Source organism: Rhipicephalus microplus, chromosome 3 (assembly GCF_043290135.1).
Source record: "Rhipicephalus microplus isolate Deutch F79 chromosome 3, USDA_Rmic, whole genome shotgun sequence".
In the NCBI taxonomy this organism is placed as follows: Eukaryota; Metazoa; Arthropoda; class Arachnida; order Ixodida; family Ixodidae; genus Rhipicephalus; species Rhipicephalus microplus.
This window is the reverse complement of record NC_134702.1, coordinates 186,402,498-186,540,618: the sequence shown is the minus strand read 5'-3', so window position 1 is coordinate 186,540,618 and position 138,121 is coordinate 186,402,498. Positions and strand designations below refer to the sequence as shown.

Genomic DNA, 138,121 nt, shown 5'->3' with positions numbered 1-138,121 from the left:
TTAGTATTCGCTAGTTAGGCCTGTGTTAGAGACACCACACTCGGCGATCCAATGTACTCCTCAATTACTTCTGGTTGCAGGACATGAGAAAACAAAAACCACGTTTTTCAACCACTTCCATAACCTAACAGAACCGCGAAAGTATTCTTGCGACGAGCCGACAGATCATCTCTCCTAATCTATTCTTTAGCTATAGGTCACGTTTCTTGTGGAGGCGGTGATGCTAAAATATTTAAGTGGTCACTGCAATAGGCTAAAAGTATGGACAGCTTATCCGTTGCAGAAAGTGGGACTGAGATTGGGGTATCTATCAGGTGCCATTGAAATTACGTTTCGGATATGACGATACCTGCAACGCTCGTGTCCGTGAGTTGCTTTTTAACTTCCGCTGCATAAAAGGAAGAACAAGGACTCAGTTTTGACGATCGCGCTGGTCACTACTTGGTTTTCCAAGGAAGAAGTTGATTGCCATGTCGTTAGCTGTTGGTTATCGTGACACAAGTTTGCCGAAGGATTAAAGTGGCAACTTCAAGTGCCTGACCTCCGCCGATCTATTAACGTTCAAATAGTGAAGGCAGCAAATGTATGCCGCTTCTGCAGTTGGAGCGGGTTTTCCTGTAGGATCGGATAGCCGAATCGGTTCATTAAACCTTATCACATGTTACACCACGTAAGTGGCATCTATATACTTGAAGCAGCAGCGCAGTGTCTTAAGGTATTCCACAACAATGGTGTACTGGAGATTATAGCTTAGCCAACAGAGGCTGACTTCCAGGAATACACGGAATCTCTATAACGGAGTCTCGACGCAATTATGGATATCATACGGCTGATATCAGGAAGACAGAGACAGAGACATGAAGATAAACTAAAGTGCGAGGCAGGTTAACAATACCTAAATGTTATCTTGCTTGCCATGCATGGCGGAAACAATTTAGGGGAATTCACACCAAGAACAACATACATATTTCGTAATGCTTCGTTCACTTTAGAGCCTATAACAATAATGCTCATAGAAGCACCTTATGCAGCTTTAACTTTGTCTTTACAGCTTATAAAATCATTATACAAATAATGCCCCGGCACGGTGATCTAGTGGCTAAAGGTACTCGGCTGCTCACCCGCAGGTCGCCGGATGAAATCCCAGCTGCGGCGGCTGCAATTTTGATGGAGGCTAAAATGGAGTAGGCCCGTGTGCTCAGATTTAAGTACACGTTAAAGAACCACAGGTGGTCGAAATTTCCGGAGCCCTCCATTATGGCGCCTCCATTAATCATATGACGGGTTTGGGACGTTAAAGCCCACATATCTGTCTATCTTATAGAAATAATGTGTGTATGTGGTCGAATGTTCATTTTGCACGGTCATTTTGATAGACGTTACAGCTTTATTTTAGGTCTGTTAGGCAGAGAGCCGTTCATGAAATAAGTTAAGGATAAGCTGGAGACTTACCGGGAGTTGCAACTCATACCCGTCAAGCGAAGTTGAGGTACAAACCACGAACACCTGCGAGCTGCAGCTCGCAGATGTCTGTCACTGTCAGGCGTGTACACTTGACACCACCTTTCGCATCGCTTGTATGGTCGTTTCTGCCTCCCCCCAGCACCACACACGCACGCCCACACACACATGAAAGCATGCACTTCCTGCAGTGATCTGACGAAGTTCAAGTATGCGTGCAACTATTACGAAGAACTATGCCTTGAAAAACCATTGATTGCTCTTGAATGCTGTAACTAAATCGAACACCTCAAGGTGGTAAGTCCGGCCTTAGTAATTTGTGCTAGTGGGTCCACTCTCAATTCAATGAGCGCCATAAGATTTATTAGATTCGTTCACTGAGGATTACGTATTTGAATAGCTTTCTGCAGCTTCATTACTTTTGTTACTCTTTTTTACCTACTCAATTACCAGCGGGCGTGTGGCATCCATGATGACATTGGCCGTGTGCATTGTTGTGCCTCATATTTGTAATACAAGCGTACCACCCACACCAGTTTTTCTTTTTGTCGTTTAAATTCGTTATAGCCAGCTGTCCCACCATCATTGTATTGATATTTCAACACGCAAAAAGAAAAAGGCAAGCAATTAAAAAAACATTAAGAAAAAAACAAAAGGCATGCGCGAAACGTGCAGCACAGTCACAGCGAAAGCTGGAGGAGCAGCCTTTTATAGTCTCTTTTTAAAGTGTTTGAGTAAGTGGTATAAGCACACTCGCAGGCCACCCACTACGCCTTTCTTCATCGCAATTGTTCGTCGTATAAAGGCATTCCATTTGCCAACCTTTGTTATTCTTTTAAAAAGCGTGGTGCCCACTACACACTTTCAAAGAATTTCGCGGAAATGCTTTATCCCGTGGCTTCTGATGACGAAGAATTATGCCGGAAGCTTTTGCAATGGATTGGAGCATTTGACAACCCTCTCGTTGCGAAATTCTCAGTCTGTAACGCTTGCTTGTTTCTTTGCCGTTCTAAAACGCTTTATAACTCATAATTACGCGATTCCTTTGCCACTACCAAGCCTGCCTAAAACTTGTCTGCTACGCAGTTTCAAGCAACGGTGCGGCTCGGTGCCAGAATACTAGGCAGGCACATAGGGTACCCGTGTTCGAATATCGTTGAGTCCTTGTTGCAGTTATTTGCTTACTTTCATCCTGTTTCGCGCGATAGTGGTTACTGATACCGGCGGCGGCGGACAAATATACAGCGCCACACGCGACCGTTGTTGTGATTCTCTAAAAGTTTGGCTTTAAAAATGTACTAGTCAGGAGCAATGTGTCCAAAACGTAGGCCCCACATTTCCTCTGATAAAGCCCAAACAGATAGCTTACAGGCACAGACATACACAATACCGACGGGATAGGCCAATTAACGAGAGAACACGATGAAAAAAGGAAGAATATTATTTAGAAATTCCCGATTTAATGATTGTATGCACACCGGGAACAAAGGGCGTCCTTTTGAGATCTTTTCCCAACAATATTGAAACAATTGAACACTTCTTTTTACTCTGTCGTCGTTATTCTTGTCAAAGGAAACCTATATTGATATTTGTTGTGTGGCGCCGCAGAGCAGCGGGCGCGAGCATGGAAGAGACAGACGCCGAAGTGCACATTTCAACCAGCACCATGGAAGTCTCATTTTTAATCTCACCCAAACTAGAATATATAAAGTATGGCTAACACGAAGCAGCATTCTAAATGTCGTCAAACCTCAACAAGAAACAGCTGCTTCTAGCTAGCACACCATAACATCAACCCCTCCAGAATAAAAAGAAACGCCAGGCCTGCGTGCAAAGCGCAGCACAGTCACAGCGAAAGCTACAAAAGCGGCCTTTCAGAACTTTTTTCTAATCACTCATTGGGTAACTACTGTAGGAACACTCTGTTAAGCCCCTGTGGCATTAATGAAAAAATTTTGGGTAGTAGATCGACATTCACTATGCTGTTTTTCGTCCTTCTTCGCAGAAGCATTGTTATCGCTAAACACTTGCAAGTAATTCTGTGGCTGACGACGATGAATTGTGCCTGAAGTGGGTATGCGCCACAGTTATTAGGTGATCGAAAAGAAACTGTCGTAGAGGGTTGTAGCATCGGACGACCCATCGTTATGCTGGTCACCATGTGTGACGAGTGCTTGTTCTTTTGCTGTTCCAAAACGCTTTATTACTCATATTAACGCGATTCTTTTCCCGAAATCCAGCTTGTCTAAAGCAAGTTTGCAAACGATTCCCAAGCACTGGCTTGGCTACTGGGCTGTCACGCAGTGTACCTGGTTTCGAGCCGCACTACCCTTTTGGTACTAAGTTGTATTTCTTACTTCGCGATAGTGGTTACGGGTGGCGGTGGACATCTACGGCGCCGCTAGTGACGTCACATGATACCAAATATTGTATATCTGGAGCTAGCGAAACGGCCGCGAGCACAATCAGCGTGGCATGTAACATCATGTTGTTAAATGACATGCATGTCGTGATTTTCTGGTCTGGATGTGTCAATTACCTATGTCATCCATTCGCGTCTCGTAATACCGAGTTTCGTACATGTGAAGCTACTGAAACGGCTGCTAGCGCATCATGAGCGTAGCATGTAGTAATGTTAAATGACGCGCATCTTATGTTTATCATGTTTGCACCAGTATCATACCTTCGTCATCTATTCACGTCCCGTAATACCAAATTTGGTATATTTCACGCTCGTGAAACGGCCGCGAGCGCATCAAGAGCGTGGCATGTAGTCATGTTGTTACATGACACGCGTGTCATCATTTTCCAATTTAGGGTCTGTCGATTGTGTTCGCCATGTAATCATGCCATACCATTCCAGTTTTGCAACATGCCATGTCAACGAATCCACCGCACGAACTGCAGGACTATGAATTGTAAAGCATGAAATTCATGACATACATGTTATATTTTCGTGTTATGACTAGTCGAATGTGTTCTTCATACAATCATGTTATGCCATACCAAGTTTCGTATTGATACCATTATCAAAACGGCCAGGAGACCTAAAGTCGTACACGGCTAAATAGATAGATAGATAGATAGATAGATAGATAGATAGATAGATAGATAGATAGATAGATAGATAGATAGATAGATAGATAGATAGATAGATAGATAGATAGATAGATAGATAGATAGATAGATAGATAGATAGATAGATAGATAGATAGATAGATAGATAGATAGATAGATAGATAGATAGATAGATAGATACGCTCAAAGTCGACGAAGATCGCTAAGAAATGCTTCGCATTTAAAATGCATTCCTGTTTTACTCTTCTGTCCTCTACGCAATAACTGTATTAATAGCATTGGTACCATGTGAACCAAGCAGCCTGCCGAAACTAACTTTGAAATATTTTCTGCACATGAGATGCGTGAGCGTATACTTTACCCTTAATAAAGCACGACATAATTTATCCTAATATGTTGCGTGTGTGCCTCCTTTTTTATTTAGTGAGTTGAGACTGATGTGATTGGCGTTGGTAATTCTCTGTTATTGATACTTACAATGACCCTTTCTACGCTTTTGAAACGCAGAGTGATGAAGTGCCGGTGAGTTTCGAGAGCATAAAGGCATTTTCATGGGTTTTCGGCACGACCAACGTTTAGTAGCGATGTGAAGGAAAGAACCGTGTCATTTTTCGATACTGCCTACTCTGCTTCAAAACGTTTTGAAAACCTCCACCACTCAGTGCCATTCAAAAAATGCTCCTATGTGATTTATTCAAAATTTGCGTGGACTGTGTGCTTCATGAGATATTCAATCGCAACTGCTTTTTTTTTGCTTTGAAGATTTCTCTCTATCCTTAAAGAGGCTCAGAGATACAAAAATTGACCTAGTTATTTTCAGCGCTTCATCTAAATGTGTGGAATGCACTGATATTGTTATGTGAAGAGCAACGCCAAGAACAAGGCTGTTATAAGTTACTTTTTACAAACTACACAGTTTTCGGGCTGGTGCAGAACACAGTTGCGCTTTTTGTGATCTGAAATGAGGCTTCACACATGAAACGACATAGACCATCTGTTCTGATTGGTTCAACGCGAGAGGTCGCGTGGCTTTCTGTTCTCGAATATGAAAATGCGAAAACAAAACAGTGAAATGACGGCAGGAGCGCTGCACGATGGCCACCGCTAGAGTGCCTCGATGCGCTCGTTCGCATCCGCTTCGTTTAGGGTGGCGACAAGTGCATCGTCTGCTGCAGCAGGCGCAATCGGCACACTTCTCAGTGCGCACAGTGCCAGCACGCTGCTTCACAACCTTTTGCTCTTGAGTAAAGGCACTTTGTGCTATACTTCTCATCACAAATGCGAAAATATTCATCAATGTTTCTATTTATGAGTATGTACGCACGCATCACATCAAGTAATCGACTGTTTCGCGGCTAAAAGTGTTGCCAAACGTACTCACCCACACTGGCGGTTCGGCCACTGAGCTTCTAGTTGCGGTCGAGTAATGCACAGCTGCTTTCGATCACTGAGAGATGTAGATATCACAATTCACTTTTGTACTTTGCGGGTGTATCTGGTCTTGTTTTTCATGCGAAGCAATTCTTTGCGTACTGCAAGCAGATTCGGTATCTATCTATCTATCTATCTATCTATCTATCTATCTATCTATCTATCTATCTCTCTATCTATCTATCTATCTGCGCACATGACCACTGCGACTGTGGCTGAAAGCACGGCTTATAGCTTTTGACTTAAGATGTACGGGGACTTGAACTGCTATAGCAGCAACATAATTTACTTACTTGATTGCTCAATCTGCCACATGCAATACATCGGTCAAACCGAGACATCCTTTCGTATTCGTTTCAACAACCACAAATCACACGTAAACAGTTTGCCACATCTCCCATTGTCCAAGCATCTTCATTTGACAACATTATGGTGACGCTATTGGAATCAGGCTTCAAATCACACCATGACCGCAAAACTCGACAATCTTTCTTGATCAATAATTTCAATAAAGTGTTATGCGACATTAACAAACGCGTAGGCCAAGTATCATGTCTTTCTACAATGCCCTGACGTCCGCATTTTTGCGAAATATATAAAGAAGCATTCCTTACCTATTTTCTAGTTTCTAAAAGTTTCGACATATTTTTTGTTTTTCATGCCTCATCATCGTCATCAATAGTCAATGTTATGAATGCCTTTTTTACATGCCCAATATTGTGTCTATTGTATTAAAATGCTTTCTTCTAATGCTTTTTTAGTGTTGTCGTGGCTCTTTGAAAATTTTTGTGACACTTATATGCTGACCACACGTGTTGCGTACTCACGTGTTCATGCCGGCCCATAAAAGCGGACACATAGTCGTATTTCTGCTCATCCTGACGAAGGCCGTGCCATGGCCGAAACGTAGAGTAAATAAGTATCTAATTTCGTAAGCGTGCGCCTTTATTTCTTGACTGTATGTGCACCGATTCTTTGTTGACATATATATATATATATATATATATATATATATATATATATATATATATATATATATATATATATATATTCATCATCATCAGTCTGACCTGTGTTGCGAGGCAGAGGCTCGGCAAGTAAGACAAGTGTCTTGCAGTCAAAACGTTGCCTTTCAAGCGGTGGATAGTGCTTTCCGGTCCCCTAGTCCTCTCCCTTATGCTCTTTTTCGTTACCTTCGACTACAAACCATCCCTGGAGCTCCGGTCGGGTCGCCGTCTGCGCAGTCAGCCCACGGTCATGTCGCAAGACGAGCACAATGATACGGCTTCATCCACCCAGCCTGCACCACCTGGCATGCCTTCTGGGACTGTCACCGCCCCTCAAAAAGATCCACCGATGTACGCCGGCCTTCGCGGTGAAGACCTTGAGGACTTGTTGGATGAGTAAGACCGTGTCAGTGCGCCTAACTACAGGCATGATTCTGTGAAGCTGTCCCGCGTACCATTCTATCTGACGGGGGTTGCTAAGACATGGTTTCTCGGCCACCAGCTGGATTTTCCAGACTGGCGTACCTTTAAGCAGCAGCTCAATCAGATATTTGCCAACCCTTCTGTTCGTGCAGACATCGCCAAACGGAAGCTTGCTGAACGTGTTCAGCGCTCTAGCGATTCATATACCTCGTACATTGAAGATGTTCTCGCCTATTCCGTCGCGTCGACAGCTCGATGGCGGAGCATGACCGCGTTCGCCACCTGCTCAAGGGCATAGGCATTGCCGCATTTAACGCTTTAGCGGCAAACAACCTCATCACGGTCGCGGATATTATCAGTACGTGGCAGCGACTCGATGACCTTCAACTTATACGTTTACAACCTGACACAGCAGATCTCAGGCCAACGCATGACAATGAGCACCGTGCTTTGATACGGTCCATGATCCGCGAGGAGCTGCAACTCCAGGCCACCTCGTCGTCTTATGAGCTCCATATGAAGCCTTCTGCAGACATTTTCCGCAACACCGTGAGGGAGGAACTAGCGTCCATGACGTGTAAGCAAGTCCCGAGCTCGCATACCTTTCCAAAGCTGACGTACGCTCAGGTGGTTGCAGCGTCATCTTCTCAGCAATCACCGCAGTATGGGTCAACTACGCAGCCTTCACTGAATGTCCTCGCCCCAAGGGCCACGCCTCCTTCTTTGCATACCTGGCGTCCATCTCGACAAATTTGCTATTATTGCCGGATACGCGGCCACATCCCACGGCTTTGTCATCGACGTTAACAAGACGAAATGCGCGGCTATTGTGACTTTGAGAGGGATGAGTTTACCCCTGCTCCACAACATCGACACCTATACCAACTGTACCAATGCCGCTTACCATCTCCGCAGCACTTCGATGTAGCCAGTACCTTCTGCTCCTCGCGTCGCCGTTCACCGTCGCCTATGCGCCATTCCTCGTCACCACTTCATCCAGCTACCACGGCGTGTGATCATCGCGTAAAACTTCACAGTGCAGCTTCAGGAGGGAAAGCTGCAGTTGGCGGACTGTATAGAACTCCTCCGGAACGCCCCTCAAGTGTACTTTCAGTGTGTGCCGAGGGTATATGGACTGAAACATTGGTGGACACAGGTGCATCGCTCTCAGTTATTAGAGTGGACTAGTGTTCCCGTTTGCGCAAAGTGAAGGCACCTAATGATGGCCCTCCTCTTCGCTGGGCTAATTCGGTTTTTGTTCAGCCTTCTGGTGTTTGCACAGCACGAGTTTTTATTGACGGCATTCTTGACCATATACAATTCCTCGTTCTGTCATCGTGTATTAATGTGCTAATTTTAGGATGGGACATTCTCTCCTCAGCTTCAGCCGTGATAACTTGCCGTCAGAGTGTCATTCGCATGTGAGATACTGCGCTTTAGTCTGATAACGATGCTCATAGCCAGCGCTTCGTCACTGCTGATGACTGCTTTATTCCTCCAGGTAATGAGCATATTGAGACCCTGACATCAGATAAGATCTGTACTGATGATGCGTTTCTTGCACCGTATGGACGCTACATCTCTGGTGGACTTACCATCGCTTTTAGCCTGGTGCGCTTGCGTGATGGCAGAGCCTTAGTTACGGCAGTTAACCCTACTCCTTTGCCTGTTGCACAGTTCCAGGGCACCAGTGTAATTTGCTTCACAGATACCGAACCACTTTCTCTGGTGCCCCTTCACGCAGACTCGCCATCTTTCTCTACGAGTACTGATGACATGCTACAACGGCTGCTTTAACAGCCACAATAAATCCCGATCTCACGTTAGCGCAAAAGCAAGAACTTTTGGGTATGCTTCAAAAACACAGCGCTTCATTTGATGCCGATTCGAAGCTTTTGGGTCGCACTTCCGTCGCCGTGCATCGAATTGAAACGGAAGGCAATACAATTGTACGCCGCCGCCCATATCGAGTGTCGTCCACAGAGCGGGAAATCATTGAGGACAACGTTGCTAATATGCTCAAACGAGATGTTATCTGGCCTTCGTCCAGCGCGTGATCATCGCCTGTAGTGCTAGTCCGAAAGAAGGATGGTTCGGTGCGATTCTGCGTCGTTTATCGAGCACTTCATGAGATCACGTGCAAAGACGTGTACCTGAAGCCACGATACGACGACGCAATTGACTCTCTCCAAGGCGCTGAATTTTAGATGCGCAGCATCTAATACTCGAGGCTTGTAGTGCGGCGCCGTCCGCAAGCTTCCTCCTCCTTCTTCCACCATCTGTGCATCCCTTCCTCCTCTACACACCGCGCGCGCTTCACTCCTCCACCATCTGTGCACCCTTCCTCCTCTACACACCGCGTGCGCTTCTCCTCTTCACGAACATTCGCTAGCTGTATAATGTAGCGCGCATGCGCCGTCACGCTTCGAGAACATCGGCAGCTGACGCGCGCGCATGCGCCGTCGCGCTTCGAGAACATCGGCAGCTGACGCGTGCGCATGCGCCGTTGCGCTTCTCCCCCTTCTCGAACATTCGACAGCTGGCAGTGCATGCGCCGTCGCGCTGTATATATACTCAAGGTCGGCGCTCGCTCGCTCAGTTGCCGCTCGTCGGTTGGTTTGTACGGCGCGTCGACGTCCAAGGTCGCGGTGAAATGAATTCCAACGAATCCACAAACACAATGATAGACGTCCCTTCGACCAGCGCCGCCCTTTCGCATACGTGTGTACGTGTTCACTCATTTAACACCCCCTCCTACAACCACGTTAACCAATTTAGTCATGGACCCAAGTAAGTCGCAATTTAACACCCCATTTCACAACCACGTTAACCAATTTAGCCATCGACCCAAGTAAGTCGCACTTTAACACCCCGTTAACCAATTATATGCTCCGCATCCTCCTCAGTGTTCCCCCGAGGGAAGCTGCGGGCAATTTTTTTCTCCAGCCTCGATTTATGGTCTGGTTATTGGAAAATGCCTGTGCACGAAGCGGACAAAGAAAAACAAAACTGCCTTTACAACACCAGATGGGCTGTATGAATTTAACGTCATGCCATTCGGTTTATGTAATGCTCCTGCCACGTTTGAACGCATGATTGCTACATTTCTACGTGGCTTAAAATGGTAAACATGTCTCTGTTATCTAGATGACATCATCAATTTCTCCTCTTTTTTTCGTCAGCATGTTGATCGTTTGGACGAAAATTTTACGTGTATTTCGAATGCTGGACTTCAGCTAAACACAAGGAGATGTCATTTCGCCAAAAAACATTAAGGTGTTGGGCCACCTTGTCAGCAAAGATGGCGTTCAGGCGGATAATGACAAGCTTGCTGCTGTTATACGCTTCCCTAGGCCAGAAAATCACAAACACCTACGAAGTTTCCTGGACCTGGAGCCATACTTCCACCGCTTAATCAGTCAGTTTGCTGCCATCACGTCGCCCCTGCACAAGCTGCTGACATCCGGATCAACTCTCGCTTGGAACGACGACTGCGAGCGTGCATTTCAAGCCCTCAAGAATGCTTTAACGTCTGACCCTGTTCCGTGCCATTTCGACGAGAACGCATCTACATGTCTGCACACCGACGCGAGCGGCCATGGGATTGGTGCAGTTCTTTTACAGCGGGATGCCACTTCACAGGAAAGAGTTATAGCGTATGCTAGTCGTGCCCTTACGGCTGCTGAACAGAACTACTCCATAACTGAGCAGGAGTGCCTCGCTGTCATTTGGGCCATACAAAAATTTCAACCGTATCTATTTCAACGCCACTTCAGAGTTATTACAGACCGCCACGCCTTGTGCTAGCTATCGACACTGAGAAACTTGTCTGGTCGCCTCAGTCGTTGGGTGCTCTGCCTGCAAGAGTACGATTTTGACGTCATCTATAAGTCTGGCAAAAGACGCCAAGATGCAGATGCTCTCTCTCGCTGCCCCCTTCCACTGTCATCATCAAGTACGTCAGCTGATTGCTCGTCTGATGGGCAAGGCACTGCATCACCCCTCACATTGTCACACCTTGCGGTTATCGAAACGCCGGCTTCAAATCGCTACACCGAGTTCGCCACATGCCAGCGTGATGCTCCATATTGCAATCGCACTATCCAACGCCTAAATGGCATATCACCTACTCCTAATGCTAGATTGCGCCGACAACTACGGCAATTTAAGCTCGATAACAATGTGCTTCATCGTTACATTTACACTACTGATGGACACCGCTGGGTTTCAGTACTTCCGCGTTCTCTACATCATCAAGTCCTCGAAGCCTTTCACTACGATTCCTGTGCAGGCCACTTGGGATTTCACAAAACACAAAGCCGCATCAGAAACCGTTTCTTCTGGCCGGGCAGCTCTACCTTTGTGACCAAGTACGTTGCATCTTGCCATCTGTGTCAATGGTGGAAGCGACCGACTTCGTCTCCTGCTGGCCTTCTGCAACCTATCCCGTGTCCCGAGACTCCATTTGCCATCGTTGGCATAGCCCTACTCGGACCTCTCCCCATCACGCCAGCAGGTAACCGTTGGATTGTGACTGCCGTCGACCACCTGACAAGGTAATCAGAGACTGCTGCACTACGCACAAGTTCTGCTTCAGACGTCGCTGACTTCTTTCTCAACGCCATTGTATTGCGTCATGGTGCACCTCGCGTTCTCCTGAGTGGTCGCGGCAAGACGTTCTTGTCCTCAATAATCGAAACCCTGCTCACAACCTGTGCCACAATACAAAAGACGACGTCAGCCTACCACCCCCAAACTAATGGGCTGACAGAGAAATTTCATTGGACTCTAACAGACATTCTATCGATGTACATTGCACCAAACCAAGACAAATAGGACACAATTTTGCCTTTTGTGACGTTTGCCCATACACCACTGTTCAAAGAACTACTGGCTACTCACCGTTCTACCTCGTGTACCGCCGTTCACCGACATGTACCATCGACGCCTCTTTCCTAAATGTTCCAACTGACACCTCGGCAACCGTATCAGAACGGTTCATCACAAGGCTCGAGAAATGGCGGCAACGGGCTCGCCTTAATACAGAAGCCAATCAGCAAGATCGCAAGCAACGATTCGACAGCTCTCATCGCATTGTCTCCTTCAGTCCAGTGGATGAAGTGTTGCTTTGGACGCCCATTTGTACTTCAGCATTGTGCGACAAGTTTCAGTCACGCTTTATTGAACCCTATATAATCAATGAACAAACGTCACCGGTGAACTATCGTGTCAATCCCACCGACCTTTCTTCGGATCGTCACTGTCGTAGTTCGGAGATCATCCACGTATCGCGTTTGAAGCCATTCGTTCAACGTTCCATTTCCGTCTAAGATGTGTCCGGGCTGGCTACTAACGCTTGACGGGGGGGGGGGGATAAGTGTGAGCATTATTCATACGCGTCATCTCATCATATGTACAAACTCATCATCATCAGTCTGACCTGTGTTGTGGGGCAGAGGCTCGGCGAGTAAAATAAGTGTCTTGCAGCCAAAACGCTACCTTTCAATATATATATATATATATATATATATATATATATATATATATATATTATTTATTTATTTATATTTATTTATTTATTTATATATCTCTTGCAAGGTACGACGATAGGTTATCTTTATTCAGGAGGCAACGTAGAGATGTGGAACAATCTGTGTTAGAAACACTGATGGAAAGGCATCATTCCCGGTACTGTCGACACGAGGAGTGGTGCAATAATACATCTAGCATTAAGGCTCACAATTTGTGGCCTAATGTACGTCAGAATTAATTCAAGCTTGAACTCTCAAAGTTCGACACAATGTATTGAGACGTGCAGTACATCTAGCATTAAGGCTCACAATTTGTGGCCTAATGTACGTCAGAATTAATTCAAGCTCGAACTCTCAAAGTTCGACACAATGTATTGAGACGTGCAGTGTTAATGTGCTCCCCCTCTTAAAATGAGTGTGCACAACACATCTAGTGAGTTCACAATGCATCTAGTGAAGCAGTCGCATTAGGGAAATATAAAAATGTGAAGACAGAACCCACAGATTAGGCGGTTACATTTTATATGGAGTGCAAATAAACATAAATGGAATATATTGGATTATGGCATTTCCGTTCCATTCCTAATTGCGGGCTCGCTCAGGCATGTTCTGGTTTTATACCCACTAACTCCGCTTTTAGCTAACAGGTGCACATGCACTAGTGACATTAAAACACGTGTGAAGTCCGCTTATATATTACTATACATATGCAAACTAGGTTTTGTACAGCTGGAGACAATATAGAGCGTGATGAGGTTTTGTACAGCAGTGGGCACTAAGGTAAAATCGTGGTAACTTCGTGCTAATTAGGTTCGCGTTTTTTATCAGCACAATAAGTAAGGGAATGCTAAGTAGATCTAACTATTATGATACTAATTAGAAGCATGATGATTTAAATTGCGTTAAATTGCTCCAGAGCAACCAATACTTTTCTAATTGTATTTTTATTGTTTCTTTTTAAATTTTATCTGTCAAGATAAAACTGTTCAATGTTATACTCGCTGGTTCTTAGCTAATTACCATAATCAAAATTAAAATTGAACTGGTGTGGTCGAAGCAGACTGCTTGGAAGCAGACTGAATAGACGATTGACTTAAAAAGCTGGAAGAAGCTAAGCGACCACAAGCTCCTCTTGGTCTCCAGCCTTGCGCAAGATTATTTTACACGCAAAGAAGCTGCGGCGTAGCGTTCACCACAATAAACAATGAACTGTCACACTGGCGCATGACAGTCCTGCGTTGAACTCGGGCCTTCTAAGAATCAATGAGTTTTTAATCGAGTTCACACGCCAATCAGTTCGAAGTTTGATTGACGGATGTCTGCAGCGAAGAACGCGTCCGGACATGGCATTCGCGCTTGCCGAGAAGCTATGCTCCCACTGCAATGCCATCGAGCGGCGCAACTCATTTATCAGCTTTACCGCGCAGCCTATGCACAAACGCATAAAACAGGAATAGTTATGACGTGGCTGCGTTGTCTGGCATTGAGGTTTACTGTGCCCCCGACGTACCACTCACATGCGTTGGCGTCATGATGCGAGCGCCTCTGGCGAAAACCGGTCCGTGTACCGCAATATTATATAGAAGCAAACCAAGCTGCATCAAAGTACTGCGTATGCACCTTTGTTGCCTCTATGAGTAGAAGCTTTCATGCTGCAAGGTGAACAAAAAAAACCTGCCCGAAAGAGGGCAAACGCCCATGAACATGCTTGTGGTAGATGTATTGTTTCCTTGGCAAAAAAAACTAAGAAAGAAGACAATCACTCTTACGTCGCTGCATTGTTAAAGTGTTGATTGACTGGTGGCGAGGATGTAACCGCATGCGGTATTTGATATCCGCCGCAGGTCCTCAACGTGCATTTTTGACGCCAGGCTCGTTATTGCAGTCATTTTTCTCGACGCTGCTATCGCGCGCTCAACTTTTTATTGGTTCTATGACTGCCGTAGAGCAAGCTTGGAGAAAATTTGCATGCTCGAAAAACTCGGGTCTCCCTGTGAATCACGCTAAGTCAGTTTTTTAAGCATGCATTCATCAGGGATTTTTTTTTTTCAATACGAAGCCTATTTGGTGTGGGTGCAGTGCCTCTTGAATACTTTGCCATTCTTGGTAGCTGCATCTTAGTAGGATCAAAAATAGAAGCATGGTACCCATTGAACTGTCAATCACGTCAATGAAGCATGTAAAGTCCTCGGGTGATATTTTTGAATAATATACTTTAGCGACGTCGTTTATAGCTTCTCGCCAGGTGTAGTGAGCGTGTCCAATGACTGAAGCACCTATTATGGTACTCTTTTCCTCAACCAACCAATCAGATTTCACTGAAAGTGACATGCAGGCGATATCTCTGAGGATCAACGGCTCAGAATACGGCCCCCAAATTGTACGCGTGCCTAGCCGGAACTTCACAACTCAATTGCGTAGGCCGATACGCCCGATATTTACGGAAGGACCAAGACCGTGGGCTGTAAGGGCCATCGAGGCCTGTGTGGAAGTGTATCGTAGTCTATATGCAGACTGGTGCCTGTCCTTCATCAGGGACGTATATAATTGTGACAGATTTCTGGCATGTCCTCTATCAACACCAAGCATCTGCTCTGTCACATACAATTTGGAACAACTCTGTTCTATTTGGACGCAGTGATTGCCAGCTTTCGCAACAGGCGAGATGCTACCATTGGAACTGAGCCAATTCTCATTTCTCGCTGCGCTGTCACAAACGGTGTTAAATATGTTTTTTTGTCTTCTGCACCCACGTAATTGCATTAACATCTGCTCAGTGTTTTCTTGCGGGGCATCGTTTCGCAGAAGTAGGCTCTAGGAATGTATAATTTTTATTTTGCGCATTCGTTCTCTCAATAACTATATTCCCTAGTGGTAGCTTGTTTGATTTGGCTGGCTCGATCTGTTTCGGCAATGTGGCACGCGTATCTCACTGCTGGTTACGTGCAGCGGCACGCACGTGAGCCTATATTCTTAGGGGCAGCAATTAGCAGCTGGCTCGAGGTCAAGAATGTCACGGAGTGCCTCCTTCTTACGGCGATAAAATTGCCAACGCGGCAACATCCATAACATATTGCTATTACGTGTTGAATGGTGGGTGGTGGGGAGGGTGGCACGTGTTTTGGTCAGAATCGTTATGTGTATATACACTGGAGCTTGCCTTCTCGTGTAATTTACGCTATATCAATCAAGGCATCTATTCCCGCAAGTGTTTCCGCAACCGGCAGTTTCTACCTCCACTTCTGCCAATTACCTCAATGACTTATTTGACGGAAAACCTCGAGAAAGAGAAGTTGGCAGACTAATTACTTCATAAAAGGCGATTGCATTTAGCATGAACCAATTGATCATTCGCTCTTTGAGCTTTCGATAATATGAGTATAAGTAGAATGCACATAACTGTGCAGTTGTGTCCATCCAGACAAATTGTGTCTTCCCGGGTATTAACACATAAGTAAGCTGTCAACGACAGGATCGGTGACTGTTCCCTTGCCAAACTGCACTTGCTATTTTGTTTCTTATAGTAGGGCTGCTGGTTTACCTCCAACGTGTAGTCTATGACTTTTCGGCGTCCGAAAATCCCTCTTATTGGGATACTGCCGCACAGAAATATTCAAGCAAGTTCCAGCTAGGGTAAACTTATAACCAGTCCAATGACATGGATGACCAAGAGAACGTTAAGCTAATCTGCTCAAGCCTGCAAATGTTTGGCAGGAGGATCTTTGCAGCAGCATCTATAAACTCGTGCAGTGTGCTTTTAGAGTTGGAATGAACTTTATCTAAACGTTCTACGATTCCCTTCCTAATTCTGGTAATTGCATATAACTTCACTGCTTTGAGTTTTTGGCATATGAAACTTTGAGATTAGAAAAAGATTCTACAAAAATGCCCCAATTTCTTAAAACGTAGCGTTCCTGCACTTGATCCAACGACATCAGCTTTAATTTTCTGTGAACTATAGATTCGCTATCCTTCTTTCAAACGTCACAGCTTTTTCCTTCATTGCACAAAAAATTGTACAGATTTTACTATATTGAACTAACCTGAGTCCTTTCCTTGTCAGCGAGCCCGCACTTCTAGTACTGAGCCATGCTGGTCTCTTTCTGTTCATTACAATCACTTGCACATCACACAATAGTAGTAGTACATTGCATGCATGCCGCGGGAATTGTTAACAAGAGAATAGATTACCTAGCCTCCATAATTTTTGTATGCGGCCTATGTTTCCCGGTAAAAAAATTTGTAAACTGGGGCTGTGTCGGGGCGACATTTAGACAAGCGGACCTGTCTTCTTCAAGGCTTGAACAGAACTTTAGTGCTGGCGTGTCTACGCTTTGTACCCTCTCCTTCATCCTAACAAAGGAGGGGGAGAGGGCAACATTGGTTGCACTGGTTTGTAAGAGCGAAGTGGAGGGGGGGGGGCACTGTTATGACTTGTGCAATGGAAGAGGGCACAGCTGTTCTGTGGATAAACAGAAAAGAAGGAAGTGGTGCAGAGCAAAGCACTTAACATTTCGCACAGTAGCGACAATCTTGTCCGCCGCTATCTTTTTTCTTTTCCTTCATACTGGCATTTCGCACGTGGTTACACCTGTCTTGCCATGAGTAGAAGACGCCCTTTCTCGAAGACAGTGTTTCGTCGGTAGGCAGCGCGCAGAGAGCGTTTGCGCCAGCCCTCTAGCTCATCAGCTATGTTTAGTACCACGTGCAACGCGTACGTATTATCAGGCCTTGATCGAGTGACTCGGCGTCATAGTGACCTGATGTTAACTTTGTGCGTGCCACCCCTTCGTACGTATGTTCTTAACCATAAAAATTTCTTTGTAAGCGAAAACCTCCCATTTTTTTCTTAGCCTATTCTCTAGCGCGTCTTCGTATACACTATAAATTACATCGCTCAAAAGTTCACGTGCGGCTGCTACGACTTGCCTTTTTATTAGTTGGCACAATAGAGCCCGAAGAAACAGTGCGACAGTCTTTCCTTACTTATGGCGAGTTGTGCAAGCTTCGCCGAGTATGGGTACACAATATGTGCAAAGAGCATTCACAGTGATTGTCATGCAGTAAAAAAAACAACTCGCGTTGACGCTGTCGGCGCAGAATGGCGATGTCGCCGACGGCCAACTTCAGCGTTTGGTGAGAACTAAGAGCTTTAATTGTGTGTCAGAAGGCATGCATCATTTAGACTTGATGCATTCTATTTGATGTGGTTGTTTAGTGAAGTGGTTAGACGCACCAATCGTATTTTAAAAGGGCGCCTTGTTGACGTATCACACACGGATTACATTGCTGAAATAGCAAGCTAGTCTATGAATGAACTAGCGTGCCACTATACGCGATTGCTTCGTGAGAAGTCCAATCACGGATATAAATACTCACACGAAATATTAAATAAACCATCACGCAAATTGGCACGCATGTGTGCGGTTAATTTCTAAAGGATGCACGCACCCAATAATTTGAAGGCATGCAAGCTTTACATAACTACCCTCGCATCGCTAGTCCCCCGGCTGATCAGTCTAACTAAAGGAGCCACACAAAGCAATTTACTCTGAAATGTACGAGCACGCAACAAAAACCAAAGGAGAAGTACAAATCTTAAGGTGAGTTGCTGCACTGAAGTTTTCCTAACTCAAAACAGCAGAGCGAAATCTCTGAAGTTTCGCAATCACAATTTCGAGCATCCATCGGAGCGCATGCTAAGCACACAAACTACTACAGCGAAGTTAAACCAGTCAGCGCATAACGACAAGCAGAACACGTAAGCATGTATAATGTCGACAAAAAGCGAGAACAGCTCAGAAGCGTTAATGAAACCGGAGTGCGACATGGCGACGTACCACGCAGTTTACTGCGACTTGTTTACGGCGTGAGAGCGTGCATTGCATTGAGCAAACATGAAATCGTACTCATAATAACATACACGCAACTTCGCAAAGTACATTCGAAAATGTCGGCCTGAAGTTTTCACTGTCGATTATGTGCAACCATGTCTTTTGTCGCAACTTGCTGCGCTTAACCCGTGTTAGCGTAAAGAGCTTTCGGCCGTCACTGGACTTGTTCTCGGATTAGAAGGCGCAACAACCACCCTTGGCAACAAACATCGACGTCATTCTTGAGTGAAAAGTGTTTCACAGCACAGTGCGCACAGAAGGACAAGTCCGTATACGTCAAAACAGATGCGCTGTGCCCCAAAGTGACCTCGCCTCTAGGGCGAAGATGGTAGTCACGAGCGACTGCAAACAAACGAACACTCGGAGTGGTTCCACGTGACAGCATCTTGCCAATACCAACGTGGCGCCGGCAGCTCCTATAGACACTAGCGCCAGAGCTCCCCCTAGTGTATTTATAGAAAACTCCATTGCTATAAGCTCTCTTTACTTCATCCGTGTTGGCGGTAACTTGCTCTTCCTCTCTAGGTCCGCTGGCACTCACAATAGACACAACACTGTCGCGTTCCATTCATAAGTGCGAAGATTCATCCTGTCTTCAACTACTTTTATAACGCATTTTGTAAACAGCTGTCCAGTGCCTTGACAGACTTAAGAAACATATTTCTGTTCCCACAGCTTATAGAAAATGTTACCAAGTGTGGAAGTTGGACGGTGATGTGGTGATAGCGGTACGATTCTACATGTAAAGCCACTGATTGCCATCACCAATTTTTTCACATTGGCAGAGCAGAGTCACAGCCACATGTAATGGAAAATTAGTATTTGCCTGCAATAGGGGTTAGCGACAAAAGCTTTCATCTTGGTTTGACGAGGATCTTGGAAAGTGTAATGATGTTCCCGGCACGACATAGATAGTGCTCGAGTGCACAGAAAAGTCTTTTATAAATGCGAAGCATTTCTTAGCAAACTTCGGTGACTTTGAGGTATCTATCTATCTAGCCGCTTACGTTTGGGTGCTGTCGTGGTCACCCCCTTACCTCGGCGTCAACCAATATTAGCATGGGAGGGTAAGATGGCTTGAAGATATGACGTGCTGGTCAAGATAACAATAATGTCAAAATGCCGTCACGTACGCCGTCAAACACTTCCCGCCAGAAATTGGCACATACCTACGGGCAGGTTTGTGCCGCTGGTAAGCGGGTATGTGCCACCGGTGATTAACACTTAGTATCTACTTTAGAACGACGAGAACACACATCGGAAATTTTAACGTGCGAGTATTGAAAAATACCCGACATCGATAGCATCTGCCTGACTAATGCAAACAATAAATGTCAGAGTCCAAGGTGGAATCAAACCCAAGCATTCTGCTTGGCAATGAAGCAGGTTACCACAGAGCTACGTCAGGTCTCAGAACTACTTGTAGAATTGATGCTAATCTTCGTCAAACGTCAATAATCGTTACAGTGCTGCCTACCCAATTTTGTAAACAGTACATGTGCACTCCTTTGATACAGCCGTCACGTAGGGTTAACGTCAATTGTGCTTGGTTGCCATGAGTTGAAGTTGATTTATGTAGCAGTGTCCAGGGCCAGCATATTCGCGAGCATCAGCGCTTTGTATCAGCTTCTAGAGTTGCTAATACGCATGTTCTAGTTGGCATCGTTGCGCAAGTACAAACAACTGGTTATATAAAGACCTGCAACTCATCAACATATGCTTGTGCGTGCAACATTTGTACATATGTTTAGCGTCATTTCATGACGTGTCCCTCAATAAAAAAATTGAAACATGGTCACCTTCCCTCAACGTGCTTCGCACAACGTCGATTCCCAGGTACGTGGGGTCTGCTTAATTTTTCCAAATGTTTGCACGTTTTGGATTACGATTTCGCAATGTGGAGGATATGTACCCTATACTGTACGCACTGCTTTAAAGTGTGGATTATTGAGTTTTCTATCTTGTTGAGAGCTTGCTATATAAGAGCCAATATTCACTATACGGCTAGGCTCAAGTACGATCGAATTCTCTGAATAATTTATTATGAGAGGTGACAGCCATGCCGATGACAGCTGGGGTTCGCTAAGAACGCATTTACCCCACGGCCACTGCCACGGCCTCCTTTCACCTCCCACACAAACACGCCATTATGCCAAGATCGCCGAGGCGATAAAGTAGGTGCGAACGCGCTGTGGTGTCTACACATATGCGTCCTTCGGGAGCTGAGAAGGAAAGCAGCGTGACTCTGGCACTGATTTATCGACACACAATCGTTCGCGATCCGCCAAAAGGATAGCAGGATAATTGTCACATTATCAGGCACGCCTTCTGGCTTCCGGAAACTCTGTGTACATTAACCCATTGCACCATGAATGTCTCCATTAGCACTCTCGGCGAGAATGTCTGCGTCACATGAAAAACAGCTAAACATTTACGGATGGAAAACTCTTTGGCCTACATGGGTGTCTTTTAAGTGCAGAGCTTTTTAAGAGCCTGGATTGTCACTGCATGCATCAAAAGTCGCGTGAAAAGACTCCCAGTCAAGCGCTAAATACACTCCATAACAAAGTAAATTAAGTTGGATCCGAGGTTAATAAAATGAGCGACTATAGTCTAAAATATTATTGCGATAGCAATTATATATGGACACTGTGGGGCTGACGTTTGCCGTCGGAGATATATATATATATATATATGGAGAGAGAGAGAGAGAGTTCATCTTTTTATATCGAACTTCTATATTCTCTTCACTCCCCTCGCCTTTGTGCTCGGCTTGCTTCATTCCCCCCAGCGTGTTTTACATCCCTCCTAGGGTGATACTTGATTACAGTTCCAATGGCGGCAGATTAGACGGTGCCGTTAGGACCAATGTGCTATGTAGTCTTCAAATGTCCCTGTTGACTTGTTGTCTTTATAGCGTGAATTGACCCCTTGTGGGCCGCGTTGAGAGTCGGTCCTCTTTTCATCAGTACTAAGTCACCGATGTCAAGTCCGGGTGAGGTTGTATTTTGTCGCTTATCAATTTTTTTTCTCTTCATCCTTCACCGTACCTGAATACACTATCTTCTGACCTTGCCACTTCTTGGACCGTTACGTTCTTGTCAATGCCAAGGCTTGTGTCCGCCCGCGGAAAGGTTCGTATCGCAGCGGCAGCAACGAGAGGAGTGCATCCCATTCCGGTTGTGAATGGTCAGTCGTGGTGAGCTTCCGCCACTTCCAGGGAATATTTTCAATCATATTTAAATGCTGGATACACCCTAATGTACTGTTTTACGTCTCTAATCGCCCGGCATGCGAACGTACTTGCAGCAGGATGATAGGGCGCAGTCAACCGCTACTTGATGCTACGAATTTCAGCCCATTCTTGGAGCCGCAAACTTCGGAAGGCGGTCGTCCGTCTGAGACAGTTACTTTTACGTTGTCGATCATATTTCGGCTAATCTATGAAAGCGTGCTGTTACTGTTTTCTTTGCCTGGCCTCGCTGGCATCATACTGGTGCACTTGTCATTGCGCAACAGAAAATCGTGTGTCCTCTAAACTCATTCTGACTTTTTCCGTAGTTCCACAAAGTCAAGGAGCACAACTACAAATGATGGTGAAAAAGCCATTTTTGCATCAGTTATTTAAATTTTGTGATAAGATTATACACATGTGCTTAAGTTTTCACGCCAGACTATGTGAGCCTCTTCGTCTAATTCTTGTAGCTTCTTCTAAAGCCATTTTGTCCGCTTGATTTGGGTTTGTAGTGACACCGTCAGAATGTTTTTTTTTTCAACTAGGGAAGTCGTCACAGCAACTCTCCTATGTCCATTCGGTTGTAGAAGCTCGGTTCCGTCCCCTGTCCAGACAACTTCATCATAAGTGCTTGGGAGCACAATCGCTAATCGCGACATTTCATCCGCGCCCTCCATGAAGGTTCCGGGGCGGTGAGGTACCTCAAAGCCGAATGGCTGATCTTCACCCACCGAAGGGGCAATCTTTTTTTTTATCTACTCAGCCATCTTTAATATACACGCTACGGCTTCGTGGTCTGTAGAAGCTTGAGCTTGGGACCTTCCAAATCTTACCGGAACTAGCGAACAGCTTTTAAAACGATGAGAGCTTGTTTTTATGTCGTAGAGTAGTACGGTTCGGTCTTGTTGAATGTGTAGCTGTAGCATCCAACTATACGAATCAGTTGGTTTTCTGGTCGTGATGAATCTCATTGCTACAAAACGGCCCCTGTTCCAAAATAAAATGCATCGTTGTTCAATTCGAAAGAGAGTGTAAGGTCTGGCAAGCAATTACTTGATCGGAAAAAAATATGCAGGCATCGATTTTATGCAGGCATCGACACGTTCTTGTGTCCAACAAAAAAGGGGCACTCGTTCGAGTCAATCTAGTGAGACAGCGACTTTTTAGAGCATAATCTTGAATAAATGTTCCGAAATTAGCAGTCAATCTCAATTAAATAGACACGAAAGGGGAGTATATTGTACAACCTTGGAAGTTTAGTATTCCGAGTCAATAACTCTTCCTTCATTTTCTTCGTTGTTTCACTTAAAACTCTGCTAAGAAGGTGACCTTGGTTTTGAAGAACTCGCTCTTTTCGAAATTAACTTTTAACTTAGCATGACCATGCCGCGGTAGTCTAGTGGCTAAGGTACTTGGCTGCTGACCCGCAAGTCGCGGGATCGAATGTCGGCTGCGGCGGCTGCACATTCCGTGGAGTTGGAAATGCTGTAGGCCCGTGTACTCAGTTTAGGGTGCACGTGAAAAAACCCCAGTTGGTCTAAATTTCTAGGGTCCTCCACTACAGCGTCTCCTATAATTATATGGTGGTTTTGCGACGTTAAACTTCACATATCGGTCATCATCACTTTTAACCTTTCATCAAGTATTGCTGTTAACGAATGAGCAAATGTTCTCCAAGGAGCTTTTCCCATTTAGATTGTATGATGATGTCTACATATACTTTGCAAAAGCTTCCACTGTAGGGAACTAATACAGTGTTCATTGTTTTCTGGAACCAACTCGTGAGTTTTTCTATTCAGAGTGAGTTGGGTTTAATCATATATGCCGAAGGATGTAACAAAGACAGTGTATTGGTTGGTGTGCTCATGTAGAGGCACTTCCCAGAAGCCTCAGCACACGTCGATGCGAGAAAAGCAGGAACAGCCCCTCATTTCATCGATGATGATGTCGATCTTCGGCCTTGAAAAGAAAAAACACTAGGACTGTGTGGAAGGCGTAGCACAGTCAGAGCGAAAGCTAGAAGAGCACCCTTTCAAAGCTTTTTAGCAGTCATTGGCTAACTACTGCGAGCACAGTTAACGGATACCCACTACAGCATTAACTATAATAATGTCTGGGTGATCTATCTATCTATCTATCTATCCAGCCGCCTGCGCCATTTAGCTCTCCTGGCCATTTTGATAACAGATCAATACCAAAAGTGGTGGGGCATAACATGACTGCATGACGAGTATAGGTGACTTGTCATAACATGAAGATTATGACGTGTATGTCATGAATGTATTAATAATTTATTTCATGGTCTTGCTGCTCTTGCAGTGGTTTCCTTCACAATACAGGTTGCAAAACTTGTGGTATGATATGACTGCATGGCGAACGCAAGCGACAGACTCTAACATGAAAACTATGACATGCGTGTAATGTAACAACATGACATGTATGCCACACTCATAATGCGCTCGCAGCTGTTTCGCTAGCTTCGCATGGACAAATTTTGGTATTAAGGAATGTGAATGGATGACGAAGGTATGCGACTGGTGCAAGGTTGTTAATCACGACATGCGTGTCGTGTAACAACATTACTGCATGCCACACTCGCGATGCGCTCGCGGCCGTTTCACCAGCTTCACATATGCCAAATTTGGTATTAAGTGACGTCAATGGATGACGAAGTTATGTGACTGGTGCAAACAGGATAATCATGTGATACGTGTCATGCAAGAACATCACTATATGCCACACTCAAGGCGCCGATACTTTTCGACAAGACCCGGCACGCGTGCGTGCCGGCATTTGTTTCATCGCGTCACGCCGGCGATGTCACGCCAGGCGCCAATCTGCCTGCCATACACTCACAGGCCTGCGCTGCGCTGCGTTGCTTTGACGCATACGTGTTTGAGTGCGTCCGGCGTCCCTCCTTCAGAAAGAGAGGCAGGCGGGGTGCGGTCTGGGTAAGGACGTTGGCGCTAAAGGCAGCATGTCTCACTTCATGCTGGTTGCCGCCGGGCCGCGCCTCGGACTCTGGTCGTGCCAGCCGCACCTGGCGTCAGACTATTCACAATGTTAATAGACTGTCGGGCCACCTAGCAGAACTCAGGAGCGTCCTTTCATGGATGATCAGTAGGCAGACGTTCCCGATGTTGCCTTGTTCGGCGGTGCTAGTCGCAGTGCTGGCGCGTTAGTAAGAAACGACAGTGAATATGTCAGACCGTCCGTGTCATCTGATCCGTTCTGGCGAAACGCGAAGTTTTTGTGAAATTACGTGGCAACTCGCGCTTCTGGTGACAGCCCACAGAGTTCCATATCAGCTTCGCCAAATTTTGTGCAAGCACTTTGGATAGTTAAATGTTAACGCCTGAGCATTTCAGTTAAAACTCGCCATGTTTTATGTGCGTATAGCATTATTCACAGCTTTTCTAGTGCATGAATCCCATAACATTCATTGTACGCGGAAAGTAGCGCAAGCCCACGATTGGCGCTTCCAAATCTTGGCCGACGCTTCACCACTTATTTTTTACGTCCGTTCATAGATGGCAGCATACTGCAAGCGATTCCTTTTTTGCCCGGTATCGGACCGAAATGATCTCCGCACCTCCAGATAAACGTGGTGAGTGACGCCGTGTGGGCGTTGTGCGGAAATGACGCGTTGTTAGTGCTATCGAAGTCGTTTGGCGAAGAGAATTCCTGAGACTCCTTTCAGCAGTGATGTTCAAAGAAATCGTCTTGACGTTGATGATTTTTCACTGGACGCAGATGGTTGTCAACGCGATAAGAGTGACTGCAGCGATGAACGATCTGCTGGTAACTCACGAGCAGAGAATTGGAATTGACGTCCCGTCATGCGTTAATGATTTTCACGGTCGTAAGCCACTTTGATTGTATTTATTCTATAATATCCTTCACCAAACTCAAAATAAAAGCATACTTTTTCTTGTGCATTGTAAGTATCCCCATTACAGTGGATATTACAAAGCACCACAAGCCGCCAACACGCTCGAGCTCGACCTGCAAAGTGAAATGGCAAGAGCAATGAAATATGCAGTTACGACTACAGTCCACGCTAACTTCTTCTGCATTTCACTGGTACTGTCTGAACGACGTTGTTTTGCGACAAATTTTCGTAATTTTGACGTTGCTAAAAGCGTACGCGTGTTTTGGTTTCGCTATCCCTGTGTCGATTGCGCTGTTGAAACCTGCAACATACAAGTGCAGGTAATTACGCACACTTAGAGTCTGGTCATGGCTGTGACACAAGTGCTTCCTAATAGGAAGTTGAATGCTTGTGTTCCATTGAACAAACAGCTACGTGATGCCTACAGTGCAAGTAACGATGGCGTAATAAGTTTGCAAACTATCGCTACGTTGAACGTTTGTTCCTGTGCAGCCGTGACGGCGCGCTGTTTGCTAATGGCCTACTACTTCTGCAAATCCGCCAGATGGATTCAGCATTATTGATTTCGTAGTGCCTATCAGTTCATACGTGAATTCTGGTTCGCACAGTTTTCTGTAGCACGAACAGGATTCCACAAAGCATCGTTGATACACGGTGATTCAGCTGACACCATCACCTTTTGGACTGCGGCTAGAAATGAGGTGGCGAGCATTAAGCAATTCCTATTAGTTGGCAAAGTACTTTGCTTCGATATACATTCATTTGACGATCAAGAGTTCATCCAGTGAAAGTGGAACGGGGAGTACATCTGTGCGTCCTATCTTTTCTTATGCGAGTTCACGGGTTGATCATCCTTCCGCAGCCATTTTGGATTGCACTGCGCACCACGTATAGTTCGTGGGCGTTGCCAACAGAGGGCTCTCGTTTCTCTAGCGTATAGCATCGGTGCGCCCAGCGTGTGTGCGCGTCAACGTTACGAGGGAGTATATTGAGCCCTTCGTGATGCGCTCGCCGCCGTTCCGCTAGCTTCACATATGCCAAATTTGGAATTACGGGGCGTGAATGGACAAATGAGCTTTGTGAGTGGTGCAAACATAATAATCATAATATGCATGTCATGCAAAACATGACTAGACATCGCGCCCAAGGTGTGCTCGCGGCTTTTTTGGTGGCTGTACATATACTATATTTGGTACCACGTGGCGTAAATTGACGACGAAGGTAAATGACACGTCCAAGCATGTGAAACATGCCTAGATGCTACGATCATACCGTGCTCGCGGCCGTTTCACTAGTTCCACGTATACCGAATTGGGTATTACGTGACGTCAATAGACGATTAAGGTAAACGACACATCCAAACATCATAATCATAACATGCGTGTCATGGAAAGCTGGACTACATGCTACGCTAATAGCATGCTCGCGGCTGTTTCGGTAGCTCCATTTATAACAAATTTGGTATCAGGTGACGTGAATAGATGACACGTCCAAACATATTAATCATCATATGGAAGTCGCGTACGGCATAGCTTACCTCCACCTCGTAACGTTCATCTTAAAGTGACATATCCAGCTGCGTAGGGAAAATATTGGAAAGAATGGTTCTGACACGCCTCGAGTGGTACATTGAATGCTATAATATATACCCAAAGGCCATGGCTGGTTTTCGAAGAGGCCGCTCTTCTATTGATAATGTCATCGACCTCGTAACTTCTGCGCAACAACAGAAATACCTCAAGCGCATCTTGGTTGCAATGTTCCTCGATGTGAAAGGTGCATACGACAACGTAACGCACGATGCCATCCTAGATGCCTTGGCGAACATTGGAATCGGTGGAGAAATGTTTCGATGGATTCGGAGCTACCTGCAGAAGAGATCCTTCTTTGTGCTCACTGCGGAAGGCCGCACCGTTGATCATTACACCACTCGTGGCGTTCCACAAGGCGGGGTTCTCAGCCCTACGCTGTTTAACCTCACGATCATTGGCCTTGTACAAAGCCTACCTCGATCAGTCAATATATCTACATACGCTGATGATATATGTATCTGGGCTTCAGCAGTGACACGACTCAGGGTACGTGCTCGGCTCCAAAAAGCAGCGAGAATAACGTCGATGTACCTCCATGCTCGAGGCCTCACAATTTCCACCGAGAAGTGCGCCTTAGTCCCTTTTACCCGCAAGCCCATGATCTTTTATCCTGTTTCTATCGACAACATGAACCTTTCGTATATGAGACGTCATCGATTCCTGGGTGTCATTATCGACAGAGATCTCTCGTGGAGTGCTCACATCTCGCACTTGAAGAAGAGGCTCAGCTCTATCACACACGTGATGAGATTTCTCACTGGTAAAACGTGGGGCACATCAGTGTCATCTATGCTTCAGCTGTACAGAGCGCTCTTCTTGGGATATTTGCGGTATAGCACGCCCGTGCTTTCCAACGCCGGAAAAACTAACATCAGTGTCCTGCAAAGCATTCAAGGCCAAGTCCTCCGCACATGCTTGGGGCTACCTCGGAGCGCTAATACGTTAGCAACAATTGGTATTGCTAAAGACCATCCGATCACGACATATATAACTGTTGACACACTCCGGACACATATCCGTCACATATCAAGAGTGCCTAACCACCACCTTGCTAGCCTGCCACTAGAAAGACCAAAGGCAGCGCTTTCCAAAGTTGTTGCGGCTAACCAGAATTCCATCTCGTGGAGATTTTCGCCCGCAATTATACCACTATCTCCAGAGTGGTGCATGAAAAGACCGACTGCGCACCTTGAAGTGCCGGGGATATCTAAAAAGGCCAGTCTGTCATCTGCAGCCCTCAAGCAGATCTCACTGGACCTTTTGCATTTGTCATATGCTAACCGAATTCATGTTTACACGGACGGTTCGTTCTCGGGAAGTTCGACAGGTGCCTTTGTCATACCATTTCGATCAATCACCGTCAAATTCAAGACATCACACGTCACGACATCTACGGGATCCGAGCTCGCCGCTCTTCGAGCTGTCTTGGAGTTTGTTACGCAAGAACCCCCCAGTAGATGGGCCATTTTCTGCGACTCCAAGGCAGCCCTTCAATGCGTGCGAAGTCTACGACGTGGAAACTACCACCAGATGGTGTATCGTATTAATGAAATTTGTCATCGCGCTGCTGATCAAGGACACGACATTGTTTTACAATGGTTGCCGGGCCACTGTGGCATCAGTGGTAACCACCTCGCCGACGACGCTGCCCGATGTGCCCACGATGGAGCGCCCACACTGGTAATACCCTTGTCAAGAGTAGACGCAGCTAGAGATCTTTGTCACATCGCGCATAATGCCACGCTTGCGCACTAAAATTCTCCACCTAACTCCAATCTACGCACTAAGAATCTGAAGTCATTACTTCAGAAACAACTGCCATCTAAGATTTCTCGACGTGACGCTACAATGCTCTGCCGGCTGTGGACTGGGGTAGCGTTTACCAAGTCATTCAGCCGTCGCATCGGCATAGCGGATTCATCCATGTGTGAAAGCTGCAACTGTATAGAGACTATTGAACATCTCTTGTGCCACTGTGCCCAATTTGATGAAGATCGCTGGACTCTCCAGTGTGCCTTGAATAGACTCGATGACCGGCCATTTAATGATGCAAAGATCTTAGGAGCCTGGTCGCGCAGCACATCAGCACAGAAAGCCACACGAGCCCTCCTGAGATACTTGACAGTAACTTCATTGAGGGACCGCCTGTGAAACTCGGCATTGTGTGTCTGATGTGAAATGTGTCTATCCTTCTCTTTCTCTTTTACTCCCCTCTCCCCCTCCCCATGTGTAGGGTAGCAAAATGGACGCATAGTCTAGTGAACCTCCCTACCTTTCCTACATTCCTTCTCTCTCTCTGTCTCTAAAGTGACATATCAACCTTCCTAATTCGTGCTTCACATATCATCGATTCCCACTTGACGTAGAATCTGCGATTTTTTTTCTTATTCCTTGTGATAGTGGTTACGGACACCCATGGCGGTGGCGGCAGATACACTTTGTCGCGCGTGACTCGAGTTGTGGTCGCATAACAGCTTTAACTGTACAAGTGATGCTGTAAAAGTGATGAGCAGTGTCTGATTGCTTACTGCTCTGCAGTCTGTGCACAAGCGCGAGCTTCCGTCTTTCTTTGGAGCAAAGGTGATGGGTGAGGCAAATAGAAACACTTACATGCAAATTATTTTGGCAGCTTACATATTTTTAAGTCGCTCCTGTAACAATGCTTTCTTGTCATGTGTCAAATTTTATTGTTTTCTCTTCACAACAGTTTTTTATAAAGATAAAGGGAACCTCAAGCTTTGTAGTCCCCGGTGGATATCCTTCCAAGCGAAGTATTTCTGGTTACAGTTGCGGAATTTAATTGATTTTGTTTGGTATTCGCAAGTGGGGCGCTTCGTGTTCCGGCTCCGCTTTATAATCTTCTCTTTGCACTAGTGCATCGTCCTAACAAATATTCAGCCTCAGCAACTTCATATCCGGGCGAAAAACGATAAAGTCGCATTCTACTGTGCCTAAAACTAGTGCAATAACTTCTGCAGTATTAGACTGGGACATCACTTTCAAGCAACCACTCACAACACTCTTTCTTGCCGTAGTTTTTCAAGAATCAACTTTACCCAAAATACATACTGAGCAGCATTTTATATTAAAGATAGATACAAAAGTCCCTCTGTCTATCAATGCCCTTGTGCGTAGTCCATTTACGTCTAGGTTTACATGCAACCAGTTTTAAAGGTCAAACAAAGAGCCTCGTTTGGTGCCTTATATAGAGTTCACAACACAAGAAAGGCCATTTTGTTCTGTTGAACTTCTTTATTCACTTCACCTCTTGTTCCTTGTCTTCTAGTCTTGTTTCTGCTTTTTCTTCTTCCGTTATGTGTAGGCCGCTCTGCTTTCTCTCTCTCTCTCTCTCTCTCTCTATGTATATATATATATATATATATATATATATATATATATATATTGTGAGCATTATTCATATGCGTCATCTTACCATAAGTACATACTCATCATCATCAGTCTGACCTGTGTTGTGGGGCAGAGGCGGCAAGTAAAAGAGGTGTCTTACAGCCAAAACGTTGCCTTACAAGTGGTGGAGAGTGCTTTCCGAACCCCTGGTCCTCTCCCTGGAGCGCTTTTTCGTTATCTTCGACTACAAACCATCCCTGGAGCTCCAGTCAGGTCGCCGTCTGCGCAGTCAGCCTACGGTCATGTCGCAAGACGAGCACAACAACACGGCTCCATCCACCCCGCCTACAGCCCTGGGCATGCCTTCTTGGACTGTCACCGCCCCTAAGAAAGATCCCCCGATGTTCTCCGGCCTTCGCGGTGAAGACGTTAAAAATTGGTTGGATGAGTACGACCGCGTGAGCGCGCTTAACTATTGGCATGATTCTGTGAAGCTGTCCCGTGTACCTTTCTACCTGACGGGTGTCGATAAGACATGGTTTCTCAACAATCAGCTGGATTTCCCAGACTGGCTACCTTTAAGCAGCAGCTCCGTCACATATTTATCCAACCCTTCTGTACATGCAGACATCGCCAAACGGAAGCTTTCTGAACGTGTCCAGCACTCAGGCGAGTCCTATACATCGTACATTGAAGATGTCCTCGCCCTATGTCGTCGCGTTGACAGCTCGATGGCGGAGCATCACCGCGTTCGCCATTTGCTCAAGGGCATAGGCACCATTGAATTTAACGCTCTGGCGGCAAAGAACCCGACCACGGTCGCCTATATCATCAGTACGTGTCAGCGACTCGATGACCTTCAACTTATACGTTTGCAACCTGAAACAGCAGATATCCAGTGTTGCCATCGCTGAGCGTCAGACATCCGCTAAAAAGCGATGAGAAATCAGCCAGATTCCGCTAGATTCTAAAAAAATATTCGCTAAATTTCCCACTAGGGCTTGCTTTATTGAAAAACCCTGCAATTATGTATAATAAATACCTTTATCATTTCTAAAAGCTCCCCAAAACTACGAGAGCTAAAATAACATATGAAATAGTCTTTCAAAGAGTCTAACTAGAACACTTGAGGCTTCAGTGCTGCGGTGGTCGTCAATGGTGAACCTAATCACAGATGAGGTGAAAGGTTAATAATGTTCGCACTGATGAAAAAAAACTCACGGGTCAACGAAAAACACATCGAGGTCTTTGTCGCCGCTGTTGTCGTCTGACACCCTCTCCACAAGACCGCTGGTGCTTGTCGAGGGACCAGACAGGTGACTTGATTGCGCATACGTTGCAGATGTCCCGATTGCACTAACAACTGCCGAAGGGAAGTTCGTAATCAAAACAACTTTTCTGGTGTCGCTTCAACCCCAACCCGCATTTGTTGTTTCCGGATTCAGCTTGTTCCACAGCTTGGATTTTACTATGTTAAGCTGACTAAATCCCCACTTCGGCATATGAATGCGGCAGCACGAGCATCGATATGGCAAATCCGGCCAGCTCAATGAACGGGTTTACGCCGCAGGCGTCCTTATAGGAGTGAACTTCACACCAGAGGGCGCGCAAAGTCCACAGATTGGTGCATCGCAGCTCGTCCGTTATTTATTTCTTAGAAAGCGATCGCCGCTTTGAAACCTCACGGATTTGTTTCTCTGAGATAGGCGGAGCAAGTGAACAGGAGCCTCTGAAGTTAAAAAATTTCCGCATTTTTAGAGAACACGGAAATGGTTTCTTGCAGGGCGATTTTGAATCGTTCCACTGCGTGAGGTATCCACCAGAAACCCGCTATGTACAAAAATGGCCCGTCAGAAAATCCACTAGCCGCTAGACTCATTTTTTTTGCCGTCAAAATGAAATAAGATCCACCAGACGTAGCGGGAAATCCGCTAAATTGGCATCACTGCAGATATCAGGCCAACGCATGATGGTGAGCTCCGTGCGTTGATACGGTCTAAGATCCGCGAGGAGCTGCAACTTCAAGCCACCTCGTCATCTTATGAGCTCCGCATGACGCCTTCTACAGGCAGCCTCCGGAACATTGTGAGAGAGGAACTAGCGTCCATGACGTGTGAGCAAGTCCCGAGCTCGCATACCACTCCAAAGCCGACGTACGCTCAGGTGGTTGCAGTGTTACCTCCTCAGAAATCACCGCAGTATGGGCCAACTATGCAGCCTTCACTGAATGTCCTTGCCGAAAGAGCAACGCCTCCTTCGTTTCAAGCCTGGCGTCCATCTCGACCTATTTACTATTATTGCGGAATACGCGGCCACATCTCACGGTTCTGTCGTCGACGTAAACAAGACGAAAGGCTTGGTTATGGTGACTACGAGAGGGATGAATTTGCCCTCTCTCCACAACATCGTCGCCCATACCAAATTTACCAACGCCGCTCACCCTCTCCGCAGCACTTCGATGCAGCCAGTACCTTCCGCTCCTCGCGCCGTCACTCCCCGTCACCTATGCGCCGTTCCTCGTCACCACTTCGTCCAGCTACCACGGCGTCTGATCATCGCCCAAAAAACTAAACAGTGCAGCTTCAGGAGGGAAAGCTTCATTTGGCGGACTGCATCGAACTCCTTCGGAACGCCCCTCAAATGTACTTCCAAAGTGTGTTGAGGGTATATTGACTGAAGCCTTGGTGGACACAGGTGCATCGCTCTCAGTTATTAGTGTGGACTTGTGTTCCCGTTTGGCAAAGTGAAGACACCGTATGGGCCCTCCCCTTCGCTGTGCTAATGCGGTTTTTGTTCAGCCTTCTGGTGTTTGCACGGTACGAGTTTTTATTGAGGGCATCCTTCACCATATATTCCTTGTTCTGTCATCGTGTACCAATGCGCTCATTTTAGGATGACACTTTCTCTCCTCAGCTTCAGCCGTGACATCTTGCCGTCAGAGGGTTATTCACATGTCAGATACTGCGCTGTCATCTGATAACTATACCCATAGCCAGCGTTTTGTCACCGCTGATGACTGTTTTATTCCTCCAGGTAATGAGCATATTGTGACCCTGACATCAGATAAGATCGATACTGGTGATGTGTTCCTAGCACCGTGTGGACGTTACATCTCTGGTGGACGTACCATCGCTCCTAGCCTGGTGCGCTTTCGTGATGGCAGAGCATTAGTTACGGCAGTTAAACCCACTTCATTGCCTGTTGCACTGCCCCAGGGCACCAGTGTGGTTTGCTTCACAGATACTGAACCACTTTCTCTGGTGCCCCTTCACGGAGACTCGCCATCTTTCTCTACGAGTACTGATGACCAGGCTACAACGGCTGCTTTAAAAGCCACAATAAATACTGATCTCACGTCAGCGCAAAAGCAAGAATTTTTGGGTGTGCTTCAGAAACAGAGCGCTTCATTTGATGTATATTCCAAGCTTCTGGGTCGCCCTTCTGTCGCCATGCATCGAATTGAAACTGAAGGTCATACAATCGTACGCCGCCGCCCATATCAAGTGTCGTCCGCAGAGCGGAAAGTCATCGAGGACAACGTTGCTGATATGCTCAAACGAGATTTTATCCGGTCTTCGTCCAGCTTGTGGTCATCACCTGTGGTGCTAGTCCGAAAGAAGGATGGTTCGGTGTGATTCTGCGTCGATTATCGAGCACTTAATAAGACCACGCGCAAAGACGTCTACCCGATGCCACGAGTCGACGACGCACTTGACTCTCTGCAAGGCGCTGAATTTTTCTCCACCCTCGATTTACGGTCTGGTTATTGGCAAATACCTATGCACGAAGCGGACAAAAAAAACTGCCTTTGCAACACCAGACAAGCTGTACGAATTCAACGTCATGCCATTCGGTTTATGTAACGCTCCTGCCACGTTTGAACGCATGACGGACACAGTTCTGCGCGGCCTAAAATGGAAAGCATGTCTCTGTTATCTAGATGACATTGTCATTTTCTCCTCTTCTTTTCGTCAGCGTCTTGATCATTTGGACGAAGTTATGACGTGTCTTTCCAGTGCTGGACTTCAGCTAAACACAAAAAAATGCCATTTCGCCAACAAGAACATCAAGGTGTTGAGCCACTTTGTCAGCAAAGAGGGCGTTCATCCGGATCCTGACAAGCTTGCTGCCGTGATACGCTTCCCTCGGCCAGAGAATCAGAAACACCTACGAAGTTTCCTGGGCCTGGCATCCTACTTCCGCCGCTTCAGTAGTCATTTTGCTGCCATCGCGTCCCCACTGCACAAGCTGCTGACATCCGGATCAACTTTCGCTTGGAACGACGACTGCAAGCGTGCCTTTCAAGCCCTCAAGAATGCTTTAACGTCTGACCCTGTTCTGTGGCATTTCGACGAGAACGCACCTACATGTCTGCACACCGACGCGAGCGGCCATGGCATTGGTGCAGTTCTTCTACAGCGGGATGCCACTTCACGGGAAAGAGTTATAGCGTATGCTAGTCGTGACCTTACGGCTGCTGAATAGAACTACTCCATAACTGAGCAGAAGTGCCTCGCTGTCGTTTGGGCCAAACAAAAATTTCCACCGTATCTTTACGGACGCCACTTCAAAGTGATTACAGACCACCATGCCTTGTGCTGACTAGTGACACTGAGAAACTTGTCTGGTTACCTCGGTCGTTGGGTGCTTTGCCTGCAAGAGTACGATTTTGACGTCATCTATAAGTTTGGCAAAAGACACCAAGATGCAGATGCTCTCTCTCGCTGCCCCCTTACACTGTCATCATCAAGTACGTCAGCTGATTGCTCGTCTGGTGGGCAAGGCACTGCGTCACTCCTCCCATTGTCACACCTTGCGGTTATCGAAACGCCGGCTTCAAATCACTACACCGAGTTTGCCACACGCCAGCGTGATGATGCATATTGCAATCGCATTATCCTACGCATAAATGGCATATCACCTACTCCTAATGCTAGATTGCGCCGACAACTGCGGCAATTTAAGCTCGATAACAATGTGCTCCACCGTTACGTTTACACTACTGATGGACACCACTGGCTTCCAGTACTTCCGCGTTCTCTACGTCACCAAGTCCTCGAAGCCTTTCACGACGACCCACGTGCAGGCCACTTGGGATTTCACAAAACACAAAGCCGCATCAGAAACCGTTTCCTCTGGCCGGGCATCTCTACCTTTGTGGCCAAGTACGTTGCAACTTGCCATCTGTGTCAACGGCGGAAGCGACCGACTTCGTCTCCTGCTGGCCTTCTGCAACCTATCTCGTGTCCCGAGACTCCTTTTGTCATCGTCGGCATAGACCTACTCGGACCTCTCCCCATTACGCCAGCAGGTAATCGTTGGATTGTGACTGCTGTCGACCACCTGACAAGGTACGCAGAGACTGCTGCACTACGCACTAGTTCTGCTTCAGACGTCGCAGACTTCTTTCTCAGCGCCATTGTATTGCATCACGGTGCACCTCGCGTTCTCCTGAGTGATGGGTCTACGGACCCAGAAGACCAGCGAAGGGCCGTCCGGCAGCTCGAGGTCGCACTGGCGCTGCAAAACCGAAAGGGGGACACCCTCAGTAACCCGAGCGGCGCCGGGGCACGAAGGCCTTGAGGTCTAGGCCCGCGTGACATTAGGACTTCTAGTGTAACGTGAGATAGGGTGAACCCCACGCCCTGCGCGGCCGGAGGGAATCCCGCATGCTGGAACCCAATAAAGTTTATTCTCTCTCTCTCTCTCCTGAGTGATCGCAGCAAGACGTTCCTGTTCACCATAATCGAAACCCTGCTCACAACCTGTGGTACAGTGCATAAGACGACGTCAGCCTACCACCCCCAAACTAATGGGCTGACAGAGAGATTTCATCGGACACTAACAGACATGCTGTCGATGTACATCGCACCAAACCACAACTGGGATACCATTTTGCCTTTTGTGACGTTTACCCATAACACCGCTGTTCAAAGAACTACTGGCTACTCACCTTTCTACCTCGTGTACGACCGTTCACCGGCATTCACCATCGACGTCTTCTTCCTGAATGTGCCAACCGACGCCTCGGCAACCGTATCAGAGCAGTTCATCACAAGGCTCGAAGAATGTCGGCAACGGGCTGGTCTTAATACAGAAGCCAATCAGCAAGACTGCAAGCAACGCTACGACAGCTCTCATCGCGACGTCTTCTTCAGTCCGGGGGATGAAGTGTTGCTTTGGGCGCCCATTCGTACTCCAAGATTGTGCGACAAGTTTCAGTCACGCTTCATTTGGCCCTATACAATCAATGAACAAACGTCCCCAGTGAACTATCGTGTCACTCCCACTGACCTTTCTTCAGATCGTCGCTGTCGTGGTCGGAGATTGTCCACGTATCACATCTGAAGCCATTCGTTCGACGTTTCGTTTCCGTCTAAGATGTGTCCGGGCTGGCCACTCACGCTTAGGGGTGGGGAATAAGTGTGAGCATTATTCATACGCGTCATCTTATCTTATGTACATACTCATCATTATCAGTCTGACCTGTGTTGTGGGGCAGAGGCTCCGCAAGTAAAAGAGGTGTCTTGCAGTGAAACGTGGCCTTACTATATATATATATATATATATATATATATATATATATATATATATATATATATATCATCAGCCTGACACTTTTAATCTCATCTGCTCACCTAACCTTCTGTCTCCCCCTAACCATATTGCCTTCTCTGGGAATCCAGTTAGTTACTCTTAATGACCAGCGGTTATCCTGTCTACGCACTACATGCCCGGCCCATGTCCGTCTCCTCTTCTTGATTTCAGCTATATTATCCTTAACTCCCGTTTGTTGCCTAATCCACACTTCTCTCTTCTTGTCTCTCATGGTTACACCTACCATTTTTCTTTCTATTGCTCGCTGCGTCATCTTCAATTTAAGCTAAACCTTCTTTGCAAGGCTCCGTGCTTCTACTCCATTGCTAAGTACCGGCAAGATGCAGTTGTTATACGCCTTCCTCTTCAAGGATAGTGGCAATCGACCCGTCATGATTTGAGAGAGATTGCCAAATGTGCTCCACCCCATTCTTATTCTTCTAGTTACTTCAATCTCGTGATTCGGCTCCGCGGTTATTACCTGCCCTAAGTAGACATATTATTTTACAACTTGCAGTGCACTATTACCTATCTCGAAGCGCTCTCTCTTCCAAGGTTGTTGTACAATGCTTTCGTTTTCTGCAGAATAACTTCACGACCTACCTTTCTGGTCTTCTTGTCTAACTCTGTAATCATGGGTTGCAATTTGTCCCCTTAGTTACTCAGCAGTACAATGTCATCGGTGAAGCGCAGGTTACTAAGGTACTCTCCATTAACTTTTATCCCTAAGTGTTCCCATTCTAGGCCTCTGAAAACCTCCTCTGAGCACGCGCTAAATAGCATTAGGGAGATTGTATCCTCCTGTCTTACACCATATATATATATATATATATATATATATATATATATATATATATATATATATATATATATATATATATATATATATAATTTGGCTATTGGTACAAGACTATATCATGCTAAAGAAGCACAAGAGAGACAGTGAGAATGACGAGATGTGATTCTAGGATGTGGGGCATGCTCCCTCTTGCCTCTTGCTATCTCGGCTTATGCTGGGCGTCGTGTACATATATCAGAACTGTCGGATAATTTTTCTGTGTGCCCTCCCGTACTATTTCGGTGGAAGGCGCTGCGTAGTAAAGCACGATGTAGCTTCGCAGTGAACGTTAAGTTACCGCTTCCAACATGTCTAACGACAGGGAATCTGCATTAAGAGCCACGCCCAACGCACCAACGGCGCCAACCTCACCTGTGGTCATTGTGACCTCTGTGCCCCGCGATCCTGGCAACTTTTCTGGCACTCATCGTCAGGGCGTAGATGGGTGGCTTCAACTCCACGATCTCGTGAGTGAAAAGGACACGTGGGACCCAACTATGATGATGGAAAACCTCACAGTTTTCTTGAAAGGAACGGCCAAAGCACGGTTCAACAACAACGTGTGAGAGCTGACCAGCTGAGAACTGTGTAAAACGATCTTGCGCGAGTTGTTGGGCCAATCTGCTGGATGCAAGCAGGCCGCTAAAAAAGCACTTCGTACCCGTGTCCGGACATTTATCTACAGAGGCTTACCTGGCCTATATTGAAGATGTCTTGACCCTCTGCCATATGATTGATACCACTATGACCGATGCCGACAAGGTAGCGCACGTACCCAAGGGAATCGATGATGATGCCTTTATACTCTTGTATTTGAAGACTGTTCGTCAGTTTAAGACCTCATTAAGGAGGGCCGATGCTTTCAAAAGGCTAAAGGTCGTCGCATTGCCAACTACTTCACCCGTCTTGCTAACACTGCTGCGATGTACGTAAGAACCTCTGTATTGAGACCCAGCCTAATTTACCCTATTCTGACATTACGAGAGTCGTTCGGCACCACATTGAAGCCATACCATCAGCATCCCTGTAGGCGCTGACGCCGAATGATCATAAGTCCGCCATATCTCTCATACAGAACGTCGTGCGCCAGGAATTAACAAACTCGGGCCTAACGGACGATCTATTCCGTGCACCACCCCGATTTTTGTATGCTTTGAGCACCCGTCACCACTAGCATCGTACTGCTCCACGTAACCGAGATCCGAATATATGGAGGACGCCTGACCGCAGGCCAATTCTCTTCTGGTGCCAATGAGTGGGACAGGCCTTTTGCGTCATTGCCGAAGGATATGGACCCCGCCCTCACGCACAAGCATAAACTTCACGAACTTCGGCGCATTAGCCGGTTCTTCTGGCCAGGAACCACCACGCCGTGACGAATCAGCTCATTACGGCATGACCACTACGACCAATTCCTTGTACAGACCCTCGCCTTCACCGCGACGTACATTTTTCCTGTTGCCTCCACGACCACGTTCCGCATCCCCGTCATTTAATTTCGTATTCTTCGGCTTGCTTCTATACTAGCTAAGGAAAGAAGGTGAAGGGAAAGAAGAAATGGGTGCCCCTCGATAGCTTGAGTGCTCAATGGCAGCGCGAAGGGAGAGCAGTATTCCGGTGAAGAGACGCTTTGTTTCATCACTCAGGCGTCTGCCCGGGTCAAAGCCCGAACCTCCGCTCTCCTGTTTTGCATTAAAACACCCTCTTTTAAAACCTTGGTTGAACAAAGCGTGTCCACACAGGCGATTCACACGTGTGGGCTTGCATTGTCACAATTAGTCGTAGAAATACTTTCACTGGCACTGCAGGGGCAAAAACCACGTTACCAAATACAAACCGAGAGGGGATAAGTTCTCAGCGTGTCACACTCTTCCATGTCAGGCCGTGTATCGGCTGACCTCCGTCATTCGCCGTTCTCACCCTCAAGCTCTGTCAGCTATCTCATTAAGCGCTGCTTAGTAGAAGCCTCCTTAAGAGCGGTGGGTACATCGTCAGGCCCTGTGCGCTGAGTCACTGACCAGGTGAACATGCGACAGCAAGGCACCCTGTCATCCTAACAACACGAATGACGTATAGCGGGAGAAGAGAAGCTCGTCTGCATGCCGTAACTATGGCTCGGTCAGCCCAGTGGCCACGTCCGAGTGGCAATCTCAACGACACACATGTATGCCAAACAAATACTTGAAACCGGACGACCGCGCTTGGCCTGGTTCTTGCGAAGCATGCATCTCAGTAGGCTTAACCTTTTTTTTCCTAACTGGGCGTGACTTTTACAGATCTGCCCATGAACTGTGTGAACGACGGAGCCTCCTTGTTCCCATGCGCGGGTATTTGGCATTTGTCTTCGCGAAACCGATCAGCGTCATTAGTTGACGGGTAGGAAACACGCTTCATGCTCTGCATCAGCAGCATTAGCTGCGCTAACACAACACGCTGCCGCTAGGTGTCTAAAGCTAATTCCTCCTCCCTCAAGAGTGTTACTGGTTGCTCGATGTCCAGTAGCGCGATACAACAACAACAAAAATCACTCGAAATAAGTAACCCATTTTGCGCGCACATGCGTGAACGGATTATCACTTCAATCTTAAAGGATGAACTTTCGCGTCATACACTCAAAATACATACACTCAACACTCTCGCAATGCAAAACAATGAAGAACGCACTCCGGATGAAATCCACAGCACCAGCAAGTTCGCATTGGCTCGAAACAGGGCAGGCGCACCGTGCGTAGTCCTGCAGCATATTGTCCGCTAAATTCACCACAACACACGGTCACTGTCCGAATACGTGAGATCCACTCCATGCGTCCTCCAGACTCCCCATAACACACTTAATGGGGGCGACGGACCTAACGCTATGCACATCTTAGTCTCAACGGATCGCATCAAGCACAAAGGGCAAAAATAGTGAACTCATTTCACAAACACTGCCGTCTTTAATCTACAGAACTATTTATACAGACACATATAATACACCTAAAACAGTTCTTTCTCTTAGGGGCAAGTTCTTATTTCGACAGATGCAATAATAAATCCAAAATGCGTGCCAAGACGAACTAACATTTTTTCCTCTCATCCTTTATCCCTTTTACCCCCTTCCCCAGTACAGGGTAGCCAGCCGGTCTGAGAACTGGCTAACCTCCCTGTCCTTCCTCATTTATTCCTCCTCCTCCTCCTTAACATCATGCAGAAACTATTAGTCTCTTCGAACCACTTAGCATCACGCATAATACTTATTCTAAACTTGCGATGCAAACTCTTTCACGGTCATTCAATTCACGGTAACTTCCTCACCGGCTACGTAACAACAACACAACAAAAAAACGCAACCACACGAGACAGACAAAACAATGCCACTAAACTGTTACAATTACTGAATCCCATGATCATCCAGGATGCGAAAGAGCACCAGCAGCCTTGTTCAGCGCGCATTCATAATGAACAGTTTCTATGTCATATATTTGGACCGCCAATGCCGACCGCGTTAGCGTAGCACTGGAGAGATCTGCTCGTGTCAGAAGAGTCAACGGATCATGATTAGTCAATATTTTGACCTTTGCGCCAAATAACCATTTTCTCAAGTACTCTAGCGCCCACACACTTGCATACGCCTCTCGTTCTATTGTGGACCATGTTTGTTGCGACGGGCTCAACTTCTTACTGAGGAAATGCGAGTGGTTGTTCATGTTCCCCTATTCTTTGGGAAAGGCTAGCTCCAATTGTCATCTCCGATGCATCCATGACCGAGCAAATTGATTTGCTGTGGTCCGGTGTTGCCAACTCAGGAATCGACGCAAAGGCATCTTTGGCTGAATAAAATGCAACCTGAGCCTCCGAGATCCAAGGCAGAGTGTTAGGAGCTTTTTCCTTTGTGATTGCTGTCAGTGGCAATATGAGTCTTGAATAGTGCAGCACGCAGTCTCAATAGTAGTTTAAAAGCCCCAGCACATTCCTCAGTTCACGCTTTGTGGTAGGCGGCTTCAGCCGTTCTATAGCGCGTACTCTGTCGTAGTCCGGAGCATGTACACCTGACCCCAACACATGTCCAAGGTACTTTGCCTGCGGCTAAGCAAACTTCCATTTCACTGGGTTTGCTGTGAGACCTGTACCCTGAATTGTTAGCAATACTGCATGCAGGTGGCGCATGTGGCCTAGCCAATTCTCCGAAAATATGGCTATATCGTAAATGTATGCACACGCATATGAACGATAATTGCTGTGTAACTCATTTATCACGCGCTGGGAAGTTGCCGCTGAATAGCATAACCCGTAAGGCCTTACCTCTCGTTCATATAAGCCACTGGGCGTTGCGAAAGCTGTCAATCTTTGCAATTATTCATCAAGGAGTATTTGACTATACCCGCGGGTCATGCCCAAAACTGATATGTATTTCGCCCTAGCTATGGGGTATAGGAGTTCGGTTACATTTCCCACAAGGAACTGGTCAGGTTCTGCGATCGCGTTCAAGCACCTGTAATCTACACATATTATGATGGATCTGTCTTGTTGAGCCGCACGTACCACTGGGTGGGCAAGTGCACTCTGCACTCTGTAGATAAAGTCCCACGCTAGCCAGTCGTGCATCTGCCGTTCAACTTCCGCCCTCAAAGCCATTGAACGTATGTACATCCGTGGTCGTGTCTGCTTAGTGCCAGGTGATAATATAAAGTTGTGCTCACCAAGCTTACTTCAGCCAGGCTGTTCTGACAACCTCTCTGTATTCATTCACTATCGCGTTGAGTTGTTCGCTTTGCCCAGAACTCCAGTCATTTGCCAGTGAGGTCACGCAAAATTTTTCACAAGAGCTGATAGCCTGTCATGACATCTCGATGTTTGCGAGCTCGATGTCGGCCTCGAATATCATGCACTGCAGAGTGATTAACGCGCGCGTGATATTGGCGGAGTCTATAGCATGGACTAACCTCTCAGCACCTGCTGCGTTGACTACCACGTCTGTCTCTCCGGCGTCTCTCTTTTACAACCACGGGTTTTTGCCACTTCGGTTGTAGCTTCCTGCCGCCCTCACTCTGCATGACGAGGGCCCTGATCTCCTACCCAAAAATCTTTCCGGGGCAGGAGCGAAGGTTATGCATCTGTGCATAACGTTCCTGAATTTCCCCACTGCAATCATTCACTAATTTAGTAGCCTCACTCCTCTGTTGTGTGAGCTTTTTTCAGAAATACAGCGGCCGGTTTACTTAGTCAGATAAGAGGAGTCCACTCGCCCGTCCACAATTTGCGGAGAATGCCCAGAGGTTCATGTGGTGCGCGCCCATACATATATGTTCGAACGGTGACTTCGCAGTAATCTTGTGGTTCACCTCGCGGTATGGCCACAGCAAGCAAGGCACAAATTTGTCCCAATCTTTACCGGGAGTGTTGATCACATTCCACAGCGTCCCCTTGAAAGTAGTGTTCCAACGCTCCACGATACCGTTACTTTGCGGGTGATCGGGCATCGCGAACCTTATTTTCACTCCCAACTTCACCGTTACCTCCGCAATTAGTTTGGCAGTGAAATTTGACCCCTGGTCACTGCTTATGAGCTCAGGCGTTCCGCAGCAGATAAATAAATTGATTAGCGCCTGACACGTTGCGTTAGCTGTGTCCAATGCTCGTATTGGAATCAGCTCTGCCGATCGTGTACACAGATAAACAACGCTTGATGTATACTTATTACATCGTGAAGAAGCCGGCTCCGGAGGACTTATGCAGTCATTATGAGATCACCTCAAAAGGTGTTAGTGGTCTGTTCAGTGGTGCCATTGGCACCAGGTTGGTTTTTAAGTCCCCGCGCATGAACTTGGCACCCATGACAGCTCTGACAATGGGGCTTTACCTCTGATCCCATTGATGGCCAGTTAAATTAGGCCTTAATGCTTCTTTGTTTTTTTTTCCGAAATGTTACCACCCAAAAAGCTGTCGTGCGCTAACTCAAATACATTCGTTCTGCGCGACTTTGGTACCCCTAATTGAAGACATTGTCACTCGCGTAACCGCCCTTTGTATGATACAGCAACTGGCCATCGATTACCATGCCAAGTGACCTGCCTCTCGCCTGTCGTCAAGCATCGGCCAGCGGCTCATTGCCTTTTTGCTCTTTTGCGAAAAAATTCTCAGTGACCGGACCAAGCCACTCGCTTTCCGCCGTGTTATCTTGCACCACAGAATTCTGACTTCCCCATGGTGGTGCTGCTGCGGTCGTTGGTGTCTGTGCAGCACGCGTTACTATTGCCAGCCGTCAAACCTCCGTTATCTTCACTGTTTTCACCCACTGCACCAATGATGTTATCTTCGGTCTGGATTTTTCGTCCGCCCATACGGCCCTTATTGTCTGTTCAGCTGGCAAGCTGCAACTTGAGCTGTCCTGTACGACTGATACGCCCAGCCCACCCCAAGGTTGTCTGTGCTCTGCTGAACATGTTCGTTTGTTACCGCAAGCAGTTACCTGCATTGCCTTAAAGCCCTCACCACCTTTCACTGATGCAGAGTACTTGCTTACGCCCATCACATTCATCCTTTTGACTCACAGTGTCGCTTCTCCGCACACTATTTCTCGGTCACGGGAGAACCGTGAAACGTTTGGTTTACACCAAGTTTTTCAACACTGGTAGAGCATGCCCTATGGTAAAAAACGCATTGAAAAAGTCAATAATTAGCATGCAAGATATAACGCTCATCCGAGCAAAAACAGAAAAGTAGGGGACGACTGGATGAGCCGCATTTGGACTGAGTGTTATCGAGCACAAGGGAAGTCATGAACTACTCAAATGCATTTAATTCAAGCGCAAGTTTTCATTTTCTTGTCGTTCTTTTAGAGAATACATTTTACTCGCAGTAGATACTTCATTACTGTCCTTTGGTGAACTCAAAGAAGACAGAAAAGCGAGTTATTACACTTTCTTGCCACAAAAGATTTCAATTACGCCGTAGCGAACACGCTCTGAAAAAAACGTTTAAAAATTTTTTAGTTCCTTTTGATCCAAATGATGCAACATTTTTTTTCCAGAGTATGATAATGCAAACCTTTGAGTACAATTTAAATATTTTGCGCACCATTGAGAGTAGGGTGTTTTATTGTACATTTTAAATTAACCAAATGTTTTTATATTTTGACGTTCGACCAATGATATTCATTATTTCAAAAAAATACTACACCAATGAAACTGCAAGAGATATTTATTCGCATAAGGAACTATATCAGTGCTATAAATATGAACATCCTGTGACGCTAACAAAAGCCGAAATGGCAGCCCGAAAACGCGCAAGTTTTAAATTCAAAGCGTCCTTCAACAACTTTTTAAAATACTGAAGCTCCCCAGTATTAGAAAAAATCAAGTGAGCTAGTTCTGTTGGCGCTAAGCGGAAACATATTTGAGATATACAGCTTGCACCACTGAAAGCATGATCACGAATTCACGAAAACGGGCCCTTCGTAAAATGACCATCGTTGCTCGGCCATGCTTCTCGATTTTTCCTTCGTTCAATTTTTTTTATTTTGAAACAAACTGCGATTTCGCGCTATTCGTTTATACAGGCATATTACACAAAATCACATGGGAAATCAGAGACATCAAGTATACCACGTTTTTTTGGTCTTTCGTGGAATCTACCAACATTGTAGCCCAGCAATTTGCAGAGATATGACTGTGTTTTTCGTGTGGCATATGATGTACAGTTAATTGAAGAACGCGAAAGTATCAATGTATTTTAGCAGCAGAGAAACATTCGTGGGCCGAGAAACTGTTTTTTTACCCAGGGCCATTAAAGCCTTTGACAACTGCGCCAGCGATGCGCCATCTGTTGTACAAATGGTGACCTAATGCACTTCCGCGAATATGTTTGAGTTGGCGAAGTTTTCTCTCGGGCTACCACGAGGCAGTATTGCGGCGTGATTGTCACAGCAGCGTGTAGTTTCATGCCATTTTTCATATGTTTCAGCATCGAAGTAGCTAGAGTTAGAGAATATTTGTACAGCACGAACCAATAAGAGTAGCAACTCCTTCTGTTACACTCTAAAAAAAGAGCGAGTAAAAAGGGTGTCTTTTTGTCCCACAACAATAATCGTCATCTATATTGTGTTCCATCCTTGCACCATCGCCCCGCGCCCGGTACATTCCGGTCACGATCGACCTGCCCATGATCGGGGTTACATAGCATTCTCGATAGGAAAGTGGCCAGCACCGAGTTTTCAAGAAGGGAAGCGCACGCAAGCCTGAAGCCTGATGATGATTATTGTTGTGGGACAAAAAGACACCCTTCTAACTCGATATTTTTTTAGAGTGTAGGCTTTAAAATCACTGCAGCAAATTACATGGTCTTCCCAATGGCAAGACATGAAGAGAGTTCATAGGATTGAGTAAAGTAAGGTATGAGCTTGTTGAAAGCCAAAACGGTGTCTATAGCAAAACTGCATGGTTAACTTCCACGATTTGAAACCGCCGTCGAAGCGTCAGAGCTGTAAAGTTATTGCAGATAGTTTACATTGTAACTCCAGGCATCCGCTGTGTTTATTTATCCCAAAGAAAAAGTGTTCACGCAGCTTGTTCATGATTGCTTTAATTGTTCAGTTGCGCATGAAAATTTAGGAGAAGAATGTCTGGAAGGCTGTTAATATATTTTTTTAATATTTCTATGCGAAGTGGCGCAGCAACAATGAGCAGTCTGCCACTTTGCCACTTTTTATGCAGTTCACGTGTCTTTTGTTGTCCGTTTGTTTGGCGCTTTAATATACACTAAGTTTCTGGAGATAAACTGCTGAGAAGTGGATGGGGCTCGAAGTGTGAAACTGGTGAGGAAGAAATGAAGCCGTTTCAAAATCACAATTGTTGGGAAGCACTCACAGCCCAAGCACAGAAGGGGGAGAACGTGTTTGTAATAGTTTATTTCAATTAGAATTAATGAAATGATCACCTACTTGAAATCATTTTTACAGCAGCCGCTGCATATCATTAGGCCAAGCAAGAAACTGTTCGCCACGAGAAACAATAAACGTCTCCGTGTGCTGCCCCCTTCGTTACGTCATTCTGTACGTCGCACCGAAGTGCGTGCACTAGTCAGACCGCCATTACTGACGTCATTTATTCTTTAGAAGTCATGCCACCGAGTCCGTTCCCAGCAGTTTCAACCTACAACATCCACATGGGGAAAGCATGGACAACTTTGACATCCGCTGGGCACAGATCAGAGGAACGCCCGAACAGCAGAGGAATTCGCCAGAATGGCGCTGACGACTAATCCGTGAGAAAATTCATGTTCGTCGGGCCGATGCGGCAGTATATATTTTTGATGCGGCAGTTCAGGTAAAAGACAAGTCCCTAGAGGTGAAGCGCAAGCAGCAACTGCGCACCGAGGGTCTCGTAGTTTTCTGAACCGAATGCAAATGACAATGGCGAGCCGAGAAAGCGGCGTTGCGGGAACAGCAGCGCCAACGAGGCAATAGCAAGAACATGTCCGCCGTGGCCAACGCCCGCTTTCAGGGGAGGTTTTGTCGAGCGGCACTCTGGCTTCGGCTGCGACGTCTGCAACAGCACGTTTCAACTTTGCTGGTTAAACATCTGTACAAAATGCGCGCACACAGATTCTCTTTGTTTTATTGTTCTGTCATAGCAGTTAACCCGTCGCCAAAAGGTTTTCTTCATCGAGCGAAGTTTCTAATAAAAGGAAAGAATAATGATATATGAAGCATGCAGATTCGGAGATACAACCACTCAATTAGAGTAGATATTCTGACAAAAATACGCGCCGTAAAATTAGTTAGATTTACAAAAGTGAGAAACGTACCTTATTCGTAGATATACCTCTAGTACTCACTAATGTTTTCTAGCGTGGGCTACGTAATATTACAAAAAGAGGTGTGGAAAAAACAGGAGTGAGTATTGTATTGACGACAAAGAATAAACTAGAGTTCCTCATCAAGAGAGTGAATTCCAAAGTAACCTCGAATGTTAGGCGCAATAAGAAAGCTGTGAATACGTTTGCCGATTTCGTTGTTGAAGCTGTGTACAGCCATTATCAATTATCTGATGCTACAACGGCCAAACAGTGTCTGAATGACCTCCTTCTTGCACAGATTCCTGAGCAGCCACTTGAGAAGTCACTGGGCCAAGTGTTGGTGCAGCGAAAGGTTTAACGACTGCCAAGTAATGGCGAAATATGGGGATATGATTGCACGCGAATAATATGAAACTTTTCTTCTATTCGCAAGACAGGAACAGTGTGTGTGAGTGCCCCGTCTGCCAACCTATTATATTATGAATAAATATAATTTTTGAGTGGAATTGTCATTGCAACATGCGAATAAAGTGTTCTTGTATAAGCGTCATCTGTCACTTTTCCTATCTTGAACTTGCCTCATCTCCCCGCCCACCCGATTGTGTATATTGAAAAGGGGCTAACAATGTCTGCTAGCACACAGGCAGGCGGTGCAGCCGAAAACAGTCGAACGGGTTCGGTGTCCACAGCTCGCGCAATAGCACTCGCACATAGCACCAAGAGTCTGTTTCTCTGGTGATTGCCTTGATGCTTCACCACTACAATGTATATTTCTGCCATCAAAGGAATGAATTGGTTTTAAGACAGCAATCTGTTTCATCTAATATTTTCCCTCAAACGTTATGCGGTCAAAAAACAAAGAGGTTGTTATTTAGGTAGGCAGGGTTTTACATAGCACCAAGTTCGTGACAGAGGGCAGCTCCAATGGTACTTATATTTTTTTCACCTGCTTATCTAGCCATACCCTGTAAGAGAACGTTTTAATAAAAATGCTTTGATTGCCTTCCGGCGTCTGAGAGCAGGTGAAACCATATAGTACTATGAGTTTTTATATAAGTATTCTTTACCCCACATTGGATGCCCGAAGCAGGAAAAACTCATGCTATACCATAAACATCCAACGCGATGAAAATAAAGAATGTACATCATCTTGATATTTTTTTAAGGTTTGGCCGTTGAGGGCAATTCATTTTTAAATGCGAAGCATTTCTTAGTGATTTCCACCCTATCTATCTATCTATCTATCTATCTATCTATCTATCTATCTATCTATCTATCTATCTATCTATCTATCTATCTAGTCGCTTACGTCTGAGTACTCTCGTGGGTGGCTCCTTTACTTCACACTCACCAAACATCCTATGGAAGAGCATTAGTGTATGACAAACAGCATAGCCACGGAGTGAATGATGATTGGTGGGGCGCAGCGTTCGTCAGTCTGTCTGTCCATTCGTTCTTGCGTCCGCCTATCTGTGTGATCCTTGGTGCATCCGTCTGTTTGTTCATTCGTCTGTCTGTCCGTCCATCTCTTTTTGCGGCCACCCCTCTGTCTGTCCATCCGTCCGTGCGCCCCTCTGTCTGTCCGTGCGTGCGTGTGTCAGTCCGTTCGTCCATCTATATGTCTAGCGAAAACTCCAAGCACAGCCATCTCACATCTTTTCATCATGTATTCATCATATACAAGTGCCCCCATCCAGCAGACATTGTAAGGACCGCTATTTCGGGTATGTGCCACTGGTGGTTACGTCCTACGAGGGACGCACAAGCCACGCCATAAGGAGCGTCGCCCCTAAAACGATGAACAGGTCACCACACGATAGCATGAGACACTGGTCGCGTATGTCATGAAACTCTTTGCGTCCGTCATCTGTGGCACATACCCACCTACCACGACCTAAAACATTTGGGGGTATGAGCCACGGATGATTTACAGCTTGTATCAAACCGGGAAATGCGTTAACATTTTGATAACGCTTTACGCAATCACGATATGCAGGTGGGGCAAGAGTCGGCAGTGTTTTTGGTGCGGGAAAAATTGCTTGCACAGAAAGATCGAAAATTGCATTGAGAGCCAGCCCGAAACCTTGGCATTCAACACGGTAGTGAAATATACTCATAGTAAGCTACGTCAGTGCTTCACAGTGCTCATGGAAAATAGCATGTAATGCTGTCATATCATGGCAACGATAACTGCAGTCGCAGTGCTCACTGTCGGCTTTTGCAACAATATAAATAATATTGCATAACTATTATGACCTAATCATTACCCAACCCGATAGAATACGATGGAAACCACTTGCTATTGTAAGAATACCATCGCGAGTAATATGAGCTTCATTTCCATAAAAGTGATAGCTTTCGCTTAACGTGACTGGCGACGTTACGTCATACTATCGAATAACTTGAAGACGCATAATTTTTTCATAACCACGGTGTGGTCTGCGCGGAAATCCACAAAAATATTCACGGCATCCGTTCATCCATCTGTCCGTCTTTTTGTCTGTGTTTCTGTCCGCCATCATATCAAACTCCTATTAAACTAAACCACACGCAACATGCGTCTACGCCATCTAGTGATCACTTCGCGTACTGCAACAGCGCAGCACTACGTAGTCAACATAGTGAGAAGTAATGTGTGGCTACTACGAAGGACGCGCCGAGGCACAGTGCAAACAGCTTTGCGCCTAACACTATATGGCTTCATCTCGTTGCTTTCTCTGGTGCCACGGCAATCATCAACACACTTATCAAACAAAGAGCGGATAAAAGGGGCATGTATGTACACAAACAAGGTTGTTTAACATAAAGTTCAAAGTGGGAAGGGACGAAGAAAACACTGTGCGCCCAGCGGAAAATCTTCAATTTTAGATGCGAAGCAGCTTATGGCGAAGTTCAATCGGGTGGAGTGCAGCGTGACATCCCTTTCTGGGCACGCGCAATGGCTGGCCCAAGCACTGCCAGAACGCGCTCACGTGCTAGCGCGTTAGGGCTTGCGTAAGTGGCTGGGCAAAACACTGTGGCCTCTCCTCCTTACATTCTCCCAGCAATCATGTGGGGACGTTGAAGAACGAGATTTCGCATTCGCCTGACGAACCCACGTGGCGTGCTCCATCAAGAGTTCAGACGAGTAACAGCAACAGAAACTACAGTGAATGCATGGTGTGCTCCGCTTGCAAGGACGCGTTGCCCACAATGAGCGGAACTGTAGGACGACCCATGCACTACTTTGCATACTACTCCAGGTACCTTTTAGTAGGAGATGATGTCATTTTTTCCGCCTTATTCGCCACCGGTACACTAACGCACCATTGCATTGCAGATCATTGTCCAAAAACTGTGCTTCAGATGCATTAATTTACTACCAATAGATGCACGTTTGTGTCTTCCGTTTTACACATAAAACTTGAGCACCTTGGAAAATTTTATAGAGGATTCAAGCACCACTGCTAAGCCATATATAATGCTTTAGCTTGTGAGGACGATTGATTTGTGGAGTTTAACGTCCCCAAACCACCATATGATTATGAGAGACGCCGTAGTGGGGGGCTCCGGAAATTTCGACCACCTGGGGTTCTTTAACGTGCAACGAAATCTGAGCCCACCGGCCTAAGACATTTCCGCTTCCATCGGAAATGCAGCCGCCGCAGCCGGGATTTGAACCCGTGACCTGCGGGTCAGCAGCCGAGTACCTTAGCCCCTAGACCACCGCGACGGGGCTTCTGAGGACGAACCTTCAACTCATAGTGTGTATAGCATGGGCCAGTGGTGAGTAGGAATCTACCTAATGTTTGCAGCTCCTATACCGGTTCATGACTAACAGTGGTGGTCACATGGTGTGCCGAGAAGCTGAAACCTCAAAATGCTTGGCCCGTAAACGTACATGCGTACGTTGGGGTGAATACCCATTCGTTAAAGAAGTGAGTATGCTCATATCTCGCGGTGTTTTTCCAATATGTTCTTCCCTGTATTGAATTGCTATGTGTATGTATTTATTTATACATGTCTTGATATGAAGGACTAGCTATGGAAATCGAGTAAAATTGTTGAACCATACGATCTTGCGATGACATGAGAAAAGGAATCGTCGAATTGATCGCTGTGGACTGTTAAATGTATATAAACAAATGGGGACAGCATTGATCTCGCGACGGTGTCTTACAAAAGCCACAGGAAAAAAGAAAGATGTACAGAGTCAACGGTAAGTCGATAGAATCCTTCTATACCTACCGTCTCAGCTGTCAGAACTGCGGTGCAGTTCACGCAGTCGTATGGTAGTGAAGACTTCTGCCATGTTAAACTGGAGTCATGAAGCTGGTTGTTGCAAGTCTTGGTGCAGTAACTTTATTCAACCGGCATTTCTGAACATAGCCCACAGGATACGCTTCTGCCATGCGTATGCAAACGTGCCAGTCGATGCTCTAAGTTCGAGGGTACACAGCTATGTAAAAGACTGGGCTCGCTAACATGGACACTAATGAAGTCAAGTCAGCGCAAACGCCGAGAACTAGTTCGTAAGTAGTCATTCCCAAAAACTGGGAAGTCTTTTTAAATAAAATAACAATCCCCCCCCCCTTTTTCACGCCAAGTCACTAAAAAGAAAACAGTCATCTATAAAAAATAATGATGTGTTCGTTAAAAAAACAAATTAGTCTATATACAGGAGATAAGCGTTAAGATAACGTATGAGCGCAGCCCCTCGATGAAATCTGCGATAAAATCTGGGAAAGCCTGCAAATAGATATAGAGAAAAAGCTTTTCAATGCAAAACAGAAATTCGGCCAGCGTACACAAAGGAGCTCACATGCTACTCTGTATAAGGGAAGAGGATAGAATACAGAAAGGTCTTTCATTTCAGAAGGACCCTTCGAGTAGGAGGGCAGAAAAAGAAGAGCTGAAAAACAAAAAAAATAATTACCATAGCGGTATATGCGTGTCACAGCGCAATGGTTGCGATAGTTTGTACTTCAAATAATCCTGACGGACTATATCTTTCGTTGTTGTGTTGTGTATGTGATGAAGATGACGATGACATACGATGTTAAAATGTAAGCGTAAGAGATGTCCTCTCGATGCTACCTTCGTCTCGTGTACGTTGAGGAAAGTTATAGTAACACTTTTTCTGCCACTAAAAATGCACAGAAACAGGGGGTAAGCTTTTCTATATTGAGCTAGCCGATTCTTGCATTGAGTAGCCTGCGTCTGTCATTGTCCAACCACGATGAAACGTGGCGCTGGAAGAGACGACCCTAAGTTAACTAGGGTCGTCTTCTAATTGCTACATTTTCGTAGCGGCCTCGGCATCTCCCGCAGAACTGCCTTTGCCAGCAATTTCTCTTTTCCTCTCTCTTGCCTCCCACGTGAACACAAGAACCCACATTATAGCTGCAAACGCGATGAGCGATCCGCAGATGACGAAGAGGGCATCGTAGGCTCCGACATGGTCTCGGAAGTGTCCTAGAAAAAACGTTTCAGAGACAGTGTCAACAAAAGGTTACGTACAAAAAGACGTCATGCACTTGGGTGTGTTTGTCGAACGTATTGAATGGCAACAACTCAGAAACCGAGAGCAACGTAGAAAAGCACGCACAGTAGACATATGTGCAAGTTTTGTATCTCCGTATTGCAGTCGTTTGCTTTATTGCTGCGCTCTACTATGAACGGACATCATGTTCCCTTTTCTTCATGTGCATCAATATGTTTCACTCAATAATTCCGTGACGTTAGCTGGTGATGGAAGAGGTCTTGTCTAGTGACTGAAGTGGCTTTGCTATTGGAGTGTTGGCTTGTGACTCTAAACGGAATGTTGATTTGTGGTGGAGGCCTAATGTTCTCACCCGCTTCACTTCGTTATTTTTATTCAAAAGTGAAATTGGTATCAATTTGAATATATTTTTAAAAATTTTCAATGAGACAAACAATGGTGACAGTGTCTTCTTATTCTGTGAATGTGTGCCTGTCATTAGCTACAATATGTTCTAGACACAAATATTTTTTCGTCGATGAATACCTACAAGTCCCAGAAGACTGAGCGATAACTTTGATATTTCGAAGGTTGTTCCCATATCAGTGCCATAATGATGCACGTAATTATTGAGAAAACCGCTAGGGTTAGGCCGTTTTATGCGGCGAATGGAAAGGTTGTCCATCACAAAACGAATAAAAAACAAATAACAAAGAAAGAGCGCACGAAACGAATCAGAAACTGCATAGAGAAAATTCACCTAAATGTCAATGAATTAGAGATATACAACATAGGCCAGGCCCCTACGACCAAAACAACAGAAACGCTGAGAAACAATGTAACGCGCTGCCCGTGGAACAAGATGGCGACAGATGGGACCGGTTCCACGGCACTAAATCTAAGCGATGAGACGTTAGGTTTTTACACTGTGCACCTTTCAACAAACTGATGGTGATTTGGGTATTTGTTTCCTTGGGTGACTTTAGCTTTGCGAGCGTTAACTGAACGGTTCGACGGTCAGTGTTTACATTAGTTCTTTCCTGGGCTTTCGTGTACACTCTGTTTTGCGGGCAGTGGCCTTCCAGAACAACATGCGCAGTTTACATGGCGTCATGACTCTTTATAATAATTTATTCATACCATTCAACTTTTTTTGCATTGTTGTGCGCCTAATTTTGGTGCCACCCTGTTATGCGTTACCTTTTGCTCTACGGATATACTAGAAACTTGTCTCTGTATGGCCTTTATTCATGCACTTCAGGGCTGATATCATCTATTCAACTTAGTATCGTAAAGAATAGCTACTTATATACAGCTTTGTTGAAGTTTCCAATTTACGTTTTTCACTATAGATTGCTGCTAACAAGCTTCACACAATAATACACCATTGCTACTGTTAGTTATTGATAAGTGATAAGTTTTTCAGCCGGCATATCGAGTTTACTAATTCCCTGTTTCTTGTTCTTACGCTCGAAGTTAAAGGTTGCAAAAGTATTTTGGTCAGATTTCAGTGATCTCGGACAGCCGTCGCTCAACAACTCATATTGGAAAGAGGGCGTTATCTTCAAAACTATAGTCACTCCACTGAGCCCCAAGCATTTACGCAAACGCCACGTGGACGTATCCTAGTAGGCGGTGGGTTCGAGGCCATGTGAACTTGCCCGCATCTGTAGGACGCGTGCCGAGCGCATTGTTCAGATTTTCACCAGAGTGAGAGCACACTCACCGGTGGAATGACGTCGCACTTCCTCGGCAACCTCGGCGGTCAGGACCCCAGTGTGCCGTCGTGAGCCATACAGGGCTCTTAGGTTAGGAGCAATGGATAGCCGTAGCCCAGCTCAGCTTATCAACCCCCTCCCTGCCCCCCCCGTGCAGACGTAATCTGTTCATAATATAAAGTCTTTATTATCTCACTTTCCGTCTGAGGTTATGGTGTAAACGTCTGACGTTCTGACTACTACATTTCTGAAGCTTCTCCTTTCCCGCAATATACTTGCTTTTGTCAACGCTACAGCTCTGTTTTTCGACTTTTTTGCCATGGTTTCCAACTGCCGGGCAAACCGTCGTCCTTTCTGACATATCACCGCATCTAAAGTGCAGACTCAGCACCAACGTATGCGTGCGCAAAGACATGCAGCAAAAGTATAGCAACGTTATCTGGAATAAATGATTCTTGTACTGGCACTTACTGAGTCCGTTACTGCTACAGCGCAATAGTGCTCTTTCCTACCTGTCGTCGAGATGTGGTCGCTGAGTGCTGCAAGCTATAGCTTTTGAAAGAAGCTAGGTGCACTTAAAGCCCTCATCTGCATGATCGGTACAGAATGGTCTCTACGCTTAAAAACATTCTTATTTTTGGGGATGTACTCATTGCACAGCGGAGTTCTAAAGTCCAGCCCAAATGAGTCTGTTATGCACAGCATATCAAGAAAGGGTAACGAACAGGATAGATTGATGATAAATTTATATTTGCGGTATAACGTCCCAAAACTTACATATGATTATGAGAGACGCTGTAGTGGAGGGCTCCAGAAATTTCGACCACCTGAGGTTTTTCAACGTACACCCAAATCTGAGCACACGGGCATACAACGTTTCCGCCTCCATCGGAAATGATGCTGCCGCAGCCGAAATTCGATCCCGTGACCTGCAGGTCAGCAGCCTAGTACCTTAGCCACTAGGCCACCGCGGCGGGACATGAACAGGATAGAGATCAAAGCATAAACCGTGTACAGCCTTGCAAGATGTGGTATTTCAGCAAAATTTTAAGATTGCATACATGAGTACGTTTTCCTGTTTAATGGGTATGTATTTCTTTTTTTGTCCTACTTGCTCAAGTCTGTATAAGCTAGTATATCAGACGGTAAGAAAAAGGAGTGATGTGAGCGCGATGAGGAGGGTAGTGGGAAAAGCACAGCCTAGCCATGTATAGTAACGCTAGGAGGTGGGATAGGACAGTGAGGGTGAGGATGAAGGAAGTGACTGTTGGTAAGAGGCAAGAATCTGTATATGGCTAGGAAAAATAAAAACTGTATGGGAGTGGTGTCGCGAGCAACCTCCTTTGGCTATCCTATCAGTTACGTCATTTACAGGGTCGTACCCAAGAATGCGCGTCATTGGCAGCATACGGGAGGCGACTGGGGGAGGGAGGCGAGTTGGAAGTTGGAGACATTCAGGTGCACAAGCGGATAGGAGGTTTCTTCAGCGCTAAACCCCACCAATCCTCGCATAGCTTTACATCGCTTTGCATTGCATCGCTGAGGCTTCCCACGAGCATGGCACTTTAAAGCCACACTTAAGGGCACATCCCATAGCAACCGAATTATTAGTTATTTTGCGCACCTTATTAATATTCCTTACCTATAACCGAGGGCTTTATGAAAGACAGCAGGCCAGCCGATGCGATGACCATCCCGTATGCCATGGACATTCTTTCCAGGCCGAGATAAATAGCGAGGATGACAGGAAACAGCACTAGGCCAGTGCCTATTGTGTAGGCGATGATGGCAGCCACGGCGAAGAGGAGCCCGTGGACGTAGAGGAATGGAAGCAGTATGAACATAGCACCCTGGACGGCGAATATGAGCACTATCAGCTGCTTGTTGGTCAGCCAGCCACGGTCGACAGCTGCCGGCAGTGTGAGCCTGCCGAGGGCTTCGGCTATGGCTCCCATTGACACCATGGTAACCGCGCTGGAAACGGCCACGCCTCGATCCACGGCGAAGTCCACGAACAACGATATGTAGCACTCGAACCCGAAGCTGTGAACAATGAAGCTGTACATGACGAGATAAAAGATGGGATGCTTGAACACGGTGAGCCCGTGCCGCAACGTCCCTTGCTTGCTGTCGCCTTTTGAAGCGGCCTGCGAAGCCGGCGCACCGGCAGGCGCGCTTCGCCACTTCGGTGTTCGCGGGAACAGGCTGAATGCGAGTCCGTTCATCACAATGGCACCGAAGATAAGCAATGCACCGCGCAAGCCGTACGTCTTGGTGAGGTACTCCAGAAGCTTGGGAAAGACAAACGTGCCCATCGTGACCCCGGTGAAGTTGATGCCCATTGCGAGGCCTTTGTGCTTGACGAAGTGCTCACTTATTATGGTCGGTGAGACGACGAACACCATACCGGCACCGATGGCTGCGAGACACAAATAGCAAACAAAAACGCATTTTAGCTGTAACAAATAGTAACCTAAACAACCAACCAATAAACGAACAAGTAAGCAAAACAATAGAAAAGCTGGGAAGGCTAAAGCATCGTCTGTAAGGGTTGAACGCGATAGAGATATCCTGTCCCTTGTGCGTACTTCAAACACTTAGTGCATGCAATTTTTTCTAACTTGCTATGCATCCACTAGGTGGCCTTAGGGGAATAAGCCCAGTAACGTGTGTGCATTTTGTAGTAAATGACCTGCTTTAAACCATGAAGTCATTATGATAATCACACATTCTAACACCCAATGGCAATTTACACTTGCACCAGGCATTAGTGCTGCAATATGTAATGATCTATTGCCCATCATGTATACATGACGTGCGTGTTAGTGAAGCATGAAAGTTACTTTCACTGCATTTCCACGCAGAGACAGTTATTCTCGCTGTATTCACGAGCATGTGCTTTGATCTGTGCTATAGAACACCCGCTTGGGCGCAATTGCACCGGTTTGCATCCCTACTCAGACTCTGAATATTCTACTAAATATGTTATTTGCATATTTCTCGATTTTTCGGTCACGCACAACAGGATCATTTTTGCCTCAGAATCCACGACGCTCAAATTTCTGCGAAACGAGCTTTTCAATGCTCTCGCATCAAATTTGAACGAACCTTGGGAGTGGAGGTGATTTTGTGGAGGTACGCGTTCTACGTTGCTACCTATCTAAAAAAATGAGAACTGTTCTATGCAATAAAACAACGTGATTTACGGAAATAAGTGACAAATTCAAAATATATTTTGGTCATTGATGAAAGAATCATTGCCTGTTTCTTTCACACGTCTGTGAGCGTTGTTCGTTAGTGGTAGCTGTACGCATGTACCAGTAAACATGACGATAGTTATAGCGCGAGACCAGAACGATGAGAAAGGGACAAAAAGGAGACGGCCCTTTTTTGTCGTTCTGTTTCCGCGCTTTAATTCTCGTCATGTCATACCATCTAGACCGAACCGCCACACTTCTAAGGTTCCTGTAAATTCCGGGAAAGCCCGTTCCACGAGGCCTTCTCCTGCGGCTAGTCCAAATCAGCAGCAAAGAAGTGTGGGATAGAGCACTTTCTCAATATAGAGCCAAATCACAGAATGGCGACAGCAAAGTTTCGCTGACCGACAAAGAACTTCTTCAGAAACTTCTACACAATTCTTGTGTTATCGATCGTGACGCGGCACATAGAACTATAGACTCGCAAACACAAGGTGCATAAACCGGATCCTATCATTTTGCAAGAAGCATGACGAGTAAGCACAACTGATAATAGGCACACGCCTGGGCAACATACCTGGGTATCAGACTTTCGATAAGTAGTTACGGCATATCATCATCGACCTCACCAAAGAGACCTCGGAGGTCATGGTTTCGCTCACGGAAAACGGAAAATTGCCATGTGTGCCGTGAACAGACTTCGAGGTGTGATCACTATATTCGGTAAAAGAAATAATCAAACGTTGCTGGCAAATATAACGCACTTAGAAATGAGAAATTACACTGCCGAGAAAAATTGGATTCCATGAGATTTAAGCAGGGCAATATTGTTTCGGCAAGTGAGTTGAAAGGACGATGGCGTCTTCCTGGAACGACGCCCGATTTCGCAATTAGCAGGAATTACAAATGAGGTCATTGCTCAAGAGAGGTCGTGTGCTAAAAATTTTAAAATATTACAGTACGGCCACAATTGGGAAAAATCGACGGGTGCTTGATTTTCGCTTTCCAGAACTGAGCTTAATAAGACCCTTACGCCTCGTTTTAATTGCTATCGTATTTAGCTTCGGTTTGCCGTGGTTGCCTCAACCGTGCCGAAAGAAAACTTTACGCCTATGTGCGCGAAATATTGGCCGTTTCAAACTACTCTAGAGTCCATTCTACAAGTACAATCGCGCAGTGCCCACTACGCCGTAATCATTTCGTTGCCGAATCAGCGAATGGCTCACTGTTCGTCTGTAAAGCAACACGCGGACCTACGCAGCAGCTCACTTTGCTGATGGTTTTGCTGATGATTATGTATAGAGATGTCTTAAGGTCTTGTAATGGGTAGCCTTTTAAAACACCCACACATCGTGCGATTAACATGTATTGTTGGGTGGCACGATTCTAGATATGCAACCACCTCGCAATATTACGGGCGTTAACTCTATGCCACCTGGTAAAATATTTTCCGGCCTGCTCACTGCCGCTGTGACGTCACTTATTTCGCCCGAGCGAGCGCGCGTACTGGGCACTGTGAACCCATTGCCACATTCCTATCCAGTTAAGACTGATTGATTGATTTGTGGGGTTCGACGTCTCAAAACCACCATATGATTACGAGAGGCGCCGTGGTGGAGGACTCTGGAAATTTCGAACACCTGGGGTTCTTTAACATGCACACGTCTTTAGTCATCATCTTGATATTGTGTTCGCGGCAAGTTTTGCGTGCTTATCATCTTTATTTTGCCTTTTGTGCCTAAAAAGTCGCTGGTTTAAGCGATGTATTTCGCTTGAAAGCGTTTCTAGATTTATCTGTGGGTCATTTCTTCCACAAAAAGTCAAAGACTGTAATCAAACCTGTGGTCGATCTACAAGAACAAAATTTGGTGGACTACTAAAGTGACCAGAAAAATAAGTTAAATTTTATGTATTTTTTACATACACCCACACGCATGCACACTATTTTGAACATGCAGAGCTACTCCTTTGCACAGTTACTGCAGTTTTATTTGTACTCTTTCGAAAATCCATCTTTATAGACACGTAGTTATTGAGGAGAGTGTGCGCTGCTGCCACAAGTATCTTACTCCGCACAATATCAAGATGATGACCTCTGCAAGAGAAAACAAAATTTCTCGTTTCACAAACATCTCTTGTGACCGATGCAAGGAGCGGTGTTCCTCTTTTGCTCTGGCCCCTTTCGCAGTGGTGCGCATTCCCGCTCCTACAAGTTAAGGCATGTAAAAAAAAATGGCAGCATATCCACAGAGCGAATGATGGAGAGTGGGGCGAAGCATTCATCTGTCCATTCGTTCTTGCTTCCATCCGTCCATGCGTCCGTCTGTGTGACCGTCCATGCAACCACCCGCCCGTTCGTGCGTGCATCTGTCCCTACGTTCATCCATGCATCCGCCCCTGCGTCCGTTCATGCGTCCATCCATGCATCTGTCTGTGTGTCCGTTTGTCCATCTATTCAACACTCCAAGTACCACCATCTTGCATCTTTTCATCATATATTCCCCATATAGAAGCACCACCATCCAGCGGACATTCCAAGGACTAAACGAGAGGTGGCACATGCACACTTTCTTGCGGCTTGTGCTTCGGGTACGCTTTCCACCTTTAACCACCTCGACTTCATGGTATATACTAGTTCACTGTATTCATGGCACTGCGGCTCAACGCTCGCCAAAGCTTTCTAAGGGGTACGCTTTCCACCTTTAACCACCTCGACTTCATGGTATATACTAGTTCACTGTATTCATGGCACTGCGGCTCAACGCTCGCCAAAGCTTTCTAAGGGCCAAACCTCATAAGTGCGAAAATGCACGCGACAGCGACGAGCGACGTGACGTAGATCGTCTTCGCGCGATCAGTCGCTAGCGCAGGCAAACCTCATTCACGCGAGGGCTTCGGCGAGCGAACTCCACTGTTGCTGGCATGAGGCCGTCTACTCGCACCAAGAAAACCGCGTAGTGAGCGGTATGCAATTTAAGAATACGATATATTGTTGTGTAATGGAACGGTAAGTGTTTATGAGTGCCTCGCAGCACTTTTTTATATGCACATGCGTAAACATTGCGTTATTTCTTGTTGCGCATACGTGACTCGGGCAGGGTCACGTGCACCTATGTAGTGTTTGTCTTTTCCGGTTTTTCGCTATTGGCTGCTTGAGCCCAGCACTTCGGGGTGATGAGCGACGGTTTCCAAATCTGGAGAACCGAGCGATCGCGCGAAAACGAGCACGCGACACGTCGCACGAACGCTCTGTTTCGTCGCTCATAGCATCGCTCGTCGCTGTCGCGTGCAGTTTCGCGCTTATGAGGTTTGCTCTTAAAACCGAGGAGGTTACGCCCAAGGAGTATAACGTAGCAACCTTTTCCTGTCAGATAGTGCTCAATGCAGATGCCAATGACTGATAATGGGAAATGAGAGACAGGAGAATTCGGCTTTTGATTTCCTACGGCTTGCGCTTCGTATCTACTTCCCACCTTTAACCACCTCGAGTTCATTCATGGTATATACTAGTTCATTGTATTCATGGCACTGCGGCTGAACGCTCGCTAAACATTTCTAAAACTAAGGATGTTACACTTATCGAGTATAACGTAGCAACCATTTCTTGTCAGATAGTGCTCAATATACATGCCAACGGCTGCTAATTGGGATCGCTGTGTGCGCGTTAACTAAAAGCTGAATGCTCCTGTCTCTCATTCCCCCTTAGCAGCCATTGGCATGCACATTGTGCACTATTTTTTGATTGTTCAACAACGCACAGAAGAAATCTCTCACCAGCACCACCTTGGAGCTCAAAATGTTGTTACACACAACAACAGCTACGAGGGACGAACGGGTGCCACTATAAGGAGCTTCGCCCCTAAAAGGTTGATACTAGGTCTGCATTTACCTATGTAACCCCAGTGCGCTCCTACGGCACAGACAGTTCTTGGACGGGTATATTTGATAATTGTTCTTAAACATTCTAACTTGAAGTAGAGCTCTCGCACCTAAAATCTATTTAGGAAAGTACTTTACCCTAAGTGTCTACACGCATATAAATTTCAAGAAAACTCATTATGCCAAGGTGCTGGCAAGAAAGGCGCAAAATTATAATACCGCAATGAAGTGATTGGCACACCGGCTAGGAAATATTATGCTGAAAACTTATCAACTAAGCAATGCAACAGCATTTGTTTCATTTTCCTAATCAAGTAGGCCGAGGTAAGACAAGAAATCCGTGGGGCTAATCGCAAATAGCAAAATATTTACCGACGCTGAAGGGAAAACGCCTGTGCCGAAAATGCGCTGCTATGCTCGTTTATTATTTCGATGCCAGTGCTTACAAATCAGAAACACACATGACACCTTTATTTTAGGGCAAGAACGCACAATGGTGTAGATGGTGCCGTTGGAACGACTTCAAAATATGTAGTATGGGCACACGAAACTTCAGGTAAAGAATACAACGGGTGTAGACGTCAGCTCGACGAACGACAAGCTCCCATTTCGTTCTCTGGTTGTCCTTAGGAAACGAAAACACTCGCAACTTTGGTCCACTTGCCGCAACGATTCGCCAAGCAGCATCGCCCAATCATTCGAATTTGTAGCCCCACATATTGCTAATATGCAGTGCACAAAGTGCATCACATATCCATGTTGCAGTTATTCACGGACACAAAAACATGGTCTTCTCGAGTGGCTGATAAGCACACCAGCACGCCACGAAAACGTTCGTCAGGCGTGGCAATCCAAATGTCTGTCGAGCGACGAGAGCAAGCGTAGGCACGTCTGTGCAGTGAATTATCTAGATGGCATTGGTTCACTCCCGCAGCTACGTAATATTTATGTTGTGTTTCTTTTGTTTTAGGGGCGAAGCTTTTTATAGCAACACCCGTTCGCCCCTCGTAGCCGTTGTAGTAGTGTGTAACAAGTATAGCATTTTGACCTCCGAGGTGGTGCCGGTGAGAGATTTCTTCTGTGAGTTGTTGAACAATAAAAGATAGTGCTCAATGTACATGCCAATGGCTTCTAAGGGGGAATGAGAGACAGGAGCATTCGGCTTTTAGTTAACGCGCACGCTGCAATCCCAATCAGCAGCCATTGGCATGTACACTAAGCACTATCTGACAAGAAAGGGTTGCTACGTTATACTCGCTGGGTGTAACCTCCTTGGTTTAGAAAGGTTTAGCGAGCGTTGGGCCACAGTGCCATGAATACAATGAACAAGTATATAACATGAACTCGAGGTGGTTAAAGGTGGCAAGTAGACCCGACGCGCAAGCCGTAAGAAAGTGTGCGTGTGCCACCTCTCGTTCAGTCCTTGGAATGTTCACTGGATGGCGGTTCTTCTATATGAAGAATATATGATAAAGAGATGCGAGGTGGTGGTACTTGGAGTGTTGAATAGATGGACGAACGGACACACAGATGCATGGATGGATGCATGAACGGACGCAGGGGCGGATGCATAGACGAACGCAGGGACGGACGCACGGACGGACGGATAGACGAATGGATGGTCACACAGACGGACGCATGGACGGACGGAAGCAAGAACGAATGGACGGACGAATGAGTCGCCCCACACTCCATCATTCACTTCGTGGATATGCTGCCATTTTTTTGTTTTCGGGAGGGGGGGGGCGGTTTTAAGCATTCGCGCTGCTATGCCATTGAAGTGCCACCCGTTCTTTTTCGATTGGTTTCGCTGAAGTCATGGGGGCACTCAGTTGTTAAGGAGTGAGCTAGAAAGAAAGAATAGAGGTGATACCGGATAACTAGTTACCTGAACAGCCTTAAAAAAATATAGTCCCTGCCTATGCGACGCAGCAGCGCCAGCCTTACGTCAGGTCCCTTTAAGTTCCCTGAGGAATTCGCTGTTGACATGGAGGAAGGAAAGCTAAGGAGTAGCCATCGCACTGCGGGCTGCTTAGCGAAAAGTGTGGAGGAAGTCACGTTCTTTTGCAGAGGGGCTGTGGGCATGGTGTGGTGGGCATGCTGGCATGCCGTGTAGTCTGCATCACCACTCGTATGAATGCGTTGTTGATAGCCGGCTGGAGTTCTGAATGTGCATTCTTATGCAGCTGTTGCATTTCAAAGATGATCCCATGTGTTAGAAGCCTACAGTGAGCGTTGGTTATCACGATTGCGAGTTTAGTTTATCGATTGTGGTTGAAAGCGGTTATTTTTGAAGCGGGTTGGCGCCACAGCTCCATTGTTTTCTTTCGGCACTGTGTGGCCTCAGCAAACGCAGTCTGAAATTTCTAGACGAGAATGGCAGTATCTAAGGTTCTTAATGCGAGAGGTGGCGGTGAGTCGTTCTCGTATACGATGGTCACAACTATCGGAAAGCAGTACATGGCCCACTGTTGTCGCCGGAGTTTACAGAGGGAAGTGTTAGGCGTGTATGACACAGTAAAGTAATTTATTGTTTGAAATACTGCTTCCGGTTTACATTTCGCGCACGCTAACCTCATCTTTGGCCAATTGTTTTTGTTGTTGTCATAATCGCAGTCGGCTCACCCGCGCTTCTGCTAAGGATACTCGTGCGCACGCATTGTGACACACATGGCGAAGAATGGGTTGGAAGTGCTTCACTTGGCTAAATAGCGAGACCAATTAAATAACATTTCACTGTTACATCATGTTCCGTATTCTGAACTTACCGTATATGTAGAAGAAAGCTGCCTGTCATGGCAATTTTTCGGCCGATTCACGCCGTTTCTCTCTTCCATTCAGCGTATTTCACATGAAGTGCAAAGCTAGAAGTTCAATATAGATTCACAGAATGAGCCCTAATGAGGTAGCAAATAGCATACAGGCTCTCCTCAAACGAGTATCGCAGCACGTTTGCTCATAATCAGCAAAATAAGTTTCGCTTTTCCAGCTCGTCTATCAGATGTCGGCGGCGGTGCCGCCCAACGCGTTCGAAATCGACTTGTGCCGGTCACCTCCCTCTTGCTGGCGCCCTTCGGCATGCGAAAGCTACCGTAGCGTGCCCACAATTGCGAGGAGGAGTCCTCTACTCTTCCCTCCTTCCGCCTTCACAAAATGTGATGTAACAGCCTCTCAGCTTATTGCTTTCTCTATGGCTCTTGAGATATACTCAGTTGAGCTCCAGAAAGGTCTTGCTGTTTTTGTTCTCCCATTAACGGGTCCGTGAAGGGTTAGTATTAATACCGCGCGCTGCATTGAGACATGTTAGCCAATGCAATCTTACCGTGTATCACCCCGAGTGTCACTGTCATCGTGGCGATGCTGTTGGGAAAGAAACTCAGCATTGCCCCAATGCCTGAGATCACAGCTCCTGCAATGATGACGGGCCGTGCATTGAACCTGTGTGCCAGTGGTCCTGTGATGAGTCCTGTAAATGAAGGATTGCAGTTTTTGAATCTCAGCCGCTACGTGTATTTTTTTATTTGTTTGTTAATTTAATAATTAAGTAATTTATTTATTTTCTTAGTCACCTACCTATCTATTTAGGTAATTAGTCAGTTAGTTCTCACACAGAATTATTCAGCGAGTTTGAACTTATATTCTGAGTTGCAAGCTGTCTGCAGTAAAAAAAAGAAGCAAAATCTGTATGTATGACGATGCCGGAGATGGGGCAGCCCCGCTTTGACCCCCAGTGGGGCTACAGCAGTGTTCAGTAGTCCATCGCAGGGTGCACCAGTGATGTGGCATCGACCTATTTCTCAATACAACAATGAATTAATCAGCGTAAGACCAGTGTGGGGGTGCGTGACAGCTGCCGGCAGATATGGCGCCAGAACAGCGCATCTTGTGCTGGAGCGCGCATAGGCGGGAAATCGGTGCACTTGTGGGAACACATCACAGAAGAAACAGACTGAGGCACACAACAGGGAGAGCGAACGCTGTACGTGTATGAACAGAATATGGAAACGCTAGAATACCTACGTCGTTAATAATGTCAAAACATTATGCAGACATACCTGTCTCCTCAGTACGCACACAATGCCACCGAAAAACTAGCAAGAGGAGGCCAATGAGCTTTACTCGGTGCATATATTCAATAGTTGATGTTATCAACGGCTCAGTCTCATTAGTGATATAATTTCGCCATTCGTCTTCATCTCGTTGAAACTTCCAGCAATCACTGAAAAAGGAGAGGCGTGTGAAATATGGGCGTTTCAGTGGAAATGTTGCGAAGTGCGAGACAAAAAATCTCTTCACAGCGTTAGAACCAATTTCGTGGTATGTGTTACTAATCGAGTAAAATGACGTTTTATAGTAAACGCGTGCTAAGACAGTAATCAAGGAGCCACACACGTGCGGAAATTACTTTTAGTTCGCAATTATTGATGATGATTGATATGTGGGGTTTCACGTCCCCAAACCACCATATGATTATGAGAGACGCCGTAGTGGAGGGCTCTGAAAATTTCTACCACCTGGGGTTCTTCAACGTGCACCCAAATTTGAGCGCACGGGCCTACAACGTTTCCGCCTCCATCGGAAATGCAGCCGCCACAGCCGGGATTTGATACCAGCATGCGACTGTTTTGTGGAGTACTCGGTTACAATGCTGTGCACTGATGTCTGTGTACGCGTGTTTTTGCCATAAGTGTTGATGTAGCACTGCATTCGAATAGAGAAAGAGGAGGGTACAAAGAAAACAAGACGTGCCTCAACAGTGATCCCGGGATTGCATTTTGCAGTTCCACAGTTTTTTTTGTTTTTTTATATGCAGTGTGATAAGAGTACCATCACATTCATTTCAACATACTGATATGTAGCGCGTCTGCATAAATCAACCACAGCACTGCTGCCATGACGAGCCCCATTCAGCACAGTGTAGATTGTAAGCAGCAGAACAATGTTTTGCAGGCCGAGCTTCTGAAAAAGAAGGCTTGGGGCATGAACACTTCAAGTGCCAGCGTTACGTTCACTTACAATATGCGCATTCAAAAATATTCACTGTTATCAATTCTGACACTCAGGCATTGAATGAAATTGAGAAATCCTTTATTTAGATTAAGCGCTGCTGCGCGACTCCTTGGACTCTACTGTTTCGCTTGATCTGGTGGCATTTGGCCGAGATTGAATTTCACGGTAGCGATTAAAGGTTGCCTGGATCATCGTATGAATGACTGTCGTACGGTATGCCATCGATGATTCTGGATTTTGATCGAAAGATACGAGCCAGAACACAATTGAAATAAAGCAGCTACACAGTCACCTTCGATGGTGATCAAGTCATGCTCTGATAAATATCTTTAAAGGCGCGATCACGAGACGTCACTGCCACAGGAAGATCATGGCCTACTGGGTCCATGATCGAGCGAAAATAAGATAAACCGTGTCTTCTTAACGGCTCGCGATTCACGCGTTCCAAAAAGATTCTAAGTCAGCGCCGCAGAAGCGAGGCCGCACAGTGAGCTGAGTAAGCTGCGAGTAAGCTTTCCCTCATTTTTTTTCTTTTTGCGAAGGCAAGATGTGGTGGCGGCGAGTACCCCCGAGGTGCAGAAACGCAGAAGAAACCGCGTCGCTGTTTAGTCGCACACACTTGCTCGTCATTCCTAGAGAAAGCCTGAGAGCCGGGCTTCGTATACGCAGTCGCTGTCAAGGAAGCGCTTAGAGCACAGCACAGGTTATTGAGAAAATTTGAAGTCCTTTAGCTGTTGCCACCCATTTTGCAGTCATCTTCTGATTCCGAGGAAACTTGTGAAAAGCGACGTCTTCGCGGCCGAAAGTGATGCGGCAGCCATACGCCACGCAGTAATTCGGCATCGCGAGTCCACTCACATCCCGCACGAACACAACTAGTGGATGTCGGATGGCTAAAATCTATAATGAGAACAGAACGTCGCAATGGTGAAAAATCTCTATGAACTAGCAGAAGCGATGACGAGTTAGTTAGGCAGCAGATCGCAGCAGAATGGAGACACAATTCTGAAGCAAACAGGTTGAGTGGCGCTGGCTCTCCCGAAACTGACGTCACCTCCCTACGTTCCCTCTTTCTCCCTTTCTGCGCTGCCCGCGTATCGGGAGAGGGGGAAAGTTTCCTAAGCCAAATTACCTTGCTTATAGCGCCACTGCTTATTCGAACATCACAAAAAATTTTGGAAGTCATGTTGTCAGAGGTCGCAGATACCAAATTGACAGTAATTTCGTGAGCACGAAACCACTTCAGTCACCCTTTCATATACCAAATAACGGAGACTAGCAATTATTCTTGTTAATCGCCAGTCATGTAAATAGACTTTTGAGAAAACTTCAGTGACAAACACTTTTTCAAAAAAATTCGGCAGATCTCACGTACCTTTGAATCGACGTTACGGGAAGCTTGTGGAGGGACGGTGACCGTGCTGCAATTTTTTTATTGAGGGATGCATCATGAAATGACGCTAAACATTTGTACGAATGTTGATATAACCAGCTGTTTGGAATTGCGCAACACGCCTAGTGGAACATGCGTATTACACACACCAGAAGCTGATATAAAGGACTAATGCTCCCGAAAGTGCTGGCCCTGGATAGTGTTACATAAATTGACTTCAGCGCATGCCACCTAACCACAACTGACGCCGACCCGACGTAACGGCTGTATGCAAGGAGTACATATGTAATGTTTATAAAATACGGTAGGCGGCTCTTCAACCCCTACTGATGTGTAGAATGCTTCATTGCGACGCAGAGTTCTTTGGTTTGATTCCCGCTGGAACACTGACACCAGAGAGTTTTCATTTGACGTTTTTACGCTCAGCTCAGCAGCCATGCGGAGAGGGAACGCGAGTGCGCATGCGCCCTTTGCTAGGACCGTAAGCAAGTTAGCTGAGCGAGGCCCACGCTCCGCTTACGGGCTGACTAAGCGGAGCGTGAAGCGTCACTGCCGTTTTCTAAAGGGAGACGCAGCGCAAGTCCTTTCTCGTTCTCTGGAATGCAACCTCGATGACTATCGCGTGGCAAGTTGACGTCTCATTTCTCTTCGATGAAATAAACAGGTAACGCATTGTAAGAACAAGTGTGAGTAAGTTGCAGACAATTCAGTTGTGTACATTTACTTTACTTCGTAAATATGGTCCGTAGATTTATTTAACGACGTTCAACCATAGAGAGAGACAAAAAGGTTTAACTTACGCACAGGGTGCTGTAACTGTGAAAGGTCATAAATTGCCAAGAAAAGGGTCTATGATAATAGTCGGAGTAGTTCTCTACTGTTTGCGGCCAGGACGGAAGTATTGCGAACCAAGACATATCGGGCCAAATACGAAGGGGTAGACACGGGATGAAGTGCGTGTGGAGAAGAAGAGAAAACTGCCGAACACTTGATAATGTTTTGTAAAGGGCATCCCCCTATAGTTCAGGATGATGGTGCAGAGTTGTTCAAAGCACTGGGGTTTAGGGAAAGAAAGGGCAAAATAGACATTAAGCGGGTAGAATTAACTAGAAGGAGGTTATCTGATTGGTGGCCAAAGTCAAGGCACGAGTGAAAATTAAACCCTTCACTGCAAAGTACGTGTCCTCAACCTTACTATTTAAAGAGAAAAAATTCTACTTTTTGGTTCACTAAGTACTGCGGCTGGATGGCGTTAGCCACCGCCCGATCTAAAGGGTAAAGCCATATCAATCCATCCAATCCATCCATCCGTTCCTAGATGAAACAAGTTTACAAGGTAGTGACACCTTTTCCTTTCTTCCTCGCTTATGTTCCTGAGGCGCCGCCTAGAAGGTTCAGAACATTCATAAAAAAGGGAATGTTTGGGTTTAGTTGCTAAGGTGGGTGGATGTAATTGAAACGAAATGGACGGAAGTGAGTCGTAGAATAAACAGTTACCTATATAAAAATAAAGGGCACAACAGAAGAGCAAGCGGCATATGCGTCACTCCACTGGCAAAGTTGTGTAGCTCTATATTTTACACCACTAGCCATGGCGTCTCCCATCGCACATCGTAGGTCAACCAGTTATAACTAGTCTAGTTCTCCGAATGAGTTTTGGTCATGCTGTGACACTGCATTGTGGACGCGCTTCTTGCTGGATCCTGTCAGTGACCACACGGCGTAACGTTGTGACGAGTGATTACAGCCGCCTTCTGCCCTCGCAAGAAAAAAATTGCCCGCAGCTTCCCTCGGGGGAACACTGAGGAGGATGTGGAGCATATAATTGGTTAACGGGGTGTTAAAGTGCGACTTACTTGGGTCGATGGCTAAATTGGTTAACGTGGTTGTGAAATGGGGTGTTAAATTGCGACTTACTTGGGTCGATGGCTAAATTGGTTAACGTGGTTGTAGGAGGGGGTGTTAAATGAGTGAACACGTACACACGTATGCGAAAGGGCGGCGCTGGTCGAAGGGACGTCGATCATTGTGTTTGTGGATTCGTTGGAATTCATTTCACCGCGACCTTGGACGTCGACGCGCCGTACAAACCAACCGACGAGCGGCAACTGAGCAAGCGAGCGCCGACCTTGAGTATATATACAGCGCGACGGCGCATGCACTGTCAGCTGTCGAATGTTCTCGAAGCGCGACGGCGCATGCGCGTCCCCTGGAGAATCAGGAGAATTGTAGAATGTTCTCGAAGGGGAGAAGCGCGCGCGGCACAGATGGTGGGTGACGGTGCATGCGCGCGTCAGCTGTCGAATGTTCGAGAAGGGGAAGAAGCGCAACGGCGCATGCGCGCGCGTCAGCTGCCGATGTTCTCGAAGCGCGACGGCGCATGCGCGCGCGTCAGCTGCCGATGTTCTCGAAGCGTGACGGCGCATGCGCGCTACATTATACAGCTAGCGAAGGTTCGTGAAGAGGAGAAGCGCACGCGGTGTGTAGAGGAGGAAGGGTCCACAGATGGTGGAGGAGTGAAGCGCGCGCGGTGTGTAGAGGAGGAAGGGATGCACAGATGGTGGAAGAAGGAGGAGGACGCTTGCGGACGGCGCCGCACTACAAGCCTCAAGTATTAGATGCTCCGCATCTAAAAAACCATGGCCAGGCCATTACGAACGCTTGACTAGCACCACTGCATGACGCGAAAGGGGGAAGCACCGCCCCTATTTTCGCCATTTTCGGCGGGCTGAGTGGCGGCAATGCGGCGAAGCCGAAGAGCCCAAGCTCACGCACGAAAGCGGCGTCTCGAAGCTTCTTATAGCGGCCCCCGTTCGTTCCTCGTAGTCGTTGTAGTAGTGTGTAACAAGTATAACATTTTGACCTCCAAGGTGGTGCCGGTGATAGATTTCTTCTGTGCGTACTTGAACAATAAAAGATAGTGCTCAATGTGCATGCCAATGGCTCCTAAGAGGGAATGAGAGACAGAAGAATTTGGCTCTTAGGTAACGCGCAGGCTGCGAATTTTTTTATTGTTCAACAACGCACAGAAGAAAGAAGAAAAATTGCCCGCAGCTTCCCTCGGGGGAACACTGAGGAGGATGCGGAGCATATAATTGGTTAACGGGGTGTTAAAGTGCGACTTACTTGGGTCGATGGCTAAATTGGTTAACGTAGTTGTGAAATGGGGTGTTAAATGGCGACTTACTTGGGTCGATGGCTAAATTGGTTAACGTGGTTGTAGGAGGGGGTGTTAAATGAGTGAACACGTACACACGTATGCGAAAGGGCGGCGCTGGTCGAACGGACGTCGATCATTGTGTTTGTGGATTCGTTGGAATTCATTTCACCGCGACCTTGGACGTCGACGCGCCGTACAAACTAACCGATGAGCGGCAACTGAGCGAGCGAGCGCCGACCTTGAGTATATATACAGCGCGACGGCGCATGCACTGTCAGCTGTCGAATGTTCGAGAAGGGGGAGAAGCGCAACGGCGCATGCGCGCGCGTCAGCTGCCGATGTTCTCGAAGCGCGACGGCGCATGCGCGCGCGTCAGCTGCCGATGTTCTCGAAGCGTGACGGCGCATGCGCGCTACATTATACAGCTAGCGAATGTTCGTGAAGAGGAGAAGCGCACGCGGTGTGTAGAGGAGGAAGGGTGCACAGATGGTGGAGGAGTGAAGCGCGCGCGGTGTGTAGAGGAGGAAGGGATGCACAGATGGTGGAAGAAGGAGGAGGAAGCTTGCGGACGGCGCCGCACTACAAGCCTCGAGTATTAGATGCTCCGCATCTAAAAGGTCAGTATGTTATACTCACTGGGCATAACCTCCTAGGTTTTAGAAAGGTTTAGCGAGCGTTGGGCCGCAGTGCCATGAATACAGTGAACTAGTATATACCATGAACTCGAGGTGCTTAAAGGTAGAAAGTAGACACGAAGCGCAAGCCATAAGTAAGTGTGCGTGTACCTCCTCTCGTTCAGTCCTTGGAATTTCCGCAAGATGGCGGTGCTTCTATATAAGAAATATATGATGAAAAGATGCGAGATGGTGGTACTTGGAGTGTTGAATAGGTGAATGAACGTACACACAGACAGATGCATGAACAGACGCACAGATGGCTGCACGGACGGATGGACGCAGGGACGTACGCAGGAGCGGGTGCATGGACGAAAGCAGGGACGGACGCACAGATTAACGGGTGGACGCACGAACAGACGCAGGCACGGACGGGCGGATGGACGCATGGGCGGCCGCATATACGCACGCATGGATGGACAGAAGCAAGAACGAATGGACGGACGGATGCTTCGCCGCACTCTCCATCATTCACTCCGTGGATATGCTGCCATTTTTTTATTTTTATGTGCCCATTTCAACAATCGTGATGCAAGGTGATTCTGGTGCGGTGCGCGGAACGTCCTAAAAAGTGAGGGTTCCATTGGTGAGGTGTCCCGAAGCAGCGCATTTCGGCTCGTTTGTGCGGCGTTCTAGAGGAAGACGTCCTAGGTCAAGCATGAAATGTTCCTAAGTTGCGTTGATTACATCCTTCAGCCGCTCTGTATACGTGCATACGCACAAGTATTTGTAACAACTGGCACGCACTAGACGCGCATTAGACGCGCGCCTGGCGTTTCAATAAATCGACAAATAAGCTCGCTTCGGAGATCCGCGTCGACGTATATGTCGACGGAGTTGCACGAAACCATTTGCGTGAAATGTGTCATTGCTACACTTCACGGTGTGCTTCATCTCGGATAGCACGAGGTAAGCTTTAGAGAGCGAAACCGTTTTATGTTGTTTTACGGTAACCCCGCGTTGTTGAAAAACACGGGTGTTGCATTGAACGAGCATTGCGAAACAATCTTGGCCGACTTGGCGCCCACTGAAACGCTCCTCTTTTTTCAGTTTCTCCTGGCTGCGATTTCGTCTTTGATCACGGCAAGAATTCGGCTGGAGCCATATATGCAATCGTACTCATCTAGAACCTTTTGCATAATAATAAATAACATTACCAGCCACCTGCAAGATCTTGTGTCAGGAATGTACCAATTACAGACGCGGATTTCAGAGAAACGGATGGATAAGCGAGAAAGCGAGAAAGCGAGGACGGCTCGAGAACAATGAGTGACGCTACCATGGAAACTTGTTTCATCTAGGGACCTTAGAAAGGTCCGCCCGGAATGGAAAACAAACAACTAAAACCAGCAAATTGTACGCCGCCCCGCTGCAGCTTAGCGCGCCACCTTTGACCGGAGCGAGCCGTAAAAACGCCAAACTAAAACTCTCTATGTATTCTACGCCTTCTTTGAGTTGACGCTACCGATGTTCTGTATTGCTTCACGCTCACGCGTTAAAATTGTCTATGTGTGTACACGTCCTTCCTGGGTTGATACTAAGTATGAATCACCTGTGGCACATACGCGCATACCAGCGGTACTTACCCGCCCGTGGGTATGTGCCACTGTCTGGTGGAAAGTGTTTGACGACGTACTTGACGGGATCGTGATATTATTCGTTATATTCCTCCCATGCTTATTTTTGTTCACGCCAAGTTAAGGGGGGATCACGAGAGCACCCAAACGTAAGAGGATAGATAGATAGATAGATAGATAGATAGATAGATAGATAGATAGATAGATAGATAGATAGATAGATAGATAGATAGATAGATAGATAGATAGATAGATAGATAGATAGATAGATAGATAGATAGATAGATAGATAGATAGATAGATAGATAGATAGATAGATAGATAGATAGATAGATAGATAGATAGATAGATAGATAGATAGATAGATAGATGCGTTCATTATATCTTACATGACTGGTATTATCGGCTCCATATGTCGTAATGCTAAACACAGCTCGGGAAACAGTCGGCTGGATAGTGTATCTTGTGCAAAAAGCCAATGACAAGAAAGGAACAACAGACAAGTAGGTACTTTCTCTTTCTTTTTTTTTTCCTGTTTTTCTTCTGCGCGAAATGCACTTGCCACTGGATTACCTACTCGTGCAACGCTCTGTCCTTCTAAGAAACAGTACAGCTTTGTCTCCTTTATTAGATAAAGCCGGTATTTTGAACTAAACTTTCAATATCAGATTACAGCAGTATGAAGATAACAATAATAGTTGGGAATTTTCGTTATAATATGATTATGAGGGTGCCATAGACAAGTGCTCCCCAAATTGAAACTGTCTGTTATTCTGTAAAGTGCACACAATGCTCAGTGCATGGGACTCCAGCACTTTGCCTACATTCACATTTCGCTTCCGCATTCACGATGCAGCCAAAGCAGACATTTCGGGTCAGCACCCGAGTGGCATGGCCACTAAACCACCAACGAAATTTCATAATTCAAGGCGGGATGGCTAGAGGGCACATTCACTCAAAGTCAGTACCCTCCACATTGCGTAGCACAGTGCTCCCCTTTCCCAGTACTGAAGCATGATCTCTGGCGAGGTAAAAAAACTGGCTCATTAAGAGAACAAACTTAGTTTTTTTTTTAAGTTAAGGGAATAATATGAGAAAGACACACGCTGTGGTCCTCATCTCAACATAAATTTAAGAACCTGTGATTCTGCGTTGTGCCCCTCAAGCACGCTGATGATTCCACATTTCGCCCCTTTAGAAATGTGATAGTGCCACTCCGAGCCTTGGCGTTGCTGGCATGAAAACAATTCTTGCATCGTCTAGTTTAGTAGGGTAATAATAGCTTAGTCAATAAGCTACGTCTGTGGCTAGTTAAAGCTTGTCTTCGACCAATCGGTAGTTCGATGCTTACATTACGTCAGTTTTTTGTGTTTATTTTCAATTTCATTTAGGATACCTCACATGCATCTATTGAAGCATTGTTAAAGGGGCCAGCATAGGATCTGAAATTCCGTAGTACATTGATAAGGCAATATGCATGTACCACCATTTGTGCTATGCACTTGCCTGCCAAGTAGACGAGGCCTCCCATAAGCATGATGGGCCATGATCCGTCGTTCCTGTTTACTTGAAAGGTGTCCAGGATGGCCACAAAGAGGAATCCTGCCGAACGCCTCCCAGCCATTGCGAAGAAGCATGCCAGGGCGCAGGCACCTTGGCGACGGCGGGAACAAACGAAAATCGTGAATTTCCCACTCAATCCTGCAAGGTTTCTTTCATGCTTCTAGGCATGTCTCGCATAAACTCATTTAAACAGCGACAACAATTCAAATGCAATTTATTGTACCAAGCGTACACCGTTGAAGCGTCAACGGGCGTTGATTACCTTTAGTCAGTGTGCGTGTATATAGAAAACAATGCTACATACGTTTCTCTTTGGTGTGCGCACTTCAAACACCAAGAATGAACAGTCCTGTCAAGTTTTAAGCATTACTGCGACGACCTCACGGCGCTTTACGGCACAGAGTTTATAAAAACAATAGTAAGTCGCAGTGCCATATGTCAATTACAAACTATCTGTAGCCGGCTTCAGTTCAGCCAACACACTGCTTTCATTTGCTTGAATTCCTTGAGTGCGGCGAAAGAGTGAACTTTCAGAGATCATTTCTCTGTCTGACGGTGCTCTTTTAATAACGAGAATGGTGTTTAATGTCCCATATCACCATGATATCATTATGAGAGACCTCACAGTACCTCACTGAAAAGCAACAGAAAATGAAGCGAAGCAAGAACATAGGGGACATTGTTTGTACTGTTTTAAATGCCTTGTAGCCATTACAATACGAATGGATTAAAAGGCAAATAGCCACCAGCAGCGTGTATAAGCGCCACTCACAGCCATGACGGGGAGTACGGAAGTTTCTATTTAGCTAGATAAAAAAAAACGCCAGGCCTGCACGGAACGCGCCGCACAGTCACAGCGAAGGCTAGAAGAGCCGCCTTTCAGAGCCTTTTCCAAACACTTGTTCTTGTTCACGAATTGTCTGTGGTGCATAACCATTATGGAGGATTGGCCAAGAATCGCGTGGTTTTGAAAATTGTTGTTCAGATTTGGAATAATGAAGATATAATAGAAAGATTACCGATAACATAGGAAATTGTGGTTCTTGATCTAATGCATACATATATTTAAATAAAGAAACGAATTTATGTTTAGAACAGAGCAATAATCTGATTTTTATACATATATAATTTTGTAGACACGTTAGGCTAAATAAACAGGTTAATTAGTCATTCTAATATTTTTATCTATATAGTCCCGGACGGCCGCGCATTATGTTGCATTAGACAATTCAGAAATAGAAGCTCCAAAAGACAAAATGACAGGCATAGATAAGTCCATACCAATACCACGTAAAGGTATTAATGCAAGAGTTTTTCGTAATGTGTTAAACCACCTGCAGGGCAAAAAGAAATGATCTATTGTTTCAAGTTCATCACAGTACGCACACAGTGGCGAAGGTGCCTGGGCAGACCTGTGTTTATAGAAATTTAAATTTGGTACCTGGCAACGCAGCCATGTGATAGCTACACTCATTGGATAACTACTGTAAGCACACTAGCTTGATACCCACTAGGCATTAATAATAGAGTGAGTGAGTGAGTAAAAACTTTATTGAACATGTCCGGCGTCATTGAGCGGGGTGGGGCTTCAAGCACCCCTGCCTAGGTGACGGCCTCGAGTCCTTGGACCCGGGTGGCATCCTGGGCTTGCCGGACGGCCCACAGTTGATCGGCAAGGTCGTGTCTGAGCAGAGCCGCCTCCATCGCGCCTCGCGGTTAGAGACGGCCATGTCTACCGGGTTCGTAGGGGACTGCTGCGCGTTACCGGTACACTTCCACAGCATGTGCTGCAGCGTCCCTCTGGCTCCGCACGCCTTACACGCGTCGGACGTATAAATGCCTGGATAGCAGAGGCGAAGGATCACCGGATTCGGGTACGTGTGTGTCTGTAGTTGTCTCCAGGCAACCTGCTGTTTCTTGTTTAGTTTGGCGTTGGGTGGTGGATATTTGCATCTGTTCAGTCTGTAGTGTTGCGTGATGTCTCTGAAAGTGGTCATGCGATCCCCCCACGTCCATTCCCGCATCGCTGTCGAAGTGTGCGAGACATCGGGACTGTCGGCAGGCGTCGCAGCTCGGCGTGTAAGTCCTCGAGCCGCGGCGTGGGCAGTCGCGTTGCCTGCAAGCGGAGGGTCCGTGTGGGCGGGGGTCCATACGAGGAAACTGTCGTTTTTGCGGCAGATGTTGCGTTCGTGAATTTTGAGAATGCGGGCCGCTTCGCGGGAGATCCGGCCGCTGGCATAGTTGCGTATTGCCGCCTTCGAGTCGCCTATTATCACCTCGGCGTCCATGGTGGCTATCGCGAGGGCTATGGCAGCTTCTTCGGCCGCCTCCGTCTCTTCCGTGCCTATCGTCGCACTCGTGACGCAAGTTCCTACATGATCCGTGATCGCGACCGCGAAGCCGCGGTGGCAGTCGTAACGGGCCGCGTCCATGTAAACTGTGTCTTTGCTATTGCTGAATTTCTTTTCAAGGTCTTGGGCGCGCCTGTTGCGCCGACCGATGTGATGTGTCGGGTGCATGCTCTTAGGCAACGGCAGAACGACGATGCGCTCGCGAATACGTCTGGGTATCCCGACCTTTTCGCCGCGCAGTGTATGGTAGTTGATACACAGTGTCTCGACGATGTGTCGACCAGTTCTGGCCTTCGCCAGACGTTCGTACTGGGCGATGTTTTGTGCTTCGATTATCTCATCTAGAATAATAGAAGTTTTTGGGTATTAGGCCGGCATTCACAATGCCATTTTTCGTTATTTCTCTGGGAAGCTTGGTGTCTACTAAACACTTCCAAGGAAGTTTGTGCCAATTTTCATGCAGTGGCTGACGACGATGAGCCAATATGATTGAAGTGGGTATGCGCTACACTTAATAGGGGAACAAAAACAAGCTTTTGTAATGGGTCGGAGCATTGGACGACCCGCTTGTTACGCTATTCGCATTGTGCGACTACTTGTTGTTTCGCTGTTTCAAAACGCTCTATAAGTCATATTATTGCGATTACTTTGCCGACATCGAATGACTCTACTTGCATATACACAGAGCAAATAACAGCCACATTTGAAGATAATTACAAAAGCCTGATAACCATGGCTGATGTTACGAATAATAATGAAGAAAAAGTTCAACGATTCATTGCTTTAATGCCATGTTTACAGGAAGATGATTGGTTCACCATTGATGGGCTCATAACGAAGGAGGAAATTAAGATTGTAGTCAGAACTTCGAAAAGAAACAAAACTCCAGGCCCAGATAGCCTTAGCCCGAAATTTCACGTAACATATCAAGAACATCTCATTGCTTTCCTCGAGGCACTTTTTAAAAAAGCCTATGAACTTTGGGGCTTCCACCTTCTTTTTATCAGAGCCACACTATTTTGATCGCGAGAAGTACCTACAGTGAAGTTTTAAAAAAGAGTAACAGGATATAGGCCTATCTCGTTATGTAATGTTGATTATAAAATATTTACAAAAATCCTCATGAACTGGTTGCAAACGGTGATTACTAAATGTGTAGGCGCCTATCTAACATAAGAAATAAGAGGCCGCTCTATACAGACAAATATCCATGTAGCGCGATCAGTCCTTGGATGCATTGACGATAGCATGAATCAGGTAGCTTTTTTTCAAACTGACCTTGCTAAGGCTTTTGATAAGGTGCGACATGACTTCTTGTTTCGACTGCTCAGACATCTCCAGTTAGTAGATGTATTGTACAATGGCATATATCTATGTTACAAAAAGTGCACAACAAGATTAATTGTGAATCGCACGCTTTCAGGTATATTAGAGGTAAATTCATTAATGCGTTAAAGTTGTCCGCTTTTGCCATCACTTTTTGCAGCATACTTTGAACCACTTTGTTTATTTGTATTGCCTAATTCAGGTATTAGGGGATATAGATATGAAGCCGAAGAAATGAAAGTCCTAGCCTACGCAGATGACATTGCCTTCTTCTGCGTGGACAAACCGAGTGTTCAGGAAGCAGTAAACACCACTATGCGTTTCTGTGAAATTTCCAGAGGTAATATAAATTTTGATAAAACCAGAGGATTTTGGCTGGGCAAGTGGGCATTAACTCTCTCGGTGTTTGCAAAAATTCGTTGAAATGGAGCACCGGTTCGTTATCTTGGTGTGTCTCTTAATAACCACCGTAATAGTGGCCCTCATTGGACGTCCACCATGACTACGATCCGTCGAAAGGTGTTTACGTTGCAAGGGTGGGATCTTTCCTGTTTTTTCGAGAGTTAAAGCATGCAACATTTTTCTTGCATCAAAACTTGTCTCTATTCTACAAGTATTGCATTGCTCTCGCGTGCATATTCAGGTGTTTCACCCAATATTTGCCTGCTTCATTTGGAATTCTTCATGGGTAGCCATGCGAAGAGATAACCTTTTCTTACGCTTGTGAAGGGGGGGGGTGTGCTTGGTAATGTACATTTCTTTGTACGACAACTGGTGGTGCGACTTTTTTACCTTAACGATGTGTGTCACCCGTTCCTTTTGGCTGTTATCCAGAATCGACTTGCTTGCCACCTCCCTTTTCTTTTTGTCAAGAAAGAAATGGCTGAAAACTCACAATTGTGAGTTTCTTGAAGAGATTGTCGAGGCCATGCAGTTTTTAAAAGCCAGATTCACTTTAGAATATCTATACACTCTAGACAGAACGGCACTGACTACTGCACTTGTCACCACCCTTTTCCCTGAACCTGTTCACCGACAGCCATATTTATCTCGAACTTGTCATGATGTGTTCTACTGTGTGCATAAAATGTGTATATCACCAGCAGCGAAAACGTTTTTCTTCAAGCTACGCACCTCATCATAACCAGTGAAGACGTGGCTTCACAAAAAAAGGTACACAAGTGCCCTGGTTTCTAAATTGCAGACTGTGCAACGAGCCTCAAACAATCGAGGATTGTTTTATTCATTGCTGTGATGCGTGTTATTTCTGGGACATTCTTAAGAGAACCATCAAGAAGAATTTCTTATTAGAGCTCATGGTGTTAGGTTCTTACCGTTCAAAAAGACCCTTAACAATATTGCTCCATACGATTTACTTATGTTATTGGGCCTTTATTCATTATAGAGAAGCCGCATGATTGACACACATGCTGAGCCACCTCGCTCGACCAAGTCTGTTTTACGAGAAAAGACAGCCAATGTGCGTAGTGTTGTAGAGACTTTCAACCATGTTTCGGAGTGGCTTGGAGTTCTTGACATGTGTGTTTGTTTACCAGACTTTTCAAGGTTCATTGTACTGCATGAAATCGTGTTTTGTAACTGTGTGCACGTGAGCATAAATTTGAAACGATTGATTGTGTAGCTATATATCACATCATTTGAATGCATTATTTTCGCGCATTAAAGAAAAAAATAGCCCCAGTGTGGCTCTCTGGTAAGTAGCTGGGCTGGCACCGAGCAGATCCGGGCTCGAGCCCCAGTGTGTAATTGGTGCTAGACTTCTTTTTTCTAATTTCACACAATGTGGTTACGGACACCAGCGGCGGCAGCGGCGGACAACTGCGCGTGCCCCGAGTTGTGATTTCATAACAGCTTTCGCTTGTAAAGAGGTCGCATGTGTCGTTACTGTAGTTGCAAAAAGAACACGCACAGTTTAATGTTTTTGTGACTACTGAAGTCACTTAAGTTTGCTGGCACTGCAAACTTGTATAGCTTGTTACTGGTGTTTTAGTGGTTTCATTGTTTTCTCTTTCATAGTATTAATATTGAACAGATATGCACCATCACAAAGCACCTTCGAATAATTAGGTGAATGGAACGTCGAAGGTCTTCACCTTTCAGGAACGCTTTTTTTACCTTTAAGTGGCGCATTTTCTGTAGGAATCCATGTTGGTAATGAACTGACTAACCTCCCTGACCTTCCTCCTCCTCCTCCTCCTTGGTAATCGCGGGTCGACCGTTGAATAACTTACGGGCGTAAATTGGGGCGCTTGGTTAGTTGGAATGAATTGCTCGACCAATCATGTAGTAACGCTTGCCTTTATTGTATGGCATTTCTTTCTTTATTTTTGTTCCACTCTTTCACTTGAGAATGTATGCGAAGGTATTCGTTGAAAGCCCTAGGCCAGTCCAACCTTGTTTTTCGACCTCACAGAGCAATTTCAAGCCTCTCAATAGCATGCTGACAATCAGAATGTTTTCCTGCATTCTCCCACGCTCATACCACGCGACTAATTGGCGCCTACAACCAGCGCATCACCCGTGCCTAACATTAGTGCGCTGTTACCCTCCACGCTGTTTGTACTTCCCGTACCCGCAGGACATACTTCATTTCCTTGTGTATCGCCGCAGCCCTATTACCCCCGACACACCGTTGGCCTAAGGCCAAAAATGTCCTTTACGCATGGCCATTGCCCAACTGCGGTGCTGCAGCATTGCACACGACCATCTTGCTTAAAGGTGAAGGACAGGTCCAACACTCTCGCAAACACGTAAATCTACGGAAGGCTCACTAGATGCAGCCCCTCGTTTCACTCACCGGCGACGAGCCAGCTGTGCACACTGTCCGGACCATGTTGAGGCACGTGCGCACAGCCGTTCCAGCGTCGAACCCGTGAGCCCCCGGCCATGGCGATATCTCGACTGGCAACTGCATGGGATGGAACATGCAAGCTGGTTATTCAGTTGAGCTGCAGAATTACATGACAGAAATGACGAATAAAAGCTTCTAGCATTCTTTTCTTCATCATAATGGTGATTATAACAGCGCTTTCTGTGCAAAAATGAAAAAGAATGACGCGATGCCTCACACTTCATGTCTGTAAATTAGTTCAGAGGGAAACAATAAGTTAGTTGCAACTCCTTGAGCTGGAACCCTTATTAACATGAAAAACCAAGTTGGTTTTCGTGTAAGTTTGAATTTAGATAAACGAGCCGAAAGAGTGTGTCCACTTGACGCGCGATCGAGCGTTGCGGGTGGTGGAGAGGATGAAGCGAAAAAAAAATGTTTGTTGTGAGTGGGTGCTGCGGGTGAGGGAGGGAGAGATGCCAGTGCGCACCTATGAGGGAAGCGTGTGAGGGGAGAGTGACATCAATGCACAGCTGCGCTGTGACCTAATTGGCACACTCAAACGTCTGCGGCGAGGGCAACGGGTTACGGCGGAGGCACGTAGGTACGGTGTTACACACGTGAGTCAAAGAGGTGCTTCCCATATAGAAGACAGAAATAATTATTTTTTGGGATTTAATATGCCAAAACCACGATAAGATTATTGGAGATAACATAGTGGAGCGCTCTGAAAATTTCAACTACCGGAGATCCTTTACCGTGCACTTAAATCTAAGTGCCTCCCACATTTTCGCTTCCATCGGAATTGCGGCCGCCGCGGTTGGCATTTGATCCTGCTTCCGGGGATGCGCAGTCGAGCATCACAACCACTGAACTACTGTGGCGGGTCGTGACTTTTATTAAAGCGTCAATGCGCTCACATTACCGGGCAATAATAAAATTTTTCGAAGCAACATGAACGTTAACTGCATCCACAGTTGGGCCGAAGACACGTCTGCACATCATATAGAATAAAATAGGCACCGTCGTCTCGATATTGCTTAGTCATGTGCAGACGCCACAAGATGACTCTACCATTAATATTATACCAGAGACAAGGAAAGCTTGTGTACTCTAGTATGTTTTACAACGAAGTAATTTACGTGCTTCAGTAGCACTTACATTGCAGAATAACTTATTTATCACGACTTCTCGGTTGTGTTGTTCATCCACTGATCACTCAGGATTGTGATGCCATGGTGTTGCAAATTTTTCGCCAACGGTCTGCATGGTGCGATAGCTGCAAAAAAAAAGCAGATGCATGTAAGACAACCTTGAACGTCACTCTCTTTTTTTTTATGCATCACATGCTCATGGCGGCAGGTCACCAGCGCATATAACAGTAGACACATACCATTCATGTATATTACGCAATTTTAATAATAAATGAAGTCAAGGTACACATAACTTAACACTACTTGTGTAGCGGTCTTCCCGAAAGCGTGGTGGTGCCGGAATCATTCCCTGGACCAGGTTAAACTTTTCATCTACCAGGAAGCTTTTATTTCCCGAAACATCCTTGCTGATTTTCTTGCAGCTTCGCGCTACAAAACATTGGACGTCCACTTCTCTGTTGCGTAACTACTCATCCACAAAACAGATCTGATGTGAAAGCCAGAAATATTTATTATAAACTGCTACCTTTTTCTAATAACGTGAAATTGTGGCAAGAAAGTGTACAAATAATTTGTGCAGCAAACACCGAGATGGAATGAGTGTTGGTACATCACATTTACGAGGCATGCCTATACTATGCGAAATATTCGCGCAACACAACGCATTAAAGAAGCATTTAAAGTTGCTGAAAGAATGACAGCTGTGGTAAATTTCGTCTTATTTTAAGCAATACTCTAAATTACTTACAATTGGTACTTGACCTCCACTTCATCTCCTTCCCACAAACACTCACCAGTGCGCTTTTGAAAACAATTAGTCAGTATTGAAGGTGTAGTGGCCAGAGCAGGGCACTGCCTTTGAGGCCGGGAACATTGTTCCGATGGAACGCCACAACTATGCCGAACAGTACAATCAAAACAAAATGGGGAGCCGTTGCAGAACTTGAAACAAATGTATCACCATAAGAGAACCAGAGCAGGAATTATTCTGCGTGCGCAACAGTTGTGACTGCTCTTCGCAGTAAAGGAAGCATATTTAGAGGATTATTCTATGACGACTAGATTTACACAATCAGCATAGTGTATCTACTGGTTGCAGTTTTATTCGTCTAAAAAAAATAGTGACATGCGTAGTGGTTTCACTGTTTCTCGGGCACAATGAAGCACATTTCCGCCCTTCTTGAGAGCATTATCTGACTGTACACGTGTTGTAAATGCACAGCATTTTACAGGGCATACTTTAGCTGTAAATTGTTTCCTGCGGCACATAGTTTTTTTTTCGAGCTTGAATGGCGCTAAAAAATCGCTACAGTCAGTGGTTTTACTATTTGTATCCGAAACTTTTCCAGAGCTATTGCATTCGATTCACACTTCTTTCTTATTCAAGAAAATTTGATGTTGAAAATTTTGATGTTCGCACACCCTAAAATTATCAAACTGAGGTTGATATATCTATTGACGTAAGATATCTTTGCGTTAATTTTACTCTTACACTCATTGTAAAATATTGGTGTGAGAGGAAGTTGCATTTTAGACATATCATGAGTCCCTAGATACTTGGCGGTAGTTTCGGTTGCAAAGAACATGCACTAACTAGCATGTACCGGTTACCGGGCATCCTGAGATCCGGTTGTAGGGAGTGAGTTCGATGGGAATGTTCGCATTCATTGGCTTTCACAAGTTTTCACAAACAACAAATTGATACCCCTGTAAAGAGCTTCACTTTCGTTTACGTCTATTCTTCTCAGGCACAGCGTGGAAACTGACTGACTTGCGTTCGTAGCGCTTGCCTCCACTCCTTCTCGCCCCCCGCTCAGCGATTTTAAGTTGAATCAAGCTCAGTTATGTCGCTCGGTTGGCGTGTGTACTACGGGAAAGATAGAGACAGCAAGTTGTATGGCGGGAAGGGAAAAAAAACCCGCAGTAAGCTACACCGAACAAGTCCACCATGCATTCGTGGAAGATGGGTTAATCAGGCAACACATGTTTTCCGCGGCTCTGTGGTGTGCTATAACCCGGAGATTTCTTGTTACGCCAAAGCTTTTCAGCGCATTCTAAAAGCAATGGGTGAGCACAAAAATATGGACCACTATTTGAGCAGGTATTTATTTTGGATGAGTACATATGAGCAAACCCAGTTCTCTGCAAGCCTGACTCGACTGCCCGCCGCGGTGGTCTAGTGGCTAAGGTACTCGGCTGCTGACCCGCAGGTCGCGGGTTCGATTCCCGGCTGCGGCGGCTGCATTTCCGATGGAGGCGGAAATGTTGTAGGCCCGTGTACTCAGATTTGGGTGCACGTTAAAGAACCCCAGGTGGTCAAAATTTCCGGAGCCCTCCACTACGGCGTCTCTCATAATCAAATGGTGGTTTTGGGACGTTAAACCCCACAAATCAATCAATCAATGACTCGACTGACAGAAGTGCAGTGTCACTTCACTAATTGGTGAAAACGGCAGCCAAGCACCTGTCGGAAAAATGCATTAAGTCAAAGGCTCGAATTTGAGTTGCCTCGACTGCGTAGTTTTAGTTTTTTCAGTTACGGACCATACTTCAATTAATATAAATTATAGCCTGCTTCCTGCTCATGAAGTTTTAGTGGCCGCGGTTTCGAGATTAGTGTGTCTTTATTTTTAATAGTGTCGCTCGAACATACGTGATGGACTAAATGCTTGTAAAAATTATTCCAGAGAGTCTTGATGGAGCCAAAGTTTCGACAAATGAACTTTTATTTGTCAAGGCAATGCTGTTGCCCTGACGAAGACAAGTGAACTTGTCGAAACAATGCTTAGAGCGACGTTCTTCTTTGAAAAACTTCTGATCGCTTCAAGCCTCTTCATGTCTCTGATCATCAGTAACGTTTGGTACTCAAGTTCTGTAAGAAACCTATGCACGCCATAATAAGAAACGTGGTTCAGTCGAATAGGACGTGTCCTACTCGCGATTGTTATTTTCACTTTGGTTCTGATAATCTGTGTTCAATGTCCGGTCATTATGTCCGTATGTAAGTTGTGAATAAAAGCTTCTTCAATAGATTGACACATTCAGAGACACTACGTGTATTCGTTTTTTTATTTGAAACGTGCAATAAAACGGTCATTGTATTTGTGCCAATCGAGTTCCGGCGTACTGAAAAATGAGTCAGCTTAACTTTTGCCTCTTCAAAAAGCCCCCAAAAGTTTTGAAGAACAGGTAACAAAATTATATCTCTGCATTGCCCAAGCAGCCAGCGGACCCGAAAGAAGGTACGAGTGCATTCTGTTACCATGCGAAGTGGGAAAGGAGGGCTTCTGCTGCAACAGTCTTCCTCTCGATGTTCAATCTTTTTTGTTTACGCGGGGACGTCACCAGTGTTATCACGGAAAAAAATTTCTGTTCGTGCTTTAATTCTAGTAGGATTTCCGGCAATTGCTAGTGGTAAAAGCGGTGCTGCCACTGCCGAGATTGAATACCTGGGAGGTATAGAGAGTTTTCGCCCCTGATATCACTGGTAAGGTAAAAAAAAAAATCAGGGTAAACACTTTGAGAAACGTGCTACTTGTTTGCTGTGACGGTGCTTGAATTTCAACGATGCTAGACAATCAACACTCTTTTATGGGCATTGCATGACGAATACATATTCCAATCATTTACAGTAGGCCTATATACGATTCGTGCCTGAAGATTTTCTGATTTCATCGACCTCGAAAGCATATGATGCCCTCGACTGTATATGCCCCTTCTAAGAAAGCATGCAGGGCGTAAAGTTATTCATGAGGAGGGATAGCTGAGTGAGTTTGTAAGAAATCATGTTTAAAGCAGGTTTAAAGCAGGTTTAAACCACACAAGCCAGAAGGAAGTACAAAAGACGAACGATAACATCGAACAAAATTTTACTCTCGGAATTCACGCCCACTTATTAAATATGTCAAGATCGAGAAACATCCTCAGTTTTAATAAAAGTTCTCTCCTTTTCCAGCACATTGTCCCCCCAAAAAGAACTGATACAACTCTGAATGTCTTAACGCCACAACACCTTGATCAGCTCTTATAACAGAAATGATACACGCGAAATGGCACTGATCTTCAACACGCTCTAAACTGAAGGCAGTCAATATACAGCCTGCACGCTTGACTCACGTACCCTGAAGTTGTCATTGCTGCTGCTGCCTTCAAGGGTTTAAAGGCAGTAAGCGCATGAGCACAGTGTGCCTCAAAGGTGCGAAAGGTATGGAAGAAGAATTTCACGGTTATACCATTCATCCATAGCCTGTCTTATCGCAGCAAATAGATGGCATCGCGCCATGATGCTGAAATTGTTTTTACCGCTCGAAAACCTCATTAATTGATTGATATATGGGGTTTAACATACCAAAACCACGATATGATTATTATAGACGCTGTAGTGGAGGGCTCCGGAAATTTAGATCTCAAGAGGTTTCTTAACGCGCACCCAATTCTGAGCACACGGACCTACAGCATTTTCACCTCCATCTCAAATGCAGCCGCCGCAGCCGGGACTTGATCGCGCGACCTGCGGGTCAGCAGCCGCGTACCTTAGCCACTAGACCATCGTGGCGAGGCCGCTCGCAAAGCTGGTGGGCACCATATGTCCAACACTGCAGAAGCACACATGCAGTAAGTAGTATCACGGAAAGGCTAGGTGTATCATTAGACACGGTATGCAATTCATTTCTTGCACCTGCATTGTTGACTATTGCATTATTTTTTTCATGCAGACGTGAGTACATGAGACGTGCAGATGTACAAACATAAGGCTCAGATAGCATTTCAGCTCTCTCAAACGTTTACCATACTCGCCGCTTGCCATGCACTGTTTCCAATGCGGTTGTCAAGCGCTTTTGACTGACACAGCGGTGTTGTACAGGAAACCTAAGAAAGTGTCGAGGTAAATCGTGGAAGATTTCTAATGATGCGAAACAGCTTATGGTGGAGTTCAATCCGGTGTGCGGCGTGACCATCCCTACTGCGCATGTGCAACAGCTGACCCAAGCACTGTCAGAAGGTGCTCAAGGACTGGCGAGGAGTTCAGGTCAGCGTAAGTGATTGGGTGAGAGTTTGTATCTCCCCCCTCCCCATAATCTGTCAGCATTCACGGGACGGCGTCCGGAAACTACTTTGCAGGCGCGCGATGAACCGACGTGCTCAGGCAAGGCGTGGCGATGAACCCACGTGGCGTGCTCCAACAATAGTTCGGGACGAATAACAACAACTGAAACTATACAGCGAATTCATTGTGTGTTCCACTTGCAAGGACACTTTAACATCTGGCAAGGTGCCCATGATGGACGGAACTTTAAGTCGACCGACGTGCTGCTTCGCATGTTGCTCATGGTTCTCTTTAGTCAGGATGGCGTAATTTGTTTTTCATGTGTAAGAATGATTTTTTTAGGTGGTAGCAGGCCATCTCTGAGCCTAAGCCCTCTCGAGTTAGCCTTCTTTTTGGCTAACCTGCCACGTACGTTTGCCACGTGAGAAAAAAGTCTCGACTCTGAGCACGCGTGCCTTATTGTGACTGCCTTAACTTTAGCTTGTCTGACTGCATTGTCTCTTTGCGTCTATCCTTTTTTTGTATAAGAGCTGATGAAGATGTTTTGGAGTCATGACATTCATTGTTGCATTAGTTGTTTTTTGTGTTTCAAGATACTGTGGCGTTTCTGGTATTGACAAATTGGTATGGACTCTGAAAACTAAATTTTGTTTGAAGTTAACGCTCATCTCACGTACTTTTTCTCGCCTGTGTTGTTCTTTTGTGCAAGCTGTTTTAACGTGAGCTTTTTATGCACATCTGTTTTTTGGCCAGCTCAAAGCTATACATTTCTTAAAGCAGCTGAAGTATTAGCTAAACTATTTTTTTTCTTTATACCATGCCGCGGCCTCACGAATTCTTAAAGGTAGTTCAAGTATTCAGTACCGTGACTCGTTCTTTTGTGCCTCATAAATTTACAACCCGTGTAATCTCAATTTGCATATCTCTATATCGCCAATAAAGTAATTTCGAGTTTCTCGTAAGAAATATCACCGGCGACAAAGAACACAGTTTTCCTTCGTCACTACAGCGGTTAGACAAAGTTGGTTTTATAGAGACGTGTAGATCATGCGAAATTTCTTACTTATTTTCTTTTACGAAACTACATTCACATATGTTCACGTGACATGATTCCGAACCAACTCGCCCACCTTCCTGTGGTTCACATATGTAGTTTTCGCTGCTTAGTGTGCATGCACACAATAAATGTCGATTTCCTGGCACTTTCAAAGGAGCCACATTTTTGCCTCTTTGTAAATAATGAAAATCGCAGCTTCACCTCGTGGGCGAAGTAATTATTTCGATAAGAAGTACATGAAGTGCAACGCGTCGTAATGCTAGCATGATAACTCTTCTGGATCTGATCTCGCGTCAGCCTAATGAAACGCTGGTGTAATGGCATCTGACCACTCTAGCGAGAGAAACCTTTTTCGTGCAGTCTGTCGTCTCAACATGAATCTTCGAGAGCATGGGGCGTAGAAGGGTATACAAGCCGTTTGCTGATGCCTGCTGAGGTATCGCCAGCGCTCGCGGCTGCGCTGTTAGAGCCAAATTTGCTGTTGCTGCTGGAGTTACGCCGCCCCTCCCTAACCCAGCGTCACTCCATACTCCTTCACCTGATGAAGAAAAGGGGTGGAGGGGCGATTCGCCTTTATTTAAGGTACATTCAACGGTGGACCTCACTCGCGGGTGGTGCTATCACATGCGCCGTCTGTGCGACAAAGTTTGTCGGCTAGTTTATCCCTGCTTCCCCTCTGTGCGTCTCAAGTGCTCAGGAGCTGGCAACACTCCCGTGTGAAAGTTACGATAAGCGGGGCGAAGGTATCAATTTTGACTTTATACTGAACAAAACGGCTACACTGACGGAGTGTCCAAGTGTAAAGTATTGCAATAAAACAATAATCAGAGAGAAAGGGGGATAAAGAGAGAGATAATCAGGCTGAATGACAGGCAGGAAGTTTTACCGGAACGAATTTATTGGTTTGCTATCCTGCACTGTAGAAAGAGAAAGTGGCACGAAAAGGGAACGTGGGAAAAAGGAGGGAAAAGGTAGTTCAAGGAAAGAAAATGGAAAGCGCATGCACCTCAAACACGGAAATGTCACAGTCGTTTAGCGAGTCTGGTTAACCGCAGAAACTTCAGCAGCGCTTTCGTCGATTTCTGGCTTGAAGGTCGAACGTTCCACCACTTCAAAATTGACTGTTCCGAAAGCGCACGGTCGTCGAAACACGCTAACGTTGCCGAAAGCTGATGCCTTTGGCCGCTATATTAAGGACAGTCACAAAGGACGTAGGCAATGAATTCATCACTGCCACAGTGATCGCACGTAGCTCTGTCAGTCATCCCGATCCGTTAAGCAAACTTGTTCATAAATGACTCTGCAAGCCGCAAGCGGCAGAAGACGGTTGTTTCGGATCGAGATAGTTCGGTTAAAATTCGGAGCTGAAGTGACGGATTTGAACGGCGTAAGCGGGTATGCCGAAAACCGGTCGTGCTCCACATTGAGAGTGTTATCTCACGTGAGCATGGTTGTGGGATACAGTAACATTGAAAGTAGCGGTCGCTGAGATTGATGTCCAAGGAAGGAAACCATCATCAGGAGATATAACTGCAAATAAACATTCAAACTAAGCAGCAAGACTCACAATTTTTTTTTTCTCTCCGCACACCAATACCAAGAAAGCGCCTGATATCAACAGCACCATTGAGTTCTCGCCAACTGGGACACGCCCGTATCGCGCCTGTGTTTCAGTCGTGGACTTATTTGGGGAAGCATTCCTTTGCATTTAACGTAGTGGAGCAGAGCGCTGATTACAGACATGGACAGTTTTTTTTTATGTGGTCACTTTTATAGGCGAAGGGTGAATGTTTTCTTTTTCAGCACACTTCTATTCAGCTGCTTCATTAGAACTACCTCGACGGTGCAATCACTGCAAGCTTATACAAGCCGAACATGTGCGGAATCGGACTAATGCGACTAATCTGAATATGGCAATCACGGGATTTACAAGACGGTCTGTACCATCATTGGCATGTCCGATATTTATCAATAGTAAACTAGAGTTCACCTCGGCAATATGAAAATCTGAATCAAGCATAAGTTCTTGAGCTACGTGAAGTCCTGCCAAACCACACAACCTAATCTTTACAAATAAATGCTCAAACAGGTTAAGAGATAAAAATATGAAATCATCTCTGTTATTTCAGTAATAAGCACAATGCCAAAATTTCTCTTTCGTATACATCTTTCGAGAGCTCATTCTAATTTCTAATACTTACGCGACGCACTTCTGCCACGAAATTCTACGTCACGTCGTCTCTCAAGCACCCACCTTCTATAAGCACGTGCAGGACGTTCCCCTACAGGGGGCAGGGGAAGCGAAGGGTCGTTGAAAGAATATATGATAATGCTCGGGGTAGTTCTCTACTGTTTGAGGCCAGAACAGGAGTATTGCGAACCAAGACATATCGGGCCAAATACCAAGGGGTAGACACAGTGTGCAGTGCACGTGGGGAGGAAGAAGAAACTACAGAACACTTGAAAATGTTCTGTAAAGGGCTTCACCCTATAGTTCAGAATGAAGGCGCAGAGTTTTTCAAAGCACGGGGGTTTAGGGACAGGGAGGGCAAAATAGACTTTAAGCGGGTAGAATTAACTACATGGAGGTCATCTTATTGGTGGCTAAAGTCAAGGCACGAGTGAAAATAAACCCTTCACTGCAAAGTAAGAATCCTCAACCTCACTGTTTAAAGAAAAAAAAAGATTAATCTAATCGTTAGTTCACTAAGTAGTACGGCTAGGTGGCGTTAGCCGCCGCCCGATCAGAAGGGTACAGCCACATCCATCCATCCATCCATCGCTGAACCGCACCACCTTCCTAATAGTTGTGTCAATATATGGGGCAGACTTTGCACCCCCACCCTTCTAAATGTCTTAAAGGTGTGTCCCCTGCCCCGTCCCGCCACATGTGCCCACCTATGCCCCTGCTATAATGGATTCACTGCTATGGGTGTTCACGGTATAACTTTGTCTTGCCAGTAATTATTGTCGAAGGAAATAAATTACCTCACCCCATTTAATCGAATGTAACCTTATCAGGTTTAGGAATGCTGACAAACTGTCTGAGTATCGATGCTTAACGCATAGTAACCCACTTTTACAGTTGATTTTTCTTTTATATTGAGTGCATTGTTTAGAACTGCATTACTTAGGTGTTTGAATGTTATTGTTTTGTTGCGACAATTTTATTGCCGATATATTGATTGATTGCGTTTTCTGTTCAAGATTTTTTTCATGTATATGCCCGTTTCTTATCTAATACGAAAATAAAGTTTTAGGAGTCAATTATATTGATGACTATGAAAAAGCTGATAGCCTTGAAGACTTACGTTTCATATGTGCATTTGCGTCGTTTCTTCATTATCTGGTGGCAATATAAGCCCGAACCTCCAATAATACAGTGCCGCTGATGGTAAAATCAATACGCTGTAATCCTCACAGGCATTAATGCTTCTTTTGCCCTCGCAATCGCCAAAGATCTGGTGACACGTGCTCGAACTCGCCGACTGAGCAAAGCGTAGCCATCACGGTCACCTACTTTCCGCGGTGTCAATTTATTCTCGGCGTTCTCACGTGGTCGCCTGTGCATCGATAGAGCTCGCTCGATCCTGCGCAGACGCAAGCACTGGCTCTTCAAGAGTAATAACGCAATATTCCGCAACCACAGCGTGGCTTCTCATTCTCGCATCCGAATTGCCGCCACCCCGGCGAACCTTCGACGGTGCGTCTGGCGCTGGGCCCCAAGGGCGCTTGCTGGATATCTTTAACCGGTTTGGCGGAAGCGGGCGCCGCCGTTGATTCTTCGGAATAGCGTGTTGCCGAAAGCTGAAAGCACAAACACGAAGACTCTTGCCAAGTGGGATACGGAGGGCTGAAAAGCTGTGAATGAATGAACGAAACGCGCCTGGCCTGTTGAGACAGGCAACTCGCAAGGATGATGGAAGGCAGTGATCGTACTACGCGCTGCGGTCGCAGGGTTGCATGAAAATTAAGGGCCGCCTTACAGCTCTTTTAGCTTCAATGACCTTTCACTTTGAAACGACCATTGCGAAGGCAAGAGTATCGAATGCGTGATAGTGCGTTGCAACAAAGTTGCTGGTCCAGAGGCCGAATATGTAAAATAGCAAGAGTACTAGAAACATTTCTTCGAAAATAATGACAACTGAGGCTTACATATATAGTTCTATCAATACGACAAGTAGGCTCAAGCACTCTTAATACTTGGTCTAAAGAGAATAGATCTAAATTAATGATGAAGATTTGACGATTTCTTAGACATGCTTGCTAATAGAAAGCGAAGTAAGTTACGCAACTCCAAAGCAATGCCGTAATGCCCACACAACTTAGTGGATCTTTCATTTCAAGATTACAATGAAGTCTGAGAAACTATTTTACGTTTGCAACCAGTACACTGTCAGATCATTTCAAATGGTGCTGCGCAACGACTAGAACGGTAATAACAAGAATGAACACGGCTTAAGCGCGAACTATCATCTCTGAATTTTCTTTAAACAGCCAACGTATTTATGCGAAATTAGGCAAAAATGTACCAAGATATTGTGAGAAGAGAAAGTCTATAGCAATCAGGCGCTTCCAGGAAGGTTACTTCTGCGGTAACTCGAGTAATCTATAGGGTTACATGGCATGAACCACAAGTTTTGCCCAGTGACATAAGCTTATTTCATTTCACGCGCCACGCCATCTTTGCAAGGTGGTGAGTTCGTCGGGTAGGTTGATGTTTATCTCTGGCGAAACAGATACGGGGCGAAACGAAAAGAAAGACAAGCGCATGTCTCGCGTATTCTTTTTTTTATCTTTCATTTACTTACGCACCATGTCATGATAAAAGTTCGATATCTTGGAAAATTCGATTGCTTTTTGGTGTCAGCAAGCGAGCAAGCGCAGCCGCTTTCTCCTGTGGCACAAAAACAGGATGGAAAATCATTGCCCCCTTTGTTCCATATAACGCTTCCAGCACGAAAGCACAACGTTGTGCCTCACACAACTAGCCCACTCAGCCTCCTTGGTCCCGTGCTTTCACTCACAATGAGGCTTTCGTTGCTCCTCGCTTTCGACCTTCTTGTCAAATGAGTCGAAAATGCTGCCTGATTGGTTGCTAGCCGCGAATAAAAGATTTCATCAGTACCATGCTCCCCAAATTAAAATGGTGGGTTGGAAATCAAATACAGGGGGGCGAGTACTACTGCTCATTTCTCTGTTATTTTTGAAGCAAACTCCACAAAAGTTTGCAGGTTGCTTGAATGGAGATTATATAGAAGTTCTGTGAGTTAGAGAAGAAAGTATCATGCCATTTGAAGAATATTCAACATAATTCATTTTACTATTTCTATTATTTGGAAGAACATTTGTTAAAAAGCATTTGCATGTACACTGGTGAAACTTTTTCTGTTTATTACATGTGTCCATGATACCCTTCTGCAACGAAATGATAATTGTAGGCGTCACCATTCCTTAGATAAAAATTTAGATGTTTCATGACTGCAATTTTAAGGCTTTTTTCTTCAGGAAAAACTTGCCTGGAAAATACAATTCTGGTGAAAGTACTGTGCTTGCTAAAGAAAGGGCAAATATTATTCAGCAACACGTCATAAAGCTTGCACTATATAGCTGCAGTGGTTACAGAGCACATGTTTCTTTTCTTGCGAAAAGAATGCTAGGAGAATACGCCATTTCAAGTTCGAATTCACGCGGTTATCGAGTGCGTTTGGTACCATTTTTATATGGTTTTCACTGCGCGCAAAAACGTGCCACTTAGTGGAAGCACTTCTCAGTTGTGCTAGAATGTCGTGCTGTGAAAATAAAAATCAAATTTTCAGTTGATTATGCCCCCCCCCCCTTTGACCAATGGGATGTGCATTCTGCAGGCACGAAATGCTGGTAACCTGCACTTCGTTCGAGTCTCTACAAAGCCATGAGCCTGTCGGGTGTTCTGTCATGTCCTACAGAACCATTTCCGAAAGGGTGGTTAAAGTGTTCTCAGAAAATGTGGAAAACTTCAGCCTGTCTTGTTGCCTTACTAGGCTTTCCTCCACCTTGAGCGGGCGAGACATTTTTTGTTGTATGTGGTTCTTGAAGTGCTTCTTTTTTTCTATGATCATCTATATACTTATAGGCAGAGAGCCAAGAATGGTTTGTTTTTTGTAAAAAGGGAGAATTCAAAGAAAACATACATGATGGATGCTTAATTTAGCAGCAAGCTATACTCTTGCATTACATAAAATATCGTCAACAAATATATTGAGAAATACACCTGTCAAGAAGATGTGCCTGCAGCAAGCAGGCACATCTTTTAATCTTCACACACCACTTCACACACCTTTTAATTAAGGCTAATAACTCAGAAAGATCGTACCTCACCCCCCGAAAATATTTGCTACATTGCTTGAAGCTACATCAGATTTTAACCTCACGAGGTAAAAGATTACGTATTTTAGTGCCACTGAATTCCATTAGGAGCTCTCGGAATACATAGAGACATTTTCGTAATATGAGGTAGACGTTTGGAGCAGGCCAATTACCGCGTGTTGAAAATAAAGGACATGGCGAGGAATGAGAATGTTAGTGCGCGTAATGTATCAAGTGAAATCGATATCCTAAATATACGCAGTGTCTCAATGCAGGTATGTTGTGTTTGATAAATGCCATCATATATATATGCCTGGTGCGGTTTCAATTACTCGATCAATATTTTTATGGTCTTGTTCTGTAGGTTCTGAAATGGTTGTAAGTATATATGTTGTATAAGTAACGCCCCACGATTATAAACAATAACCAATGTCAACGTGGCAAGACGCATAAAAAAGCATTTGAGTACTTCTAGAAAGAACGATTGCTTTGCTAGCGCAGCCTTCAAACAAGATGCTACAACAGCATGTTTTACAACTTTTCAATGTCCAGATCATAATTAGAAGATAGAATGAACACTTTTCGGTCCCTAAACTCAGTGGACATGACACCTATTAGAATGATATACATAGCCTAAAAAAGTGAATGTAATTTGGGTTAGGAAGCTGACAGGCGAACTGCAGACAATGTACTCGTAGTTGGAAAGCTAAGATGTGAACAGCCGACCCACTCGAACATCCCTAAATTTAATCAGCACACTCACGCGCGAATACAAATATTCGTTAGAACGGAGTAATCATCAGCGTAGTGTTTTTTTAGTACAGTACCATTCAGTGCGATTAACAAGTCTAAGAGGTCAATTGCACTTTAGGATGCTTCCCTGAGTGCGAATTCCATCCTCTAACTCGTGACTTTTGGGCATACAAACATCTCCATTGAAGGATCTTTGGTAAATATGCGAATAGTAGCTCTTAAAAAATCCCATAAGTACACCACAATTATGCTGGAACTTCAGTGTATTGTTGTGTAAGTGGATACACTTATTCGCGGGTTTCAAGAAAGCATTTCATAGGAATCAGGATCAAAAGTTCTCTATACGTCCAGACCAGAGCCAGGAGATGGCGCACCAGGCCCATGTCCACCCCCACCTCCGAAATTTTTTTCGCCATTCCGTAGAAAGCAGAAAATGACACTCGAACTCATTTGCCTGCCTACCCCAACTTCAGGTCAATGAAGTCTGCCCCCCCCCCCTCCAAAAAAAAGAGATTCCGCCTATGGCTGGAGCCCACACTAAACCTCAGCAAGGACCGCGGTGCAGCACTCATTAACACATAATTCACTTCCTCGGAGATCCTGACTCCACACACAAACAGGACAGATATTTCCGCAGGTATCCTTAAACTATGACCCATACGTCAGAAGAAGTATTGCAAGCAAAGTAAGTGTGTTATGAATTGTTACGGTAATTTCTTCGGCTGTTTTTATGACTATGTACTTTACCATTGTGACAAAAGACTGAAAAGTATTATAATTTTACACTATTTTGTTCAATTATTGAGCACAAATGCAAGAAATGAGCCGACAGTGAAAGCACGAGCTCAATTACATCGCCATAAAGGGGTAAACCTCACAACATTTCTCACTGTTGTCACGCATAACTGATATCTTGAGCTTCTCTCGTTTCCTGCATGAACGAGTCGCGTAAAAATTTTCGCTGGCGCAATTTACGTATGTCCATTTAGAACCTTGAAAAAAGAAAGCATACATTGTTTATAATCTTTCGGATAATCGACAGTTTTTATTTTGTTGAGCAGTATAAGGCTTTCCTAATCTACTGAAAATATCTCCAGCTGCTTTCTTCCACGTGGGTAACTATCTGGCTTCCGTTTCACTGTCGAATGGGCTTAATTTCAGGTCAAATAAATAAAAAACTGACAAACGCAGAGGCAAACACATAGACCAGTAGATCAAAGATTAAAAGGTATTTTCAATTTCATGTGCGGTAATAGACGCATTATAAATACTACAGCATAGAACGCGAAGAGGAGCCTCCGATAGCATGTCCACATTTGTCTTCCATACCCGACTCACTTGTTGAATTCCGTGCTGAACGGTTGTCTTGTCCGCGATCTTCAACGCCAGCGTAGCCCTCTCCAATTGGCCCACCGTCCGTGATCTCCTGACGCCGTGTAGCTCTCGCCGAGCTTTGCCCCGTCTTTCCCATCTCTTCTCCCCTCTTTCTTCGCTCTTGTGTGGTGAGTGTTCCGTCTACTCCATCTTTTTCCTTCTACTATTCGCTACTATTCTCTTTATCCCCTCACCCCATTCCCTACGACGAGCTTGGCCTTGTCACCTACAAGGTAGTAAGAAATCAGCTCCTTTGCTCTTTCCTTCAAGAACCCCTTGCTACAAACCTTCGATACCTGCATTAAATGCCCAACGCTGAAGTCAATTTAAAATAAAAGTGAATTTACTTCCCTCTGGCGTGGCCTATGCGGTGCGTTTGCGTTATTGCCAACTCAGTTTTGAGTGTTCTTTCTTCGAAGCATACTTTAAATGATAAGTTAACGGTATGGTTTTATAGACGAAAGCAAACACGTAAGGAGGCACGCTGTGCTGCGAAGCCTTGGAGTAATTTTGAATACAATTAGTTACACGCATAGAGTATTTAGTGCCTACTTGCTTTCGTTTAATTTAAGAATAAACATATTTCCTCAACCTTACCATATATTAAGAAACTGTGTGTGTTACATGCGCATGAGGTGGCTTACAAATAACAGAATATGATACATGCAGTACCATCAAAAGTACAAACTAAATGTGCGCATCGGTGATCAGAATAGTAATTTCAGTCCTATTTAGGACGCAATGATAATGTAGGTGACGTCATCACTGCAGTATGCGAGTCTGATACATGCAAGTTCATCAGTTATGTAGAGTCGTATAACTCTCTAAGTATGGTGCCCAGTGGCCATTTTTCTGTCTGTCAGCGCCATAACATGGAACGGAGTTGCTGGATATTGTTTTGCGGGCATGTGCTTTGTGGACATTCAGTTTTCCTCATCTTTGTTTGGAAGTTTATTTATCCATATTGAAAAGATACAGAGACAAAAAAAATGGCACTTGCGCGCGATAGTTGAAGATTTGGGCGACTGTACAGCCAATACCTACGATGTTTTATAGAGATACAAAAAGAGCTAATAAGTACGATGTATTCGTGCTTATAGGTTGAACTGCATTGATAGCGCCTACTTGTGATACAGCGTACACGCTGAGATTTCGCGGGAAAGTTTCTTCCCCAAGTAAGTTTCTCGAAATCCCTATTTGACTATCTGAACTGTTACAAATGACGCCATACGTGCACCCGGCGTTTCGAAAGAACCATGCTGTATGCATGGTGGAAGCCACTTGATTTCCAGTTTCATCATATTGTTACAGTGGAACGACGTTAGCGACAACAACAGAAGGGTGAAGAGATGAATGACGCGCAGTACCGCTAGGCATTTGTCGTCTGATCCCTTTCAATAAACCTCTGTTCAACCTCGTTCAGCTGTACCGTAGCAATATAGCTAGAGCGTCTATTTCTTAAGTGTAGGTGTGTGTAACGTTTAATAGCTGCCCAGCATCATAGTTTTTATTCCCTGATGCGTTTGCGTCAGGTATATTCGAGATTGGACTCACCCTTTTCTTCAACACGCCAATGTCTGCCTCCTTTGAGCCGGTGGCGATGTTCGCCCGAGTGCGTCACGGTATACTTTCACGCAAAAGACAGTTCGGTATGGTGCAGAAGAAAGCTTAGCTAATGAACACGACACAGTGTGTGTCTTGTAGATTGTTGTGTCGCAAACCTCCAAAACGCATGCGGAAGTGTAGAGAAAGAGAGAAAGAATGAACGAAGGGAATGAAAACGAAAGAGAGAAAAGGCAGAGATGTTATCCAGTTTGACTTAATCGGTATGCACCCCTGCACAGGTGGAAGGAATCGAGAAGATTGAAAGAAGAGTAACGAAAGAGAGAAAGGAACAGTAAGCACTGACACACGCACCAAAACTCACCACACACAGCGGCAGTCTTGTGTGGTATACAGCATCAGTAAGAATCTGGAGCCGCTCGTGCAAGTCTGTTGACCTCAGGAATTTTAACAATGCCTTGTTTTTTGTTGAACTTTTGATGACCTTTTAAGATGGCAGTGCAGAATAGTTCTCGGTGTCATCATTATTTTGTTAAGACGAACAAGAGACTATGAGAGGGATCGTCTCTGCACAGCGTGGCGAGGGCAATAGCAGAAGTTAGCTACCCAATACGTGGCGAGAGAGGAACATGGAGTAAAAGAGAAATAGAGGAACCCTGAGCCCTGTGAAAGCCTGCACTGCCTGTGCAGTGTGCAATGTGCATACAATAGGTGTAACACTCTAAAGAGATATGGAGTTCAGACATGGACACTACAAGGAAGTCTGGACAGCACAAAAGGCGCTTGCGGTGTCTGGACTTCTTTCTTGAGCCCGTGTTTGCACGCCTTTCCTCTTTTAGAATAAATATGCAGCAAGTAACAAAGATATTTGTTATTATAAGCAGGCGTAACGGTTGTCATAGCTGATGTGTGACCCAATTTTATCGGTTGAATGTTGGTTTTAGAACACTACTATTTCTTTAGGTATATCATTCATGGCTGTTGCACCAAGCAAGTCCAAATGAGCTGCAACGCGGATAATTTTGCAATATTCAATAATTGACCCTAAATACAGGTGGGTTAAAGCAATTAAACTACCAGACGCTGTTCCCGTTGAGCACTTATCATGCGATACGGGTGCGCCGCACCTGAAATGTCGCCTTTGTTCATTTTCCCCGGTGTTGTACTTCATACAGAAAACCACCGCTGTTGAGAAAAACATCTTTTACTTAATAGATCTCCCAACATTCAACGGTGTAAAAAGTTAGCAAAAAACATATATAGCACCTAAACCCACATTTGGAGGCTTGTCCGAACATCAATGGGCCTAAGTTTTTGCAGTGGCTGGAAAAACTATGTCATTGCAGTTTTTAGAAAATGGCTGAAGTTGTCCACTTGTTCAAATGCCGCGTCAAATTCAGTACTTGTGTATGATGCCACAGAAAAACTGAAGCCGTCGCGCAGGTGCTGGTGGCGTTGGTGACAATGATGAATGGAGATGTACGGTAGGCTGCACAAGTATCTGGCAATTGTTCCCCCTGAGCATCTGGTGCCTGCATAGCAAAGGCGCCCTATCACACTTTAAATGAGCTCCATGTCTTGCGGGAACGTCATCATCAGTCGTTGCACTCTTTTTAGGCGCGTAGATCATTGTCCGGAGTCATAGTAGTTGTAGTAGCCACTATGGCCTTGGCGATGGTGATATCACTGTGGCGCTCGCACCACTAGTACTCGGCTGGCTCACTATATGGTGCTGCGGCGCTCGTTCCGATGCGTGCTCTAGTGTAATAGCAGACTGCTTTAGGCTTTCCTTTTTCGCTGGCAGTTCGTGCGCTTCGCGTATGAGCGACGAAGACGGCAAAGCGGTGGGCTTGGAAAGCGGCTGCAACGCGAGCTCGCCATCAAAATCGGGAGGTGAGAGCCCGTGAAGCCGAAGCTGCACGGAAGCACCGACAAGAGAATTCTGAGCTGAAAGCCGACGAAACAGTAATGAAACACGCGCGAAGTGTTTGTCACCGGTTTACATAACGATCGATTGGGCATGGTTTACGTACGCTTCACGGTTTACCAGTGTACTTCCGGAGCTGCGCCCACTCATCATCATTCACTCCGTTGATATGCTGTGATTTTTTTCATTTTATGTATATGTTTGACGCCTAGGTACGTCTCAGGCTACTCATCTTCTCTTTGATAGAAATTTGCGTCCCGGAGGTACTTTACCAATAAAATGATCCAAAAAAATTATGCATCAAAGTGTCCATTCCCGATAGTCGCTAGTATTCTGAGCAAAACGGTGTTTTCAAGCACGCAGCGCATAAAACCACTCTCTGGAATACTGTGGGAAACGGCTTTCCATTGCGTGTCTACCAATACCATAGGAATGTCGTTCACGCTATCATAGAATGCACAAACGCGGGAAGCTCGTTTTTCAGTAATTGGCAACTGAGGCGGAGTAGATACGCATACTTCGGTCCATTTTGAAACAAAAGCGCTGCTCTTTCACGACTAAGCTCACTGACTGATGCAGTATGAATTGCATAAGTCCAACTTGTTGGTCATCGCACTTCGTACATTGTAGGATCACGTTTGAAAAACAGGTACATGTCCGCACATAAGTCGAACGATGTACCGATCACAAACCGAATTTTCTATGAGATTCCACTGGTATGAGTATCGCGCTATGAAATTTATTTATTGCGTATGTACACAGACAGCGTCTTCGATATGGGATTGGTGTTTCTTGCACGGACGTTCTGATAATGAAAGCTGTTTCTTGAGCTTCATTCCTACGAAGTTTAACGCAATGTGTAATTGGGGAAGTATGTGTTATTCTTTATTTGTTTTAGGTTGCCCTTGATTCACTTGCCAGCTCTTAGTAAAACTAACTTTTGTCAACCATGCAGTTAAATATTTGGGCTAGAAGAATGCAGTACCTGCCTTTTTCAATTCAAAACGCACAAATCCACCACGGGCTATTTAACTGTACTTGTTTTAGCTCTTTAAAATGAAACGTGTATGAGTAAGCACAATCAAATTATCACAATATACCAGACGGTTGATTAATAAAATGTCCACATATTTATAGTTAAATAAGTTTGGTCTTAGTGACTGTTCATGAGCACCTTCTGTCAGAAAGCATTTGAGTCACAACCATGCTGCTAAATCTCTTCATCATGTTTGGACATCATGTCATCTCAATTCGAATTGTATTCGATATGATTTGGAGCATGAGTACCGAAGAAATCTGAAACATATGATAACGGTATTTTCTTAGTGGCACGTATGTCACCTTTTAAAGAGGCTCACACCCATGCAGTTACTGTGAACACTTGCAAAATAAGTTTAGTCAACTCATGTACTGCGTAGTTATCGCCTCATCAGCCATTGTTACACGTCATAGTTAACAACCGGAGTCAGCCACATAAGAGTCTGACTTCCTAACAACATTCAATGCTGAAGACTGTTTTCACAGCCTTGGTCTCACCAGAGAAGGATTGGCCACCCTGGTGCAGTATCTGGCCACCCCCTCCCATAGGCATTCGTCAATTAACTCACGGCCCTCAGTCCCCACCAGCTGCGGAGCAACTGACCACGGCGGCGGTCAGATCTGCAAAGCAGCAGAGGGTGCTAGGAATCTCTGGATACGGACAGGCCACCATTAGAACTTGAACTCAGCAACGTTTAACGTTAGAACTTTATCTAGTGAGGGAAGTCTAGCTGTATTATTCGAGGAGCTAGAAGGCATTAAATGGGATATAATAGGGCTGAGTGAGGTTAGGAGGATAGATGAGGCCTATACTGTGCTACAGAATGGGCACGTCATTTGCTATCGGGGCTTGGCAGACAGAAGAGAACTGGGAGTAGGCTTCCTAATTCACAGAAACATAGCTGGCAACATAGAGGATTACTATAGCATTAATGAAAGGGTGGTAGGCATTGTAATTAAACTGAATAAAAGATACAAAATGAAGGTAGTACAGGCTTACGCGCCTACATCCAGCCATGGTGACGCTTCAGTTGAAAGCTTCTATGAAGACGTGGAATCGGCAATGAGTAAGGTGAAAACGCAGTATACTATAGTAAAGGGCGACTTTAATGCAAAGGTAGGGAAGAAGCAGGCTGGAGACCAGGCAGTAGGAGATTATGGCATCGGCACTAGAAACGCCAGAGGAGAGCTACTAGTAGAATTAGCAGAACGCAATAATCTGCGTATTTTGAATACCTTCTACCGAAAACGAGAAAACCGCAAGTGGACATGGAGGAGCCCTAATGGCGTAAATATGAACGAAATAGACTTTATAATGACTGCACACCCAGGAGTCGTGCAGGATGTGGAAGTGGTTGGCAAGTTAAAATGCAGTGACCATAGAATGGTACGGGCTCGAATCCACCTAGACTTGAAGAAGGAACGACAGAAACTGATACGCAAGAAGCAAATCAATGAGCTAGCACTGAGAGGGAAAGTACAGGAATTCAGAGTGTCACTGCAGAACAGGTACTCTGCTCTTAGCGAGGAAACCAACCTTAGCGTAGATACAATGAATGATAATCTGACGAGTATCATCACGGAGTGTGCAGTGGAAGTTGGAGGCAGGGTAGCTAGACAGGACACCGGCAAGCTTTCCCAGGAAACGAAGAACCTAATTAAGAAGCGTCAAATCATGAAAGTGTCAAGTACAACAGGCAAAATTGAACTGGCAGAGCTTTCGAAGCTGATTAATAGACGTAAAGTATGCGATGTAAGAAGGTATAACATGGAGAGAATTGAGCACGCTCTGAAAAACGGAGGAAGCGTCAAAGCAGTGAAGAGGAAACTTGGGATAGGCAAAAGGCGGATGTATGCACTAAGGGACAAAGAAGGCAAATTAACTACCAATATGGATAGGATAGTTAAAATAGCGGAGGAGTTTTACAGAGATCTGTACAGTAGCCGAGACAACCACGACCTTAATACTCTAAGAACAAGCAGTAACCCAGACGACACCCCACCGGTAATGATAGAAGAAGTCAGAAAAGCTTTGGAGAGCATGCACAGAGGCAAAGCTGCTGGTGAGGATCAAGTAACATCAGATCTGCTGAAAGATGGAGGACAGATTGTGTTAGAAAAACTAGCCACTCTATTTACGAGGTGTCTCCTGACGGGAAAAGTACCAGAGTCTTGGAAGCATGCTAACATCTTAATACATAAGAAAGGAGATGACAAGGACTTGAAGAATTACAGGCCGATCAGCTTGCTCTCTGTAGTATACAAGCTATTTACAAAGGTAATTGCTAGCAGAGTAAAGAAAACATTAGAATTCAATCAACCAAAGGAACAAGCAGGATTTAGAACAGGCTACTCAACAATTGACCACATTCATACTATCAATCAGGTAATAGAGAAATGCTCAGAGTATAACCCACCACTATACATAGCCTTCATAGATTACGAGAAGGCGTTTGATTCAGTAGAAATATCAGCCGTCATGCAGACACTGCGGAATCAGGGCGTAGATGAAATATATATAAACATTCTGGAAGAAATCTACAGGGGATCAACTGCTACCATAGTGCTTCATAAAAAAAGCAACAGAATACCAATAAAGAAGGGTGTAAGGCAGGGGGACACAATCTCCCCAATGCTATTCACTGCGTGCTTACAGGACGTTTTCAGAAGCCTAGAATCGGAACAGTTAGGCATAAGAGTTAATGGAGAGTACCTCAGTAACCTGCGCTTCGCCGATGACATTGCATTGCTGAGTAACTCAGGGGACGAATCGCAACTCATGATTACGGAATTAGACAAGGAGAGCAGAAAGGTGGGTCTTAAAATTAATCTGCAGAAAACGAAAGTAATGTACAACAACCTCGGAAAGGAGCAGCGCTTTGCGATAGGTAATAGTGCACTTGAAGCTGTAAAAGACTATGTCTATTTAGGGCAGGTAATAACCGCAGAGCCTAACCACGAGATTGAAGTAACTAGAAGAATAAGAATGGGGTGGAGCACATTCGGCAGGCACTCTCAAATTATGACAAGTAGATTGCCACTGTCCCTCAAGAGGAAGGTATATAACAGCTGTATCTTGCCGGTACTTAGCTACGGAGCAGAAACCTGGAGACTCACAAAGAGGGTTCAACTTAAATTGAGGACGACGCAGCGAGCAATGGAAAGAAAAATGGTAGGTGTAAGCTTAAGAGACAAGAAGAGAGCAGTGTGGATTAGGGGACAAACGGGAGTTAAGGATATCATAGCTGCAATAAAGAAGAGGAAATGGACATGGGCCGGGCATGTAGCACGTAGACAGGATAACCGCTGGTCATTAAGGGTCACCAACTGGATTCCTAGAAAAGGGAAGCGGGGTAGGGGGAGACAGAAGGTTAGGTGGGCAGATGAGATTAAGAAGTTTGCGGGTATAAATTGGCAACAGCAAGCACAGGACCGGGTTAACTGGCGGAACATGGGAGAGGCCTTTGTCCTGCAGTGGACGTAGACAGGCTGATGATGATGATGATGATGATGATGATGATGATGATGATGGTCTCAACGAGACATCTGTCGACGTTAAAGTGGCCTAGCTGTAGCCATTTGTGCGTTACAAAACATCTAAAAAGTGCTCTGAAGAGGTATCCTATATTACGTACTAGGCAAGTAATGGTATTACGACGATTACACCACTATTTCTCTTCCAAATGGATTCTGCGTTGCCTTTATATATGCAGAACTTATCAACAAAACATGGTAATCATCCTTCTAAAAAGACCACTTTCATTACAATCCATTCAACTGACGAATGCGACTGCAGCTGTTGCTGTGAAACGATAGTGCACTAAGGACGCGAAATAGTACACGTCAATCTGAGTCGATTTGCTTGCCTATTCTACTATACCTTGTTCTCTAATGAAAATAACATATCGGCCCTAGTTATGTACTCCCTCTTGGCCCTCGAATATTATTGAGGCTGTGACATTTTTTTTTTCTTTCTATCTGGAGTGTTTGACTGTTACTCAATTACTAGACGCGCGCCTCGAATTCTGTGCATGTTCTGTGCATGCACAACTGTGCATGTTCTGCGTCTGCAAATAAGAAGCTTAAAAATTGAAATATTTAAAACCAATGTCTAAATTCTTTCGTTTCAGAGTGAATATGCGGCAGTTTTTGCCACTATATATATGCATATTGCCAGGTGAACACGTTACACATTCCCATTTGAAACTAAGTATTTTCTTGCGCAGATGAGACTGGTACTAAAAGAGAAGAATAGGTGCGACTTCACCTCTCCATTTAGTGCCAGACATGTTTTCGTAGTTCAACACTTAAGATCACGAACCAACAAGCCCAACTGTGAGCCATTACATTCGAAAATCCCCGTACAGCATTCCCAGAATGCAAATCTGTATCGTTACATTTTCATCGTCTAATTGAGATCCGAACGAATACCCGCCTGGCTGGATATAAGATAAACACAGCCGGATCACTTCCAACATCGTCTTCATCGCCAACAAGTCGGCCGTTCCTGGAGCTTCAGTGAATCGGCTTTCATTTTATTTACTTTTGTGGTCGGTGTCCGGTTTTCATCACCCTCTCAAACTCATGCAATGTTCCAGAAGGCTTGTGCACCGAAAACAGGTTCATTACGTGCATGCTAATCAGTTTCTTGGCATGCGGTCGCATGTGGTATACCGATTTGAAGCGGTTGAGATTTAGTGACCGGACGAAAAGAACAGACTGCGGTACTAAAATCAAAAACACAGAGCGTGTGTTCTGTCTACCTATCTTACCTTGCCATTTACGCTCTTCACTGTAGCGCTTTCATTCATGCGATTTACAGTATTGGCCCAGGAAGGGGGATAAAGATAAAAGATTGACAGGGACGGGAGCGGATGCTCAGTCTGATTGGCTGAAAGGCACTAAAGAAGAGAAAAAAGAAGCAGTTTGAGAGGAAAAAAAGGGAGATATATGCGGTGCTGCCTATACTGTAACTGTTTGGAGCAGTATATCACAGACAATGCCTTGGGTAATGATAACAGTGGCATCGTTGTTTCTGAGATCGCCCAAGCCGGCCTGGAGCTCAGTTCTCACATGTTGTCAGAGTGACCGGAGAACATGACCAACGCATTCTCTACCCAGCACCTCCACGAAACGTGTTGCCTATTGAGGTTATGAGGTTGTGAGGAGGAAGGACCCAACGCTAGAGCAATGCAAGGCTGGCAGAGACGGCACAGGTTTCAGCACAATCGCAATGCGAGTCTTTTCTCGTGTTCTTTTGTAGGCGCTTGCTGTTTGTGCATCTGCTCCACTATGCTATGTTTTTAGCTGTGAAGAGTGGGTACATGATACTAGGATTGTGGAAATGCTGTTGCCTCTTACGTTTAGCCGATTTCCAATTATGCGATCGTTTTTATTAATCTGGCATGCGCGCAGAGCTATAAAATTCTAATGAAACGGTTCATAAGCTCAAGAAGGAATTGTGAAGGTACAAGCGGAGGAGTACTTCCGCATGTAATCAGTGGGCTCGTATTATGAAACATCTCACCTTTCGCACGTCCGCTGTCTCAATGACGGTGCAGAAGCCGTTGTGTCGTCGTGCTGCCACGGTCGCACAATTCGATTACATGAACGCTCAAATATGCACGTCCAAGCGAAAGAGCCGCCGCGCCGTTTAGCGCACCTGTATAACAATCGTGCAGTTCTCGCAAGGAGGCCACTCAATGCCGGCGTTTACCACTAACTAGAACCTTACAGTTTGCGAAGGTCACCTGCTTTGTCCTCTTCTCTCAGCGCTCGCTCGCCGGCTACGCAGCGTCACAAAGATGGCCTAATGCGTCGCCTTCCTAAACAACATTGAAGTCGCGCGCCGTCACCTCGTACGAAACCGAACCACACTCGCGCCGAAACCTTCTTCAGTTCCGTAGGGGGAACGCTAACGGCAAGGCGATCCAGCGGAGCTATGCCTTTCACTCTCCGCGACGCTTCTCTCTCTCGACTCTACGATAATCGGCGGCCTTGGCGCTTGCGGAAGAAGCAGGTTCCCATCGTTGCGTTTTGCATCTGTGAAGCGTCTTCGAGTCTCCTTTGACTCTCAAATAGGCAAATTGAGCGATGATAACATTTCAACGCTGGAAAGCTTCAGCACTGCAGTGAGACTTGCTATGTGCATCATTTCCCGTGGATTGCAAAACATTATTGATGATCCGCTTGTGTCCTGAACTGCAGCCTGTTTTATTAATAAATGATTTGAACTGGTGAGATCATCAACTTGCCCTCTGGATCAGCGTAACGGCGTCCGCACAATCAGCACTGTAACATGCGGTGATACCAAAAACGTTGTCGTGAGTGTACTTTGCAGGTGCACCAAAACATTGGCGCACACACACAAATAAGGTTTATTTATTTCTTATATAAAGCACTTCTTAGCGAATTTCGGGGAGTGTGAGCGTATCTATCTATCTATCTATCTATCTATCTATCTATCTATCTATCTATCTATCTATCTATCTATCTATCTATCTATCTATCTATCTATCTATCTATCTGTCTGTCTGTCTGTCTGTCTGTCTGTCTGTCTGTCTGTCTGTCTGTCTGTCTGTCTGTCTGTCTGTCTGTCTGTCTGTCTGTCTGTCTGTCTGTCTGTCTGTCTGTCTGTCTGTCTGTCTGTCTGTCTGTCTGTCTGTCTGTCTGTCTGTCTGTCTGTCTGTCTGTCTGTCTGTCTGTCTAGCCGCCTATGACTTGTAGCTCTCCTGGCCGTTTGGATGATGGCATCTTAACCAAAACTAGTATAGCGTAACATGACTGTATCACGAGCATAAGTGACTAGTAATAAAATGAAAATCTTGATATGTTTGTCAAGAATGTGATGACCTACTTGTTATAGTCTTGCTGCTCCTGCGGTGTATTTGTTCACATTAAACATCACAAAACTGGTGTGGTATGACATGGCTGCGTAGCGAACACAGGTGGCAGGCCCTCGCGCGGAAATCATGACATGCTTGTCATGCAACAACATACTACATGCCATGCCCATGTTGCGCTCGCGGTCCTTTCGCTGGCTTCACTTCCATCAAAGTTGGTATGAAGGGACGTGAAAGAACGACGAAAGTATGCGACTGGTGCTAAGATGATAATCATGACATGCGTGTCTTGTAAGAACATGACTACATGCCATACTCATAGTGCGCTCACGGCCATTTCGCTAGCTTCGCATATACCGTATTTGGTATTATGGCAGGCGAACGGACGACGAAGATAAATGACACGTCCAAACATGATAATCATGACATCTGTGTCTCTTATACCATGAGTACGTTCCATGCTCTTTATGTGCTCGCGGTCATTTTGCTAAATTCACGTATACCGAATTTGGCAGTGCGTGACGTGGATGTACGACGAAGGTTGTTGACACGTCCGAACATGATAATCATGACATGCGTGTTATGTAAAACATGGTTACATACTACGCTCATGGTGCGCTTATGGCCGTTTCGCTAGCTTCACATATACCAAATTTGGTATTACGTGACGTGAACGGGCGACAAACCTAGTTCACACGTTTTAACTGATAATCATGACATCTGTGTCCCGTATACCATGACTACATTTCATGCTCGTCTTGCCCTTACGGCCGTTTGCTGTCTTACGCAAACCACGCCGAATAACCCAAAGCAAACGAGATACTCGTGGAACCTTCTGGTGCGGTTACGCGTCCAACGCTGACATTACAGTTTTTTATAAAACTTCCGTGGGCACTAGCGATAACACTGGAATATCCGATGGCACATGTATAAATGCCAGCGCACTTCTCCGCTGGTCAGTTGAACGACGGCTGGCGCTCTGTTCACTGATATCAGTGCCAATGAGTATCGCTGTAATCTTACTTTCTGTTCACCGGTCACAAGTTCGGACAAATAGATAGTTTCAACGTAAACCCTTCGGTCATGTCATGACCACGTGACATTTTCATGGCTTCCAAATTTCCACTTGTCAATTACTTTCGTCGTACAGTCTCGTCACGCAATACCGAATTTGGAGTATATCAAGCTCGTAAGACGGCCGCGAGCGTGCCATGAGTGTAGCAAGCGAGTGATGTTGTACATCGCAATAACTTCACGATTTTCATATTACCGCCTGCCATTTTTGGTCATGCAGAAATGTCTCATCAAGCTAAGGAAATGGCCGCAGAAATATATCAAGCTAAGGTATTGACCACAGGTACACCACGGCCACCGCATGTTAAAGATAACACTCATAAAAAGTTAATCATGATTATTCTAATATGACCAGTCATTCAAGTTCGTCATACATTGATTCATGTTATGCTATAACGATTTTGGTATGAATACCATTAACGATATGGTGTGAACAGCACAAAGCCATGCGCCGCTAAAATAGATAGATAGATAGATAGATAGATAGATAGATAGATAGATAGATAGATAGATAGATAGATAGATAGATAGATAGATAGATAGATAGATAGATAGATAGATAGATAGATAGATAGATAGATAGATAGATAGATAGATAGATAGATAGATAGATAGATACGCTCAAAGTCACACAATTTCGCTAAGAAATGCTCCGCATTTTAAACGCATTTTAAACCACAATCCTTAGTTGAGGTTATTGAGGCTTACGGCGCGAGTGCTTTCCTGTTACGTCATTGAATTACTCGAGCAAAAGTACCTTCAATGCCATGCTCCACCGTTTGTGCGCCATCCTGTTTGTTTGCACCATTTGCGAACCATTCGCTACCTGCTTCGGTTTGCTTCAGGATGCTTCGCTTTTCCGCTACTTGGTTGTCGGCGCCTCGCCCGCCTAGAAACCAAATAGGACGCGTGCCGCCGACTCCAGGAACCGGTCCGAGGTGCGTTTATCGTGCGCCTTGCCGGCCGACGCTGTTTGCGGCTGCCTGATTCCCTTTGTTGTGTTTTGAAGCCGCGTTCACCGGGTCTCTGGACCTCCCGAAGTGCGACGGCTATTACTGGATGAGGAGGAAAAAGAGAGCGAGGAGGCCGTTGTTTTTAAACAGGTGCCTCATGAATGAAACTACGCTCAACGTGAGCGGGGAGGGAGAGGTTCAAGAGGACGTAAACATGTGCAAGCAAACAAACGAGTGCTGCTAAAAGAAAGGCGTGCTATCACCACCTTTCTCCTTCCTTCAAGGACAAATAGTCTTCAAGTTAGGCGTATTAGAGAACACACACTCATTTTTCTCTTGCAAACTTCCTAGAAGAGTCGATATTTGTTGATTCGAACGTATGAGCCTATCCTTAAACGCAATAGCGTTAAAGAGCTCGTTCCGCAGTAATTCCGGCGTCGTTGGTTGTGTGCGAAAAATCATAATCTTACTCGTGACAGAAAAAAATTGAGAATGATGATAAAATAAGTGATAAACTATCCTGAATCACAATGAGGACCGAACCAGGGTCGTTTTGGTCCGCATAGAGATCGAACCTAGGTTATTTGCGTGAACAATGGATGTTGTACTACATGGCCACTGTGAAAAGAGCTTCCTCTGCTTGGAAATGCAGTGAAAGTAGCTTTCATGCTTTAGAAACGCGTTCTGTATACATGCTTCACAATGCAACATGAAATATACCAGTATTAATGCGGGGTATACAAGCGCCGACTGCCAGCGGCAGTCAGAGCATGTGATTATCATAATGGCATTGTAGTTCAAAGCCGGTCAACCACGACAAAAGCCACACACGCTACTGCGCTCATTCACTTAAGGCCACGTGCATAGCAAGTTCGAAAAGGTTTCATGCACAAAGTGTTGGACGTATGCCCTATAGGAACGAGATATCACAATGGTGGTTAACTCTTAAAGGCGGAGCTTTAAGGTACCCTACATTTAGTAAATGCTGGTGTAATGTCGATTAGAGTAATTGAAAAACGCTGAGTGCAGCTTGACGTGCTGGCTTTTAAATGGAAAGATTTACGCGCTAAGATATGGTTGCGCCGGGTAAAGTATGCGCTGAGCTTGAGGCATTTTGCTGCTCTTTATTACCTTATTCGCTACGAACAATAAACATCTGTGTTACGTGTTGTGTAATATTTTGGACTGCTGACCACATTCACACTCGCCGGTGTACTTTCAGTGTCGAAACACGAACACAACCGCGGACTTGTGAATCAAACATACAGAGAACGTTTACGTCTGATTGATTCAAAGGCAAAAACAATTGAGCACCTGCAAAAAAAATGTTCACAGTCGGGTGCACAACCAATAATTTTCATACCATGCATTGTGTAAACGTCTCCATGAGTCTTCATTATACGCACACAGAGGGACTTTATGCTCTGCATATCTCGGCACTAATGCAAGCTGCATCGAACTGCTTCAATTTACCGGTTTCAAGAAAGGCCTACGGTAAAAGGCCCTTATAATTTCACGCCGCCCTCATTTAAAATGAAATACTAACTAATGTGAAATACACGGATCATTTTTCTGAGAGCATGAAGTGGTTCACTTACAGTTTTTTAGCGTTAGAACAATTACATAGGTCGCTAGTTTGTACACTGTTTTTCCCTGGAAATTTAATGTGTGTTTCTTTTAATTTTATCCAATTAGTTGTCTGTTTTCACTGTAGTAAACCCCTGCGCATGTATGTAGGCATGTCAAACAGTTGGTCCGCTATTGGCGAGCTCTGATAAGGCACGAAATCAAGTGTTGGCCAAGTTTTATGCCAATTCAATTTCAAAGAACAAAAAATATAGCGCGAGCACCCCTCTGTTTTTTAAACTTGCAATCAATAACGGTATAGTGTTTTACCAATACGTTTAAAACTCTCAGCGAATTCATTCGCTTCCCGGAGTAACCCATCCCATGCATTCCATAGGGCGCTTTTTGATTTCGCACCACGTACTACACATCTGAGAATGGCGGTAGCTAACTGCTTGTGTTTCTTTCTCTTTTCATATTTCGCCATCAAGTGCAATATAAAAAATAGGATGTGAGAAATGCTATAAAAATATTTTATTAGTGAACAACTAACTCTAATATGTTGCTTGAGCCGGCACCCCCCCCCCCGCTCCTCAAAAAAAAAATTATAGCACCACGCTTGTTTGTAAGAGAAAATGTCAGCCAAATTTGGTACTGGAGATATTATTTCTTCGGCAGCTGTCTTTGTTCTTAATAATGCTTCGGCCAGCCAGCGATAGAGTGTGTTTATGACAGTGAGGCTTCTATTTGCACTTCACTCCTCCTCAACAAATAATCTCGATAATTGTATCATTAAAGACGCACGATTGTAATGTAGTGGTGACAGCAAAAAAAAATCTGGTTATCATTGTTTCACAGCTGTCTTCATCGAAGATTTCATAACATCTGCCTTAAAATTGTTAAAGCTTTTTGAGAGACTTCTGTCACGTCTAATGCACAGCCTATACAAGGTCTGAATGTGCGAGAGTAAGTTACTGTTTGTGATAATTTTGTACAAGCTTGTGCGTAGTAAACAAACACAGTTGCAGATGAACCGAAGGAAAACAATGGGAGCAAGTAGCAAGTGCTCGCTCCGCTCTCTTTGTTCTACGGCTGGCTGAAGACAGCGCTCGACTGCTGCCCACGTAGTGCCCCACGGGGGTTCATTCACTTCTAAATCGCTTGTGCTTCGCTGCGCCACAGCGACTACGCTTGAGATAGAGAATGGCCATGACACGGCACAGAAAAACACGCTCTCATTTGCGCGTTCGCACTTCCCGTGTGGATATTTTTTCACGCCACTGCGCACCTTCCGTGTATGGTCTCGCCAGAAACTAGAATCGCATCTGCTGGCTTGTTGACGAATCTCACCAGTGTAGGAACACCTGTTGCAGAGAGTCATGTTCTCTTGTAGCAGCGCTGGTTTGATTTTATGTTCGTGTGGTAAACGTTCACACTCAAACACATGACTTACCAGTGCATACAGCGTCCAGCACACGTTGTGTCGCCGCGAACTAAAGACAGACTCGCAAACCTAAGTGGACTTGCTAAGCATATTGCTGACTTTTGAGCGGGCCCAGCAAGCCGCATTCGCTATAGTGAGACCTTCGACGAGGGGCGCCACCCTCGGTAATTAGGAAGCCTCATATTTCTTAGTTATTTTGCTCCCTCTCTGTACAGATAAGTGGCCCCTCACGCATTTTCGTATATTTGACTGCTATGACCCTAATGAAAAGGCTGGTCTCTCACAAGATCTGTGTCAAGACAATTGAGGAGCCTACCGGACGTCATTGAGATTCTCGACCTATATGTGCACGCACAACGTTAACAGACACTACAAAAATTAAGGCAAGCATGCATGGGCGCTTGTTAAGAAAAAAAAAGTCCAATCTATAGAGTTGCACTGAAGCACGTCGGCACTAGTGCAAATATTGCTTTGACAGTTTCGTTCGAATTTGGGCGGCCTGTTGCACGGTGCTACGTGTCACCACACCCACTTCGAATAAAAGAAAAGTGGCACACCACGAAACGCGTACCGACTTATTAAAGCCATGAAGTTGACCATGTATCGTTGAACTTCTGAATTTGAAGTCAAACAGGTGGAGCAAGTAGACTTAATTGTGACGCGATCAGAATAAAACAACTTTGAGCGCAGATGCGATCGGGATACACGAAGGTATGCATAAAGTTTCACAAGAAGCGGTAGAGAGGGTGGCGTTTACACAAGCGATCGCGACTGCAGCAAATCAAATAATCAACATGAGATATGTACGTTCAACGTTTAGAATATCCAACTGCCACTGAAATACCATCGTTACAACTAATAATTTTAATAAACGGCTAGACAAGTGAAAAACAAAAGATAGGCCAGAACCTTTTTATTTTCATTCAATTAAAGTAATGCAACCATGCATGTACTTTTTGTAGAAACGCCATTGTTTGTCAGCTTTGATTGCTTCAGTTGAAGCTTGCGCACATGTTTCTCAACATCATCAAGGTGCTCCACGTAACTGAGCGGGAGACCTTTCGCAAAAAGAATGACCCGGTAGTACGGTGTCGTCTGTTGGGTCTGATGCGATAGGCTGCTCAACCACGTCGTAGAGGTCGCCTCTCTGTTGTACGCAACACGTGTACGCGCAACGATCGCGTCATTCCTGAGGCATTCGGACGTTTCCGCAACGCCATCTGCGTGAATTTGTCCACGCACGACCCATATTCGTTAGACACCGACCGCAACTACGGCAGCTCTTCGTCGACGGGTTCTTCGCAGGCATCTGCTGGCATCACTCTGGAAGTTCGGAAGGAAAGCTCTGCCTGACACAAACCTGACGGGACTGCACATACTCACCTCCTTACTTCCCAATCGTCATCTATTACTCTTTTGCTTCCCTGTTACCCTCCACCAGTGTAGAGCAGCTGGCTAGAGCATACTATCGCTGAGGCCGACTTCTCTGGCCTTTTTGAATAAACCTCTCTCTTTCTCCTTCCTCCTCCTCCTCTCGCTTTCTCGTATAAGGCATAGTCGACTCATATTTTGAGGGTGCGGATGCGGTCCTGGACGCACTGTAGCTGGGTGCAATCACTATATTTGATATCGCGGCACTGGGGCATCGTAATAAGCGGTTTATTTTTTACCATAGAAGGCATACAAAAGTTGATGGTGCCGTCATTGTTCAACGTTGTATGCGTTATATTGTTGTTAACGGTATTGTTACAAATGTATTCGATTGTATAACAGACGCCCAATGGCCTTAGCGGCATACGCAACTGGTGAAGCTCGGGAATGTTCACGACAGTGCATACAACACAGAAACGTACTCGGAAGGGATGCTTTGCAGAGTGGTTTGGTTTTCGGGGCCAGTTGGTACGTGATGGCGAAGAGAAGCGTTCCACCATGTTATCATGTGAGCACGAAGAGAAGATACTAGCTTTTGTTCGACGCATCTCTCCTTTTGTGCTCTAATCGTAACATGCGGGGATTCTTCATTGCATTGAGATATGATCCGGAGAAGAAACGGTAGATAAGGAAAGGTAGAGAGGTTAACCAGTCTGGGGTAACCGGTTTTGCTACCCTACACGTGAAAACTGGCTGGGCAAATTCAATGACGGAGACTAAACAGTGCAAAGGAAATAGTTATAGCTCAGCAGACACAAAAACGCGTAATCAGTTGCAGTCCAATACTGTCGCGGCTTGTCCAAGTTCTCCCCCCCCCTTTTTTTTTTCCTCAAAAACTAGGCAACTGCTGATTTATAATTCAGATACCATGAACTAGAGGGCACTGAAAAAGCGCATGGCGTTTAGTTTTTAGTCATTCAAGTTCATCTGTTTCAATCGGAATCATTTGCAGTGTGAATTGGATCAGCATAGCGTAAACAAGAATGGCGGCAGAAATAACGTGATTGCGGGCTCATATCGCAGTACATTTCCGGGGCTTTAAAAGGACGCTACAGGCAGGGGGGAAGGCATAGAATCTCTACCGGCGAAAACATAATTCCTAGCACCACATCGCGCTCCTCGTGGCTGTTGCGCAGATGGTATTGGGCGCTCGCTTGCGTCGCATTCGGCTTAGAAGTTCACCCCTCAAATATAAAAGAGAAAAAGTGACCAGGTATATATTGCATGCAGCAGCAGCCACACAATTGGCGTGGTGAGTTTGAATTCAATGCTGTAATATATGGCAAATTTTCTTCATGTGTGAGCAACTAATTAATTACGTGCTTAATTTCAAATGATTCACTAACGCTTGCCGTCAACACTACGCCAAAATTACAAACTACGCAAGTCGCTGCATTTTTTCGAGTAGTCTTTTCCGATTTGCATGAGCGTGCGATAAATTGTGGGAGGGGGCGGGGGTGATTTTTACAATGTTGTCGAGATTATGCAATGACAATAAAGCAACATTCCTTTTGTCGGCCTATATATTCAAAGTTTTCTAGAAGGAATTGTCAAGATGCGCAGAAGACAAGCCCCTATTCTTCGTGGAGTTACTGGCCAATTAGCAGCCAACTTCTTTCAGTTGATGCACAATTAACTGACTACAATACTCTGCTCTATCACGTCGCCCAGTTATTTACCTATTTCTTCATGTGTATTTACGTAATTATTAAACACGGCTGTCCGTCTCCGCTTTCTGAAAGGGGAAGGCAATTAGGTTGAGAAAGCATCATGAATAACGTATATTTTACGGCCTGCTTACATACGTGTACTCTAACCCTTGTCCATGGAAAACGCGCATGTAGCCTAATGAAAGTTTCGTTACCAAAACCAATGAAAAGTTAATGAGAACAAATCACCTTGGTATGACCACGTGGGTTTCCGTGAATGACAGGATTCTTGTGACTGACAATTCCGAGCAGCGTACCTTGCACTGGTTCGTAAGAGGTTACATGTCATAAACTATTTTGCAACCAAGAGGACGGCATCCCTTGCCCTCTAGGCGGCCAGTTTCACGATGCTTGTCTCTCCAACCAGACCAAACCGGTTCCATCTTTCGTGCACAGCCACATCGCTATGCGTGCCTCCTATCTCGTTGTCCTAAGGTGTCGTTGCTATTATTTGCGTGTCACTCCAATCCAGAAGCTTGCCAGAAACATTTAGGAAAGTGCTATTCACTCGGATTTAGTCGGATCAACAAATGTTGTAGCCGAGAAGGCATGCCAGCTAGACATCCGCTTTCATTCTTTCTTTTTGCTTAATTGATTGATATGTGAGGTTTAATGTCCCCGAACCGCCACATGGTTATGGGAGACGTCGTAGTGAAGGGCTCCGGAAATTTCGACCACCTCGGGTTTTTTGAAGTGCACCCAAATCTGAGTACACGGGCCTACAGCATTTTCGCGTCCATAGAAAAGGCAGCCGCCGCAGTCGGGATTTCATCACGCGACCTGCGGATCAGCAACCTTAGCCACTAGACCAGCACGGTAGGGCATTCTTTTTTTTTGCCCAATAAAATTGCGTGTTCAATTGTATGAGCACTTTCCAGCCATATATGAAGCGGTGGAACTTTCATTGCGATAGGCATGATATTATATATCAATGGCTACCTGGACATATCGGTATTACCGGAAATCAATTAGCCGATGATGCAGCCCGCTTAGCCCATGAAGAAATCCGTGTAGTCCCGATTCCACTATCAAGGAATGATGCAGCAAGACAACTTTACCTGCTGGCTCGAGATCTCACACGCACATTCTGATCGTCTACCAGCTTCCAAAGGTGTCAATTTTATGAACTGGATCCTTCGCTCAAGCTAAAGCTACCATCACAACTTTCCCGCTCCGATGCGACACTCTTATGCCGCCTTTGATTGGGTGTTGCATTTACAAAGGTGGGCTCCTTTCGCATTGGTATGGCAGACACTCCTACATGCGACTACTGCGGAGCTGAAGAGACCATCGAACACGTCCTGTGCAGCTGCACTTGCTACGACACACATCGATGCCAGGTCCGGATGGTTTTGAATCAACTTGACCCCGGACCATTTTGTGTGCAGAGGATACTAGGACCCTGGATATCTGCCTCAGTTGCGCAGAAAGCAACTAAAGCACTGCTACTTTACCTAAAGTCAACGAACCTGAGCGACCGTCTGTAGACTGTGTGTGCTCCCCGAGTGTGCTCGTGATCTCTCTGCAACCTCTTTTCTCCCCTTTATCCCTTCCCCAGTGCAGGCTAGCAAACCGGATGTGCGTCTGGTTAACCTCCCTGCCTTTCCTTGCATCTTTATCTCTCTCTCTTTCTTCATTGCGTTAGTAACTAGGTATATCGAAAATCAAGCCGGGGTCTTGCATAAACTAGATTTACCAATGCAAAAACATCAAACACATAAGAAAGAACATGCAGACACTGTGACGTGTCTGTTTATTTCTACTTATGTCTTTTCTCTCTTAAATGCCAAGCATTTCAGTGAACTTCGGTGGCTTGAGCGCATCTATCTATCTATCTATCTATCTATCTATCTATCTATCTATCTATCTATCTATCTATCTATCTATCTATCTATCTATCTATCTATCTAGCCACCTGCAACCTTTAGCTCCCCTGGCCTTTTTCATAATTGCATTGATACCAAAATTGGTATGGCATAGCATGGCTGTATGACTAGCTTGTAAGCTAGCTCAGTGTCGTTGCGCTCCAGCTTCATATACACCAAATTTGTTGTTACGTGACGTGAATTAATGACGAAAGTATATGACTGGTTCAAATATCATAATCTTGACATGCGTGTCATGTAAGGACATGAAAACATACCACGCTCCTGATGCGTTCGCGACAGTTTCGCTAGCTTCACAAATACTAACTTTGATATTACGTGACGTCAATGAACGACAAAGGTAAATGGCCCGTCCAAACATGATAATTATGATATTCGTGTCAGGTAAAACATAAATACATGCTACACTTATCGCGCGCTCGCGGCGATTTTGCCAGCTCCACATATACCAAATTTGGTATCACGTTCTGTGGATAGGCGACGAAGGTAAATACCGCATCCAAATGTGATAATCACCGCATGCGTGTAATGTAAAACACGACTACATGCTACGCTCATACAGCTTTTGGGGCCATTTCGCTAGCTCCACATATACCAAATTCGGTATCACGTGACGTGAATAGACGACGAAAGTAAATGACGAGCCCAAACAAGATGGTCACGACGTGGAAGTCATGTACGGCGCAATTTACCTGCACCTCGTAACGTTGTGCTGATTTTGAAGTGACATACCTTTCTCAAACGTGCTTTGTATGTCATTGATTCCCACTCTACGCAGGGTCTGACAATACTTTCGCGCTTGCAAATCTATCTTAATCAAAAACTAACTCGCCGAAGCAGTAGCTTTAGCAACATTCTTGCTATCGGCACCATGTCATTTACAGGCTGTTTTGATTCTGCGAATGTGCTGCTGAATGTGCTGTGTTCATCTCTCCTCCCTTTCTGCTCTCTATTTTCGTCTCTTCCATTATATGCGCAGGGTAGCAAACCGGCTGCCTACAGACTGGTTAGTCTTCCTGCCGTTATTTTCCTCCTATTTTCCTTCCTTCCTTTGACTCTGCGAAAGATGCAATTATGGCCGCTTTCGCGCAGTATACTTCTGTGTAACAGATGACGCACTCTGTATATGGGTTGTATGATGCTTCCGTGCTTTATTTCTTGGCGCGTTACTTCCAGTAAACCGCTGCTGAGTGGGGCTAGTCAGAATGGGTATGTGGAAACTGAGCCTTGCGATAAATAACTATAGGCAGTACGCATTCAGCCATTTTATTCTTTTTAAGTCTGCCTTATCTCTACTTACGCATGAGGAGCATGATGGAAACAAACTTTTCTTATTGACATGAGTAATAAATAGTGTTGATCCCTTTATTATGATTATGCGTACTCCTTCTCGCTTAGAAGAGAAAGTATGGTGGTATACTCCGAGTGTGTAGCTCTCCTAATTGTTCCGGCACTTACAAGTGTAAAGGAACGTATCGCACAGCAAGAAGAAAAATTCACCATAGATTGTTGGCAAAATAACTTACCCGCCTTGCCAAAAAAAAAAGGAAACTGGTTGGAGGCCAACATTTTGGCACTTAGAAAGATATACTGTGTAATAGTTTTTATCTCGGCTTAATAGGTATTTGCCGCCGAATTTAATACTACTACGCCCTTCAAATTCATGTTTTTTTTCAATTGCGCGAAAAAAAGGAAGAGCACATAGCATGCGACGTAGGCAATGTGATAAGTGCAGCTTGAATATCATTCCAATTTTGAGAATTTAGCCGTTCAAGTATTGCGTTTGTGAAGACCATCTGGACGCAGCGTATATATGCACGCTACGCCGCGACGGACGCTACTACGTCGCGTTAAAATTTACTAACGGTCCTAGATATATTTCTGTAAGCCAAGCTGGCCTGCATGTATTGCACTCTGATTTCGTGTGGCAGGCGAACAAAAGAACGCGGGTTCATCCTAAAAATTGCACGAATGGGAATAGCCAACGTCTTCTATTTACAGGTGCCTATCATAAAATAATAGAGCGTTTCAGTTTGGATTACGCATAGCTGCACAACCGAAAAGAACGGCTATTTGGGCTAGTTGGTTTGAATTCATGGTAATAAGGGCTGCAGTGCGAGCACGAATGTGCTATAAGAAACGTGAAACGAAAGGCGAGGCAAGGAAGGCAAAGAGGGCAACACGAGCGCTGTGTTGTCCTTTTTGCTTTCCTTGCCTCGCCTTTTGTTTCACGTTTCTTCTAGCACCTTCGTGCTCGCGCTGCAGCCCTTATTACCATGCACAACCGATGCGTGTGCAGCGTGCTGCGTACGTTACGTTTGAGACTGTGCGCAGCAACCTAAACGTAGAGTGCCATAACATGAACAGGCTTGCTTTTGTGTAACATCAGTCTTTGTTCGGCCCAGATCAAGACATGAGACAAATGGCTTCTCGTCAATGCCATATCCTACTGTTGTGCCGTTTGGTTGAAATCAATTCGAATTTCGAACTCTCCAATTCGTCCCGGGGTGCACTCTGCTGATGGATACTGAACAAAATTGTTGTCGCCACAGAATTAAGCATAACTGGTAGATTGGGCAATGAAATCAACAGACACTACCTTCATTTCAGGCAGAAGAAATAACGCTTTTAATGCGTTTTTTACAATTTGCCGTTTCTAGCAGCTGCGCCGGGAATTAGAGGAGGTGACGTTTTGTGACATTACATACACCGGAAACAGGTGGTACCAGTCGTCACTCACGTTATGCCCGCGTCGCTCGATTCACCCAGATATAAATAACTACGGTTCCCAGAAACGCTACGATCAGCACCGGCAGCGTAAAATGCTCGCGGATTAGTAAAGCGCCAACGCTTTTTTGGAAGGAGTCGGCGAGAGTCCCAATAAGGAATCGTTGGTACATGATTAGCTAGGACACGGTAATAGCGTGAACTCGACAAAACAACAAAATAATTGAGGCACGGTGCAGACCTAGTGCTACTCGCAACAACATTGTTTATTTTTTCAGAGCCGACCTCGTACATACATCGTAAATGCAACAATGGCCAGTTATCACCTGGAGGTGACATTACAACCATGCGAAAAAGTCGCTTAAAAAAACATCATAACTAGTGATAACCGCACAGAAACAGATTCTGAGCATTTTTGAAATAAACCTAACGGTTTAGTCGACGAAGATACTGATGTATTGCTAACGCATCTATCACCAAGTGCATTCATATGTTTAGCTTCATGAATGAGGCGGGTGATTTAGTCCTCATGGTGACCAAAAATGAGAGTCCCGTGAATATCCGGCTTACAGCCACACGACTGAATCGGAGGGCAGGGAACCGTCAAGTAGCAGCTTCTTAGTCTCATTGTCGTGCTCTCTAAGCCTCGTATTTTTACACCTGCTGGTCTGTCCGGTGTAGTATTTCAAGACAGCGGGATGCGGTAGATGATGAATGGCTATAGCATTCTATGAACGTGTGCTTGTGCTAAACTCTACACTTTGCTGCGCGCGCGCTCGTGTGTGTGTGTGTGTGTGTGTGTGTGTGTGTGTGTGTGTGTGTGTGTGTGTGTGTGTGTGTGTGTGTGTGCGTGCGTGTGTGTGTGTGTGTGTGTGTGTGTGTGTGTGTGTGTGACTGAGGAATTTGTTTTCAAGCAGAGGGTTTTGTGCTTATAGGGCCCTGAAAATATGACCGTTAAAGTTCTCGTAAGACCATTTCCTTGACATTATCAGACAGTTCATGAATATATAGGATTAGAGCTTTGTTTCTGTAGTCTGTCTTAGTGTTGTCTTGAGGGTCAGATTCGCTCTATCGTGCTTGATATCGTTGAGGTGCTTTCCTGACTGAGAAAACAATGGATAGCCGGACTCTTTTAGGCGTCGTATTCTCTGTGAAAATGTGTGACTCATCAAGAAACTGTAAGAATTTTTAATGAGTTAGCGAAGCACACACTCATGATGTATCTGCTGACTAGGTTACTGTTGTTTTAAATAAAGGGGAAAAGTGGCTTGTTAATGTGAGGTGCTTAACGGCAGCATGACCGGTAGCCAGAGCAAGTTAGCATGAGGTCAATAAATTCAGTGTCTCCGTCACCCGGCCATTCAACCATGACTTCGAGGAGGTTAAGTCTATCGAAACACACATTCAGTACATCAGAGCTTTCGTTTAGAAAACACTCAGATGAGCAGGTAATGAAGCGGATGAAATCATACACACAACGAAAAATATTTCAGTACACTAGTTCCTATGAGTTGATTAGCAAATTACCTGTTAAGTTCAGTTAAATATAGTTGATCTAACATGACGGTGATACATGAGCCTCTACAGATACCGCTTTGTTGCAAGAACACAGTATTGATTCACTGTATAAAGGTCGACCGTAAGTAAAATTTTAATGGACAAAATAAATCGTCAACTTAGAGGCTGGCTCATGTTGACGATCTGTTTCTGTGCGGTTATCATTTGTTTTAATGCTGTTTTGTCGGTAACTTTCTTGTGCGTGCTTAATGTTAGCACCACGTGATTATTTCTCACTGTTGTACTTGCGGTGTATGCAGTGTGGTCGGGTCGGAAAACAATGTTGTTGGTAGTAGCGCTACGTGTGCTTTCATTGCGCCCTAATTCTTGTGCTATTTTGTGGACTTCACGCTGAAACCACGTTGAAGGGGGATAGTAGGCAGAAAAAAAATGTGGAGCAAAAGGAGAGGATCAGGAACACATGAACACAGGAACACATAAATGACTTGCGCACATACGTTGCACGCTGACAATTCACCAAAAACACGTGAAGATATGTTGATATTGTCGTCTTCCGAGTGCAATTTCAATGTTTTCGTCAGTTTACCCCATTTTTGTTCAGTATCTCTTCAAACGAGGACAGTTGTGATGGTTGCTATGAGGCGAGCAGCAGTAAGGAATTAACCAAAGTAATAAAACATTTGTTTACAATCTTCACAGTTTAGGCACACTTTCATTGCGAAAAAAAAAACTGATCACTTGACGCTTACCAAATGTAGGCGGTGGCTCTCAAGCGGTGACTGAAGCCTAGGCTGAATAGAGTGCAGCATGAGACACGATCGTGAAGCAGTTTTGCTGAGGCAGCCTTCCCTCCGTGGACTTCTTGATCTGTTGTGCGTTGAATCAGCGTTGTTTCGACGGTAATTCCGATTCTTGAAAAAGAACCGTCATTGACTGCTTCGTACAGTGTTACTCTTTCACAAAAGTGCCAACGTGCAGTGGATACGGTGCCGAGTCGCAATGTGCTGTGCCTCGTACTATGACTAAGCAGCGATAACAATGCACTACACCTAATGCCCTAGAGGGCTCAAGCTCCAAATTTAGATAAGAAATTCGAAATCAAGTGCATTGCAGAAGCACACGAGTTTTGTTCACTGCCTTGACTACCGTGCGGCTGCGCCGCTATCGGTCACGGCCATCTTGTTTGTTTCGCTCTTGGCAGGTGGAGAACTCATGAGAGAGCCCACCGGTAAGGCACACAACTGCTGTAGCGGCAGCAACGCAAGCGAGGAGCCCCAGTGCGTGCATCTCGTGCATGCCCGAAGCACGCATACCTGATACTTTCTTTCTGAAGCTTGCGCACTGCGTGCGGCAGCCCTTTGCGCGCTCTAAATCATAGCTGTCTAATTTTTCTTGCAGTACTATCTTGCTCCCTGTGCACCTCTTGGGAAGCAACGTATTTTTTTTTTTCACGTACGGGTTATTTCACCCTACAGCGCAGATTCTCATCTTGGGTACAATATGTTGCTCTCGTCTGAAATAATTGTGCTGTGAACACGAATAAATCTGCGAAATATATAGTTACAAAATGTCTGAACTACACGGGCCGGGTTCCCCAGTAGTAAATGTTATACAGAAGTCCTTGATCGGACCCTTTAGTTGGACAGACACTTGAGCTTCTTGGTAGATTGTCATCGTAAAAAAAAACAATCACAGCATATCCACAGAGTAATTGATTGAGTAATTGATATTGAGTGCGGCGAAGGATCCCACTGTGCCTTGTGCGTCCATTCGTTTTTGCTCCCGTCCGTCCATCCATGCGACTGTCCGTGCGTCCATCAGCCCGTCCGTTCATCCGGGCGTCCGCCTCTCTGTCTGTTCATCTGTCCGTCCGTGCAACCATCTGTTTGCTGCCTGTTTGCCTGTCTCTGCATCTACCCGTGCGTCTGTCTGTCTGTCCGTGTCCGTCCGTCCGTCCGTCCATACGTCCGTCCATCCGTGCGACCGTCCATTTAGTGAACACTGTAAGTACTGCCGTCTCACATGTTTTCATCATATATTCACCATATACAAGTACCGCCATCTAGCGGACATTCCAAGGACTAAACGATAAGTGGCTACCTACCAATACTACAAAATACATCGGGGACGCATGACCCACGGCTTAAAGAGCTTCGCCACTAAAAAGTTGGTCAGACAGACACAGAGACAATCGAAGAAAAATGTGGAACAACAAACCCTCAGCTAGGGCATAAGAAGGTAACTTTCGTGTCTGTAACTTATCTTCCACCACAGGTCAATTTTATTTACTCAGATATAGTGTTTTTGTGCATTGATCCGTTATTTAGTGTCTTGTGTTTACGGAGAAAATGCCTCATCACTATGAATGACCTAGTTTCTTAAAAATTTGAAACTTCTATGCTACAACCCGAGCAGTTTTTCTCGTTCTAGTAGGTTGAAGTTCGAGCTTGTTAGAATGGCATCCGCTTTTCACTGCTGACACGCCACGTCATTCACTCAACCTACCGATGGGTCTCTTATTGCTAGACCAAAGTCACTTGCCGCATATTTTGAACTCACTTGTTTTAAATTAGCAGCACACATTCACAATTTTTTTTTTTTACTGTATACTGTCAATACTGGAAACTGAAAAAAGTACGCCATATCAGAATGTAAAGGATTCCGTGATATATATATATACCACATATCGAGTCTGTTAAAGCTGACGTAGTTATCGGAACGGAATCGTGGCTGCACCGTGATATCAGCGACTGTGAAGTATTTCCAAGTGACTTTGTCGCGTACCGCAAAGATAGACCAAGCCTTGGGGGCGGTGTATTCTTACTTGTGTGAACTTCTTTGAAATCTGCTGCCCTCGACATTCAGTGTGATATTGAATCTGTTTGCTGCACGATTACCCTAGATGATAATTCTTCATTCGCTGTAGGTGCATTTTATCGACCCCCAAACTGGGACTACAAAACACTTCAGTCGTTAAATGAGATTATCTCGGAAGTTTCAAACCGAACATTCCTTCTTGCTGGGGATTTTAATTTGCCAGACTTAGAATGGCATGATGGAATATGCGTACGAGGCACTGGGTGCCGCGCAAACATAGAAATGAAAAATATAATAGACAACTACGGCCTTACCCAGTTTGTTACTTGCCCAACTAGAAATAATAACCTTCTTGACCTTGTGTTCTCAAATTCACCCAATTTGGTGAATAATGCCAATGTTATTCCAGGAATCAGCGACCACATGGCTGTTGTTGCAGAAATTAAAAAAGAATGTAAAAACACCTCAATAATGCGGCAAGAAAGGTTTTTCTGTTCAGTAGGGGTGACTACACAAGAATAGTCGAAAACCTAGAAGATTATTTGCCCGTGTTTGAATGCCTAGCTGAACACTACAGTATGAATTATTTATGGCTTAGCTTTAAGGACAAGTTGTTAGCACTCGTAGATAAGTATATACCTGCGAAACAAGCCGGAAAGCTTCGTAAACGCAAGAAGCCATGGATGACATCCGGTATTTTGAGATTAATCCGGAAAAGGTGACGGGTTTTTGGTAAATTAAAGAAATCTGGAAGCAGTGACCACGCGAAAGAATTACAAGCATTAACGGAGCAGTATAAATCATGTGTGGAAAGCACAAAAACGAAATATTTCGAAGGGCCCAGCAATAAAATGAAAACTAATTCAAAGTGTTTCTGGCATTATATCAAAGAGTGTGGGTCTGATCATGTTGGAGTGGCTGAACTAAACTTTAAAAATATGGTTGTAGTTGATGAGGAAGCAAAAGCTACCTGTTTAAACAAATATTTACAGTCTGTGTTCTTGCCCAAGCTTGACGTTCCTTCAAAACCACACCCAACCACGATTCCGCTGATGCCACCGGTAGAACTGAGTGTCCGTGGCATATGTTCTCTTCTAGAAAACCAAGATGAATCCAAAGCAGTTGGTCCTGATGGCATCTCTCCTCGTATTCTAAAGCGATGTGCACTGCCAATTTCCCTTTACCTCTATATAATTTATTCAAAATCCCTTTCAACGGGAACTCTACCCGAAGATTGGAAAATTTCTCATGTTGTTCCGGTTCATAAGGGTGGCTCAAAAAAGATGTAACAAATTACCGACCCATTTCATTGACGTCAGTGGCATGAACAATTTTCGAGCACATTTTACCCAAGCACATATTGACCCATCTTACTGCCAATAATGTATTAATAAATTAGCAGCACAATTTTCGTAAAGGTTTTTCTTGTACGACGCAACTTGTAGAGTTCTTTCACGAGCTGGCTTCCAACGTTGATGAAGGTGGACAAACAAATTGTGTGTTTTTAGATTTTCAAAAGGCCTTTGACACCGTGTCACACTCCCTTCTCCTGGCTAAATTACAGACTCTAAATTTCGACCCAAATGTGTTCATCTGGATAACCAATTACTTGCTGAACAGGCGTCAATGCGTTCTTTTAAATGGGAAGTGTTCATCCTATGTTAACGTTACATCAGGCGTTCCCCAAGGCTCTGTCCTTGGGCCTCTCTTATTTCTTATTTTTGTAAATGATATTTCTGAGGGTATTTCTTCGCGCATGCGTTTATTTGCCGACGATTGTGTGTTATATCGACAGGTTCAGAACGAAGGTGACTGTGCTTATTTGCAGAACTATTTGGATTGTATTGTACAGTGGTGCCAGAAGTGGCAAATGACGCTAAACCCCAAAAAGTGCGTTCATATGCGTGTTTCCAAAAAAAAAAGAAACCAATAGTAATGGCGTACACCATAGATACGCATACTGTTATTACCGAACCAACATGCAAATATCTTGGCGTTGTTTTGTCGCATGACTGTTCATGAAATGCCAATGTTGATCACGTTGCTCGCAAAGCGGCAATGGCTCTAAACTTCATTCAGAGGAACCCAAGATTGGCACCCCGAACATTAAAAAATACAGCCTATCTCACATGTATTAGACCGATTTTGGAATACGCATGTCCTGTGTGGGACCCGATGCAGGCGAACTTGATTGATAAGCTTGAAGAAATCCAAAACAGAGCTGCGCGGTTTGTTTTAGGGCGGTACGAGCAGAGAGACAGCTGCAGTGCTATGAAAGCTGAATTGGGTTGGGAATTGCTTTCTTTACGCAGGAAAAAACTGCGTTTGAATTTTTTCTTTTCTGTTTTTCATGGGCGGACTGGGATTGACCGTCATAACTATTTCAGTGAACCCAGCTACATATCTAGTCGACATGGCCACCGACGCAAAGTGAAAGAGTATCGAGCAAGAACGACCATGTTTTATAATTCCTTTTTGTGATGTCCATTAGAGATTGGAACCGGCTGCAAGACAAGCAAGTGTGCTGTATAAACGAAGAATTGTTTTATTCCAGTCTGTAACCCCCCTGCTGTAACGCCTTTTTGAGCAAAGCGGGGCATTCACCGAATAAAGAATAAAGAACATATGATGTGGAAAGCTTGCGGTAGAAATTCCAGGGGCATAAATTGCACTGTCCAGCTTAGAACAGGCCCCGCCACGGTGGTCCAGTGGCTAAGGTACTCGGCTGCTGATACATAGGTCGCGGTATCGAATCCCGGCTGCGGCGGCTGTATTTCCGATGGAGGCGGAAATGTTGTAGGCCCGTGTGCTCGGATTTGGGTGCACGTTAAAGAACCCCAGGTGGTCAAAATTTCCGGAGTCCTCCACTACGGCGTCTCTCACAATCATATGGTGGTCTTGGGACATTAAACCCCACATATCATCATCAGCTTAGAGCAGCGAGCACCCTACTTCTCCAAACAGAAACCCATGCGATGAGGAGTTATGTTGGTCTCATAACATCTCAATAGTGTTAAATTATCCCTCGGAGAGAACGACACCACCAGTAATAATATCTTGAAGGTATTGCTTTCAAGATAAAAGGGGCGTGAGGCCGGCACCAACATGATCGTGCCACTCACGCATTTTCTTTGGCTAACGCAGGTTGGTGGTTGTTCAAATGAGGGTTTCATCTTTTATGTATTCATGATGCCGGTCACGCCCCGTAGTTCAAGCACAGACTTAAAATGCCGTGTCGTGTGTTGTTATAGTAGACGTCGCTTTGTTTTACTACGCAGAAACGCGTTTTATTTCTTGCTTTTGCTTCTGTGAGGTGACGTTGAGTTAAACCCTGGTTCGACTATGACAGAGGCACTAAATCAAATTTTGGATGGTCAGAAAGACATAAAGGCCAAATCACAGGCTATTGAGACGTCGCAAAATCAAAGTAACACAGCTATACAAGAGCTTAAGTCACAAATAGATTCAATGGAAAGCGCAATAGCCCAGTTCGCAAACTTAAAAGAAGCTGTGACATAATGCAGAAAGAAAACTGAAGATACGCATAGTATCGTAAAGGATTTATCCGCTAAAGTGGATGACTTGGAAAACCGCAGCAGGCGATGTAACTTGATATTTTAGGATGACGCTGATAGTGACAGTCGTGAATTGCCTACTGCTTCTTAGAAAAAAGTTCAAGAAACCGTATCCGGTTTAGGATTATCGTTAGTGAAGATTGAGCGGGCACACAGACTTGGACGGTACCAGAATAACAAACCTAGACCACTTATTGCAATGTTTTCAACGTACAAAAATAAACAGACGATCTTAGCCAACGCTAAGAAGCTAAAAGGTTCCAGTATTAGTATATCGGAAGATTTCTCAGAGGCACTACGCAGGAAAAGAAAGTTTCTTTGGAAATTCGGCAAAAGGAATGCTTCTAATGGTGCTCGCGTAAATCTGAAATATGATAAACTGTTTTTAAATGGGCAAATATACGTGTTCGTTAAAGTCCCGGCCAGGTTGTGCAAAATACATGACGCACGCGCAGCTCTATAGCAGATGTAGCTTTCCTGGTTGTCAATTGCCGTAGCATCAAAAACAAAGTGGAAGATTTCCATAGCATGCTTTGTATGGTAAAACCAAGCATTGTGCTTGGAACCGAATCATGGCTAGATGCTGACGTAAGAGACGCCGAGGTTTTTCCAAGCTGTTACAACTGCTTTAGGAACGATAGAAATCGTCATGGTGGTGGGGTATTTATACTTGTTGATAGTTCGCTGTCTTGTTCCGCACTTGATCTAGGTGGCGGAACTTGCGAGGATGTATGGTGGAAGATCAGATTGCCAAATGGAAAAACATTATCAGTGTGCTCATTTTATTGGCCTCCTGCAAGTTCTACAACTGTCATGGCCAATTTTTCAAAGACACTAGATACCGTCCATACTGATTATCTTGTTATAGGCGGGGACTTTAATATTCCAGAGCTTTCCTAGAATGATCAGTCTTCCAATGCGGGGGCTACATCTGCAGCAGCAAAGGAAATGTTGGACATGCTTAACAGATTTTTTTTAACTTAGATGGTAAAGCAAATCACGAGACAAAATAATTTTTTAGACTTATTTTCAACTAATCAGCCAAACTGGGTAAAAATGGTCTAGGTGGTACCTGGCATAAGCGACCATAAAGCTGTTTAGTGTGAAATGAAGCTAACATACGAAAAGACTCGGATAGCCGCATCAAGAAAGATGTATAATTAAAGCCAGGGAAACGTAAACCAGATAGGCCTTGCATTGGAAGTTTTCTTTCCAGAATTCGAGCACCGTTCCGGTGCTTGCAGCATTCAAGAGTTATGACTTCTTTTTAAAACAAAAATGCTTGATTTACAAGAAAAGTACGTGCCTTCATGGGTGCAGACTACACGTCGTGCTAAATTGAAGCCATGGTTTAATAGTGAGCTGCGGCGCCTTACTGGTAAACGGAATAGGGTATATACAAAATTTGAGAAAAAGCCCACCTCTGAGACTTGCCAGCAACTTGAAACCATCACAAATCTTTTGCAAACAAAATCCGTCACGCGAAAAAAAGAATTTTTCAACGATCTGCCTTCTCGAATAAAAACAAGAAAGTTGTTCTGGAATCTTGTCAAATGTAAAAAAAAAGATGGAGTGTGTATTTCTTCGCTTCAGCATGACGGTAAAGAAAGGAAAATAGCTCAGTTAAGGCCAGCTGTTTTAACACATTTTTTTCCTCCACATTTCGTCTTGTCCGTCAAAGAGCATTATGCCTACGCCTACTAACAGATGTATGACAGATATGGATGACGTAGCTGTTGATGAAAACGGCATCCAGTGTCTTCTAGAACACTTACACCCTAGCAAAGCAGGAGGACCGGATGGATTGAGAGGAGGTTTTCTCAAAATGTGTGCACCGTTCATCGCGCAATTCCTTAAGGTTCTATGCTCAAAATCATTGAGAACGGGAAGCCTGCCACGCTACTGAATGATGGCATGCGTTGTGCCTGTGTATAAATCGGGTCCTCGTGAACTAGTCAACAATTATAGACCGATATCACTGACAAGTATAGCCTGCAAAATATTAGAGCACGTCTTGTGCTGCATTGTAATGACACACATAACCAATCAAAATCTTCTTAATCCAAGACAGCAAGGTTTTAGCCGAAGGCTTTCCTGTATAACTCAATTAACAGAATTTGTTCATGATATTTGTAGTTCACTGGATGAAAGCTCCTGCGTTGATTCGATATTTGAAGACTTCAGGAAAGCGTTCGACCTCGTAGCTCCCGGGCTACTTGTATGTAAGCTACGTTGGTTTAATATCAATGCACTGGTGATAACATGGCTTCGGGAATACTTGTCCTTGCGTTCTCAGTACGTAGTGGTAAATGGCGCAAAATCGGGTATGGCTAGCGTTACATCTGGTGTCCCTCAGGGCTCAGTGCTGGGTTCTTTGTTCTTTTTATTGTTCATAAATGATCCTCCCGACACCATCGCTTCTTCCATCAGATTGTTTGCTGATGATCTAATAATATATAGGAAAGTTACAAGCGACGATGATACCGTTCTTTTACAAAATGATTTAACGAAAATGGAAAACTGGCGCCGTGTATATTGCCGCGTGCATAGCTGAATTTAGCGGCGAGATAGCGACGACGACGAAGAACGCGGATTTGCTCGAGAGGTGCAGCGCAGCAGAGTGAAGAAGACGATAATCTTAGCGGCCTTCTCTGAGAGCGTCTCTGCAAGTCCCACTGTCCGAGTTTTTGAATAAACCCCCTGTATTTTATAACTCGCGACACTGGTGGAGGAGCTGGGTACTACCACCTCATGATCAGCACCCCTGTGAGAAGCCCCGAGTCCAGCCCTACGAGACAGCCACGCGTGGAGACGCCTGTGCACCGCTCAAGCCGTCGCCTTCAAGGTCTTGAACCAGAATTTGGCATTTTAAAGGGAGCAACACTTCCGACAACCACCCCTACTCAAGAAATGGCAAGGAGTCCTGCACAGGTGACGGTCCACAATATACGTATTCCTGAACCATTTCATGGCCGGCCGAACGAAGGTGCGCAAGACTGGCTTGAGCAGTTCGAACGGGTAGCTAAATCGAACTACTGGAGTCTCGATGGAAAGCTCTTCCACGTATACTTCGCCCTTGAAGACGGCGCGAAGACGTGGTTTATAAACCGGGAGGCAACCTTGACGACATGGGAGGAGTTTTGTCGTCGGTTTCTTGACACCTTCGGTAACGCGGACCGACGCGAAAACGCACAACGCCTTCTTGAAGGACGCACCCAACAGCTGCATGAAAGCGTCGCCATGTTTGCTGAGGATATGGTGCGCTTGTGCCACCGCGCGGACCCCAACATGCCTGAGGCTCGAAAGCTAAGCCATCTCATGAGGGGCGTCAAAGAGCAGCTATTTGTTGGTCTTGTGCGCAATCCGCCGACAACAGTGGACGAGTTCACCAGGGAGGCCACCGCAATAGAGCGTGCGCTACAGCAACGGTACCGACAGTCTGACCGCCCGCCCACCGGCGCAGCTGCAGGCGCCGCCGCACTTACCGAAAACGACGAGTTTTCACTACGCCACCTGATTAGACAGATCGTGCGTGAGGAGATCGCGAAGGAGATCGCAAAATACACGTTTCAGTCACAGGCGCCCCCGCAGCAGGAGTCCACGGTAGCCTCCGTCGCTGAAATCGTTCGCCATGAACTTCGACAAGCGTTTGCCTCTCCTCAGCAATATTCCTCTCCACCGCACCGTCCAAACTCGTGTACCTATGCAGACGCTGTGCGTCGTCCATTGGCTGCAGAAGTATCGTACCAACCGAACGGATACAGCTATGCAGACGCTGTTCGTCGACCCACGCCCATGCCAGCGCCGCAGTACCTCAAACCGTATCCTGTGGCAGCCAGGGCTCAGCAGGATTCTGTCAGGCGACCCTATATGCGGAAGACCGACATATGGCGCACTGCGGATCGTCGACCACTCTGCTATAACTGTGGAGAGCCAGGGCACATTTGCCGTTTTTGCCCACATCGCCGAGCTGAATACCGCGGTAGTGTACCCAGCACCTCCACCAGTGTCGCGAGTTATAAAATACAGGGGGTTTATTCAAAAACTCGGACAGTGAGACTTGCAGAGACGCTCTCAGAGAAGGCCGCTAAGATTATCGTCTTCTTCACTCTGCTGCGCTGCACCTCTCGAGCAAATCCGCGTTCTTCGTCGTCGTCGCTATCTCGCCGCTTAACTCAGCTATGCACGCGGCAATATCATATGCAAACAAACGTGCAGAATACTGTTCATATGCGTTTCACAAAAAAAAACGTATGGCATCGACTCTTTATAGCCTGTCTGGTTCTCCGTTACAAACTGTTTTAGAGTATAAGTACTTGGGCCTATTCCTTACAGTATCCATCTGTTGGCACAGGCACGTCGATTACGTTACTGCAAAGGCATGTAAGATGGTGGGATTCTTGCGGCGTAACACAAAGCTGTTTCCTCAGCAGGCCCGCGATCTTCTCTACAAGAGCTACGTCAGACTAATATTAGAGTATGGGTGCACTGTGTGGGATCCTCCCACAAATGCTGATTGCGACAAGCTTGAGAGAGTTCAGAACATGACTGCAAGATACGTTATCGGTAGCTATGAGAGAAACCTTAGCATTACTGCTACAAAGGAAACATTAACTAGGAGCTTCTAGAAAAAACAAGGCAAATTTCGTGCTTGAAGCTTTTTCACAATATATACCATTGCCACATTGGAATAGACCATAGTCGGTATATTCTTCAGCACCACTATGTATCAAGACGAACAGATCATAAGCTCAAGGTTAGAGAATATAGCTGCATGACTAATCTTCTTAAAAGCACCTTTTTCCCCAAAACTATTTCTGAATGGAATCGTCTGCCTGCTGACAAGGTCAGCATAATAGATAACGAAGCTTTTGCGGCCTCTTTTTGACATCTCATTCTGTCTTCAGTTGCAGTCAAATTTTATGCAGTATTTAGTTCTTATCATATTGTTTTTGTATTTTTTTGTTTGTACAGTATAAATTTCATTTTTGTTTTCTCTCTTCGTTTGGGTTAGCTGATCTTTATGTAATTCATGTGTATTGACAACAATATATGCCGCTATTTCTCCTTAGTTTTTTCACTACCAATGTTCTTGAAATGTATGATTTATAAATTCTCTGTGTAACCCCCCCCCCCCTCTGTAATGCCTAAATGGCGCTGTGGGTACGAGTGTAAATAAATAAATAAATAAATAAATAATATTCACACGGGGGATAAATCATCGGGGGAGAAGTGTAGATTGCGGATCACGTGACAAAGACGCCACGAATCGGCAAGCAGGCACGTCCTCAGCATGCCTCCTCGGGGGTACAGAGGCTTTTTGACTGATAGGACAAACTTAAGTCCCATTCATGCGTTTACCGCCGGCTTGGATAATTAGCACCAACTCGTTCTTCTCCTCTTCCTTTACACCAGCGGAAGCCGAGCTGCTGCCTTGATGTTTCTGCTGCTTTTCTAATTCATGCACCCGCCACATGGATAGTGTGGAAGGAGGAAAGCTCACACCACCTGACGCACCCACCGCACCTCACGTTGGACAGCCTTGTGCAGTGCAGCGAGGTGGCACTCCTCGCGAACTTGGCATGAAACTTCAAAAAACCATTGTGGAACGAAGAAAGTAATATTTACTTTCTCACGTGTCCAGATGCAGAAATATGCGCGAAGGAAAAAGTAGAAGAAGGTGGCTCGATAGCTTTCTCTTGGAAGCTAAGGCTCCAGAACTAGGGGGCGGCGGAACAATGGTTGGTGCTACTTTAAAAAATTGGCTATGTTTTTACATATTTCACTGCAAATGTCGTCGAAAGACTTGTCTTGCGTCTGAAGAGAGCGAAAAAAACCTTTATTTGATGTTCTGCGCGAGAAGATTGGTGAATTGTACTGTAGAGGCGCTGCGTTAGAGTGTCTCGATCCGTGGAGCGAAAGCGAAGGAGCGCATCAAGGCACGTTTGACACGAGCCCTATCTGGTAGATATCTTCGAGATATCTACCAGATAGCCTGTCTCGGAGGCGATAAGGTGTAGAACGCAAAGCAATGGGCAGGTGCCACCACCATGTCGTCTTAACAAAGCGTTGGAAACACTTGCTGTTTGTACATAACGTTGCCTTGTGAGCGCAGCGTGATAAACGCTATAGGCCTTATAATTTTTTATGTGTGCTTTTTCCAGTATAAAGCCACAAATAAAGAATATTGACGTGTTGTTATGGTGCCTTAGAAATGCTCAAAAATTGCCTTTTAATTGACAATCGCACAATTATGAACGCTCAAGCTTTAGCAATACTGGTGGGCACTGCGGATTGGCTAGATAATTTAGGGTATCGTTTGGGGCCGTTTGAGATATTGTTCCGGGCGGCCAAACAGACAAATGTACAGACAAAAAGACAGACAGACAGGCCGAAATTTTCGCGTCAATGTACCCTAAGGAAAGCTATCGTCTTTACAAAACCCCAGGCCTGCGCGAAAGGCGCAGCACAGTCACAGCAAAACCTAGAAGAGCGGCCCCACAGAGCATTTTTGGCTATTTACCAATCGAAAAAAAAGAAAAGAAAATTATGCAGTGACGGCTACAGAATGAACGCGATAGCAACAGTGTTGTACGTTTGATACAAGCTCAACAACTAATTTTTCTTATCTGATGTCTTGTAAATATACAGTTTTTGCGTAGCTCTTACTTAACATCGTAAAGGTCAAGATGCAATGGAGGTGAGGGGAGTCTCAGCTGTGAGATATAAGCTGGTGCGAAGCTGGGTGAATATGGGCGTGGTTTTGTGCTGAAGGAACCTCCTCTCCGTTGTTCCCAACGAAGAGCTTTTTGATGTTTTATCTTCTTATATACAACAAAATTAACAGTGCCACAAGGCAAGAATAAGAGTCTTTGAGGATGGTCGCATTCTATATAGGCTTGCGACCCGACTTGCTTGTTTGAATATGAACTGCGATTAGTTTCTGCAATACACGTCAGTGCTCATGGGTCACATATTAAAGTTTATGCGTTTCTTTGCAGTAATGTGCAGATGAACGACTTCCATACCCCAAAAGAGTGTTGCCTTCGTCGCTTCACCTAATGTTATGTATTCCTGCAGTGACTTTACGTTTGTCTGAGTTCGCGCGATCTGTTATTGAAGACAAAGACAATTTTTGCTTTAGGTCAGCATTTTTGATGGAGGCGAAAATGCTGTAGCCCCGTGTGCTCAATTTGGGTGCACTTGAAAGAATCTCAAGAGGTCAAAATTTCCGGAGCCCTCCACTATGGCATCTTTCATAGTCACATGGTGGTTTCGGGAACGCAAACGCCACATATCAATCATTACGGAGAGAAGAGAGATACAGCACTGAACTCAAAACTGAAACTGCATTTGGAAAAAAAAAGAACATACGTAGGAAAGGATTATTCATCAAAGGTGCTTCTATAGGTGCACACGTGTTACAGCACAGCTTGATTCAACTTTGCGACACATAAAACCTGTTACATACAGAAAGGGTAATCGGCACACGCGTGAAATAAGCAAATCATTTTTATTAGATCCAATAACACGACAAGTCATCCATCTATCGCTCTTCTAGATGAATATTATCGGCTCCGATGTTAGACAAGACCTGTCAGACGAGACATGAAGGATGTTGTGTTGCAACACATGTGCACATGCACATAGTTCTGATGAATTATTATTTCCTATATTTGTACTTAATTTTTTTCAAATAAATTTCAATTGTGAGTTCAGCGCTGTGATCCGTCTCTGTCCGTATCTAACCCGCTGCGTTGTAAATTATTCTATGCTGAAAGTGTATTTCTCTTATCATGTTGAAGTGCCGCGAGGGTCAAGAACTTTCGCGACCTTTCTGTCGTCGAGAAAAGGCGCCTCGTCATGGTTAAGCGCTCGACTTGTTTTTCTCTGGTCCGTAGTACTAAACATGAAAATAAAGCCCCACTTCAACTATAACAGGCACACAGTGACATGATGGTGCCCGCAGCTCTAGTGCTGTATAGTAGCAGGTCTACAACGGTGTGACCTGAATTGATCAAGAAATTCTGGCTGCTTCAACAACAATGCAGTGCTGCAGG

The 138,121-nt window shown here is 45.2% G+C and overlaps 1 protein-coding gene across 2 annotated transcripts; it reads right to left on the bottom strand.

The window, feature by feature from the left end:
• Nucleotides 1-52,426: 52,426 nt before the first annotated feature.
• Nucleotides 52,427-108,423, bottom strand: LOC142761603 (monocarboxylate transporter 12-like). Of its 2 annotated transcripts, XM_075890626.1 has the most exons (8): nucleotides 108,254-108,423; nucleotides 108,047-108,181; nucleotides 83,420-83,537; nucleotides 82,229-82,339; nucleotides 75,677-75,823; nucleotides 65,679-65,822; nucleotides 56,923-57,699; nucleotides 52,427-53,555 (listed from the first exon to the last, which is right to left on the bottom strand). In XM_075890626.1, the coding sequence occupies exons 4-8, from the start codon at nucleotides 82,317-82,319 to the stop codon at nucleotides 53,377-53,379; spliced, it is 1,338 nt and encodes a 445-aa protein (XP_075746741.1). In that variant the 5' UTR covers nucleotides 82,320-82,339; nucleotides 83,420-83,537; nucleotides 108,047-108,181; nucleotides 108,254-108,423; the 3' UTR covers nucleotides 52,427-53,376. The 2 variants fall into 2 exon arrangements, with proteins under 2 accessions (XP_075746741.1, XP_075746742.1); XM_075890627.1 differs by lacking the exon at nucleotides 83,420-83,537 and having other exon boundaries at nucleotides 108,047-108,423.
• Nucleotides 108,424-138,121: the final 29,698 nt, after the last annotated feature.

What these genes read in the sequence shown, in the direction of transcription:
- LOC142761603 (XM_075890627.1), bottom strand. Translation starts at nt 82,319, where the DNA reads ATGGCCGGGGGCTCACGGGTTCGACGCTGGAACGGCTGTGCGCACGTG. An exon ending in GCACAGCTGGCTCGTCGCCG is followed by an intron (nt 75,824 to 82,228) that starts GTGAGTGAAACG and finishes GCCGTCGCCAAG; the next exon opens with GTGCCTGCGCCCTGGCATGC. An exon ending in CATAAAGCCCTCGGTTATAG is followed by an intron (nt 53,556 to 56,922) that starts GTAAGGAATATT and finishes CGTTTTTTCTAG; the next exon opens with GACACTTCCGAGACCATGTC.